This window comes from Lytechinus pictus, chromosome 10 (assembly GCF_037042905.1).
Source record: "Lytechinus pictus isolate F3 Inbred chromosome 10, Lp3.0, whole genome shotgun sequence".
NCBI classification, from domain to species: Eukaryota; Metazoa; Echinodermata; class Echinoidea; order Temnopleuroida; family Toxopneustidae; genus Lytechinus; species Lytechinus pictus.
In genome coordinates, this window is record NC_087254.1 from 26,266,120 (window position 1) to 26,410,298 (window position 144,179).

The following is a 144,179-nucleotide window of genomic DNA, read 5'->3' on the forward strand; positions in this document are numbered from 1 at the left end:
TTTCAACTGACCATTTTTCTAAAAATAACAATCAGGAAGCACCATGCATTTCAAAATTCTGGATCTGCCCTTCCTTGACAGGCTTAGTGTAAACTGCAATATTTTTCCTTTTTTCAACCCAGTTTGTCAAAATTTAGAACATTGCAGACATTATCGTGTTGATGTTTTTTTGTCTTTTTCTCAGGTTCTTGAAGAATGATCTTCCAAGACTAAAGCACGCTTTGTCTATCCCTGACACAGTCATATGCAGACATGGCTCGAGAGTGGATGGCTTGGAGGGGCTATGCATCATGCTTGCAAGGTATGCCTATCCGTGTCATTTCTGCGACATGATGAAAACATTTGGGAAATCAGTTCCACAGTTCAGCTTCATATATGCAGGGAGATGACTGATCTTGTATTTGATAACTGCCACAACCTTTTAGAGAGCATGGATCAGGAGTGGCTGTCACCAGTGAATTTGAGCCAATATGCCTCAGCAGTTTATGCGAAAGGTGCTGTAATCCCAAACTGTTGGGGATTTGTAGATGGGACAGTTAGACCAGTTTGTAGACCGAAGGAGAACCAGAGGGTCATGTATAATGGCCATAAACGCCTGCATGCCATGAAATTTCAGTCCATTGTTGCTGCGAATGGGCTGATAGCCAATCTGTTTGGTCCTGTTGAAGGAAGGAGGCACGACTGCTTCATGTTGAGGGAGTCTGGATTGTTAAATGAACTAGAGCAGAGGTCCTTTGACCCTGAGGGGAACATACTTTGCATATATGGTGATCCTGCGTATCGGTATCCCCTCCGGGCTCATCTTCAGGCACCCTTTAAAGGGAATAATTTGACAGAGATTCAAACTGAATTCAATAAGGCCATGAGCAGTGTAAGGATATCAGTGGAGTGGTTATTTGGAGACATCACAAGTTACTTCAAGTTTGTGGACTTAAAGAAGTCTCAAAAAGTTGGCTTGTCTGCATGCGGCACAATGTATACTGTTTGCTCCCTCCTAACCAATGCCCATACCTGTTTGTATGGTAACTCTTCATACAAGTATTTTGTACTAGACCCTCCAACATTAGAGGAATATTTTCAAGTTGTGGCTTGATTTGATTCTCTTGACTGTTTGCCTTTGACAGGCGTATAAACAGTGTAGTTAATCTTACTTAAATGTATGCTGTGTAAATGGAATATTCATTACTTTTTTTTTCAAAATGAATTTGTGGAATTAAATGTTTTCAACCACAAACATGCAAGTAAACAACTAGCATGGCATGTAATATAAGAAGTGGTGATTGAATAGTTTTTATTTTCAAGTTTTTCTAAGGAATAAACTGCAGGCTACCAAATTCAGAATGGTTTATGATGGAGAATAAAATTTATTCCAAATGTCTAAATCGTTGACACATTTTAAGAACTTGAATTTATTCCTTAACACTGTACGTCCAAGTCCTTTGGAAGCACATAGAGACGTTATTTATGTTATGCGCTATACAAGAACTGTCTATTACTATTACGTATCACTAAAAATGAGAGTATTTTAGTCTCAATAATTTGAACTTGGTGGGAAAAGAAATTCAAGTGCATGTACCAGAAATTGATTCATGATATTTTTTTTTACTATTTATTATTTATTTTTTCTTTGAACTAAGCTGGTTTGGAAACAGAAAATAGTTGCTTTTACATGTACATACTATTTGTTAATAATTGGTCTCATTTTTTTTGTAATGTAGCTCAGATCATTGGTTTGAAACTTTATATAACTTACCCTTGTCTTATAGGCCTACATTGTAAAATCAAATTTGATTAAAAAATAAGTTAAAATGATCAATTGAAGTTTGAGTGCATATTTTGGAAGCTTAGTATTAGAGTTCATAAATTATCTGAAAAGTAATACAGATTAGATATATTACTATTTTTTTTTACAGAAATGTTTTCAATGCATATTAGTCAGGTAACTTTCATTCCACCTTGCAGCTATTTATACAGTATTATCAGTTATTGATAGATCCATCCAGCATATATTTCAGTAAAATTCAGAAATTTGTCACATGTTAAGTTCATTTCCATGAGATTTAACTGGTGATGTCTACAACACCATGTCATTTGAAGCACTTTGATGCTTAGAATCTAAAAATATATGTACTATATCTTTCTCATTTATGCCCATCAAATGTTAGAATCAATATGTGATTATTGAATCCTTAATGAGAATATACAGTCAATCTTGCATTGTTGAATCTACATGTGTTCTAGAACCTCGGAAATTACTTTTAACTTGAAGTTGACCAAATTTGCTGTACTTGGGCTGTATTTGCAGTATTTGGGCTGTTAAAGGTCAAGGTCACCCCAGGAAAATGTTGATTTGAATCAATAGAGAAAAATCTAACAAGATAACGCTGAAAATTTCATAAAAATAGGATGTAAAATAAGAAATAGCTATGACATTCTGAAGTTTCGCTTATTTTTTACAAAACAGTTTTATGCAGAACTTGGTTACATGCAAATGAGAGAGTTGATGATGTCCGTTACTCACTATTTCTTTTGTTTATTATTGTTTGGATAATACAATATTTCAATTTCACCGATTTGACAATAAGGAACAACTTTACCGAATCACAACGTTATAACAATGGTAATCCCACATGTTCAGGAATAAAACTTTGTTCCACAAGACAATGAGAAAAATTGGAATATATCATATTTCCTATAATAAAATACATACAAAATAGTGGGTGGATGACATCATCAGTCCCCTCATTTGCATACGGACCTGGATGTGCATTTAACTGTTCTGTAAAATTAAGCGAAACTTAAAACTGTCCTAACTTTGTTATTTTACATGTATCCGATTTTAATGAAATTTCAGTAGTTTGCTTGTTTGATTTTTCTCTTTTTATTCAATTCCTTTTTTTTTTGTTGGGGTGGACTTGTCCTTTAAAGATTAGAAAAGATTATCTTTTCAAGGTTGACCATATCCTTGGAAATGCATGAAGATTGAATACCTTTCTTTCATTCAAAGTAATCCATGATACTTCTGAGTAGACTTTTCTGTTATTAAAATAACCCCATGGTACTTCCTTCTGAATAGACTTTTCTTTTATTCAAAGTACCCCATGGTGCTTCTGAAAAGACCTTTTTTTTAATTCAAAGTACGCCCTGGTACATATGAATACCTTTCTTTCATTCAAAGTACCCCATGGTACTTCTGAATGAACTTTTCTATTTTTCAAAGTACCACATTGTACTTCTGAATAGACTTTTCTTTTATTTGAAGTAACCCATGGTACATATTAATAACTTTCTTTTATTCAAAGTACCCAATGGTACATATGAATACTTTTCTTTTATTCAAAGTACCCAATGGCGTGGTGTAGCGGTTCTGACTCTTGGCTTGTACTTAAAGGGTTGTGTTTTCGAATACCATCGCGGTGTAGCATCCTTTGGCATGTAGTTAATCCACACTTTGCCATTCTCAACCTAGGTGCTAAATTGTAAGATGTGAAAGTCATTGTAGCTTGTCCTGCATTGTGTGCGCCTCATCGGTGACAGGCTGGAATGCTGGAGTGGAGGATGTGCATACGTTGTGTGCGGTAATAGCTGATTAAAATGATGACCAGGGTGATAAACATGTAAGCGCTTAGATACATACAATGTCTTAATAAGCGCATTATAGATAACCAGATGATGATTATTATTATTATTACTATTTTATTATTATTATCATTATTGTTATTAGTAGTACTATAATTTGTATATTTCATTCTCCTTCCTTTCATTTTTTAAAAATATCTCAAAATATTTTGATATCCGTTTAAGAAAATAATCAAAAGGATACGTATCTCGCCAATTAAATTATGGGGGAGCTAAGCTGAAACTTTTTGTCATAGGTTATAAAAACGGAACATTTAAAAAAAAAAACACACAATCATGTTCCGTATCTTACTAAATAGCGCGATATGCGAGCTGGGATCATTTATAGGCCCACTGGTCTGATGCTCACAGTGGCATAATGAGCCAAAATGGCTAATGGAACAATAGTTCTAAAAAGATGCGAGCGAAGCGAGCGAGCAAAATTGTTGACATTTTTGATACAGAAATCAATCTTTTTTTTAAAGAGTTTGCCATAATATTCAGAAAATAATATACCATTTCCATTTCATTTTCTTTCTTGTTCTCTTTTTTTCTTGGTCGTGAAACATTTGGGGGCACATGGCCCCCAAGCCGCCCCAATCTATACGCCAGTGGAAGCCCATGATATTCCCTGGAACTTGGGGCGCCCCACTGCAATTTTTTTTCTAGGAGCGTCGAGGAACTATGATGGGATATAGGCATGCGTTGGTACACATACATGTACACCATGGAAATAATCAAAAACATCAGAGGGGGGTCAAACTCGGACATGAAGGGTTTCTTTACGTAAAAAAAAGAAGCCTACAAACAGGACAAATTCACTGGCAGTGCGAATTTCAGCAGAGTTCCCATTGTATTGGGGCAATAACCACAGATGGACCACCAACTTATGGCAACACCCAAGGCGGACCATGTGGATTTTATTTTTGGATTTAAAAAATAATTATCCTTTTTCTATCAGTGAAGAAAACAATCATGATCAACATAAAACACATAAGCAACTCACTATTATATATTATATTTATCTAAAAACCTACGGTGTATATGACATGATGTGGATGTGGAGACCAGAGCACTGTGTATACGAGAGGAGATGGAAACCAGAGTGGAGGGGTGTGCCGAGAAGGTGACACAACATGTAGCCTTTCACAAGTTGGTATTTTCGTGAATATTAATTTTTACTTACTGATTGTCTTGGTCATGTTTGTGTGGAACAAAATTTGCCGACACTAAAAATTTTGCGTGACTACAGTACAGGTTTTCGACAAATAAGGTGGGGTACCGTTGAATTTCACCTGGTGTAAATATCTCCACTTTGGAGCATATTTCACGCCCAACATGTCAACCAAGTGCGACGTGTTATCGATTCTCTATGTGAAAGTGGAGCAGACCTGGATGGCCTGCTCGACACTAAGAAAGCCAGCAACAGCTGGATCGACAACGGACTTCAACATGGAAAGCAGCCATGTACCCTTGCTTCCTACTGCCACAGCGTGGCAATCTTTTTCAATTACCTTGCCTGCAAGAAGGAGCAAGTGTTCAGAACATTCAAAAGTACGAAAACACTGGCCCTAAAGGAAGAGTGGAGGAGATGTCGGCGGAGGGAAACATCGGCAGATAAATTTGTCGTATAATCGGAGCAGATGTCGGCGTAGCAATTGTCGGCGGAGCAATATTCGGCGGAGCAGATGTCGACGAAGCAAATATCGGCGGAGCAAATATCGGCGGAGCAAGTGTCGACGGAGCAAATGTCGGCGGAACAACTGTCGACGGAGCAAGTTTCGGCGGAGCAGTTGTCGTATTTTTGCGTAGCAATTGTCGGCGGAGCAGATGTCAGCGGAGCAATTGTCGGGTCACCTTCCAGGGTAGCTATAGAGCTTTTTACCACAAAGGAGAAGCTTCACTGATGCATGAACAGAAAAGGAGATGCATGCCTGGATCCAGAAAGAGCTGCACTTCTATGAGATCGGCTTTTCATAGCCAGCCCAGTGCCATGATCACAGCAAAGTCATTCATGGGTTCGACGGATATCGCCAACGAGCGGACATCTGATTTTCGCGACTTGCATTCTGGCATCATCGGCAATGCCTCTTACTACTGTGGGGTTGTGTGCCCTGCTGAAAGGCTGGGCATTCAGTCCATTCAAAGGAACCGTCTGCTCATCGAGACAGATGCCCTGTACCTGCTGCCTGTCCGCCCTCATTCTGGTTGGCAAATTTATTCAGTCTCCATTGGAGAGCTCCTCCATGAGACAATGCGAGGGAGCTGTATTGTCTTGAAGTAAAAGGGAAATGCAATGCCCTTTCACCATTATCTGCCTTCCAATGTGTGCAAATAAATGTGTTACATTTTATTGATTATAACATGATTATGTTGACATGATATGATTGACTGATGTATCATTAAGATAGTGTTTGGAATTCTTCATGAGAAGTAGAGAGGCAAATAAGTTTATTAACTTTAAATGCCTACAGTTCATCCAAGGTATTATCCAAAGTATATAATTATTCTTTTACTGATATGAGTAGGAATGTTCAGAGTATTTTATATCAGCACATACTCCAAAAACTTCTGGACTTCGTCGTAATACGCGTTGGAGGGATGTAGACTTCACGTCAGGAAACACTGTGTACTTCACCTACAGTTGAAGCCAGTGATCACAATGCCCAGGTTCTTCGATACATCGCAGGATTTGCCCCGTATGCCCTGCTCAAAAGGTATAGAAGGTCGAAGCTGCAGCTAGCAAGAGTACTGTTTTGCAGAGCTGGAGGTCATGCAACGATGAGCAAACGATGGCACCATCCTTCTTATCGTATACTGTAGCATGGATTGAGATGCAGAATCGGGGAGGTCTCTTTAACGTCACTGATAACGTCTTCAGATTTTTCTGGGCACATGAAAAAGCTAAGGACTTTCTGCAGAAAGATTGTTTAAGTGCTTTGAAAAACACCAATGTCAGAGATGTGTTGACCGAGAAATGCACGAATGACAACGTTGTTAACCAATTGTGGAATGGATTGATTGGATCGTGTTCTCAAAAAACCAATATGCAACCATTGTTTGAGACCATTATCAACTACTGGGCTAAAATAAGGATTCACCCATATGTGAAGGCATGCAACTTGCTACAAAAGACAAAAAACAAGACTTTGAAAGGAGAGAAAAGCCTCAATAGAGAACTAGTTAAAAAGGAAAGTCATACCTCATAATTATGTGCATGTACCTGCAAAGTATTTCTAATTATTAAATCGTGAATGATATTTTGCCTTAGCCATTTACATGTACATATGTAGGTCATTGCTTTAATCTTTAATATTTTGTTTTTATCCAGTGTCATATTTTCTACCAAGTACCAATCATGATGTCCGTGCATGAAAAGGCGTGTAGTTGTACAATGCATTTGAATAGATATTGACTGAAATACCCTATAAAATTGGATGGAAAATTAATTGATGAGTACCTCATGTACATGTAAGAACATATTTATTTTTGATAGATTAGCATTACATGTACCTCACTCTGGAAATACATGTACTTTGGAAACAGAAGTACTGTATTAAAGTGAAAGTAATATTTTAGATTTTTTATGAGGAACCGAACCATGCATTACATGTACATTCCTGGAGCAGTTTATAAATTTAATTTCATATACATGTACGTTTGGAAATTGGAAACGTTACACTATGTGCTTATGGTATCAAACTAACATATTATCAAATGAATCCCTGATCCTCAACACAATGAATGTATCACTGTTTGTGGGTAAAAATGGCCTCATGCAGCATTCATCATCACACCAAGTCGAACAAGTAATAAAACATTGTCATTTGATAAAGGACCAGAGATCCTTGGAATATTACTGTACCAGACTGACCCCAAAACAAGCTCAGAATATGTTAGTTTTGTCATGACATGTGGAGTTGGTACACACGCCCAAAATGCCTGACCACTCAGAATTGCCAGTGCTTGAGAAACCATCGACTTTTGACTCTTATATAATTTCTCACATTTGTATAGTTTCTCCCATACGTGTACTTTATCTAAGCAATAGCTTTGATCCAGCTGAGGCATGGCAGCTTGTTATTGTTCAAAACCCACCTACACCCGACAAAGGAATTTATAATTGGTAGTGTCGAAAATCTGAAATCTGGAATATCTGAAATATCGGCGGAGCAAGTGTCGGGTCACCTTCCAGGGTAGCTATAGAGCTGTCCAAAGAGCTATTTACCACAATGGAGAAGCTTCACTGATGCATGAACAGAAAAGGAGATGCATGCCTGGATCCAGAAAGAGCTGCACTTCTATGAGATCGGCTTTTCAATGCCAGCCCAATGCCATGATCACAGCAAAGTCATTCATGGGTTCGACGGATATCGCCAACGAGTGGACATCTGATTTTCGTGACGTGCAATCTGGCATCATCGGCAATGCCTCTTACTACTGTTGGGGTTGTGTGCCCTGCTGAAAGGCTGGGCATTCAGTCCATTCGAAGGAACCGTCTGCTCATCAAGACAAATTCCCTGTACCTGCCTGTCCGCTCTCGTTCTGGTTGGCAAACTGATTTATTCAGTCTCCCTTGGAGAGCTCCTCCATGAGACAACGATTAATGCGAGGGGGCTGTATTGTCTTGAAGTAAAAGGGAAATGCAATGCCCTTTCACCATTATCTGCCTTCCAATGTGTGCAAATAAATGTGTTACTTTTCATTGATTATAACATTATTATGTTGACATGATATGATTGATGTATTATTAAGATAGTGTTTGGAATTCTTCATAAGTGGAGAGGCAAATAAGTTAATTAAGTTAAAATGCCTACATCCAAGGTATTATTCGAAGAATATTATTATTTGCCAAATAATTATACTTTTACTGATATGAGTAGGAATGTTAATTCACAATGTGTGCTGTTATTGATCAGATATATGTATAAGTCATTTATTTAAATATGAGAACAGTAATCTATTTATTTAGGTAAAGTTATGTGATGTATAAGTTGGACTGGTTGCTGTAAAGTTTATGTCAGTTCTGTTTATAAATTTTCACAAGACAAGCTGTCTTGTATGAGATACTTTTATGTAAATTCAAATTTCTATTTTTATCACATTGGTGTGAGCGGTGACTTATTTTTTTCAAATATTTTTGTTGCTCAGCTAGAAAGGTGAACTCCAACTGTCATTTTTACTTGACAAGAGTATAGTAAATCCTTGAAATCCAGTAAAGTTAGAGACTGTGCTCCTGTCTATTCTTCATACGATAAAGAGCCAGTGATGGAACATTAGATGTTGACAGGTGTATCTACATTAACAATTTCCCACCAAACTATTTAATGATTCTCCTCAATAACTCAACCATGACTTCCCAATACAACAGTGTGCCTTCGGGGCATCTAGGACACTCTGGCCACTGGGGCTGCGACAAGCGTTATAAAAGAGGAATTGTTGTAAGAAAGGAGTTTACACTGAAAAACATGTCACAGAATGTGTTCAAAATATATTCAAAGCTATATAAGAATGATGTGACTCGATACATAATTTAAGCATTATGAAGATTCAAAGTTAGAGATTGGTCTAAAAGTATGTGTACATGTTTGTCATCTTTTGGGGAATTAATAACTTCTTGGGCAATCATAGAACTATGGTCTTTCTGATGAAAAGAGCTGTACTTACAGGATCATTGGGTCTGCCGAATTAAAGAACAGAAATCTATCCTATGCATTATCTGCATTATCTGAAAGGAAGATTACAGAGATGACCAAATGCATGATAAAGATGAGATTCAGTTGCCATATGGCTACTCTAAGAAAGATACACATATACATATAAACTGTTCATTAGATGGGAGGGCGCTGCTCCAGCTTGACTTGGCCGAAATGGCTGTGTGATTTTATATCCCTGTAGTATTTTGTTTAATTTGAATTATTTTAAGACCCAGGGGATCAGAAGCTCAGGTGGCATGATTTAAATTTGACCCTTGGAACATTTTCAACTCGTATTTGACGTTTTATTTTTGGTGAGTTTACTTCCCTGTGTGATATTTGTTGGCTTCAGTTGTAGGCCATGGGCCGAACGATGAAAAGTGCTTTAGTTTTGACATTTTGCTTCAGTTGACCTTGAGGTTTTTCTTTTAAATTGAAAAAAAAAGTAAAAAAATACATTGATTTGGAAATGGCTTGTTCCTGCAGTCAACTCGCTGCAGTTAGTTAACAATTTGACAAAATTTGAAACTTTTTAACCCGAATTGGAGGATAATTCTGCTACGAAAGAGGCTGTTACGTTGTCTTACGCTAGCCAATCAGAGAGCGAAAATGGCATTATCTAATGACTCGGACCGAAAAGGACAAAAGAAGGTGAAATGTTTAATGCATTGTGAGTCAGTTTCTGGAAAAGCAACGTATTTTACCAAACATAGTTGGCAAAAGTTCATCGAGTCCACAAAGAAATGGTGTATTTTCGACTGCTCACAGGGGCAAATTGCTCGAGATTTTCTTCGTTCGCACCACATCTCCCGGACGATCTCTCCGAGCTTCCTTTCCCTGAAGATTCTGGCAAAGGTCATCACCGGTATTAAGTTGGCCATGTGTGCTGTGTTTGCCAGCTGTGCATGTGTGGTTGGCAAGTGAATATGAACTGATGATGTACTGTAGTGATGAAGGCGGATTGGAAGGAAAGTTTAGCATGAATGTTTTGAAATAGAATAAGTTTGCTAGTTAGAATGTACTAATGACAGGAAAATATGTAGATTTTGTTCCGTCAAGAAAATTTGTTATTGTAGAGTCTATTTGTAAATTGTTTGAGAGTTAACTCAGCGCGTGGCGCCATCATCATCAAATCTTTAAAATAAATTTTAATCGAAGCCAGGGTACGTTTTTCAAATGGCATCAATTAGAAAGTAGACCTAGATCTAGACTATGGACCTAGTTCAGGGACCGCAAAACGGTTTTCAAAGTGGGCATGGTGGGGGGGGGGTGGGACCTGACCATGCAAAAATCATAATATGGTAATTTTTACGATTTTGTACAGTTTTGGAAACAAGTGGGGGGACTGAAGCCCCCCCCCCTTCTGCGGCCCCTGTCATGCCTGTAGTTCATGAAACTGTATTAGGGATCTACTTAATATCCTGCTTGAATTGAATTTGATGAGAGATGACCAAGGTCAAGTAGGGTCAATGAACTTAGACCATGTTGTTGGGGGAATCGGTATCAAAATCTTAACCGAAGGTTACAACTTACATGTAGAATCCACATGTATTTTTCATCATGTGAATTGTGTTTTTTGTATGATTTTTCTTTATAGGCCTAGTCGTTTTCAAAGTCATCACTGCTGCTATTGAATGGCATAATGCAGGCTAGACTGCCAGGCATGGCATTGGCGCTCCAATTGTTATAGCTTTAGGCCTACTGTTTTTCCTAATTTTTTGTACAAAGAATTAAACCTAATAGACCGTATGTTCTCTTTCTTTCTCTATCTGTTGAGTAACTCCCGCAGAACTCAGCAAAGCAGCTTTTTCGTCGCATCAACGCCATGCTGGCATATAACCAATCATACAGAACATTTTACGTAGATCTTTTAAGTTAATCAGTCATTGTAGCTGACTGGTATAGATGTCACAAATTACTCTTGGGGCTTTTTCACTTAAAATGGAGATAAAGGCAGAGCTGGGATTTGAACTCACAACCTTTCAATCATGAGTCCAATGCTCTAACCACTAGAACACAAGGTAGTGAGAAAGACATCTGGCAGAAGAGCCAGGGGGATCAAAGTTACTCTCATGTTCAGGAATTGTATTATCTGAAGAATCATTTTAGACTGAGCTTTCTGTTTGTATTGGAAATTTACTATCAATTTTACAGTAATTACTGTGCAGCATTTCATGATGACATTTTCTGTGTTAAAGTTCCAAGGCTCCACACTAACCATTTTCTACTGGTCCAACATGTTCATGTTGGACCAGTAAATATCCAGGTTTTCCATTTTTTACTAGCCTGAACCTAAAATTTACTGGTCTCCCAAAATAAAGAAACCATGAAAAAGACTTGAGTTTATTTTACTGTCTTTTATTGCCTTTATTGCCCCCCCCCCAAAAAAAAAAAACATACAAACATTCCCCCCCCAAAAAAAAAAAAAAATTCTTGAGCCATTTCTCAATTTTGGAGAGCCACTTTTTTTAGGATGCCAGAGTCTTTTTTATAATGTACAAAAGAGGAGAAAATATAATTTGTATCAATTTGATATATTTTTGCTATTTTCTGAAAAATTACTGGCCCGACAGCAATTTGTACAGGTCTGGGATCGTTGGACTTTTTATTTCTGCGATTTTTTCTTGCTTTCCATACTGCAGAGGCTTTACCTTAAATCTTAGGTGACAATTCTACATGTGTATTGTGCATACATATATGTGTGAGACGTCTACAAAACAATCTTTTTTAGTGTTTATTTCTAACCAGCTGCCTTGAGGGGGGAGTGAGGATTAGAAGGTTTTGTCAATGGCCTTCTTGTCGATGTTGAGTTGATGACAGCGTCACTCAGGTGATTCCACTCAATTATAGTAGATGGGAAGAACAAGTTCCCGTATTGTTCAGTTCGTGCTTTCCATTCAATGACATCTCCATCCACAGACTCTCCAGCTTGTAGCCTGTATGCCTTGTGATTCGGAAGTTTAATTCTTGAGCAATCTCTGATCCATAGGTTTCAGATACAAGGAATTTAGCTTCCAGGGCATACACATACTTCATAGTTTGACAGTAGGTGTTTGCTATCACAAACAACTTGTTCTGTGTTCTCTACAATTTTTAAATGTCTTTCAAGACAACTCCTCCTGCTTCTATTTGTTTTCTGGCATAGTCTTTTTCAAAGGGACCATCATCAGGATCATCATCACCGTCATCATTATCACTGGTACTTGTATCGACCTTTGACCTTTTCTTGACATCTCCCTGGGTCAGTAAGAAAGCCATGCCCTTGAATAATGTCTTGTTCTTTGGTTTTGGACCTACTACCACCTCCTTAGTCCTAGGGCTGGAAGGAGCACTAGCCTTCGCAGCGGCTAAAGTGAGGCTCTTTGCTGGGCTGCTGGTCGTTGATGCGGAGGGGATCTGCATACGAGGTGATCGTCGAACACCAATCCCTTGCTTACTGAGATCGGGACTGGATACAACTGTTGTAGCCTTTCGCTAACTGCATAGCTTTCTTCTTTGGTGAGACAGTGCCCTCTATCGGTTGTTTGTCATCAGCTTTTCTCTTTACTTCTGACCGAGTTATAGCAGAGGATTGGAGGCACGTACTACTTTAATAGGTGTTCTCACGAAACCATCACCGCCAGGAGCACAAATTCTGCTATTTTTACAACAACATAGTGGCTGATTTAATAGAAAAAAGAGAGAAAGTGGACATCAAACTAATTTATTTCTTATCGCTGACAAAGCTTCACACATCATGTGATCATACATGTATCTTAGCATTGGTGGAAGAGTAATGTTCAGTGGAGGACTACCTTAAGTGTAAGGCCTTGATAGGGAAATATCACGCTGAAGCACCAAATACGGCAAAGATGAGGCAAAGATGAAGATCACTTCATGTTTGCAGTCGGGAAACGATGGACAGATTCGTTTGGTGCTTGCGGCAGTGTCCCTGGGAATGGGAATCGACAACCCAGCAGTTCATGAAGTTCTTCACTTTGGTTGCCCCTATGACTAAGAATCTTACACCCAGGAAATTGGCAGGGCTTCAAGAGATTAAAGAGATGGTCATGCCACCATGTTTGTGAATGCCTATGACACCTTGAGAAAGCATGTTACAAAAGAAATGAAGGCATTTTGCCTTAATAAAACAGAGTGCAGGAGAAAAATGCTTTCAAGGCACTTCTCTTCAGACAACGTTGCCGATATTACCCAAAAGCACAAATGCTGTGATGTGTGTGCTGACTCCTGCAACTGTGGATCAGTTGATTGCCAAAGTAAGCCTACTTGTATAAGCACTCCTTCTTCATCTACAAGCTTACATGTAGGAGCTGCATCAGGAGCAATTAATGATCATGATTTTTCTGAGGATTTGCACAATAATGAATTTATCTCTTCTGAAACCAGGGCCTCAATCAAAGAGACATATCAAATGAATCCCTGATCCTCAACACAATAAATGTATCACTGTTTGTGGGTAAAAATGACCTCATGCAGCATTTATCATCACACCAAGTCGAACAAGTAATAAAACATTGTCATTTGATAAAGGACCAGAGATCCTTGGAATACTACTGTTCCAGACTGACCTCAAAACAAGCTCAGAATATTTTAGAAGTTTTGTCAGGACATGTGGAGTGGGTACACACGCCCAATATGCCTGACCACTCAGAATTGCCAGTGCTTGAGAAACCATTGACTTTTGACTCTTCTTCAGAACTAAGCTTCAGCCTTCCTGATGATGAAAGCGATCCAAAGAGTTGCTGAGATGGCCACTTACTGATTTCGATGGATAGGAAGTGGTAAGTTGAAACATGCTAAATATCATAAAAATTCATCAAATAATCTAATATAGACCTAAATAAAAAGAAATTAATATCAATTGAAAACCACAGAAGTACCTACATGGGGCTCTGGGCGATTTCGCCCCAGAAATCACTCAAAAGAGCGCTCCTAAGGCTGCAATTTAGACCCTTAACTCGAGTGAAGGGTTTGCCCAGCAGACTCGGTAGACGAGTTCCAACCTATCAGTGGCAGGATTTCCTCTCCCCCTACTTCAAACCTGTGCCTGACATCAAAAGTTTTAGTTTTAGTTATATTTGCCACAAGAAATGCAAACCCAGAATATCTTTAAAGGTTAAAATCTATACAAATATTCTTTATTTTTTAATTAATACCAGTATTTGTTCAAATTCTGAAGAAAATATTGCACTAAAAATAAATTCTGATTTTAACATCATTACACTAAATTGCTTTTCCAGATGAGAATTATGAGATAGAATATTGTGTAATGGTTCTATAATGTTATGTTGTTTTCAGTATTTTGTGCTGCATTGTAGATTTTGTACGCTGTACTTTTTTCCCCTTTATTTTGTACTTTATCAGTGCTCTATTGTTTCTGTCTGTATTAGATTAACAGATTCTCATCCCAGTAGCCAGCTTTAAATGATATCTACCACTCAAGCCAAAGAAATGGGGAGTAAAATTCTTTGTCATTACTGACTCAACATGATTCTGCCTTGATTAGAATCGTTACACAGGGAAGGACCCCAACATTCCAGCCAATGGAGAATAATGACATCACAACTTGTGAAGGAGCTGTCACTTTCGTAAGCTGGGTCAAGTCGCACAATCTACATAGATGATTTCTATTTCTTTCGTCCCCTTGATTATTTGACAACCTGAGAGAAAAAACTTGGGAGCTTGTGGCACTGCTTGCATCAACAGGAGAGGAATTCAAGTAGAGCTAAGGTCTGCTAGTGCAAGCCAAAAACATGACACACCAGTATTGCAAGGGCCAGTTAGCGGCTACTTCCTGGTATGACACCAAGCAAGTTACAATGCTATCATCAGTTCAAGGCACAAAATGATTATAAGAGAGTTCATGACAGATGATGTGCAACAGGTGTATGGTGTAGAAATCTGCTGCAGTTGATAGCTACAAGAAAGTGGGTAGTGTTTATTTTCTTGACTAGCAGTAGAATCTTGCAAGCGCAAGAGCCATGGACGCACCATTTGGGAGGATACCTTTACCATTTGAGACGACCTTGAAGTAACACTGCTGTTCTTGTGCCTGTTTTGATAACCTGTTACCTACTGGAACCAGGTGGTACAAAGACACTGAGAATGACAGTAATCGGTACTCAGCATGTCAGACTGCTATCTTCATATGAAGACCTACCTCTGGCCAAGGCTGCTGAAGCAGAAGCAATACACTGATTACTTTGCATAATGCTTAAGATGCCCTGAAGGTTGCAAGATGATTTCCTGTCTGGCCCAGGAGTTTCAAGGTGTTGTAGAGTGACATCTGCCGTGAAGCATCTTCCTTGACTGCATTCCTTCCTTGCCTGACCACCCTCAATGGATTTCTTCTGCATTCATTTTGCCCACCTCTGTCTCTGCACTCTGCTTTTTGATGCTGTAATTGAAGGATGTAAGATGGGATGTATTTTCAAAATTCAGAATAAATAAATATCACTAGCTTGTTTACAATAAAAGAATGCATGATACATTTGACACTGCTGATTTGTAAATGGTGGATTCTGTTCTGCAACTTGCCATTGAAATGCAAACAACAAAGTCATTAATATTATATATCCTGTTTACAAGATGTACATTTGATATTTCAAGATTTGCATGGTGGTAAGAATGTGAAGGGAGATCCATGTTTACCATGAAATCAGTCTTGAAGAGAATGATTGGGTGGCTGAATGAAATCGTGAAAAGGAATAAGTGGAAAATGATGTGCAAGATAGTGGTTGGTATTAAAGACAGAGTAGATAATTTCTCAGAAAAATTGAGTCCTAAACAGGCCAAATAGAGGGCGAGAAAGAAAAAAGTTATATGGAAAGAGAGAGGAAGAAAGAGTTATAGAAAGACATTATAAATAACGAAACACAAAAATCAGTATTTATAAATAATGAAAAACAAATAATCATTATTTATATAAAAAAAAATAATAATAATCATTATTTATAAATAATGGAATGTCGAACTATTATTATTCACAAATAATGAAGTATTACTTGGAATTATATATGAATAATTAGAAATGTTATTTTTTATAATAGTAATTATTTACAAAAATGTAAATAATATATAAATAATAGCTATTATTTAATGAATTATGATTATTGTTCTATATAATATTGGTACAATCGGCGCCTCATACACATTGAGACATTTATTTCCTTGAACATGTCATACCATATGTGAATTCAACAAGAGTCTTATTAACCTCTCTCATCCATTGTTTATGATCATCATCTGGATCTTATGGTTGCCAGGTAAGGTGGAGCCAGCAAGGGTTGGTGACTCTGCCCCAAAGGAAGAGAGATGGATGTGTGTGCATGAGAGACTCCATTTCTCAAGCAGAGCCTTGAGACTCCTATCAGAGCTGTTGAATTGATCAAAACATACAGTTTCAAATTTTTCCTGGGGGACATATGGCAAAGATCATGAGTAACTATCTACTTCCTTAAAGTACGTGTACCTTTGTCAAATGTCAGAGCTGCATCTTTTGCGCAGGATTCCCGCAAGCGACCTTTCATTACCGATTCTCACACTTCATTGAGAAGACATTGGGGAATGCAGGCAAGCCGCTATGAAAAGAAGTGCCTTTATATTGGGGTTCCTGCTAAGAGACAAGGCAAAGACTATTTGACAAGGCACCTTTAAACTCTTTACCCTCTATATTCAACTCGCATATCAGGGGCCCGTATCATAAAGGACTTGCAACTGTTGTAACTTTGCCATAATGGCAATCACTATGGTAACAGGGCTCTGCAGCCAATCAGAATCAAGGTTACCATGGTAGTTACCATAATGACAAAGTTACACAGTTGCAAGTCCTTTATGAAATGGGCCCCAGATCATGAGTACACATGTCCTGCAATGCATTTAATTTTATAACAAGCATACAATTTCTGGCAAATGCATGGCATTGAAGACAGCCAGTGTCCATTCAACTGCTTTGTCGACACTGTTTACACTGATATTTTGAGGGGAAAAAATGATTAAAAAAAAATACTTTAGCAATATTTTGATGCACAAAATGACCTCTCATACAATAGGAAATCCCAAAATAATTAACGGAAACAAATGTACACCAGTTTTGTACAACTTGTAACTTAATTGCACATATACAAGCATACGTTATTAGTGACTTGCCCATTAATAGAGAAAATCAGAACTTTCTCCTATTAATTCCTTTCAATTCTAATAGCTTATATAGGCCTATATATATATATACATGTATATATATATATATATACACACACACAGACATATACATTGGCATGCAAGTAGAAAATGATACAAAGTTGCACTTGAAAACAATAAGAGCATAAAATAATGAAAAGATGGGAAGTCTCTTCAGAAGTAGGGGAGATTGGGATTAGTTGGAACATTTTTGACAAAATGGCTGTAAAGTCCATATAGATTTTATTCAAGAAACAATATACACTGTATAAGATTAAAGCATATATCTACATGTAAGGGATACAAATGTACCCATAACAGTAGTATTTATATGATGGTTACCGTACTGAAAAAAAAATCCACCTTGAACAGGGGGAACTTTGAATAAAAGAAGTCTATTCAGAAGTAACATGGGGTACTTTGAATAAAAGATAGGTATTCATGTTATGTGATGATAAGACATATCTCACATATTCAATATTATATCAATACTTAATCAATACTTCTACAGGAAGTATACCAACTCCAACTTTCTTAAGAAAGTATTACTCATTCTTCTTCCAGCTAAACTTCTGACACACACACATTTTATGGGTTTCTTATTCACTACATTTCATGTTCTCCCTAAAAGGTCAACTCCCTAAATTCAGAGTAAAGTTATAACGTACAGATTTTTTGGGTCAAGCATCCAAGGTTGACCAACACCTGTTTGGTTGTAAAGAGTCTGGACCAGACCAATATAAAAGCGGTTCAATTCTGAACCAAATCAGATTGCAGAATAGAGATTTACGGAATAGAGTTTAGAGCTACAGAAAAGTATACTACATCAGTTTGCAGCATTTATAATCATCTTCAGAGTATAGTCACCATCAGACTTACTCATGTTTTTGTCATTATCATCAAGTAATTATCTTTAATTAATAAATGTATAAATGAACTGTACATCCTTAAGTGCTTGTCTCATTTAAGTCTGGTTGAAAGCAAAAGTGCAATATCGATCCAACGACAACACAACATTCATATGTTCCATGGAGTAGTTTGAATAACAGAAAAGTCTATTCAGAAGGATCATGGGGTACGTTGAATAACAGAAAAGTCTATTCAGAAGTATCATGGGGTACTTTAAATGAAAGAAAAGTTTATTCAGAAGTACCATGGGGTACTTTGAATGAAATAAAGTTTTTCATATGTACCATGGGTTACTTTGAATGAAAGAAAAGTCTATTCAGAAGTACCATGGGGTAGTTTGAATGAAAGAAAGGTATTCATATGTACCATGGGGTAGTTTGAATAAAAGAAAGGAATTCATATGTACCATTTGGTACTTTGAATAAAAAAGTTTTTCATATGTACCATGGGTTACTTTGAATAAAAGAAAAGTCTATTCAGAAGTACCAGGGCGTACTTTGAATAAAAAAAAGTCTTTTCAGAAGTACCATGGGGTACTTTGAATGAAAGAAAAGTCTATTCAGAAGGAAGTACTAAGGGGTACTTTGAATAAGACAAAAGTTTACTGAGATGTAACATGGGGTACTTTGAATAAAAGAAAAGTTTATTCAGAAGTACCATGGGGTACTTTGAATAAAAGAATGGTATTCATATGTACCATTGGGTACTTTGAATAAAAGAAAGGTATTCATATGTACCAGAGGTACTATGAATAAAAACAAAGTCTATTCAGAAGTACCATGGGGTACTTTGAAAAACAGACAAGTTTATTCAGAAGTACAATAGGGTACTTTGAATGAAAGAAAAGTCTACTCAGAAGTACCATGGAGTACTTTGAATGAAAGAAAGGTATTCACATGTACCATTGGGTACTTTGAATAAAAGAAAAGTTTATTCAGAAGTACCATGGGGTACTTAGAATAAAAGAAAAGTTTATTCAGAAGTACCATGGGGTACTTTGAATGAAAGAAAAGAATTCATATGTACCATGGAGTACTTTGAGTGAAAGAAAGTTATTCATATGTACCCGAGGTACTATGAATAAAAGAAAGGTATTCATATGTACCAGAGGTACTATGAATGAAAAAAAGTCTATTCAGAAGTACCATGGAGTAATTTGAATAAAAGAAAGGGATTCATATGTACCATTGGGTACTTTGAATAAAAGAAAGGGATTCATATGTACCATTGGGTACTTTGAATAAAAGAAAGGAATTCATATGTACCATTGGGTACTTTGAATAAAAGAAAGGTATTCATATGTACCATTGGGTACTTTGAATAAAAGAAAGTTATTCATATGTACCCGAGGTACTATGAATAAAAGAAAGGTATTCATATGTACCAGAGGTACTATGAATAAAAGAAAGGTATTCATATGTACCATGGGTTACTTTGAATAAAAGTATATTCAGAAGTATCATGGAGTACTTTGAATAAAAGAAAAGTCTATTCAGAAGTACAAAGGGGTACTTTGAATAAAAGAAGTCTATTCAGAAGTACAAAGGGGTACTTTGAATAAAAAAAAAGTATTTTCAGAAGTACGATGGGGTAGTTTAAAAAACAGAAAAGTTTATTCAGAAGTACCATGGGGTACTTTGAATAAAAGAAAGGAATTCATAAATACCATTTGGTACTTTGAATGAAAGAAAGTTATTCATACTACCAGAGGTACTATGAATAAAAGAAAAGTTTATTCAGAAGAACCAGGGCGTACTTTGAATTAAAAAAGTATTTTCAGAAGCAAGCACCATAGGGTACTTTGAATGAAAGAAAAGTCGATTCAGAAGGAAGTACTAGAGAATACTTTGAATAAGAGAAAGGTCTACTGAGATGTACCAAGGGGGTACTTTGAATAAAAGAAAGGTATTCATATGTACCATTGGCACTTTGAAGAAAAGAAAGTTATTCATATGTACCATGGGTTACTTTGAATAAAAGTCTATTCAGAAGTATCATGGAGTACTTTGAATAAAAGAAAAGTCTATTCAGAAGTACAAAGGGGTACTTTGAATGAAAGAAAAGTTTATTCAGAAGTACCATGGGGTACTTTGAATGAAAGAAAATAATTCATATGTACCATTTGGTACTTTGAATGAAAGAAAGTTATTCATACTACCAGAGGTACTATGAATAAAAGAAAAGTCTATTCAGAAGTACCATGGGGTACTTTGAATAAGAGAAAGGTCTACTGAGATGTACCAAGGGGGTACTTTGAATAAAAGGAAGGTATTCATATGTACCATTGGCACTTTGAAGAAAAGAAAGTTATTCATATGTACCATGGGTTACTTTGAATAATAGAAAAGTATTTTCAGAAGCACCATTTGGTACTTTGAATGAAAGAAAGTTATTCATACTACCAGAGGTACTATGAATAAAAGAAAAGTCTATTCAGAAGTACCATGGGGTACTTTGAAAAATAGAAAAGTATTTTCAGAAGCACCATAGGGTACTTTGAATGAAAGAAAAGTCGATTCAGAAGGAAGTACTAGAGAATACTTTGAATAAGAGAAAGGTCTACTGAGATGTACCAAGGGGGTACTTTGAATAAAAGAAAGTTATTCATATGTACCATTGGCACTTTGAAGAAAAGAAAGTTATTCATATGTACCATGGGTTACTTTCAATAAAAGTCTATTCAGAAGTATCATGGAGTACTTTGAATAAAAGAAAAGTTTATTCAGAAGTACCATGGGGTACTTAGAATAAAAGAAAAGTTTATTCAGAAGTACCATAGGGTACTTTGAATGAAAGAAAGGTATTCACATGTACCATTGGGTACTTTGAATAAAAGAAAAGTTTATTCAGAAGTACCATGGGGTACTTTGAATGAAAGAAAGTTATTCATCCTACCAGAGGTACTATGAATAAAAGAAAAGTCTATTCAGAAGTACCATGGGGTACTTTGAAAAATAGAAAAGTTTATTCAGAAGTACCATAGGGTACTTTGAATGAAAGAAAGGTATTCACATGTACCATTGGGTACTTTGAATAAAAGAAAAATTTATTCAGAAGTACCATGGGGTACTTAGAATAAAAGAAAAGTTTATTCAGAAGTACCATGTGGTACTTTGAATGAAAGAAAAGAATTCATATGTACCATTTGGTACTTTGAATGAAAGAAAGTTATTCATATGTACCGGAGGTACTATGAATAAAAGAAAAGTCTATTCAGAAGTACCAGAGCGTACTTTGAAAAACAGAAAAGTCTATTCAGAAGTACCATGGGGTACTTTGAAAAACAGAAAAGTCTATTCAGAAGTACCATGGGGTACTTTGAAAAACAGACAAGTTTATTCAGAAGTACCATGGGGTACTTTGAAAAACAGAAAAGTTTACTCAGAAGTACCATGGAGTACTTTGAATGAAAGAAAGGTATTCACATGTACCCGAGGTACTATGAATGAAAGAAAGGTATTCATATGTACCAGAGGTACTATGAATTTAAAAAAAGTCTATTCAGAAGTACCATGGAGTAATTTGAATAAAAGAAAGGGATTCATATGTACCATTGGGTACTTTGAATAAAAGAAAGGTATTCATATGTACCATGGGGTACTTTGAATAAAAGAAAGGGATTCATATGTACCATTGGGTACTTTGAATAAAAGAAAGGGTTTCATATGTACCATTGGGTACTTTGAATAAAAGAAAAGTATATTCAGAAGTACCAGGGCGTACTTTGAATTAAAAAAGTCTTTTCAGAAGCACCATAGGGTACTTTGAATGAAAGAAAAGTCTATTCAGAAGGAAGTACTAGAAAATACTTTGAATAGGAGAAAGGTCTACTGAGATGTACCAATGGGGTACTTTGAATAAAAGAAAGGTATTCATATGTACCATTGGGTACTTTGAAGAAAAGAAAGTTATTCATATGTACCATGGGTTACTTTGAATAAAACTCTATTCAGAAGTATCATGGAGTACTTTGAATAAAAGAAAAGTCTATTCAGAAGTACAAAGGGGTACTTTGAATAAAAGAAGTCTATTCAGAAGTACAAAGGGGTACTTTGAATAAAAGAAAAGTATTTTCAGAAGTACAATGGGGTAGTTTAAAAAACAGAAAAGTTTATTCAGAAGTACCATGGGGTACTTTGAATAAAAGAAAGGAATTCATATGTACCAGTTGGTACTTTGAATGAAAGAAAGTTATTCATACTACCAGAGGTACTATGAATAAAAGAAAAGTTTATTCTGAAGAACCGGGGCGTACTTTGAATTAAAAAAGTATTTTCAGAAGCACCATAGGGTACTTTGAATGAAAGAAAAGTCTGTTCAGAAGGAAGTACTAGAGAATACTTTGAATAAGAGAAAGGTCTACTGAGATGTACCAAGGGGGTACTTTGAATAAAAGAAAGGTATTCATATGTACCATTGGGCAATTTGAAGAAAAGAAAGTTATTCATATGTACCATGGGTTACTTTGAATAAAAGTCTATTCAGAAGTATCATGGAGTACTTTGAATAAAAGAAAAGTTCATTCAGAAGTACCATGGGGTACTTTGCATAAAGGAAAGGTATTCATATGTACCAGAGGTACTATGAATAGAAGAAAGGTATTCATATGTACCATTGGGTACTTTGAATAAAAGAAAGGTATTCATATGTACCATTGGGTACTTTGAATAAAAGAAAGGTATTCATATGTACCAGAGGTACTATGAATAAAAACAAAGTCTATTCAGAAGTACCATGGGTACTTTCAATGAAAAAAAGTCTATTCAGAAGTACCATGGAGTAATTTGAATAAAAGAAAGGGATTCATATGTACCGGGGTATTTTGAATTTAAAAAAGTCTATTCAGAAGTACCATGGGTACTTTGAATAAAAGAAAAGTCTACTCAGAAGTACCATGGAGTACTTTAAATGAAAGAAAGGTATTCATATGTACCATTGGGTACTTTGAATAAAAGAAAGGTATTCATACGTACCAGAGGTAATATGAATAACAGAAAAGTTTATTCAGAAGTACCATGGGGTACTTTGAATGAAAGAAAAGTCTACTCAGAAGTACCATGGAGTACTTTAAATGAAAGAAAGGTATTCATATGTACCATTGGGTACTTTGAATAAAAGAAAGGTATTCATACGTACCAGAGGTACTATGAATAACAGAAAAGTTCATTCAGAAGTACCATGGGGTACTTTGAATGAAAGAAAAGTCTACTCAGAAGTACCATGGAGTACTTTGAATGAAAGAAAGGTATTCACATGTACCATTGGGTACTTTGAATAAAAGAAAAGTTTATTCAGAAGTACCATGGGGTACTTAGAATAAAAGAAAAGTTTATTCAGAAGTACCATGGGGTACTTTGAATGAAAGAAAAGTCTACTCAGAAGTACCATGGAGTACTTTAAATGAAAGAAAGGTATTCATATGTACCATTGGGTACTTTGAATAAAAGAAAGGTATTCATACGTACCAGAGGTACTATGAATAACAGAAAAGTTCATTCAGAAGTACCATGGGGTACTTTGAATGAAAGAAAAGTCTATTCAGAAGGAAGTACTAGAGAATACTTTGAATAAGAGAAAGGTCTACTGAGATGTACCAATGGGGTACTTTGAATAAAAGAAAGGTATTCACAAGTATCAGAGGGTACTTTTAATAAAAGAAAAGAAAAAATTCTATTCAGAAGTACCATGAATACCAGAAGTACTTTGAAAAAAAAGTCACTTCAGATGTACCAGGGGGTAGTTTGAATGAAAGAAATGTCTATTCAGAATGAAGTACTAGGGGGTAGTTTGAATAAAAGAAAGTTTTTTTTTCAGAAGTACCTGGGGGTAGTTTGAATAAAAAGAAAAGTCTATTCAGAATGAAGTACTAGGGGGTAGTTTGAATGAAAGAAAAGTCTCTGCAATAGTATCATGGGGTACTTTGAATAAAAGAAAAGTCTATTCAGAATGAAGTACTAGGGGGTAGTTTGAATAAAAGAGTTTTTTTTCAGAAGTACCATGGTAATGTGAATGAAAGAAAGTCCTATTCAGAAGTACCAGGGGGTAGTTTGAATAAAAGAAAAGTCTCTGCAAAAGTATCATGGGGTACTTTGAATAAGTATTATAGGGTACTATTAATTAAAAGAGAAGTTTATTCAGAAGTACCAGGGGGTAATTTGAATAAAAGAAAAGTCTATTCAGAAGCATCATGGGTAGTTTGAATAAAAGAAAAGTCTTTTCAGAAGTATCATGGGTAGTTCGAATAAAAGAAAAGTATTTTCAGAAGTATCACGGGTAGTTTGAATAAAAGAAAAGTTTATTCAGAAGTACCAGTGGGTAGTTTGATTAAAAGAAAAGTCTTTTCAGAAGTACCAGGGGGTAATTTGAAAAAAAGAAAAGTCTATTCAGAAGAACCATGGGGTAGTTTGAATAAAAGAAAAGTCTATTCAGAAGCATCATGGGTAGTTTGAATAAAAGAAAAGTCTTTTCAGAAGTATCACGGGTAGTTTGAATAAAAGAAAAGTTTATTCAGAAGTACCAGTGGGTAGTTTGATTAAAAGAAAAGTCTTTTCAGAAGTACTAGGGGGTATTTTGAATAAAAAGGAAAGTCTATTCAGAAGTTCCACGGGGTATTTTGAATAAAAAGGAAAGTTTCTTTAGAAGAATCATTGCATACTTTGAAGAGAAGGGAAATCTATTCAAAAGCACCCAGGGTAAATTCATTATAGGTTTAGTTTCACTGTTTGCTTACTCACTATTGAAAGTGTATGTTCAATTATTTCAATCCTGAATTGTATGTTCTTAACAAGATAATCAATACGCCCTCATGGGAACACCATTATAGCCAGGAGAAAAGGATGGGGAAAAAAGAAATCAATAACCCCTCCCCATCATAGTCAAGACCCAGGTTCAGGTTTTTTGGAAGTATTATAAAAGAAGCACTTTTATCAAAAACACTGCGGCCATGTCAAAAGTGACTTCCTTTTCTTTTCCAGTAATGTATTTTTTTTCTTATCAGATTATCAATAGAGCATCTATGGAACAGGGGAGGGACATGTTTACACACAACGCTGGCTCCAGTCATCTGTCCCGGTTGGACTCAAACCTACAACCTTTGGTTCGAAAGGCAGATGCTTTACCGACTCAACTAACTCGCTCCCCATCTTGTTGAAAAGGACATGATGATTTCATGAAAAAGAAAGGCAACTTCATGAAAAAAACAAAAAAAACACTACCCTTACAATCAATTCAAGCGACTCACACATATTACCTTCTTTCTTGATAGGTGACCCAACACTGGCACTCTGGATTCTTGTCAATGAAATAGCGAAATGTCACCAAGACATCCTCAAAGTCTGGACTCAAAAGAAAAGAGACCCCAGATTACCGTTATCAATGGCAAGAAATAGTGCCAGTCGATATTTGATTCCAATGTTAGTCTATTATTGCCACCAAAATGTCAAAGATAACGCGATTTATCGAAGTATGAAAATTCATACATTAATACCTTCATTGTGAGCTGCAATTTTATGAGAGCAGGGAAGCAGAAAATTAAAGTAAGGCTTTCACCATTGCTTGTCCAGGAAAAGTGGGCATTGGTGTACCAACTTACAAAGTTCTGTGTTGGTTTAAGGCAATACAGATCAGCATTTGTGGTCAATAAATAGTGATTAACCTTGGAGAATCAACAAAATTTTGGTCATATTGTGTCATGTTGTATATTCAGTGCGTCCCACAAAAAACGAAACCGAGGTTTAGCAATGATTTATCATAACTTGATCACAAATACAATAGACAAATGACCTATCATTGTAAAGCTTAGAATGTCCTCTTTCAGCTGATATTACATACAAGATTTCTCATCCACGCATGAGTGAGTAAAAACAGTTTGAAGAAAGGATAGCAAAGACTCATTTGGCAGGGGGTATCAAAATTTCAAAAAGAAAATCACACGCCTAAATAGTTCAATATCTGCTCTTTATTTGATAGCTAAATTGCAGAAAATGATCAAGAAATAAGAAAGCTATGCTTCTTCAAAACAATGCCTGTATTTCCATAATTTCATGAAACATACATTTTTTTACCGGTTTCTCACCTAAGCTATCCTACGGTTAACAGAAGACTTTATGCATGGCTGATCGTCAACAAAACTGAGTGTCGAGTAAGTCTGAAAGCTATTCAGTAAAACCTCTTCATTTTATGAAATTATTGGAATTCAAGCCCTATTTCAAATAAACAGAACTTTGTTACTTCTTGACCATTTTCTGTAATTGAGGTATCAAATTAAAGAGCAGATACTGAACTTTTAAAAATATGATTTTCTGTTTGAAACTTAGATACCGCCCGCCATGTGACTTTTTTGGTTTCCTTTTCTTAAAATTGATTTTTCTCACTCATGCATGAATGAGGAATAATCTAAGTTATTTCAAATGAAAGAGGAGACTCTCAGCTCTACAATGATAGGTCATTTGTCTATTTTATTTGTGATTAAATTATGAAAAATCATCGATAAATCTCAATTTTGTTTTTTTCTGGGACGCACTGTATAGCAACATAATCATAAACCATTATCGAATAACAAATATTTTTCCAACATCGCATAATTTCAATAACAAAATATCGCCCAACACTAGCAAGAAATAAAGTTAATAAATTTAAAATCACATATTTCGCTCTTCTTTGTCGATTCATATTCCACTCAATAATCCAGTGTTACTAAGTGGTAATAGCAAACAGCAATACACTGTACAAAGGCTATGGTAGTTTTCTAGGTAGGTTTCTAGCATTGAATAAGTTAAACATAAGTTTGATTATATTTTTATAAAGTGCCAGTTAAACAAATACAAAATATTTTGATCCTACATGAAATTAAAAAGCAATTCAATCCTTTGCTACAATACATTTTAAATGAATATAGAGGAAATTAAAACATTCCTTTTTATGAAAGTATGGACTAAAATTCTTGTATTGCACGGAGTTACACCAAAGTTGGTCGGAGTTGGACATACTGGCGGGAATTACCACCTCAATAATTGGAAATGCATGGAATACTGTACAGATATTGCCTAGCTCGAGTTTGAATATAACATTTCATTTCCCTGAGAGTTATATTTTTCCCAAGGGATTATATTTTGCCTTTTTCATTTCAGCTGTCTGAAACATACCTTTTGAATCGTAAAAGCAGTCCGATGCTAGCACCACATCAACCACTGGAAGTGTTGCCATGTCTGGAGAGACACGCCCCCATGTTAGACCAATCACATTGATATCCTCCAGATGGTTGGCAATGCAGCTTCTTCGACTGTTCTCAATGCTCCTAGGCTGTCTGCAGTCATCGCTTAGGGTGACCTTCGAGCCGCATTTAGTTGCCATTATGCCAGGTAGACTGGTGCCGGCTCCAAGCTATTGGGGGGATAGAAACAATGACTAGGATTCATTGGGAATATTGTCATGTTCAGAATAATGATAATAATAGGACAGCTATATACCGTACTCTACTTAATACTTGGTATATTCAGGCTGTAGCCGATTCACCATATATAGGCACGGAATAAATCCTACCCAGAACCAATTCATCTCACCTAGGGTGTAGTGCAGCCAATGTAGCCATACATTTCCTGAAGGACATTTATAAGGTCTGAAGTAGGTTTGAAAATCCGTGAACTGGGCCCACAATAACAATGGTATATTTAGGCTTAACTTTAACTATATTGAAAACCATGTACAAAATATTAAAATTTATGGCATTATCCTGGTTTAAGTCAACATTCCATTCACTGCCATTTATTTTGTCAGCGCTGGTGACTTCATTCCACTCCCATTTACTTTGTACACAACGAGTGCACACACACAAGAAGAGAGGTGACTAATTTCACGATAGGGCCAAATTTATTATAAATATTAATCTCTGGACCAACTTCTATTCAACCACTCAATAACATCCCCTTTTGCTTACCTCCAAAACGTGCTTGTCCTGAATCCATTCCCTGTTATTAAACACATATTGAGCAAGTACTGGAGCACAGGGCCAAACATACATGCCATATGCAGGATCAATCACCTGAAAAAGACAAGACTAACATAAATACAGAATACAATGAAGGCATCACTTCGCACAATTACCTTTCAAAGATTAAATCGCCATAGCAAGGATGTTGAGTATTTATGTAGGACTGTTATTGTTTTTGTTATTGTTATAGGTTTTCTTTTGTTTAACTTCTCTTCAGCTTAAGTTCACTTCAGTTTGGTATGTCATTCAGTTCAGCTTTCAATAGATACTTGTTCTTATTCATCACATAAATCACTGTCCTGTACTTCTTTTGTCATCTTGACTTCTTTCCTGTTCAGATACTATTCACTCATTCCATCCTCACAGTCACATCTGGTACTTTTGTTTAACATTCTTCCTTGCATTATCCTCCCAGGTCATTTGCCCATCCTCATCTTAATTCTTTCTCATTGTTTATTTTCATGAATTGGGTCGCTACATTTTAGTTGGGTTCTTCCATTGGTTAACAAATAGATACAGACACATACGCTGATCCAGACAGTTCTGTGTTTACTTTATTTTCTTCCTCTCTGTTATAATTTGCTGATGCTGTTATGTTCCTTTTGCTGATTACTGAACTGACATTTTCCATAGTCAATCATATCTCCCTACACTTCTATTAAATGATGCATGTTATGAGAAGACCATGACATAGTACATATTACAGTAATTTTGGATGGATTTTTGGCAGTAACCTAATGTATAAACAAGTTGGATCACCTACCCTCCTCCCCCAAAAAAGGAATAAAATATTACACTAAACAAATGTTTTTTAAAAAATATATCAAATAAACAGCTAAAGTAGCCACTGACACAACAATAACACATACAAAAAAGAGTGTTGCTAGGACGTGCACATAATACACCCCCCCCCCCCCTGTAACGCAGAAAATGGAGTTATTGGTCAAGCAAGAAAAGTGGAAAGTGGCAACTTCAGCTTTGACCTTTTGACCTCAAAATCAATAGGCTTCCTGGGATCCATTCTAGTATCATACACACCAATTGATATGAGCCTAGGTTAAGTTAACCTAAAGTTATCGCGTTTACAAGGACTTCAGAAGGGTAAGATGAAAGTATGTCACTGTGACCTTGACCTTTGGACTTCGAAATCAACAGACTTCCTGGGATCCATGCTAATATCACACCAAATTATATGACCCTAGGTTAAGTTAAACTGAAGTTATCGCGTTTAAGAAGAGTTAACAGACAGACAGACAGATGGACACCGAGCGTGATACCGTAATACGTCCTGTCCTGTAGCCAGGCAGGTGTATAAAAATATTAAAATGCTTCAATGGGCATACAGACTGTTACTTGAAATCCTATATAAATAATACTTTAAGTTCCCAAGTGCTTCACATTGTATTATTACCTCCGTCATTGGATCCTTGCATGCCCGCACACATTGTATAAACTTTCTCCACTCCCTGGGAAGCAGTCCAACAAAAATTCCATGACTTGATTGGCTAGGCATACTACATAGGCTTTAATTTGAGTTTTATTTGTGGTTTCTTTGATCTAATGATATACCCACAGTATTTCACAGGCATGTATTAGTCCTGAATAGGACCAGCCAAACTCAAAGGCCCGAATTCATTAAGGTGGTTTTGGACACCCACGGTTTAGTCCATGGTTTATGCAGATTTCCTGTATAAATTATGCTTATTTTACCGCATATATAAAAAAATGTCCAATGCTTTTGTCACAGTGCGCCAAATTGATGCCTGTTGCCCTGGTTATCCACCCTATTTTATTCATGAGTCCACTGTTTTGAATAATGACTCCACTCTTCAAACAGTGGACTTAATGAATAAAATAGCGTATCTAACCATGGTTACAGGCGTCAATTTGGCGCACTGTGACAAAAGCGCGCACATCAGCATTGGACATTTTTTTACACGTGCCCGATACACGGTAAAATAAGCGTAATTTATACAGGAAATCTGTATAAACCATGGGTTTTCAAAACCACCTTTGTGAATTCGGGCCAAAGTGTCAAGTTTGGCTGGTACTTTTCAGGACCAATACATGTACATTCCCACAAAAGATTACATGGTGAACTACGAAACCACTACACTCTTTCATTTTTCTTCTTCTTTGCCATGGACACCTTCCCAAGTTATTAAACCAGATTATTATTATGATGAAAGTGCCACATATGTCTCTATATTTTATTCTTGCAATGATCCCTATTCCAACTTACCTCTGGAATTAGAACAGAGATGGTTTCTCCCTCGTCTTCCCATTCAAATCTCCTCACGCACTTGGGAGGCACAGACACAGTGGCTGGGGAATGTGTTTCCATGCCAAGGCCACCACCTTTTCTAGAGGACTACAGTTACCTGGGGACAATGAAGACAGATTGATGAAGAGATAATCAAAGAAATCGGTCATTGATCAAAATTAAATAACTGAAACTATCATTTGACAAAGTTTTAGATGTTAAAAAATATCCCTGAGCGGAACTTGCGCTGCTAAGCTGTTGCTAGACCGAATAGGGAAACTGTAAGTAGAAAGCTAGTGCTTTGTATTATAAATCATAATGCATTAAAATTGCTCTATGTGCTTTAAGCCCCTTTCACAATTGACATACGACCTGTTTATGACCGCCTGCAACAGTTTTTTCTTGTTGTTGCACGATCGATCTCTTGGTGTCTTGCGAGCACTCGCAGTCGTTGTAGACGATCGCACGAACTCGAGGTGGTCGTGACTGGTCGCATCTGAACTTTGAACATGTTCAAAATCCAAACGCGATAAAATACGATTGATTCACTCGCATCAGGTAGTACCATCGGTCGGGCGATCATCGTGTGAGTGTTGTTCAACGTTGTACGACTTGGTGCAAGAGGTGGCACAACTAAGTATAGTCGCATTTAGTCGACTGGAGGTCGTACAACACTTGCACATGTGCTCGAGACCTACAGAGACCAGTCTTGGGACTGGGTGCGATAATATATAGGCCATAAGACTGTTACAAGACCGATCAAAATTACGGCTTACAACATTCCACTACCGTTGCATTCGCATGTATGCGACCGTTCAGCCCCTTTCACAATTGACGTCCGACCAGTTTACGACCGCCTGCAACAGTTTTTTCTTGTTGTTGCACGATCGATCTCTTGGTGTCTTGCGAGCACTCGCAGTCGTTGTAGACGAACGCACGAACTCGAGGTGGTAGTGACTGGTCACATCTGAACTTTGAACATGTTCAAAATCCGAACGCGATCAAATACGATCGATTCACTCGCATCAGGTGGTACCCGGGGTCGTACCATCGGTCGGGCGATCATCGTGCGAGTGTTGTTCAACGTTGTACGACTTGATGCGAGAGGTGGCACAACTAAGTAGTCGCATTTACTCGACTGGAGGTCGTACAACACTTGCACATGTGCTAGCGACCTACATGTACAGAGACCTGTCTTGCGACTGGGTGCGATAATATATGGGCCATAAGACTGTTGCAAGACCGATCGCAACGGCTTACAACATTGCACTACTGTTTCTTTCGCATGTATGAGACCGTTCCACTCGCAACCCCTCGTGCAACACTCGCATGTGATCGCACGAACACAATAAGAGCATATATGCGACTTACTCGTCCAATGGGATTTACTGGTTGTTTTTGTTGTTAGACAGCGGTTGCAACTGTGAAAGCCCCTGTGCGATCGTATGAGATGAATAGCGATTGATGCCTGTTGCAGCCTGTCGCACGACCAAAAGGTCGCAGATGGTCGTACGTCAATTGTGAAAGGGGCTTTATACAGGTCTCAAAATATACACTACAAAGCCTATGTTTATAGATGTCTTTTACATGTAAATGATTTCAATGATGCACTAAACCCTGGATTGACTGAAAAACTGTTCCACAATTTTGGACCACGAAAACCAAAGCTAGCTCACCCCCTTTTTGATACAACTCTTGAAATATGTATTGAAATGTCTTATAACTCGAAGGTGCACCTTTAGATTTCACCCTAATAGCCCCCACCCCAGACATTTTTTTCAAAAAACCTGTGATACGAAATGCTTGTTATGCCATATCATAACCTTTTTCCTTCATCTAGAGCAACTTTTAACTTGCGACACGGTGTGCTTTTCCAAAGTTAATGAAATATAAATGCATGTCATAATGCTCAAAAGCACGATTTAATCATGCACAAATCAAATGCAGATTGTGTAGCCAAAATTCATCATTATTTCACTTTTACTTTAATATCAAAAGCAACTGATTTCATGTCATTTACAACTGAAATAGTGTCACTGATAATTCACATTGAAAAAAACCACTGATACATTTAGAAGTTTGAAAATAAAAATCATAATACATGTATAAGATGAGAATTTGATAAAGATCACCATTTTTATATGCATTTGATAAGTATCCCAAAAAGAGTGTCTAGACCAAAACGAGCAATTACGTTGTTGCAAATTTAAAGATTTAGGCCAAGATCTAAATTTTACTGCCAAATCCTAATTTTATGCATGATTAATGAGGCCTAGAATTATACAAATTGAATTTCAATAATTTTGCTGCAATTAACAAGATCTATTGAATTTAGGAGATCATGGGTGACATGCGTGCCAATTTTCATTGTGATCGCGTAATAGCCAAGGTCTGTGGGCAGGGGTAGGGGTACATATACCTTGGGCGAAGTTCGTGCAGGCTCCACTCCACTTCACTACCGCTACACTACGCTCCACCTCACCGAACTTCGGGACGGTGAACTCGATTGGATATTCTGAGTGACAAAGGTGGGATCAAAAAGTGGTTTATTGTAAAAATCAAAGAAAATAAATATAACGAGAAAGAAAATAGCTTAATTTCTTACTCTTCACCCGTATTTCACTCCGTGTCCATCCTCCGGTTATCCTTAAAATTTGTGATTTTGGGCCAGTATCTAATTCCTCACACGTATTATTCACAGCCGATCTCGAAACATTGCATGCGATTGGTAGCAGGTCAAACAGCATAAATATTTATATTATATTGGATGGCTCAGAAAATACCAGAAATATTCTAAGAGTTTGGGAAAATATTCCACTGATTACCAGAATATTTCTGGTATTTTCTGAGGCATCTAATGTAATATAAATATTTATGCTGTTTGACCTGCGACCGATCGCATGCGATGTTTGGAAATCGGCCGTGAATAATACGTGTGAGGAATTAGATACTGGCCCAAAATTACCAATTTTGAGGATAACCGGAGGATGGACACGGCAGGGGGACACGGAGTGACATATGGGTGAAGAGTAAGAAATTAAGCTATTTTTCTTTCTCGTTATATTTTTTTCTTTGATTTTTACAATAAACCACTTTTTGATCCCACCTTTGTCACTCGGAATATCCGATCGAGTTCACCATCCCGAAGTTCAGGTAGGAGGAGCGTAGTGTAGCGGTAGTGAAGTGGAGTAGAGTCTGCACGAACTTCGCCCGAGGTAGGGTAGGGGGATCAGGGGTTGCTCCCCCCTCCAACCTATTCAACTCTAATTTATACTAGGGTTATCCCTTATATAATTTTGATGACCCTAATTTCGCATGCAATTTCAACAGAAGTCCACAGGCTCAATTGAACTGGAAAATAAGTGCAACTCAGATATCGGCGATAAACTTCAGTCATGTCAGTACTCATCGATAAATTTTAGGCAGAAAAATCAATATTTACCAGAACATTGATTATCAACAGATAAATTCTGTTTTTCATCTGATAGATCCTAGACATTTTTGTCTTTAATTCCAAGCCATTGTTTTCCTCACACTCACAGTATTTTTTTTGCGATTATAATATCAGTTTCAACATATTTTGTTCCATATCCATCCTTTGGTTAGCCTCAAAATTGGTGATTTAGAGGGTCTGAGCTCGGACCCTCATGCAATGTTATGAAATCGGCAGCGAATTATTTATACGTGTGAGGAACTGTCTCCATGTTCGCTCTAAAGTCTAAATCACCAATTTTGAGGCTAACCGGAGGATGGATATATGCCCGGGGGGGGGGGGGGGGGGGCACTCAGTATATAATGCATAGTGGGTATGTGCCGTGGAGGGGACCCCCATTTTTACACTCAAATTTCCGTTCCAAGGCATAGCATTTTTGTCTTATTGAGAAAAAGAATAAAGAAAGCCGCTCCAAAGCATAGCATTTTCTTCTTATCGAGAAAAAAAAAGAAAGATATCCGCTCCAAAGCTTCGCATATTTTTCGTTACGCCGTTCCGGTCGCATTGATCTGCTACGATGAGCCGCGATTTTGGTGAAAAGCGGCCGGAGAGCGCTGTCCGACCATCGCCTCTGCGCTAGCGCAGCCGGCGCCGTGCTAGCTCGCAGTAGCTGCATGCATGTATGCCTGTTCCATTGGGACACGCAGGCAACCCGTTCCAAGGACCCCCGTTTTCACAAACATTTGCAGTTCCGAAGTCCGTTCCGGGGACCCTCCTTTTTACAATAAGCCCGCTCCAACTCCAAGGCCCCCATTTTTTGTCTCGCCCGCGGCACACCCCTTCCACTTTTTTGGTCGAGTGCCCCCCCCCCCCCCCGGGATATATGATATGGAGTGAAATTAGGCCAGGGCCCAGGGTGTAAAGTAAGAAATTATTAATTAAGGCTTTTAAGCTTTTAGTTTTAGTTTTATTATTTTTTGATGCAGTTTCGACATCTAATTTTTTACAATAAATATGCATTTTTCCACCTTTGCCACTGGGAGTATCCGAGCGAGATCTGTACCTTGATATTCGGGTAGGACGTGGAGCGTAGTGTAGCGGTACTCCGGTGGTGAAGTGGAGGGTTTGGAGTGGAGCATGCACGAACATCAGTGGTACTGGTATATTAGTAGTGGTAGGGACCACGTGCAACGGGGCTGGCCTCGGCGGGGAAGATTTCCAACTCACGGTCACGGTCGCGACGGTGTCAGACAGCCCTCGAGTTCCACACCAACTCCAGCTCCAGAATCAAGACAACCCCAACTGTTAATACTTTAATGGACCAACAATTGTCTAGTCAAGCAACGAAGAATATACAGCGATGTACTAGTATCGTAAACTTTGGTCAGATAACTTTGTTCATAGGATGAGTGGTCAGATTCAGAGTTTGCAGCAGATATGCATATCGAATTTCCCACGCTTTGCAATATTTGGAGATAGCTAGCTAGCTAGCGCTAGCCAGCTAGCTAGCTAGCTAGCTAGAGCTAGCTCTTGATCAACGAACGTAGAGGGCAGCAACACACAAGCGTGTTGCTCTAAGGAAGGTCAACTCCGCTCGAATTTTGTGACCACTTTAAAATATAAGGTGGGGTTTTGGGAAATTTGTCGAGTTGATTTTTTTTCATTTGTTAATTTAAAATATTTTTTAATGAACAATTATTAGATCGGTTATTCTGGGTATAAATATCAAAAATATTACTTTTATTTTTAAAGAAAATATTTAGCTTAAATAATCATGATTTTGACATTTTTCCTCATTTTGGAATATTAAGCCTGTAACGAGGATACCTCATATCTCTTATTTTCTTCTGCTGAATTTCGCTGCACCACTAATAAATGCATAGACAACCACCGTAATAATCGAGGTCATTTTTCTGGCCTGGGTGCGCCGAGTCTGGGCCGGTCGCGCAGCTAGCTAGTGACGTTGATGATGCGCTGGGGCTTCAGGCGACTCGTCATAGATCTAGCAACTTAGACAATGACGTCTAATTTGCCTGGCCTGATTTGAAGTGTAATGGCTTCAGGGCTGATGTTTATCAACGATGATTGTTCAAGGTTAGATTTCAAATTTTAAATGTCATTTGACTTTTAAGTCTATAAATCTGAAATAAAGGCGCTGTATCCCCGAAATCCGGGTCTAAATTTCAACTCTGAGTCCGAGACCAATATGGCATGGACGGCGAAAAAACAACCCATGCATCGGATGCATTGCATTGGCTGCGCGCTGCGCTGCAGCTGCACTGTGATGATGGGTTCAGCGAAGAGCTCAGAGAAAATAAGGTGGTTATATTCAATCCCGAAATGCTTTGCGAGTGGTCACAAAATCGTCTCGACGCAAATCACCTAATACAGCCGTCTGGTGAAATCGCTGATAACAACAATCACCGATTTGGTAATGATTTTAGTTTCCTGAAACTTATATTTGTAAAGTTTTAAATATCAAAGTATGTTTTTATATGTATGTATATTCCTCAACATATTTTTAAAGTTATCTTTGATATTGTTGTAGTCATATTCTTTCATATTCGTTTTTTTATCGCTACTAATTTGTTGTTGTATTGGATCGGCATTTGATTTCGTTGGCATGAACAATAAAATACACGCGCAGCTCAGCTGCATGCGCGTATCGAGTTGACCTTCCTTATAGCAACACGCTTGTGTGTTGCTGCCCTCTACGTTCGTTGCTCTTGATCTTTGGATATACATATTGCATGCAAAATTGCTGCCCAGCTCGAGCTCCCTCTTGAGCTGAAATTGTTATATGATGGGGTGTCCAAACTTCGCGCACTTTTCAAAAATATTCATCAGGCTTAAATATTTTCACAAAATATTCATAATTTATACAAAACCAATTCAAGAAATAGTAACCACATTGACGGCAAGATCGTAAACTATAAAATCATGGACGAAAATGTAAAGTAGGTCAAGGGGATTCGCCGGTATCGCGATCTCAAAATTCTATTCCGATCGGCGAATGCGCGCTGTGCTGGAAAACCGTTCAGAAAAAGTGTGACCTAACTTCGCGGACCAAAGTTTTTGTGGACATTTAAACAAAAACTCAAGCTCAAAAAGTGAAATATTTATATCAGATTGATGGCAAAATGCTATAGAATCGGTTAGTACCACATTTAACTCACATTTTTGATGATTTCTGCTTGCAAAATGGTGATATCGTGATGCTTGTTGAGAATATGGAGGCGCGATAGCTCAGTCGGTAGAGCGGGGGTTTCGGATTCCGGTGACCCGGGTTCGATTCCCAAGTGGTACGCTAGTGCCCTTTGGTAAGGCATTTATCCTCATTACCAGGTCCCTCGGAGAGAACCTTAAGCTGTCGGTCCCCTGGTTGCTTGCTCACAGGCATTCGTGCTTTCTTAGCAGTCAGGTAAAAAACCTCGATATATATAAAAACCTCGATATATATATATATATAACAATATCAGATTTCTTCAAAACGGGCGCTAACGGTGACAAATTTGCCGATCTTTTGCCAATATTTTCATGAATACTGAACTCATCCTAAAGAAACTTACACCAAAGGGTAATTTTAGGTCGCTTTTCACGTTGATTACGTCAGATTTTAAGGATATTGGCTAGTTTTTTAGATAATGACCGTCCGCGAAGTATATGGACACGCGCGAAGTTTGGACTCACTGCCATACTAGTAGTGTCAAGATAGCTAGTAGGATCAATGCCGGATCCATGATCAATCTTAAAATCTCAAGATCACATACAGAGGACATAATATAAATATTGGAGGTGTAACTGTAAGTAATTCTCCCGGGGGGCACTTCCACGAGTGGATACCATGCGTGACCATAGGGTTTCGAAAATCGAAAAGCACCCCAAACAAGATTTTTACGTGTTCTGGACGTCGGCTTTATACCTTTACGTTCACTGGGTTTAGTACCACCCCACACACCTCTCTCAAATCGGACCCTGAACAGCGTTGGGGCAAAATGGGCAGGGGCCGCGGAACGGTTTTCAAAGTGTGGGGGGGGGGGGGGCTGCATGACCATGCTAAAAATCACAATCATACTACGTTTTTGTACACGGTTTTGGAAAAGGGGGGCTGAAGCCCTCGCCACCCCCCCCCGGTTCCGCGGCCCCTGATGTACATCCTTTATAAAATATTTTAATTAGTCTTTTTATACCCTGGTCGCAAATTGGACCGTAATCACGTAGTTTTCCAAGCGAAACATATACCCTTTTTAATTTATTAAGTGTTTTTGACCCCCTATTATTACGTTACGTACGTAACGTGCCCTATCTTGAAAGAGAGACCATTTGTACGTGTTCTTTTTTTAGACGGGGTGTCCACTCATCAATGGAAGTGCCCCCCCCCCCCCCCCGGAGTAAAGATCTCTATGCTCCAAATTTTCATTTATTTCAGGTTTATTTACTGTCAGATATTACGGTATTCTCTTCCCCTCCCCTTCATGGTAAACATAATAATTGTGTTTATTAGTTTGCAATTATTTTTTTTTATGCATTGTAGCCTTTAAGAACTGTATTTTTATCACTTTTTAATAATAATAATAATAATAATAATGGTAATAATAAGAATAATAACAATAATGATAATGATAATAATAACAACAACAACAATAAAACAACATGACCATGCCGAGCAAATTCGTGAGCGATTCGTGAGGAGGGGGGGGGGGGGGCATTACGGCCCCATCTCGTTTATAAAAATCAGCCGATGTATATAAAAGAAAGCGTCCTTCCCGATGATGCCAACTATTATTTAAGCCCATAATACACCCGGCATATCCCGCATACTAAACTAATCAAGCAGTTTCGTCCGTGAAAACATTTGATGACACAATTATTAAAATGGCCTATTGGATATAAAGAAAATAAGATAAAACAGATAACTGAGGGCGAGGGAATTAAAATATGCTACTGCGTGAGTGCCACTCATTCAAAGCAAACAGAGTAATGATTAATCTAAACTAAGAAAATGTGGAAAGGACAGTATTAGTCCCGTATTAGTGCCAAAATCGGATCAATTTAGGAATAAAACGGGGAAAGTTTGTAAGGCATCCCATACCTAGAGGAAAGTACAACTCAAAGTAGGAAGTTTATTGATTTATTTCTGTTTTCTTTAGACAGGGTGGTCTCTTCGGTACATAAAAACTGCTCAGTTTAGAGAGTGTTCTGTATATAAAAAATACTACAACAATCATAATACAATGGTGAACAATTACAGAATTAAAAAGGAAAACTATATACATGCAATATAAAATAAATGAAATTCAAAAGCATACATATCGAATTAAATATATAGTGATCAAAATGTAACAATAAAATGGCAAACTATACATTAAAATAAAATGAAATAGGCGATAATGATCATGATACATGGCATGAAAATAAAAAAGTATAAAAGCTGAGAAACAAACAATCAAATGATCAAATAATACTACAATTTATTAGTACAGATAAAATACCAAGTAAATGAAAATGGGACAATTCTCTAATTGTCAGTGTATTGAATATAGACTATGTCTTTCTCACTATAATGATATGAGCTGGTGAAATAAATTAGGAATGGAAAGGCACAACCAGGTACTATAACTGGCCAGGAAAGCAACTTTCACTCGAAAGTAGGCCTATAGGGATTTTTTTTAAATGACCGATACTTATTAAAATTTGAATGCAATAGGCCTAGTTCTCCTTAAAGAGGAAACAAAAATACAAAGGTAATATGCTTTTGCCCGTTGGGACGGATGTCAGCCAACTTGCACCTCTGACCTCTCTGACCCGGGGAGAAGAGTTTACGTTATTTCTAAATCCATGCAGGGAATTTCCCTGATGAAACTTCACGTTTAAACAGGAAAATTTCACAATTATTGCCTCTTTCACCTTATGACGCAATGACATCAGTATTATGTGGCAGATCAAGGGGAGGGTTAAAGGGGCTAATTTTTAAGAGAAAAGGAGGGGGTTTAGGACATGGGGACGTTTGTCGCGGCAAAGAAATATTCTATTGCTTAAATATCAAAATATTTAATATTTGGGACAAATCACACCTCTATTAATGCTAGAACCTGAAGGTGATAGGCCTACCGTACTTCCAATACCAGGAATGGGGTGGAGGGCACTATGAGTTTCACACCTGACCATAAACCACCCCTTTTCAAGTACTCAACTCAATCCACCATTGTCATTATCGTCAAATAAACCTTATCAGCCGTTCGCAATTAAGAACCACTGCTTTGAATTGTGCTAAAGAGTGGAATAAGTATAACCCCATGACCTTAAAAATAGTTTTACTCTGTTTCGATTCAAATTATTCATGTGTAAGAGACACCTTTCGACAGATTGGTATGAATGTATATAAATCATTATGAGATTGCAATGAGTGAAGTCTCCATTTGCGTGTATGGGCGTGCGCGTGTGTATGAAAGGGGTTCACAATTTGTGCATTTTTTATTGTATTGTTACATAATATATTCTTTAAAAATATATTCTTAAGTTATATTCACTGTAAATATGCTACATTTTGCTATATACCACTATGTAAAGTGGCCCCGTCAAGAAGCTGTGATTCACTGGGGTCCCAAACCTATTATGCTTTGTAAATTTTTGTGCTTGATTTGTCTTGAATAAACTATACTATAAACTATATTATACTATGTTACTTGTATATAACTTGCTCTCTGTTGACCATCTAGCCCATAAACTCTCATAGGTTTAAAATTCAAAGTGCACACACAAAAAACGCGACTACAGAGTAAAACTAATTTTCTACACATTTTCATTAAACTAAACCAAGATATATATTTTTCTACTCATACGTGTGTAAAAAAATGATATAATTAGGAAATGATATGATCTTTATAAAAAAAAGTGGTGAGGTGACAAAGTTCACTCATCCCATATTCATACCAAGACGCATAATACCATGACAACCGTTTCTCCGTTCACCCCCCTCCCCCATAATTATTATGCACGGGGCTTGATATTAATCAGTAATGGAAGCAAAATGATTATGTATGAAAATTTGACTTTTATATGATTTTTTTTACATGTCCTGCCGTTTTTCGTGTTTGGTGAAAAAATAAGCCATTTTGCATCTCTATGTCAATTTGGTTGAAATGCCCTTTTTGCTGACAATTTCTGAGGGGGATTCAAATTGGCTTAAGAAAGATAATGTATATATGCACCGCACTAGGTTTTTACATGACTTAATGATTCTTTGGGAGCCCCACGTTATGGCTGCCGCAATCCACAGTGTTCCAAAGTTGGATTCGTCAAGATGAATCCACTTGCATGTGGTGGGGGTAACAATATCCCCGTATACATACTGACTTTGACTTTGTCATAAATAGATGGGAGTGGAAAACGTATTTGTTATGAATGCGTCTTTAATGACCTCCAAATGTCACAGTGCGCACATGCCGATCCGTGTTCGAGAATTTCGAGAGAGGGAATATATACCAGGAGTCAGTTTCGTCTATAGGCTGTCATTCATCATTGAGACCAAAGCAGGTCAGAGACGGAGGGAGAAAGTGAAGCAATATCTGGCGACCAGCAAATGCGGCATTCTATCTTTACAACGAGGGTTTCTTAGTGGGAATAAGATTGTTGTCTCCTAACAAAGATGTCGAATTCCCTGAGTATGCTGCGAATTGGTCGTTCGTTACTGGAAATCTTGTTGCTCCTGACAGCCGCTGTATCGGGGATAGTTGTTACAGCCTGTGTCCTACTCACGACGGTAAGTCAATCTTACAAGGAATTGGGTCTAATTACTGTCTACTATGAATTAATGGCGTTCCTAATTAGGCTCACTCAAGAGCAGCGGCGTAACAGGGGTCGGTGGCCAGGGGGGGCAAGAGCCAAAAATTTCCCGGTCATATCATGGAACAGGCAATGGCGTCATAAGGCAAAAAATTTGAGGGGGCGATATGGCGTATCGGGAAAATATATATATAAGCGAGCGAGCAAAATTTTTTGACAATTTTATTGCAAAAATCAAATTTTGTGATAGATTTTGACATAATGTTAAAAAGAAGATATCATATTCACCCTCCTGTCTTTCCTTTTTTCTCTCTTTTTTGTACGCCACGGTGAACAGGATTTTTGTTATGATTGTGAGCATCAGGGCGAAGCTCTATATGCTCGAGGGGTCCGAGTATGGCGCTTCTGGCAAGAAGTAGCTTAATATAGGTCCCGAGCGAGCGAAGCGAGCGAGATAAAAAAAAATTACCTTTTCATGAGTATCTAACAAGAAGATAGATTTTAACGTGACATTCAGAAAAATATAATACACTTTCCTTTCTTTCATCATTATTTTGTTTGGTTGTAGAACTTATGGGGGCCATGGTCCAAACTCATCCATATAACAGTGCTTTATGGGTGGGGTCCAGGGCAGAGCCCCGGAACCTCTTGATATCAAAGCCATTTTAAACCTTACAGATGGCCACTTATTTTAATCAAATTGCGTGTATATTTATATAGCTTTAACACAACACATACATTCAATGCAGTTGTGTATCGTAATCATCCAAATATTGTGAGGGCACACCAAAGCAAATGTGGGAAAATTTGTAAAAAGTCGCCAGCGAGCGAAGCGAGCCAGAAAAAAATGGCCTGTAAAAATGAAATTCTAATTATGTGATAGATTTTTACATCATTATAGCACATATCATGTCATATATATTTTTTTTTCATTCATCTCATTTCGCTGCCTCCTTTATTTTATTTTATTTCCCCTTGGCTGTGGAACCACCCCCCCCCCGGTACGCCAGTGCTTCAACGTACAGCTTAATGCAGGAAGGGTCCATATAGGGGCCCGTTATAGAACCCATTAAAGGTTACAGATGAAAAGCCCCCACTGCACGGGGTCTTGACTCTTGGACAGAGCCTTTGGAGATTTAGCAATTTGTGATAGACTTTCATACGACATTATGCTATATAGTATATACCATCCAGTTTTCTTCCCGCTCGTTATCTCAATCCTCGGCAGCCCGGTAGTGTACGTTATCTTGTCCCTATTCTTTATTTTCCAATTTAGATTTTGGCTAATTCCATTCTGCCTTTATTTCCCGCTTTTGTTTGCCTTTTTGTCATCTTTAATTTATTTTCCTGTCTTACTAATCATGCTAATGTATATCGGGGCGAATTGTTCTTTCTCACTTTTTTTTCCCTTCCTTTTCCCGTTATCTTTCCGTTTTCCCTTTTTTATGTTTTTTTCTTAGTTTTCTTTTCCCTTTTCCTTTCCATTTCCCCTTCCCCTTTCCCCTTTTTTCTTTCCTTTCCCTTTCTTCCCCCCTTTTTTTTCTTTTTCCCGTTTTTTTTTATTTTCCCGGTGAGCTCCGCCAGGGGGGGCAGCTTGCCCCCCCTGCCCCCCCGCCTGTTACGCCACTGCTCAAGAGAGAAGGGAGAGGACGGAGAATCAAAGAGAGAGTGAAGATCATTATACCCAAGATCTTTTCCTCTTCTAATCACAAATTCTAAATTATTTTTATTGTACAGACAAATTTAAAATTGTTATATGAAGAGTTAAGTTGCAAAAGGGGTTAGGTCCACTTTGGACCATCCGAGAAAAAACATGTTTTTCATTCGCACTTATTGCAGTATCCTTATGAGAAACTAAATTGTCACGATGTACTACCCTATTATGTGAACATAAAATTGGGAATAAAAGAAATCTACCTGTCTTAAATTTTTTTCTATGTAATTTCTAAAAAAATCATCATTGTGGACCTGACCCCTTTTGCAAGCAAACTGAAATGAATCCAATCTCTTTTGATTAAAAAAATGATTTTTCTTTGCCACTTTCATTCACGTTTTCATTTGAATTTCAAATTGTCTTTGGAATCATCAAAGTTACTAGAAATTTGAAATTTAGAGGTTTAGAGAAAAAAAAAAATTATGAAAAATTGACCTAACCCATTTTTACAAATGAGTTCTTCAGAAGAGTTTAGTTGCAAAAGGGGTTAGGTCCACTCGAAGAAAATCATTTTTTTAATTCTCCCATAATGCAATATTCTTATGCGAAACTGAATTTTTATGATACCCTACCATGAGAACATAAAATTGGGTTTAAGAGAAATCTACCTGTCTTCATATATTTTAAGATATTCTTTTCCGAAAAAAATATGTGTGGACCTAACCCCTTTTGCAACTAAACTGAAATGGACCTAACCCCTTTTGAAAAAAAAAGTGATTTTTCTTTGCCATTTTAATTTACTTTTTAATAGGAATTCAACTTTTCTTTGGTATCATCTTATAGAGCTACTAAAAATCTATACATTAAGACATAAAAAATCAAATTTGATGAAAAATGAACCTAACCCCTTTTGACAGTGAGCTCTTCATTTGGCGAATACATTCAAATTTAATTATCATGTAGGATTTCTCCGGATCCTTATAAATACCGCCCACATTTCCGTAAAATTAGAGTGCATGGTTTTGATCAAGTGTAGATTCCGGTGAAATAACCCCGTAATCAAATTCGGCTGATATTTCTGTATATAAATTTGAAAAAAGAGATGTTCAGAACTTTCTCCTCATTATGATTGATGTTTGTTTGCCAAAAATATTTTAGAGTTTGATTTCCTTCTATTGTTTGCGCTTATCAAATCCACCACATTTCATTTCCACTCTTTATAATTATACACGTTTCCTCTCCTTTTCCGTTCTCTTTTCCTTCTGAAACGTAATGCATTTATGCTAATTTGTATAAATTTCGATATTTTTAGTGCTTCATACTTTGGGCAGACCAATATCAAAATAATATTGATTAATTTGTTTTTGTTGATTCAAGAGAGGCAGAGAAGCGATACTGATTAGCTTTCCTCTGGTTCATTTCTTGATGATCAATAAAGATATATAGCTATACTGAAGGTCACTGATTTTAAGGCCATGAGAATGGACTCGGCTACCCGTATACATTCAGATGTTATTTTGCTTCTTCTCGAATTGTGTAACCAAGGCAACGAAGGAACAGTAATGCAGTAAGATAATTTATTTCACATGGAAAACGGGAAGAGAGTGAGTATTTTGAGGGGTAGATTATGGGGATACGATGCTACAATCATTGGGGAACACATGCGAGGGGAGTTGAAGATAAATGTAATTATAATTCAGACTTTAAAATGACCAGGTATACCCACTCCCGAAATTATTATGTTGCATATGGATTAAAGTGATTTATAAGAAACTTATTTTATTATTTTTGTCAGGGCAATAATTGCATGTCGGGCAATAATTGCCCCCACCCAAGCCATCACCAAGGCGCTAATGATTACTCACTCATACTTCATTGAATTAAAGACAGTTTATGACCAAAATCTTTTATTTCATGGATGACACTTTCATAATGTTGATTAAATAATGATAGTATGATATATCAATGGTAATTTTGATAAAATAAGTACCATGAAAGCAAAGGAGGAAGTCACCTGTATGGATTAAGAAAACAAAAACGGTTCAAGTTTGCACTCAAACGTAACACTGACCATGTTAGCAGCACATTTGCTTTAATATTTGGGTGCAATCTTCCATCAGTGAAGAAAGTTCAACTTCTGTATGTATACGGCGCATTATTTTTTTTTCCTTCCACATATTTTATGATTCAATGGGGCAAAATTTCCTAAAGGATACAATTATTCTGCAACACAAGAGAATGTTAAATATAGCTCAATGCACCCTTAGAGGCCAATTACAACATGCTCTATGCTATAGACAAATTGACGAAGTAACAAAAAAAAATTAGGAGCTGAAACCAATTTTATCTGAATAAGAAAGCGACGGCAGAAATGATTCAAAGCTGGAGATGGATTCTATAGGATGCTATAGACCGCGGTGGAATTCGAACACACGACCCTCTGTTTACAAGGCGAGAGTCAGAACCACCACACCACGGCTCTTCCATCAAACAGACAAATCATTTTACACCTGATCATGAAAAGGAAACAAAAATAAGTCTTCAGGAACCATTGAAAAAAGAAATCTATCCATTTTATATTACATAACATATGGGGCACCTGCTCGTTTATGACGTCACAATCCAAAATTTAGAATTCTAATAACTTTCTTTATCTTAAACGGATTTTCCTCGAACCTTCACCAATTATTTTTTAAATATTTTTCTGCTATTTTTACAACAAACTGTTCTTCAGGGTGAAATTCCCCTTTAATGCCAGGCAGAGCTGAAAATCTAAAGAGTGAGAACATGGGAAAGAGATTTTCTTTGAAAGCCTACAAGACACTTTTATGGAAGAACGGACATTAAAATCGCAAGTTGACGTCTTCAGACATGTTCGATGATTGGTAAATGTGCTGAGGCCCCTCGCTGTATTGCTTCCCTGGTTTGCTTTTACGATAAACGAACATGGTAATTGTGGGAGCACCATTAAAAAGTTACTTTGTATCAGATGTCGTTTGCAATCCCATACTTCACACAACATCCACACCTCTATGGTCGTATCTTATCACGATGGTGGAGTTACATCAAAGGAAACAGTAGACGTCAAGGCAAATATATACTCAAGTGGTTCGGGGAGTTAATTCATTGAATATCTGATGTAAATGAATTCGAAATGTTATACCTATATCATTGAATTAATGAAATAAATTTGTAACATTAAACCAGGGGACCATCCAAGAGTGTTTATTTCAATCGGGATGGCAGGGTTGGAGCAATAATGTCATAAGGGGCATTTTGACTGGATATCTGATCATATTGACATAACCATTTTATGATAAATTCTTAGGTTCATGACAAGGAGTCTGTTTATTAGAATTATAGGGTAATATGAATGATAACATCATAAATCGTGATTGTCGCATTCCACAAACCATCTCACACCTCCAGCAATGCCCCGACCGTCATGAGTAATGTAGCCCCCAATTTCCGATGGCTGTAAATATATAGGAAGACCAACGTGAAATTACATCCCGAAGCGAATTTTTCTTTTTTTCTTCTTTCGAAATCTTCAATTATCGATTCCAAGTCCTTCTATTCCAATTTTGTATGTAAAGATTTAGTTTGGTATTGTCCGTGCCATGGGCGTAATTTGACTTGATGCAGAATACTGAGAATTCTTCCTATACACAATGAATCAAATTTAAATGCACATGAAAATAAAGGAATGCATATATGGATAGATAGATAGATAGATAGATAGATAGATAGATAGATAGATAGATAGATAGATAGATAGATAGATAGATAGATAGATAGATAGATAGATAGATAGATAGATAGTGAGATAGATAGACAGACAGATAGATAGATAGATAGCACGGGCGTAAAAACGGGAGGTAAAAAAAGTGCGTCTTCTAATTACTGAAGAGTTCAAAATGTCAAATTTAAATGCACATGAAAATAAACGAATGAATTCATGGATAGATAGATAGATAGAGGTGGTAAAAAGTTAGTGAAGCCCACCAGAAAAGCACCAGTTCACTCTGAGTGTTGAACGTATGATAACGCTACAATGTCTGGCGAGCCCAGAGAAAAAACTATATCGAATGTAATTTGTTATCACCTGACTTCAAAATTAAATATCTAAAAAACGGCAGAATTTGAACACTTTGAAATGTGTTCATTTTCTGATGGGGTTCACTAACCATTTAGCACCACTGTAGATAAATAGATAGATAGATAGATAGATAGATAAATAAGATAGATAGAAAAATGAAATAACTAAATGAATAAAAATGAATAAACCTAAAAAAAAAAAAAAAATCAAGGAAGCATCGCATCGATTAATACATAGATTCATATGACTGACAAAATTGTTTGAATGAAGGAATGAGAATACAATTAACAATATATTACTGTACAAATAATTTGTTGATAAAATGAATGCATAAATAGGTATAAATGAATATCCCAATAGGCAAAGAATTGTATACAAATGAAAGACTAAATTTAACATCATGGCACAAGGGCGCTGAGGCAAATGATATACACGTTATTAAACATGATTGTGAAGGGTAAGAAGATAAGTGAAATGACAGACTTTATTGTGCACAAGGCGTCATTAATTTGCTTGATGAAGGGCTTCTTAAGATAATGACACGGCAGTTGACACGCATTGTGATACTATATTTGAGAATAATATCGAAAAAAAGTGAAATACGAATTACCATTGGAAATGGTGTTAACGTGTACACTTTCTTCCCCCTTCTCTCTACCTCTCCCTCACGTGTACCCTCTCTCTCCAATGTCACTCTCAACCACGTATACACTCACTCTCATACCTTTTCTTCATCATTTATACATACATGTACGCATTAATATTTTATATTCCAACCGGCAGAAGCATTAACTTGACGTCCTTCCCCTTGCATTTAGTGTCTGAGTATAATTGGAACGTTTTACCTGAAATTGACATGGCATTCAACATGGACGTCTGTTTCGAACGAGTCCATTCCATTTTTTCACTCTCTTTAAATTTGTAACAGTGGAAAATGCATTGTTAAACGCATTCCATGCCTAAACTATATTAAAATAAGTTCAATTCCTAAAGAAGCAGATGCGATACACCAGTAGAAAAGTTTCAACTCTCAGGCCTTGGTCGTTCTTTAATGACAGAGATTTGAAATAAATCCAAACTTATTTGAAGTATAGATCCTTAAGATATGAAATCAAAGATAGTTTTTTTTATAATCAATTTTCAACTACAAATGTTCTTACACTTACAGCCTTCAGGGTGCACATCGTATTCTGCGATCGCTTGATCAATCTAAAGGGTGACACGATATTTGCTCCGGTGCCAATTGCTTCGGGCTTTATTTCGATCGTTTAAGATATATTTTGTTTAGGGTTTAGGGTTGCAATGGTGATTTATGTTAGGTTTAAATCCAGGGTTGAAGTTGGTCATTCAAATCGTGTGTGGAAATTATAGCGGAGCTATTGTCGCCGGAGTAAATGTCATGGAATTATTTAAAGTGCTCTGAGCTCCTGGGATATCCGGATGTTCACGCTCTGGATTTTAATTTCCATGGAGTACAGGATACCTCTTCTTACGTTCACCCACTTAACACCTGAGTGTATACGGAAAAGATAAATAATGACAATGACTCTTCCAAAACACACAACAATAACACACTTCAGGATAGCATGGCACTATGTATACATTCACACAGTAACAAAAATAATGGAAGGAAACACGTTGATAATAATAATAATAACGTTTTATTAACCCAGGGTAGCCACTTGAGTTAGGAAACTGCTCTACCAGCGGGCCCTGCATAACATAATATGTTATTACCCTTCTCCAATCTAAATGCTGAGCGCCTAGCAAGAAGGCAGAAGGTCCCATTTTTATAAGTCTTTGGTATGACTCGGCCAGGGATCGAACCCACGGCCTCCCGTTCATGAGGCGGGTGCTCTACCACTGAGCCACCATCGCCGGACGCGAAATTATTTTTCCCACCGAGTTCTGGACCGACATATGAATATTCATGACTTGCGTCTTCGGATTGAGAGTACGCATGCGCGTGGACTTGGCCTCGACGTCGACCAGTGCCGATCGTAAGCATTCACGTTGCTCAGAATGAATTAGCATCGTCAAATTACCGGTACCCTTACATAGTTACATAGGCCTTATAGGCTTAGATCTATATATACATCCAATTCTTAAACACTTATCAAACTAGCTGCCATTAATGGCAAGACATGTGCTAGGGTGGGGCTAGCTTAGGCTAGCGCATTAACTTTACCTCAAATCTGGACCTGTCTAATGCCTAATACTAATAGGAATAGCCGACTAATGCCATGGTTAACTTCGAACTTGTTAATTCCGAACTTTACGTTTGATTAGGTTTGGACTAATATTAACCCAGAGAGCCGTTTCGATCGGCCATTTTTGTTAAAAATCGTAACAAAATGGCCGATCGAGACTGGGGTAGAGGAGAGAACTTTCCTTATTTTTGAGGTTCCAGTCTGTGCCCAGATGTCAGGAAACTGCCACTCGTTAGACCTTCATCTATATAATCGTGGTAATTGTATACTTTCTGTTTTCACAATTCATTTGGAGAAATATTTAGACCATAAATCACCCTAGTCCGGTGAATATGGTCAAATACACGGTAAGCTTCTGGGCTCCCGCCCGCTGCGCGGGCGGGAGCTCTCTGGGTTAGACTAATATTAGCTTATTTACCATGGTTTAATATGTCTAGTCCGTATACAGAACCAGTCCTAGATCTAAAAAAAATATCTTAGTTCTAGTCTAGTCTCTAGATCTAGACTCTGATCTACGCGCTATCAGCATGGAACCACTAGTGTACCAAAGGGGGGGGGGGCAGACTGCCCCCCTGACGAGTCACAACTGATTCAGGGGACGTGCCCCCCCTTGAAAAGCCAAATTAATAATTTGTAATGTCAAAATGCAACGAAAAAAGACGTATGTCCCCTCTTTTGAACGTGAAGATCTTTTTTTTTTTCTTGTCAAATTTTTTTCAGCTACAAAATCCATAATTTTGGGTGAAGACGGGGATCAAGATCACTGACGTTAATTTGTGCCTGACGTTAGAATACGTTCCATGCACGCACTGGCCGTGTACCTAGGATTTTCCAAAAGGGGGGCAAATTTTTTAGAGGATATTTCGTCCGCGAAAAAATGTGACAAGCCCCCCCCCCCAAAAAAAAAAGGGTCTTCACCCCAAATTATGGATTTCTTAGCTGAAAAAAAAATTGACAAGCAAAAAAAAAAAAAAAAAAAGATCTTCACGTTCAAAAAAGGGGACATACGTCTTTTTCATTGCATTTTTACATTACAAATTATTAATTTGGCTTCTCAAAGGGGGCACGTCCCCTGAATCAGTTGTGACTCGTCAGAGGGACAGTCTCCCCCCCCCCCCCCCTTGGTACACTAGTGGTTCCATGCTGATACAGCGTAGATCAGAGTCTAGATATAGAGACTAGACTAGAACTAAGATAATTTTTTTTTAGATCTAGGACTGGTTTTGTATACGGACTGGACATATTAAACCATGGTAAATAAGCTAATATTAGTCCAAACCTAATCAAACGTAAAGTTCGGAATTAACAAGTTCGAAGTTAACTATGGCATTAATTAGTCGGCTATTCCTATATTAGTATTAGGCATAAGACAGGTCCAGATTTGAGGTAAAGTTAATGCGCTAACCTAAGCTAGCCCCACCCTAGCACATGTCTTGCCATTAATGGCAGCTAGTTTGATAAGTGTTTAAGAATTGGATGTATATATAGATCTAAGCATATAAGGCCTATGTAACTATGTAAGGGTACCGGTAATTTGACGATGCTAATTCATTCTGAGCAACGTGAATGCTTACGATCGGCACTGGTCGACGTCGAGGCCAAGTCCACGCGCATGCGTACTCTCAATCCGAAGACGCAAGTCATGAATATTCATATGTCGGTCCAGAACTCGGTGGGAAAAATAATTTCGCTGCCCGGACAATCCACTGATTGAACAGATTGTCGGAAATAGTTGAGTTGTGGCCAACAAACGGCGCGTGGGGAGAAGGCACAATTTGCCTCTGAACTACTTGAGTGGAGATTGTAAAAGACCAAGTAATATTTGTTTGGCGTGGTTTTTTAAAACAAATATTTTGGGGCATTTTGATAACATGCGTTAAGAAAACTGAGAAGTTGTTGGAAAAGAACATACATTATGGAATAATTACAGCTGGTAACAAAATTCAGGGAACAAATTACAGTTCAGCATAACTTTTTTTCTTCATTTTTGTGATGAAGAAATGTCCTTCTCTTTATGAAATTCATGACTAAATACGACTTTTCACAATCAACACACGCATCCACACACAAATTTAATGATAACGTTAATGTTAACGACGATTTATGTGGTTTCCCTAAGGATCGATCTTGGGTCCAACATTACTCTAATCATCACCAGTATTCCATTTCCGAGTCCGGATGGCTCAATTTTTTGTCATACATTTAGCTTTCATGAAAATGAATAGTTGAATATCGTACAATACTAATAAAGTGAAAAATCCACCGAAATATGTCCATAATGCAACTGTGTTTAAATATAAAAAAAAAACACGTATGTAAGCATTCTTGCATGCAAGTCTATCGACATTGAAACCCGACTTGGATGAGCCATAGAAACTCTATAACATAGATTTGTTCAAAATCGCATTTCAGTCAGGGTAACCCGTGCATGAACGGAAGTTTCTTGGTGCAATTAGCCAGTAACTCCGAAACATGATTTATTGATCAAATTAAGATATCCAGAACATTGAATTAATCTGTAAGTCGAAAACAACCGTTTTTAGTCAATTTATAGTCAAACCACCCATAGCTGGTACAAAAAAATGTTAAAACGGCTGTTTTCGACTTGCAGTACGACCAGTTCATTAAAACAAAACAGATTTAAACCTATAAAAAACAAACTATTTTAATCCAAATCATTTGAGATTTAAACAAAAATTAACTATTCAATGAAATTATACAATACATATTTATTTTCAATTCTTGTATTTAGGGTGTATATTTTATGGTACTTTACCTTATACCTCCAAATCTTTTGAAGAAGAACTACTAAAAACATTTTAGTGCAGATATATTAATGCAGGGATATATTATAGTTGAATCCGACGATTCTATAGTTTCAGATAGCCTCTGCACCTGGGGGAAAAGCAATCAATTTTGTTGGGTTGCATCACATATAAATGCTAATTCAGAGCGAATTTGTGAAGTAAAGATTCTTCTTATAATTAACGCCTGTGGCCATTACCAAGAACTCTATACTTGTATGCGACTTGGTTATCAGTAATTCTGGATATAAAGTAGAATCTTTCCGATACGTGTAGATGAAAAAAACAAAAACCCATTATTTCACTGGCATAAATATAGCAACAATTTTATAAGGCCTCCCCTTAAGCACTTCAAACAAATAACATTGTTTTTTATAGGGGTTCTTGAAGTTAGCTATTTTCATTGATTCATTTCCCTTTTATCATAATGTTTTTCCTGTTGTTGAGAAAAACAGCGAAGATAATTTAAATCTTAACCGTAATGAAAAAAACAACCAAAAAACATGTTATTGTGAAACCATTTGATTCGTAGTATCATACCCAGTGGCGTAACTACCGGGGGGGGTGGGGGGGGGGGGCACGTGCCCCCCCAATCGTCTGGCAAAAAAAAAAAAAACGAGAAAAGGGAAAAGGGAGAAAAAGAGGGAGAAAGGAAGAGAAACGTAGTGGGAAAGAAGAAATTATTGTTCATTATAATGTTTTATTATATTATGTTCTGTTATATTACATAAGAAGTTTTTTTTCATAACTTTATGAAACATTATTTGCTCAGGGCATGTGTCTTCATTATTCCTCGTGCTCGCATAGACAGTTTAACGAGATATATAATCCTGTTGTACTAAAACCTCCCGTTTTCAAGTCAATATACACCAAATATGTTTCCTCGCAATTCGAGTTATTATTGTTTTAGGTAATAGTAATAATACTATGCTTCTTTTTCATGACTACTAAAAGGTCTTAGTATAAATCATTTCCTGTTCGTGCTTACGTTCGCATTACTTGAATGGTGAGGTGTCTGCTCTTCATGAATTCCTAAAATCAGTCCTTAAAATGTCAATTTTTCTGATCTGAATAATAAAAATTTTCAGCTCGCACTTCGCGCTCGCATCATTTGGTTAGTGAAATACTTACGGTCTTAGTGAATTCCTACAAACAAGCCTTAGAATGCCCCTCTTCAGGTCTGAATTTCCTAAATTTTCAGCTCGCGTTTAGCGCTCGCAATTCGATTAGTGAGATGCGTATGATAATCATGATTACAATGATAACAAAAAGTGCTTCATGTGTTTAGATGTAATTCTAACAAAATCAGCAAAGCAGCCGCGCTTGACACTCGCAGTAGATGTCTATGGTGAAATATGTATACTCTTAATGGATTCCTAAAAAATAGTCCTTAAAATGTCCATGTTTGAGTTCAATATATACAAAAATTTCAGCTCGAGCTTCGCGCTCGCATCATTTGGTTATTGAAATACGTTCATGAATTCCTACAAACAAGCCTTAAAATGCTCCATTTCAGGTCTTAATTTCCTAAATTTTCATCTCGCATTTCGCGCTCGCAATAATTGATTAGTGAGATGTGTATGTTAATCATGATTACAATGACTTCATGTGTTGAGATGTAATTCTAATAAAATCAGCAAAGCATGGCACTAGCATTAGATGACTATGGTGAGATATTTATGATTTAAATGGATTTAAAAAAAAATAGTCCTTAAAATGTCCCTGTTTGGTGTCAATATAATTATACAAAAATTTCAGCTCGCGCTTCGCGCTCGCATTGTTTGTTTTAGGGATCCGGTACGTATCATGATTAAAAAAAAATTGCTTATAATGTCCCTTTTTAGGTCTAAAAATTTTCAGCTCGCGATCCGCGCTCGCATTATTTAATTAGTGAGATACATATCCGTTTAATGGTACTGCATGTCCTTTTTGCTGGTGCCCCCCCAATGCCGTGACCCACGGTACGCCACTGATCATACCTGACTAAAGGGCGTGGCGTGATATTTTTCTGATTGTGTTTTTCTCTTGAATCTCCATCTAACAGACAACGTAACGGATTTGAAAGTGGGGGGGGGGTGCTGAAATTTTAAAGAAAAAACAATCACATGGCAATTTTTGGCAACGTTTTGTACAAAAGTGACCCCCACTTTTTACCATTGTGGTTTTATTGCGGGGGCAAAGTCAACGTCAACTCCATTTTGCCGCCCATGTGTAAGCTGAATGACAAATCTCTCACAAATCATAAATGCGATCATTCCTTTTCCTCTCCCGTCTGTGGCACCATCCATTTGTTGACCCCATTACAACATAAAACTGCCACGTAGTCACTTCTGTTATGATAAAACAGGTACTCTGTCACTATCGTACCTACGGGGGGGGGCAGAGTGCCCCCCTGACGAGTCACAACCCATGCAAAGGACATATCCCTGCCCCCCTGACGAGTCTTGAAGAGTTTTTTTTTTTTTTTTTTGCTTGTCAAATTATTTTCTGGTACGAAATCCTTTATTTCTGGTTGAAGACCTTTTGGCGGACGAGATCCTTTATTTGTGGTTGATGACCTTTTTTTTTTTGCATGTCAAATTTTTTGGGGGACGAATTTGCCCCTCCCCCTGTGGAAAATCCTAGGTACGCCACTGTACTCTGTCATGTCTGTTGGCACACTTAACACGTCAATTTGGCAACTACACTTCCCTCATATTTGTGTATACCCAATAATTGTTCTTCTTGTTTGCAGTATGATATGCCGTCCACAATATTCATTTATCCCTCGGGAGGGAAACTTAAAACACTTTACATGCAATTAAATATACTACTATTAATTACTTCGATCCGTGACTATCATAGGATCATCATAGTCTTTATTGCTTATATCCCTATGTACTTTGTAATCTTGCTTCATTTAATTCCTTAATCTGTCATGATTGTGATATTAGCAAAATTGTTTCCATGTATCTCTTTTGTTTCGCAGAACTATAGTTCTGATAGCCAAATAAGCTAAGGTTCACAAGATAGGTAGAAATCACCCCAACATATATTGTAGGTAAAGATACAGCTAGCTTCATTCAATCCCTATTACATCTCAAGATAATTTGCCATAGTCTCCATATATTGAAGATAAGATAGAGAGAGTGGAAAAATATTCAATGTTCTCCTCAGAGTGCGAATGAAACTCATCCAGAAGATATAGTATTCAGCGATCACAACAGGTTAATACCCGAGAGCCAATTTGTCGATCGCTGATGCGAGACATCATTCTCACATACGCGATGATAACATCTTGTCAGCTTCGAGAGGAGCATGATATCTTTCAGGGGCAAGGTATATAATAATGGAGAAAAACAAGATGATTACATGTAGCAGTCTTGTCGTTTAGGCCGGGGGGGGGGGTACATGACCCAGTCATGCACTTTGATTAATATCAATCCCTATCTTCTTTTTATCACTTCATGTGGGGCAGTTGGAAGCTTTAATTTGAAAATACATTTATTTTGAGAGAGAGAGAGAGGCAATACATTCAATAAACGCCGGGAATCTAGTAATCGAATCGTTAAACTTTGATTGCAGTCCATGTACATGTCATATACCACTTTCCGGAAAAAGAATATTGTTTAATCTGGATGTATAGGCCTAGTCTGTATGTTCTGTCTTCTCATAATGCTAGATTCCAACCTATGGTGTTTCTAGCAATTGGCAATCATGCCTCATTATCAATAAACACATGTCTCCCTTCCTCATATACTCCTCCTTCTTCTCCTCCTCCTTCTTCCTCTTCTTCTTTTCTTTTCTTCCTCCTCCTACCCCTCTTCCTCTTCCTTCTTCTTTTTCTTCTTCTTCTTCTTTTTTTTTCTTCCTCCTCCTACCCCCCTTCTTTCTTTTTTTTTTCTTCCTCCTCCTACCCCTCTTCCTTCTTCTTCTTTTTTCTTCTTCTTCTTCTTTTTCTTCTTTTTCTTCTTTTCTTCCTCCTCCTACCCCTCTTCCTTCTTCTTCCTCTTCTTCTACACTTTCGCAAATGAAGCCGTATGTTTTAGATTGTGTATGGTTCCAATATAATCCATGACTTTATTCCCAAGCGCAACCATGGACGTGGAAGATGGGTTTTATTAAAGTGATAAGAAGTACTTTCAACCTCTTTCGTTGGAAGAGGCACAGGTTGCACCACAGGGAGTAGGAAGTGGGTTCGACCCCCCCCCCTCCGTTCGATTATGAATAGAATTCTCACGAACAGAGAGCGACTTAGTCACTCTCGACAATGACGGTCTTCTTTCATTATGATCATGGTGGAAAGCGATTTTGATTGATGACCATTATGAATTGTTAGCCTTTTTTTTCAAATTAATACTAGCGATCCATGTCTATGGACCTAATGAGCAGATGATAGGCCCCTGAATGTGGCATTCAATGTACCTGTAGAATGAGTGATATGTGGGAAATACTAATGGCTTTAAACATCACTGATCACACTCCACTCGAAACGCACATGCTCTAGAGATTAAGTTTACTCAAAAAATTACTTTAATCATGTTTGCACCTTCCTCAATCACGTAATGGGAATGATGGGAATAATACCAGCGACAAAGCCCTAAATGCCCTTGCACGGTTTGAGGATACTGTATACAGGGAGGAACCTCAAATATAAAGCCTTGACTTATTTGCAATTTGCTTGTGTCTAAACAACGTTCCCTATCTGAAATAAGACTCTGACGGGGGGGGGGGGCCTAAATAACGAGGACGACGATTTTTTTTAAAAAATGTATTCACGTTTGAATAAGGAAAGGTCTGATCGGAGGACGACGATATTTTTTTTAATGTATTCACGTTTGAATAAGGAAAAGTCTGATCGAAGGTCTGATTTCGTTAAAAAGTCTTAAGGCTTGGTCCCACTGCACCCCCACTGCACTTGCGGATGCAGAGAGGATTTAAAACGTAAAAGAATCTTGCCTCCGTTGTGTACTCTTTCATACGTGTTTCAAACGCTCTATATCCATCGAGCTTCCGTCCAATGTGATTTCATTGTTCGCCCATTTTGTCCTTTGTCTGGAGCGGATGAAAACGGATGGAGCCACCCCAAAATTTTGTTTCTCCGCTGTATCCGTTATGAATACGTTTTATGTCCGTCGGCCAGTGGGACCAAATCTTAAGGTATACTCAATGGACCCCGTCGGCGTGCAAAGATATATTTGGAATTTTCAATTACAACAAACGACTCTGCCCTCCGGCTAGACAAAGATTTATTGAATGAAATTGGCTGAGTAAATAAGAAGTAGGCCTTGTATAATGGACACTTTTTTATTCAAGTAAATATAGTAATGAATAGAAACTGAAAACTTGATATTGAAATATCAATATCATTGTATCATAAATAACGAGAGACATCACTTTCCATGAATAGACCTAATAATTAATACCTAGTTTAGCCCCAAAATAGCTCTCAATTGTTGAGGAAACATCGTCCACCATATTAATCTCCACTTCACCCATATTGTACGACCATGATTTTATCCGAAGAATTGTTTAGTCAATAACGTAGCATATTCATATAAAAAGGCTATAAAACGATTACAAGTAGTTTTAGTCTTAAATTTTAAGTTTCGATGTAGGCCTATTCCACTTCATACAGCGAACGGCGCGACAGCCAATTAGGTTGATTAATTCATTAACTAAAATTCGAATAAACTTTGATTTATTGGAAGAATGTACGTAAATCCTTATCTTATACGATTTAGTGTAATTTATATATAGAACAGTACGCTATAGAGTCATTGCCGAGCTACCGAGGGTGTTTCGGTCATCTCCCAGATACCCAGTGTACAATAATGAAAGTGCACGATGAAAATGATGCACAATATGTGATTTGGGTCAGTGTTATTTGATAAATCACCCCCATCTATATAAAAACCATGGCCAGTCAAAATACTTTTCCCCATAACCGATACTCACCGGTCGTAAACCAAATTGCTGGTTATAGGCTAAATAAATGACAGGTCAGGTGTGACCTCACACCCGATCATTTGATTAAAATCCATTTCATTATCTTATTAAGCCAACAACGAATCATAAACCACATTTAGATGAAAGAAAAGCAGTGACCTTTTGGGATCGGCATCTGCGAGCTTTTAAAAGATTCTGCGTGGGACTACGGCTAAAAGGCATGCACGATAAAGGTGGCTTAAACTTCGATCTATCCATCTTCAATCACTCGTTCAAGAAATGACAGAATCCTATATGAATGAGATCTACTATTGAGTTAGGTCGATCTTTACAAGATAGACAGAAGCTTATAGACCTTGAATCCATCTATTGATTTTGTACAATACATTTTACATACTCATGTGTATTACTCGAACATGAGATAAAACATAACTGGGGCCCATTGCAGAAAATGGTTTCAATATTATACGCCAGTCTGAAAATAGATTCCATTTGACGTTCGGCCCTATCCGAAGAGCTTATTTGAGATCAGCGTTTGATATTATTGAATAGTGTTTAATGGCAGTCATTTTGAAACATGCCCCAGACAGGTTCACATCTACTCTAGATGACGTTCTGTTTCATGAAACTAAATAGTCAATGATTTGCTCCGAGTCAATCAGAGGCGTTGATTTCGGTAGCTTATAACACCAGTCAGAGTGAAATCACTGACTTATTGGTTTATGAAACACTTCTCGCATCTTATCATGTAGTATTACAGGATGATTGGGGAGGGGTGTTATGAGAGCCTGAGATGGAACAGCACAATGAATCATCTCTGTCTCTACCCCGTAAACCATAAGGCGTGGGATGGGAGTGTTATATATCAAGATGCTTACCATTTCGATCCTGACGTTTAATGTGCAGCTGTGGACTTTTTTACTATTTCATGAAAGCTGTCAGCACCAACAAAATACCATTATCTAACAGTTGCCATAGTAACAGTCAAGAGACCGGTGTTTCTCAGTAGAACAACGTTTTCAAATTTAGTCAGCGCTGATAGGAGTAGGCGGACAATGTTAATGAACACCCCCGGGTGTTGTGAAATCTTTATTTTCAATTCACTGCAATGAGGTTGTAGACACTATTATCCGGGAAAGTTGTATCCAGGTCATGTTAAAACGCAGGTCTCACGTTAGAGTTAACAGTGTGTCATAATGGAAATCATCTATGCTGTTGCATGTGCTTATGATGCTATACTATACTGGAATAAGTATAATCATTTGGAGGGTAGGGGTGGGGTCTTCTCCTCTATAACTGGAATCTTGTTTTTTACCATTGTCGAATTTACTTCTATTAAGAAACGGATTTGAAGCTAACTCTACTTCTCCCTCGCGAATGTTAAAAACTATTGCACTGTTACCACAACCATGACAACCAAATAGGGGCAGTTAATGAACACCCCCGGGTGTTGTGAAATCTTTATTTTCAATTCACTGCAATGAGGTTGTAGACACTATTATCGAGAAAGTTGTATCCAAGGTCATATTAAAACGCAGGTCTCACGTTAGAGTTATCAGTGTGTCATAATGGAAATCATCTATGCTGTTGCATGTGCTTATGATGCTATACTATACTGGAATAAGTGTAATCATTTGGAGGAAAGGGGTGGGGTCTTCACCTCTATAACTGGAATCTTTTTTTTTTTTTACCATTGTCGAATTTACTTCTATTAAAAAACTCTACTCTCTCCCTCGCGAATGTTAAAAACTATTGCACTGTTACCACAACCATGACAACCAAATAGGGGCAGAAAAAAAATGTAAATATGAAAGCATAAAAAAAGGAGAGAGACGGAGAGAGGGGGATTGGGGTGGCAGAATCGAGAGAGTGAGGGTGAGGAAAGGGAGAGAGAGAGGGAAAGAGAATGGGTGAGGGTCGACATATGGGGTTGTTTAGTGACTGTTGACGACGTGCTCTTCCGAAACTAACTACTCTTCTACATCGTAGCTTCTCGTCGGCGATGTAAAAAAATAATCCGCTTCGATTTCTGTCTCTCTTTTTAAATATATAACTGCTCAAAAAATCCAAAGTAATGATAATAATAATATAGGGTATTTATATTGCGCACATATCCACCTTGTTAGGTGCTCAAGGCGCTCCTATATTACCCGGCTAAGCTAGGCGTTCATAGCGCACACAGCTTTTTAAGGAATTACTTCCTACCGGTACCCATTTACCTCACCTGGGTTGAGTGCAGCACATTGTGGATCAGTTTCTTGCCGAAGGAAATTACGCCATGGCTGGGATTCGAACCCACGACCCTCTGTTTCAAAGACCGAAGACTAATCCACTGGGCCACAACGTGAATGGCCGTTCTGTTAAACCACCAGATAAGCAGCTTAAATAAAGAAAGAAAACGGAAAATGTAACACGCGAATACTGAAAACAATGATGTCAATAGAATTTAATTTTGATAAACATAGCAAATGCAACGTCTTTTCCCCAATGTCCTTAAATAAGACTTTTGCTTTTTTTTACCAGAGCGATTTTGAACCGAAAATGGCGTCGTTTTCTTAAATCATAAAATGGGATGACATGCATAATAACAATTTCGAACTAATCTCTAAAGTATCCTCAGACCATACCCACCCATTAATCTCTACATGCCATTTAGCTAAACATAGAATAAAATCACAAAACAAAACAAAAATATCAATTTTTTATTTGTTTTCTTCTGCGTGTTCATCTTATTCAGTCCATCTTTGTTTAAGTTTTGTCTCCCAGACGTGATACATTTCGAAATATTGATTTTAAATCCAACACTTTTGCTCTAATGTCTACGAACTACATGAGCACAATCCTTGATTGTCTGTAACGTTGTAATTATATGAGCGTGTCTGTTATCTCTTCCAAATAGTGAAACGCAAGAAAATTGTCCACCCGGAGATAGAGGCCTACTTCCAGATAAGTCCTGTTTGCATCTCAACCGGGAGCATTTCCTGTATATGGCCTAGGGTTTGATTCTTATTCCTGCCGTCTATGTACAGACCAGGGCCCGGTATTACAAAGAGTTACGATCGATCCAATCAATCGTAACTCTATGGAAATCCATCAGTGTCTTAATTTTTTCTACAGGAAATTTGTGAAATGTCCTTTGCAAACAAATGAGAACACACCAAATTGTCAAGAAATCAATGAATTTATGGATATACATTCGTATCTAGAACAAATTTTGAACAAACATGCATTTTATATGTTGACTTTGCTGGCTTTCCATAGTTGCGATTGATTGGATCGATTGCAACTCTTTGTAAGACGGGCCCCAGTCCTCACCGTATAGAGACAGATACGAATAATAGTTTTTCATTACAACAATTACTCTCTAGATTTTAGTGTATAGAGACTCTGGTTTCCATCTGTCTACCCTCAGTACACAACATTGCCTGTAATCGATGTAAGTCGGTTTCCCCCCGTATCGTATTTCGATTTTGTCCGGAAACTTGAGCATGATGGAAAGGTGCGGTCAATTTAGACTGCTTATTTCCCTAATCGATTCCATGATGGAGGTCATTTGTATGGTGGTGTATTTTGGTAGGCACTGTGCATTGATTAAAAACAAATTATGCTCGTGAACTTGACGTACACTGCAAAAACTCCGGTGGGGATTTAATACCAGCCCGGAATCTACAGTTTATATGTCCACACCAGAGAAGTGTTAAACAACACCAGTTTGGGTTTGGTCTAACACCAGATATGTGTTTATACAACGCCAATTAGTATTAAAACAGCATCGCTTTGATCCCAAACTGGTGTTATTCCAATACTTCTCTGTTGTGGACATACACAGATTCCGGGCTGGTGTTAAATCAACACCGGAGTTTTTTGCAGTGTAAAGGGAAGATTGAAGGGTGAGGGGGGGGCATCGCTCTCATAATTTTTGGCAAATTTCTGGCAAATTAGTGATATTAGTAATATCCTTCGAATTCTAAAGGACTCCACCTGCTAAATTACTGATGACCCATAAACATATCCATCTGTCCATGCACGACAATACCAATCCATTTGATAAGTGCGCATAAATTCATCCTTCACAGAGGCTGGATTCGATCGTGCCGTTGACTCTCACATAGACCATTAGAAATGAATTCAATAGAACTATCGTAGAGTCACAGACATTATTTGTAATGAGTTGAACGAGTCATGGCGTACAATTAGTTAGAGTGGCGCTAAAGCCATCCATTTTCCTTGGGCGAAAAATGATCAGCATTTGATGGAATAGCGACTACACCAGCTCAGGTTGGATGACCGTGGTCTGTTTTTTTTCCCTTTGGGGTGGGGTTTTTAATTAGCTTAGGTCAGTTGGCTCAGTTAGTAGAGCGTCCGTCTCAAAACCGGGAGGTCGGGGGTTTAGACCAGCCTCGTCAGACCAATAGACGTTAAAAGGATGGGAGTTGCTGCTACCCTGCTTGATGTTCAACGATTACAGGGATAGAATCTCGTCGATCTGGCGTTGCACAGCGGCTGCCGGGCCAACGATCAATTGGGCAAAGCACATTTTCGGAGTATTTCATTTCATGTCTATTTCGAATAATAAAACATGGATTTTATTTCAATCTGAAATAGATATGAAAGAAGCCTTATATCGCATTGAAAGGGAATTATCGATATTTTATTTTGTAAAAAGTGATACATTAAGCTATGTACTGTAATCGCATTTTTTTTAATTAAATAGAATTGCATGAAATTGTTATATCAATCTCATGTCTTATATAGAGTCAATCCCATCGTATCTAGAAATGGGGTAGACGCACACCTTATCATGAGTTCTGATGATTAAAGTTAGTAACTTTGTCGTGCATGGATTAAATATTCAAATAAGCAATTCAGCTGTCGATTCATTCATAATATTGTACTCATGTTGGCCAGAAGGATTGTCAGATCTTCAATATGCCAATTAGTCAGTTATCAATCAAGAAATCTACGACTTAAACAATAAGGGTATTATTATACATGGCCCTGTGAAGCTGGGGTGCTGGGGGATGGGGGTGCTGCGTGTATTTTTTCCATAGGCAGCACCCTCAGGAATTCTAGAAGGTGTGACAAAGTGGAGAAATGTAACAAAAATGACCTGCATTTTGTATAGAAATCTTTTTTTCCCTTATGAAATTTCTCGGGACGAAAATGACCTTCATTTAGGAGTGAAACCATTAGTTTTATTTTTTATTTTTTTGCTAGTAAAATTTACACCAGCACCCCCAGTCAAAAAATCGTTCCCAGGGCCCTGCTATTATACCATTAAAAAGTATCCCGGCCGGTAGTGTCTTCGTGTCTCCCATGCTACTGCGCAGGCAAGCAGTTTGTCTGCTGCATGGGTGCTCTCAGACCAGGGAAATGGGAGTTCCCTGCTCAGACAATGCGTATAATAATAATGTTCGTCGAAAAAGCTCGGGTATTGAAAATTTGAGAATACAATTATGAAGAGATACTATTCGAAGATACTGAGATACTGTTTTTTTCTGTCCGAAGCCATACTTTTGTATTTTGCCAAAGTTAATTCATGCCCCAGCGTTGACACTGGGCTATAGAATGCAAAAGCGCGCTGTGATTGGTTGAAAAGCATGCTTCGATTGATGTTTTAAGTTGTGTTTGAGTGCAAATGTCAAAAGCCTTGTAGAATAGTCTCTACGCAAAAGGTCACACACCCTCGCTGCATCACAATGAATACACAATCATCTTTACTATCTTTCGCTGATATCATTTTCCTTCTTTTCTGTCTTTATTCTGGGGATCATGGAGCTTTATTGATTTATCGCTTCGCACGTCGGTGTTGTAGCATATAACCTTTACTCATGGGAAGATAATTACATGTATGCTTCCAATATTGTTTAAACGCCAGAAGCCAATGATTATTTTTGCATACCTCTGTCATTTTTTGTCGCATGTTTGATGGATGGTTGCCGATTTGATCGAAAGACGTGACATTCGCCCAAGGGTAACACTTTGACTGAATGCAGTATTGCATTTGATGTCGGCTTGTTGCTGATAGATCTACAGAATGATTAAGAAGTGTGAATAGAGTCTATAGACTGTGTCGATTCTGATTATCTTTCGAATTCTCTTCGCAGAATCACATTGCAACCGTCACACTCTTGATCCTGTTTTTCTTGTAAGGCTGATTAATTAGAACATTTTTCTAAGCTTGAATTCAAAAGTAAAATACTTTTTATTATGCTCTTTCCGTGTAGCTTTAATTTAATGTAATTTGAGTAATTCCATAATATATTGGCAAAATTACTCTTTGTATTGTATGCCTATTCCATTCATTACTATTCAGTTGACGTGCTTACCATAGTAAGGATGGAAGAGTTGTAAGATCTATGGACATCTGATATGTGGACGCTAATTGTGCCATATTTTACGTACGGGCTGAGTGGTTTTTGAAAAGCTGTATTTAATCTAACACACGACTGCTGAAGTTTTCGCCATATTAGATTATCAGTAATTTATATTTCCATCAGATAAAGTTGAAAGCAGGTCTTTGTAGATTAGAATTATCGTAGTTAACACAAATTTGAAGTTTTAATTGTCAAGATTGAAATTTCATAATTTGAGGCCTGTGTCATTCAGCACGAAATGGGTCACCAGACATCTATAAATTAAGAACTGTATTGATATTGAACTCAATATCTAAAATCTCAGATGATTAAACTTCAAATCGTTAGGCTTTATATTAAATATTTACGGTGTAACTCTAAATACCGTGTTTGACTAGTCACTGAATTTATTTTATATCCATGAATTTTAGACTTTGTCTCCTTCACATTAACAATAACATCTTCGACATCACCCAATAATCCGTTTAATTCTGAAATAGTGGTATATCACACCAAATGAAATGACAGGCAATCACTTTTGCTTACTCTCCCCCCCCCAAAAAAAAAAAGAGAGAGAGAGAAAAAAAACACACACCAGAAAATGAAGATCCTTATCTTTTCTCAAAACCAGGGAAATTACTAATGTTTTTTTTAATATCTGTTTGCACGGCGGCGTAATAGCTTCGTCAGTCACACTATAGCAGAAAATGATCATGACTTTAAATGCAGTATGCTCCACATAATGAATATCAATCACTCCATTAGCAGAACCTCTACCTTGCTTCGACAAAGTATGATACGGTATGTTTTCTATCTAGTGCGGGGATATCGTCATGTGCATTGCACAGAGCTGATCATTACGATGGAAAAAAATCAGTATGCTTTGGAGTTAAGCAGCCAGGTAAAAAAAAGAAGAAAAAGAGTAAATCCTATCTGCAAATGGAATTCCTATTTTGTTACCCCATTCCTTTACTGTCAGCCATTGGCGGCGGAAGCCAAAATTTAGGGGGGGGGGGCACCCAAAATTTTTGACAAGCAAAAAAAAAAGGTCATCAACCAAAATTTTAGGGGGGACCGATACATTTTTTTGAAAAGCAAAAAAAAAAAAAAAAAAAAGGTTGTCAACTAAAGATTTAGGGGGGATTGTCAACTCCACCTCAAATTAAGGTGGGGACTGGTCCCACGCCCCCCCCCCGCTTCCGCCGCCTATGCTCTTAGCCCTTTATCTTTTCTTTCAAATTTCTTTACTTATAGAAATATATTTTTTTCATTTTGCTTCAGTCACACCAAAGAAACCAACTCGAAACCGATCAATGTTTTGTCATTGGAAATAAAGTTAAAGATCTAGTTGGTCCGCCGTTGGTTTCGCGGATGTACCCGTCAGCTGGGTCAGCTCGTGCTCCCTTGTCAACTTAATAGCATCCAACTTCATGCATCAGCATGCTCCATACTTGTTTCATGGCTCAGGGGAACGAAACGGTGTCAAAAAAATCCAACTGATTGTATTCTCCCTCTTCTCTCGCTGGCAAACCACGAACAAACTCGCTCTATTTAACACATCTTGTTTACAGAGACAAATCAACACGACATTATTTGACAGGTTTCCAGGAGTTTGCCTCTCAGAAATATTTTCCATTCATCCTCCATTAAACCATCAGCTCTCCTGATTCCGCTCTACCGATGTATGGGGAGGGTTGTTTGATCGATTCAAGGTAGCTCGTTTTAAGAAAGAACATAATAGAGTTTTCGCTCCCCGATGCACGACGTATTCAAGAACACAGTAAATTATTGATAATGTCCATCAGTTGACAAAGAACCGCTGGGGGTCTTTGTCGCCAATGGGTGAACCGGAAAATAAGTTTCGTCCTAAGTTTCGGAGCTGTCGACAAATTGTATCTGTTGTCCAAAGTCCATGACGAAACTTCTGTTTTGATTCACCAACGAGCTTCTTTGGATTCACCAATTTTCGACAAAGACTTCTTGGTTATATATTTTTCATGAAGGGCATTTGACAATTGCAATTTCTATGTTCTTGAATCCATCTTGCGTCCTAGCTGTTACGAAAATTCTCTATTAATTCATGATTAAACCAAATACCAATTCAAACGAGATTACACACACAATGACACAAGTAAGTGTAGGCTGAGCGTACATTGTAAACAACTAACTCATGAAATTCATGACACATGTATATGTATGTTTTTTACCAAATTGACATGACAACGCCAAATACATTTTTCTGGTTAACACCTTTTACTAACACTGGATCATTTTATGCGTTGCGATTTGATTTTGTGGATACTTTTTTTAGTGATCATGAGAATACATTTTTGATGGTTTAGAATACAGCTATATATACCACTTCGTAACCAATTGTGATTTATATTACTCTTGTAAATCAGTTAACGTAACTGAAGGGGCTATCCTAGTAAAGGAAAACTGAATTAAATAAATAATAAATAAATTACATTAATTTTGGGAGACAGTTGAATATGATATTTAAAAAATGTTAAGTTAAGATTTGTTTGATCTATCCCTAGATAAAAAAGATTTATAACTTGAAGACAGTACTCATCTGTAATATATACACCCTGTGAGACCAATCGTACATAAACAAAAAAGTTTGGATATTAAAGTGCAATTTAAATGCCTGCTTCGGGACAAGCATTTAACTCTTCAAATCTTAATGAAAATTCCCCCTTCTCAAGTTCTTAACTATCCTTATTAGATGACATCGATGAGGATTACATATTGCAAATACAATGCTGAAGTGGGTCATGTCCTATTTTAAATGCCGTCTTGTTCAGCTCGTGAAATGTCCGAGCGATATTCCCCATTTCGTATACTACATTTCTAACTTCTCGTTATCGTCCCCGTAGCAAAACCAGAAATAGATGAAAAGAGTCCTCTTGCGTCTCCGGTTGCTAGGGAATTAATGGTCCTTCACCTATATCCCCGAGATATTGGATGTGGTTTATATAATGTCCCTTCAGATATACGCAACTCCTTTTTCTTGCCCCACAGTTTAGCAAGGAATTTTGATTGGATTTGATTTGATTTATTGTTTTCTTCTGCATCCAGCATGGAACATTCGTATAATACATTTTCCATAACATAATAAACATAACATGTTAGCATTTTTGGCATGAATCATAAATAAAGTGTACTAAAAAAAATAATTCCAGACAAAAATTATTAACTACCAAATCATTATATGGTACTAGTATTCACAATTTGCAGGAGAAGGATTGTCATCATAAGCAGATTGCTTAAAAAAAATGACAATCCCAATTTTGTAACGATTCAACGTAAATCATAGGCTTACTAGATGGGATGAGATTGGAACTCCTACCTCCAAAACTCATTTTAAAATGTAGTTTATCATATGATTGAATTTTCACACCCGTAATTTTCTTTAGATATCCTTTGATATCTTACTGGGTCCTTTTCTAGGTGCCAAAATATGCCATATTTATTTGTTTGAAAAACAAATTGATATATGTCATTGTTTTCTGTTACTTAATGCAATGCTTTGCTTCCTTAAACGTTTTCTTTTCTTCAAAATAGTCTCATGCTGAAAGTCACATACCCAACCCCATCAAACATGTCAAACTGAATTAAATATAACTGTCTTGCGAAACCAAGCGATACTTAATAAAGTCACTGATGATATAACGCCATTATTTTCCATCCGATTTGATGATTTCGTTAGTACACTTGTCTGATTTCCTATTTTAAACCAACCTGTCATTGTGATGGAGTCGATCGTTTTAAAATTTTATTCAGAACTTCGTTATTCAATCCCACTTCATTGAGTACTTTACTTGTTAGAAGTCGATAAAATTCATATGTACACATACATGTATATCCCACATTTTCATAGTTTAACCATTACTTGCATTATGAATGTACATATACACACAGAACACTCAGACATCAAGTGGAGATAAATCTTGTATCTTTTTTGGTTGATTTCCTCCTTTATTCCTGTAATATATTTGCATGGAAGGATGTGTATTGAACGTGTGCACAACTACTTTCACTTTAACCCAGTGTTTGCTATTTCTTAGTATCTCCTCTCTCCCTCTCCTACAAAGTACAAATAGTGGAAATTCCATTATTACAATTCATTCTTCTATATTCTTCTGAAATTCTGCTCTCTCTTCTCTCTGACTCATCATTGGTATATGTACATGTATAGTAGATTGTAATAGAGAAAATACTCTGATTGTTGTGGAATAAACATATCTAGTTTAGACATCAACTATAGTGAAGTCGTATCTTTTCTCTGTGCAGTCTAAAGTTCTTTTAATATATAACCCCAAAACATAACAATTCCCGAGTGGGCAGTGACACAGGAACAGGGACGTTCCCTATAATTTCTAGTAGTTAAAGTGGTTGGAAAATATAGATGGGGGGAGGGGGAGTGCATAAAAACGAGACTTGAGTCGTTTATAATAATAGAACACCCCTATAATTTAAATACATGTGTATAGCCATTAGTTGCCCATCCCATCGAAATACCCTCATACCGTCAATGATTACATAGAATGTGATCTGATGATCACCTCATTCATCGCCTTCATAATCGGTTTTATTATTTTGATGATGATGATTCGTACCACCCTTTACTTGCTCATGGGCAGTATGTTGTATTTATGAATTTAATTGTCTGTCAGTCTGTAGGACATACTCAGCGATTATCAAAATAAAGCCCTACGTGCTTCCTACCCATTTCATCTTAAAATAAATAAATTACAAACAAGTTATTTTTTTCCTTGAACAATGATACTTTTAATACTTCAACGCGCGTGGGTGTTTTTCTTATTTTTTAATACAAAATAAACCAAGGATAATATCTCGAAATGTGTTCTTAAAGTGATATGACAATTATTTTCATCAGCTAATCACTTTGTCGTATTTTGTTGTTTAAAAAGCATGCTATAAACAGACAATTTTAATCAGTTGTCATGGATATTTTTAATTAAAGTCGAACACTGAAAAGTGAAGAATTTTTTGGTTTCTTATTTTTAAATAGATATATATATATCCGATATTTTATTTCACCACACTCTTCACCTCCATCTGCTTTCTCTCTCGCTTTCTCTTGCTCACTCTTTCAATTTTACCGCCTAAAATCACTGAATATTGCTTTTATTTATGTTGTTAATATAATGATTTCAATCTTTCTTTCTTCCCCTTTTTCTATTTTTCTTCTTCCTCTTCGGCTGCTTTATCGCCTTCATATCTTTCCTGTCCTTTCTACCATTCATTATTATCATGTATCTGTTTATATTCCCTATTTAATCTTAATTTTCCTTCCCATCGTGTGTTAAATATTATTTCTTCTTATTTTTCCCTTCTTTAAGTAATCTCAAATTTGGACATGAACCAGGGACATGAAATGAACTCCAATATTCCAAACTGTGTGTCCTAGTACATAACAGGTTTATCGAAATAGGCGCACACATTTACAAGCTGCGATGTAATTGGAGTCGGGCTGGAATCTTCCCCAATTTCATGATTTCGCTCGCAGTGATTGGAAATCGCTAGGCGATCATCTCATTTCTCTTACTCTTAATACTTTTTTCCAATCTGTGCTGTATTAGAGAGCCGGGGATTCAGATATGTCAGGAGAAAAGACGAGAGAGAGAGAGAGAGAGAGAGGGGGAGGGGGATTAGATTATAGAAGATATGATATAGAGAGAATGGAGACTGCATGGGATAATTTATATATCACAGCATATTGGTTGTTAGTCATTGGCAATGGTGTATATATATATATATATATCAATAAATTGGTCTTATATTATATATTCTAAATAATGTCACGACAGTGCCTAATGACCTGTGTACCTGCCATGTTCCTCTTTCCATTTTCAGTTTTATTTGCACCACCCTTTTTCTCTCTCCCTCTTTCCTGTGCCTCCCTTTTCCCCTCTTATAATCTTTACTTAAAATTTATTATTATTATTGTTATCATTACAATTATCTAAATTACTTCCCATTTTTTGTTGTCGCTTATTCGCTTTATTTTGGTATTTTGTAGATTACTTCTTGGTGTGGACCTAACCCCTTTTGCAACAAACTCTTCTAAAGAGCCCATTTGTCAAAAGAGGTTACATCCATTTTTCATCAATTGTATTATTTTCTGTCTCAAATCCTATATATTTTTAGTCGCTCTGATGACACCAAAGAACATTTGAAATTCACTTTAAAACTCGAACAAAAGTAGCAAAGAAAAATCGATTTTTTTTTTTTTTTTTTTTTTTTTTTTTTTTTTTTTTAATTCAAGCGAGATTTGCTCCCAAAAGGGGTTAGGTCCACAAAGATATTTTTTGAAAAAATATATCGAAAAAAATAAAGACAGGTGGATTTCATTTATACACAATTTTATGTTCAAATGATAGGGTAGTACATCATGATAATTTAGTTTCTCCTAAGAGTGTTGCAATAAGTGAAAATAAAAAAATACATGTTTTTCTCGGAATGATCACAAGTGGACCAAACCCCTTTTGCAACCAAACTCTTCATACATATAATAGTTTTCTCTATATTTATGTGACACATAAAATTGAGATGAATATCGAGAATGTGGTCGAGATTCTTTTGGTGTCACATTTTATTTCTTAGCAGACAATAAGAAAAAATATACAAAACATCCTCAATGGATCGAATTCGATATGGAAAAATCGCGAGATGGAATGGAAAGGTTGAAAATTTCTTTATTCAATTGGCAGTATTTCTCTCTGCCTCCACCCTTCTACAGGTAACCGCAACATTCGTTAGAGATGATTTTAGGACTTTCTACTTTCTCTTTTCCAATAACGAATTGTACAGAAAATATCTGCTCTGGACGAATGGAATGACTGATGGATTATAATAAAAGTCTATTCAGATACTGCCCAGGGTAGTTTATGATACTAAATTACATGCATACAAACTACTAGTTACAACCAAAATAATAACACATGGACGTTTATTAGACATGGGATGTTACATTTATGTATCTACTACTTCTTCCGGCAGATATTACTCGTGTTTTTTCGTCTCCTATAATGCCTAGGTATTATGAGGGAAACGTTTTTGCGGGCCTGATGAGTTTCGAATAGTGTATAGTACTTTACAAAATTCACGAGCGAGTAGAATACGCAACTATCAAAAATGAAAAGAAATTATAATTTTGTAATTTGGTTTGTAATAAGTCAATTGGCCAGATGCAATAGGAAAATTTAAAGGATATTATGATGTTGAAAATATGATACAAAAATACAAATTTACCCCCTCCTTCCTTATTTGGTAGTTTAAAATGTTACGGCTAGTAAATACCGTGAGACACACTCCAAAGCCACTATAACCGTGATAAAAAAAAAAGTATATAGGCCTACTACTTCAGCTCTTGTTTATCAGAATACCATTTTGATTTTTGTTCAAACAAGAAGCTATACACTGAAAAATAAACATGGTCATGTAGTCATTATGCTGTCAAAATACAGCAAGAATGTAGATTGAAGAAACGTGATATCGTATATTTTGACAGCGAGTTTTTAGCTAAAATATTAGTACTCAAAGACAAGCTATGATATCATGTGGGTTTTAGCTGGAAAAACAATATCAATTCTATTTTAGATGGAGCTTCGCCACATTATTGATTTTGCATTTCGATCTTGAGTTCTGTTTCATGTTGAATTTGGATATTTTGATATCCACGAGTACACCTCACGATATGCAACTTGACGTGCGTGTGAGAGGGTATGTGGGTGATATGAGGTGTGTGAGGGTTCTTCAGGGGGTGCATGGGGTGGGTATGTGCATGGTTTTTTTTGGGGGGGGGTGGTGAGGGAGATGGTGGAATTTAGTGAGTAAGTGATCTAGTGAGACGGTGAGGGAGAAAGGAAGCGACAATGTTAAGGAGAATCAGAGAGAAGCACACACTCTTTTACATTTGACAACCGGGGACTCACTTATCATTAATCACCAAAATGGGGACGTGCGTCTCCATGCAGTCTCCAAAGATCCATGCAGTCTCATATACTAAAAAGATTAAATTTATTGTATTAAAGTCCATGTTTTAAATCATTTTAACCATACTCAATTTCAGAAAAAATTGTTAACATACTTATATTTTCCTTGTTCCTACCGCCCTATATATATATACACACACACACGCACACACATACACCTACCCACACATCCTGATTTTGATCGGCCGAACGGAAAACTTATATTGCAGATCAATAGTTTACGATACATGTATATAAAATGGTTTGACTTAGATGAGGAATTGATTTACATGGTTATCTGGAAGGTTAATGGGACAAGTGTAAGAATATGTCTCCCAGGAAAGTCCTCAAAACTCTCACACCCACCCCACACACACACATAAATATGGGGTTCTTATTAACTAACGCCGAAAAGATTCTTCGATTCATTAAAATGCTTCGATTTACGCAAGAGACTTGATTGACGCAAATTATTAAAAGGGGAAATTGTTATTTAACTGCACACCTTCAAAAACATTCATGAAAAATAGTATTCATCATACAGTCATAAGCGGAACAAGCTATGTGATTTCTTCTGTGTGTGTGTGATTGAATAGGTCTCAAGTGCAACACTTCAGTTGTTTATGCATTTGATTCTTATCTTTTCTATTTTCTTATCTCAGTCAATAATCCAACTGCGATGGTTGCAATGAATTAATAAATCAATAAAGTCTCGTGATGTTTCCAATTTCTCTAAGTGTTTATGAGGAGTTGCATCAAGAAAGAGAAGTGCAATTCTGTTAGACAAAGTCAATCACAATTTTTATATCATTTTTTCTATAGAATTACTTTCAACGAAAGTGAAACTCCCTGAGTAAGCAGGACAGAGAGAAAGATAAATAGAGAGAGAGAGAGAGAGAGAGTGGGGGGGGGTGGGGTTAGAGTTCATCGTACAACATGATAAGGATTAGTCCTGATATTACCAATAATTTTACCCATAATGATGAGTTTCATTTCCATTGTGTCTGGACATGCTTGGATACCAGAGTAAAGAATGTCAGGTTTCACTATGATTAGTTCCTTGTTCGTGTTATCCTTAAAAATAAAAAGCCCTCAGAATGTGGCTAAGATAACGGATGAATTTCTTAGACTTTTCTAGCCATTCTCTGAATAAAGATCTTTGAGTAATAAATGGTTACCCTCGTGTAATTAATGGTTATCTCGGGGCATCATTCGTTATCCATGCACTCTAAACATAACCTGTCAATTCCATTGCTGAAGCAGGGAATGTTCGAAGATGCCCTTTTATCAAAACGCCCACGTTTAAATAGAGAGCCAGAATATTTCACCGTAAAAGGTCTAAAATTTGTCCTCTATTTCTTCTGAAATAGAAGGAGATGAAATTACATAGCTTCACAGACGAACACACAATTTTCAATATTTTGTTTCTTCCCACTTGTTTAAAAAAGGACATCTGCACATTCATGGCCCCTCATCATTTTGTTTTCACTATTTTATATTCCGTCAGGAGGGACTCCCACTACCCCCCTTCCTCACCTCAGGTGCACTAGCATGACTAGTGTGAGTGGGGACAGTATTCCACTTCCTTCCATTAGGAAACCGCTTTTATTTCCATCCCGACAACAACAAATTTAGTCTGGTACCAATGAAGGTATTGTACATCAATCTCATACCAGAAAGCTGTTTATCAAACTAGCTGAAAGCATTCCTAATAGTATTATCCGTATCACGGGTAAAAACGCGCCTTCAGTCTGCAAGGAACATTACACTGATCGTATCAATACATTTGGGGACATTGCACATTCGATAATGTGTCGCCATTGCTTTTGAAATGACACACTTTTTTCCAACGCCTGTGCATGGACGTCGAAACTACGTTGACACTTTGGCGAAATGACTATTCCATATCAATTACAAGAAACAATCAATCTTTAGGATGAAAATAATTTAAAAATAAGTGAACAGTATCAGTGGACTATCATATGAAATGGTCCTCCAGGGGGAGAATGTGCATCCATACTCCGCGGGATAAATCATAAAGACTGTGTGATTGCCAAGTTTGACAGTATTTCAGTTGAAGTATTTATTTCAGTTCTTAAAAAATGAGACGATAAGAACAAAACTAATTACAGTCGAGAAAATCGAGAAAAATTAAAACACATCCACAAAACAGACTTAAATAATGATGAAATTGACAAAATATATAATATACTGGTCATCAGAATTGCATTTTAGCGTATGGTATGGACAGAGTGGATTAAACAGGTATATACATTACAGAAAAAATAATCAATACTTATAAGTAGGAGTGAAAATAACTGGTTGAACCAACTGCGCATGCGTCAACTTTAAGGTTTCATCGGTCGTCTTCAGGAAGTTTTCGCTCGGCGACGTACGGAGGATTCATTAAATCTATTGAATATACCCATCAAATGAAGAAGAACAACATGGAGGTCTTCGTCCAAAATAGGTAGACATTACCACCTCGTCCTAAAATGAAACAAAAATGTTATCTTTTATCACAATCGACTTCGTCTTTGAAGCTGAAAATAACAATGCAAATATGTCGTTTGTCCAGAGTCAAAGACTAAGCTGTTGTTTGGATTCACCAATTTTCGACAAAGACTTAATTCTTGGGGGTGTTATGAAGGACATTTTACGATACATTTTCTCTGTTCGTGAAACGTCGATGTCCGAAAACTCTCTATTACCAAAGATTTTGGGTTCACTTGAGCAAAAATAAAGTCAAAGCGAGTGCGTCCTCGTCCTAAGAATCGAGAAGATTTATTCGCAGGACGGGGACACTGTAGCACCTGATGGCAGAGACAGTCCACTAGAACTGAAACACCCGCCGTCCGAAGTGAAATGGCAGTCGGGCCAACGAAACCTCCACTTGACCAATTATTAAATATTCATGGCAATGAGTCATATTTTTTAAAAACAAGACAAAGCCTAAAAGTACATGACTTGAAATCTTCCGGTCGCCAGTCATAGACTGTTTGATGCTCGTTTTCATGGGACTTTATCAGCAATTAACTATTTTCATATTCTCCCTCTTTTTTTAGAATGACTTCAAAGGCAAATGTCTGCTGTATAGCTACGTGTCTGATGTAAGGGTTGGAGAAGACCCTACATACATTGTAAGGTGGACAGGTCTAGCGAACTGTCGCTTTATCACCATAGTACAGGTAAGACACGTGAAGGCGGGGTGGGACATTAGCGAGTTTTCACACTGGGACGCATAACGAATTCAAGAATGCAGTTAATGTATTGAAAATGCCCATCAAATGACAATGAACAGCTGGGAGGTCTTTTTCGAAAATTGGTGAACCGGAACAGCAGTTCGCCCTCAGTATTGAAGCTGACGAAAACTTGCAAATATATCGTTTGTCCAGGACGAAACTGCTACTTTGATTAACGAATTTTTGATCAAGACTTTTTGGTTGTAATTGTCATAATTGACAGTACATTTTCTATGCTCTTGAAAGCGTTCTCTGTCGCCATGAGAAAACCCCCTAATTTAAGACTAAACGCGTACAACCAATCTGGCAGTAACTCGTTAGAACGCGTTTTTTATTTTTTTATATACATATAAACTGACGATGGGTATCGATCATATAACAGGGTATGAAGAGGGTGTCTTAAAAATTATGTCAGGAGTTTAATACTCTTAACAATTTCTCCAAGAATGAAATTGACGAGATATGTATGTTCTTTGAGTGCTCACTTGTTGACGTTATTCTGTATGTGCAGTGTGCATTAAAGTCGAAATTATTTTAGGGAACGAGTAAATTATATTCATACTGGCGATCTTACCGTCAATCCTAAAACACGGTACCTCACGAGGGTATCATCGACAATAAGTGTAGTTTGGGTGTTTGGAAATCCTAATCATATAAAACAAAAAAAATGTAGTAAAATGCTCATGTATATGAATTTTTCATTCATAAATTAAGAAATCTAGACCTTGAACAGATAATTTATAACGTTGCGTAATTAATTGTGCACTTGAACACATTTGACTTTGCTCAACTTAATTACTACAAAACACACAACTTCTTCACACTGATGATAATCTCATAGTGAAAATATCCGTTTGCACCAAAATGCCCTTTTTGGCATATAATAGCCCCTTTTTGGCTTTGGCACCCCCCCAAAAAAAAAAAAACGTTCCGTCGCCCCATTATTATTATTATTATTATTATGATTATAATTATTATCATTACTATAATTATTATTATCATTATAATCATTATTATCTATTTTCTCTCTCTCTCTCATATCCTATTCTCACATAGGTTGCAGCAGTTATTTTTGCCATCATCAACATTGGAATACAGGGTTATTATATCATAAAGAGCAAAACACATGGAACGTGAGTTACTTCTTTTAGTTTCATTTTTTTTTTGCCATCACAAACATTTTGCATAGTTTTCGGTACTGTGTTTAGCCAGTATCGCCAGCAAAGCTTGTTGCTCAGAATGCTTGAGTTCATGTATTCAATGTGACTTGTTATTTGATTTCATATTCAAATGATTTTATTGATATAAATTTCAACGCAAAAATAAAACAATGAACTTATGTTGATTCGAATGAGACACGCCTTGTTCGTAGCCCAGTTGGCAGGGACCTGAGAAGCGGGGGTGCTGGGGGTGCTGAAGCACCCCCAGAAATTATCCTGGGGGTGCTGCGTGTATTATTTTCCATAGGCAGCACCCCCACGAAATTAGGTTCCCCCTGTATTTTTTTAATATGTTATAATGTACATAATTATCACATCAGACAATCGCAAATCATTTATATAGTCTTTCACATATTCCAATAACATCCCTCCAATATAACGCGACTCAATCAAGCTCCAGCGGGGCAGCCACTCCGATACAGACGTAGTCGCGCGCAATACGTGATACACACTGGGGTGGTTGAAACTTCCAGGTTTCGAATCAAGTGAGCGCGCGCCCGACCGCCCGTGTATTGTATACAAAAATTACAAGTAATAGAAATCAAATTTCACAGTATTTTTCGCCCTGCCCCATGGCCCTACGGGCTGGAAAGCGGGGGTGTTCGGGGTGAAGCAACCCCAAAATTTGGGGGTGCTGCGTGTGTTATTTTCCATATATATAGGCAGCGCACCTCCTGGAAATCTAGTGGTAGGTATGATAAATGACAGAAATGTAATGAAAATGAACGACGTTGTGTAGAACCCCCCCCCCCATTTCAGAATTTTCTGACACATTACTTGAAATAGTATTTTAATTCACCCTCTTTCAGATCGGAATATCAAATGTTTTCTGCTCGCGCTTCGCGCTCGCATTATTGATTTTTATCATAAAAAATGTATTTAGAATGCCCAGATACTATATAGGTCTAACTCTAAACACGCGCACGCATGTTTTATTCAGATACGCAGCTTCACCAGCTTGATTGGGGGGGGGGGTACTCCGGGTTGAAAATATTTATATCAAATACATTTTATCAAAATAAATAAATTTTATCAAAATCTGATAACGATTAGTTAAGTTATTTAATTCTAAAGTTTAGCAATATTTTATGAAAATGGTGATATGCATGTCGTCATGAATATTTGATAGGTGGGCTGATGCTGTCACATCCCCACTATCCTAGCTGTTCCTTGTGGAATCAACATTGTTTCATTTTTTTCATACCAGAATGAATGATATGTCTCCCTTATAATGAAATAAGTTGCAGCAAAGAATATCTAATGGACTAAATCAGTTGTCAATTCAACTGTTTTGGTTCTTGAAAGGAAAATATTGAATAAACCTAATTTTATATAATAAAATACAAAAGAACAAGTGGGGAATAATGCTAATCTTTAAAATGCAATAACTGTGATTCCTTGTCTGATTTTGATCAAATCTTTATTCTTATGTTCGTCTGAGTTTTCTTTATCTGTTCAAACCATTTTACATTCAGTGTGGAGTTTCAGATCAGAATTTCAAAAATTTTCTGCTCGCGCTTCGCGATCACATTATTAATTTAAGAATATATCCAATTACCCATCATTTTCTTGATTTACAAAACATGAATGGAAAGTCCCGTTTTCAGGTCTGAAATCTCAATTTTGTTTCCGCTCGCGCTTTGCGCTCGCATCAATTGTATAGTTATATACCTATCCTGCTCATGATTAGAAAAGTGCATAAGATGTCTCGTTTTTAGGTTTGAAATGTCATTTTTATTTCCGCTCGCGCTTCGCGCTTGCATCAATTGTATAGTTTTATACCTTTACTCATCATGATTAGAAAAGTACTTAGAATCTCTCGTTTTTTGGTCTGAAATCTCAATTTTGTTTCCGCTCGCGCTTCGCGCTCGCATCAATTGTAAATATACCTATCCTGCTCATAATTAAAAAACGTGCTTAGAATGTCCAGTATTTAGGTCGGAATGTCAAATTTTTCAGCTCGCACTTCCCGCTCGCATTATTTGATTGTTGATATATGTATCGTCTTCATGGGTAACTGCAAAACAGTCCTTATAACACGTCCCTTTCGATCAGGCCAGAGCGTATATAAAAAAAATATCTGCTCGCGCTCACAATTATTATTTGTTACATACGCATCTTGGACCACAAACATTGCTCAAAATGTTCAATTTTCAGGACAAAATACATGAAATTTCCACAAAAAATAGCTCGCGCTTCGCGCTCGAATTATCTTATTATATATTTATGTTCTTTTATAAGAAGAAAGCCAAGAAGTGACTGTCATATATATGTATATTTATATATATATATATATATATATATATATATATATATATATATATATATATATGTGTGTGTGTGTGTGTGTGTGTGTGTGTGGTATGTGTGTGTGTGTAATTATGTTAAACTCAATTGTGTCTGCCCCCCCCCACCTCTGAGGAGAGATTTCAGCACCCCCACTGAAAAAATCGTTCCCAGGTCCCTGCCAGTTGGTCGCAAGGTTGCGTGTGACTGTAAACAAAAGATAAGGAAACGGGCCAAATATTGCACCAGTTCCTTAAATGAGGAAATACACATTCTTTACTATCACTTGTAATAACTATATCATATAACAAAAAAAAAACCTGTTTGAAGCGAGGTAGATAGTTATGCTACATTATGGAAGAGAGTTAGATACTTCTGACCGGGACTTCTGATATAAAAGCAAATGTGGTTGGAAATAATAGACGTGATATAGGATGTATAATATCACTTGAAACACAAAATCAATGAAGTCCTACCTTTTCTAGACCAAAAATATTAAGATGCATTTGATTTTTTTTTTCGTTACACAGTAGCAAAATCCCCTTGCTATTTACTGGTCTCTACACCGTCACGTGGACCTTTATACTGGTATCATCTTGTATATTATCTGTGGGATTCAGCGAGTACTGTGGGTCATGGCTAAAAGCTTTTGAAGAAGCAGGGTAAGTCTTAGTTGAGTTCACAATCATTTCTGCTATTATTGTACGCCGACGTATTATGTATAATTTTTTTTAAAAACAAAGGTTGCTCTTCTGGAACAAGAGATTGTGAAACATGTTTTTGGGGCTTAGCATGTTGAATAAGCGCGAGACTGAAGAACGGAGAAAGAAGCGCTTTTGTTTCCACTTTTTAAATTATGTTAGGTTACACCCCTACCCCCTCACAAATACTACTGACTCCCCGTGGAGTTGATACCGCGATCGTCTTTTTTTGCTGTCACGGACGTTGATTATGGCACTTTTCAGGATGATTTCGTGCTCGTCGGATTTATAGTAAACGAAAGCTTACTAAAAAATAACTCTTAGCAATATCTTTCTTAAGAGTACTTTACACACGAGACCTCCAAAAGTGGTTGGTTCATGCACTGGCGTATAGATTGGAGGGGGACATGAGAAATGCAAAATAAAGGAAGAAGAGGAAATTATGATATTTTCTACAAATTCTACAAAAATATATAACAATATTAGATTTCTATATCTTCGCATCATGTCATGTAGTGGTCATTTGGCCTTTAGATTGGTCCCTGATCTCAATCTATTTCAATCTAAGAAGTTCAACAAACAAACCTTGTATTAAGTACTCGAATGTGCATAAGTGGCTATGGAAAGTGGTAAGCTCAAGTTACTCCCTTGATTCGCTTCCACTCTTCATCATTCCCACTGTCAATCCCTACTACACCTAAAGTGACATTCATAACATGTACATCCTGGAATGCAAATGAAGGAAGCGATGACATCACCCACTCACTATTGTTTTTGTATTCATTAGTTTGATATATTAAATATTTTATTTTTTCTGCATTGACGTGTGAAAGAAAGTTTTATTCTTCCCTCAACATAAGGAACTACCATAACGTCATTCAAAGATAGGGGTCCGATTGTACAAATGTATATATCGTATGATTCAAATAATAAAAAATAGAAAAGAAATAGTGAGTGTGTGACACCACCGACTCTCTCATTTGCATATCAATGAGTTTTGCATATAATTGTTGTTTTTTGAAAAATAAGCGAAACTTTGAATGCCATTACGTTCATATTTTACATCTGATTTTGATGAAATTTCCAGCTTTGTGCTTGTTTGCTTTTCTCTATTGATTCAAATCAGATTATATTTCTCTGGGATTGACGGAATATCCATATTCCTGAGATGCAACACAATCATTTTCAGCGGCGCTTGTTTTAATGTATACATACTATATTAAAGGACAAGTCCACCCCAACAAAACGTTGATTCGAAAAAAAAAATCCAGCAAGCATAACACTGAAAAATTCATCAAAATCGGATGTAAAATAAGAAAGTTATGGCAGAAAAGTATTCGGAAGAAATTGTTTAATTGCTGGGAAATTAGCAAAATAAGCATGGCATTCCAGGGGTCTTTTTCCAATCAATAATAATATACTACATGTGCTTATCAGATTCTGTGATCCAAAAGAGTTGAAGGACATGTCCACCGCAACAAAAATTTGATTTGAAAAAAAATTCAACAAGCATAAGAAAATCAAAATCGGATGTAAAATGAGAAAATAATGACATTTTAAAGTTTCGCTTAATTTCACACAACAGTTATATGCACATCCTAGCTGGTATGCAAATGAGGAGACTATGACGTCATCCACTCACTATTTCTTTTGTATTTTATTATATGAAATATGAAATATTCTAATTTTCTCCTCATTGTCAAGTGATACAACGATTAATTCCTCCCTGAACATGTGGAATTATCATTGTTTAATACTATATGGTTCAGTCAAGTTGGTCCTTATTGTCAAATCTATAAAAAATGAAATATTGCGTATTTCAAATAATAAAATACAAAAGAAATAGTGAGTGATGGACATCATCAACTGACTCACCTAGTTGTGCATATCACTAATTTGTGAAAAATAAGCAGAACTTTAAAATTTCATAACTTTCTTATTTTACATCCGATTTTGATGAAATTTTCAGCACTATGCAAGTTTGATTTTTCTCTATTTATTCAAGTCAGCATTTTTCTGGGGTGGACTTGACCTTTAACCAATTAAAAAAAACATACAATAATCGCAGTGTACTGCGGAATCATATGATAATAATAATAATAGTAAGATGCTATATATCGCTTAATACATGGTGTTTCTAGACTACAAAACGATTAAGTAACACATATTGATATAATTGACAATTTAATAAACAAGAAAGGAATTGTACTGTTTAAACTATTATCGTATTACAAATTACAAGTTAGGTAAACCAGCCTACTTAAGTTGGAAATACAAAATAATGATAATAATAAAAGCAATGACGTTTACTTATCCAACAGCTGAAGACATAATGAATTATTGATAAAATAATAACTGATGAATTAAATTTCTCTGTGCCCCCCCCCCTCTCTCTCTCTCTCTGCTTCCATGTCATCTTATGTCCAATAGGGAACCATTTTTGGATCATTGCAGATATGTTCAAAGAATTCAGTGGCACGACGGTTCGAAAGGTGACAGGTTTTACAGCGTGCTTACAACTGCACAGGTATATCCATTCATTGTTATTATTGCATGAATATTCATTGATGTATTTCTTATATCAAGAATTTTTACTATTTCATCGTAGTTGAATTCGGTTACCTGGTTATCTCTTCATGAATACGGGTGTTTCACCAGCATGTATACTCGGTACACCTTATTTGATAAAGATTAACCCTCGGTTATCTCCTGGCCATTGTGTTAGTGATATTTGACATCTACTGCTAGAATAATAGAGATTGCTGCACGGAATAATCATAACTTACGATTTTACGATAGAGGGTAACAAGCGAGAGAAAAATGAAGAAGTATCGAGAACAATGCAGTTGTTGTATTTTGCAAAGTGGAGTGGATGAGAGTGCGGGGGGGCAGCAAGGCAAGCCCAATTGCGCCCCATAACGAGTGAGTTTTCACAATTGCGACGGCAACGGATTCTACAGCATAGAAAATCATTGGAAAATACCCGTCAAATCACAGCTGAGAGATCTGTGTAAAAAAAAAATGATGAACCGGGACAGCTGATTCGTCGTAGGATTCTGAGCTGATGAAAAATTGCAAATGTGTCGTTTGACCAGAGTCCAGGACGAAACAGCTGTTATGATTCTATTCATCGACTTTTCGACAAAAACTTCTTTGTCATGAAGGGCTTTCGACAATAGATTCTCAACGTTCTATAAAAAGTATGCGTAGTAGATGCGAAAACCATATGTTGGCTCAATCGACACAGACACTGTGTCGGTTCCTGACATTTGTTTTCTTTTGTCATCTTGTCATTACTGTTAAAATTCAGTTTGTGATTATTATAAAACTTGGTGCTTGTTTTATGGATCATAATCTTTTGCGTTTTATCATTATATTAAATACTTAATTGTTCTTTCTCTATTTTTTAATGTTTCAGACAGCAGCCTGGATATCGTTTGGTGTATGGATGCTTTTACCTTTGGTGGCTTGGGCTGGGGTACGTTTCGTCACGAATCGGCGTCATCCCGATCAAGCCTCGGACGTGCCCACGTGATCCCAAAAGCGTCAACCAATCAACTTCAAGTGTCTACTGTGAATAGCTACCGTCCTCTTTGTAAAATTAATCAAGGACGTTATTTTGTTTCATTTTCTCCGCGAAAAGATGGATTACGCGCATTTATATTTTAGATTTAGATTTATTTATTTATTTCTATTCAAGCAAAAGATATAATCCAAGTACACTGTAAACAGTGTAAATACATGTTCAAAATAATACATACAGTTCTATATTAAACATTTCATAACAAATATTGAAGATAAAATTATCTAGAATGAAATGTTAACAAGAGAGTGTTTTCCTTTCAATCAGTGAGGTCCAATTGAATTCACTCATAATACACGAACAAAACAATATTTCGAAGTATTTTGAAGGAAATTCTGGATTTGTAGAATACAAACAAAATAAAGAAGTTGGCACCTTTCGGGTTTCTCTTGTACTTTATTATTTTCTCTTGGTATACCACTTATGATGGCAACAATCTTATCACTACTTAAAGGGGAATCTAACCCAAATAAAAAAGTTGTTTGGAAAAGGAAAATCAGACAAATTGATCCGTGAAAGTCTGAACAATATCGGACAACCAATAAGGAAGTTATGAATTTTTAAAATGTGTAAAAATAGGCATTCAATATGGAGATTTCGAATTGGCTGCATTTCCGATGTCATAGTAATGTAAGGCAAGGACTATTCTTCCACTTACTCCAATATATAACATGTCATTTTTTTTCAACAGTTTTATTTCAAATTATATTGTTCTTTCATAAGGGCATAAAACAATAAACTACCTGGGTTATGTTTTGATTATTGCCCCAGGAGAATAGGTACTTGAGAGAAAACTACAAGGTCCTGATAAGTACATGGCCTATGGGAAAATTTTCCTTGCATCTTGATTTAATTCATTTACCCTGTTGCCAATTTGAAATTTACATAGTCTTATGGATCTCAATTTTAAAGCAGCCACAATATTCTTATTGCTTGACCTATTTCTTTCAAATTTTCAACATTCTGTCTTTTTTTACTCTCTTTTCCAAAACAACATTTTATGACCAAGGTTGGATTCCCCTTTAATGTTTTCTTTCCTTTTTATTGCGTGCAAAATGATTTCTCTCCCTGATATATATCATTTTTATTTGTTACATTTCATTCATTTTCTAGAAATTATTCTTGGGTACCTGTTCTGAGAGTATTCAATCCATGTTATATAAAATTTGAGCGTTTCACGAATCTTCGCTGAATGAAGTAATTTTTTCTGACTTCTGATTTTCATTACAGAACGAGCATGCGATCTTAAACACATAGAAGTAATGCCGGGAAAAAAAATATAATTTCTTCCTATTAAAGCCTCCTCTGTAATTATTTGTTTCATTGTCCGTAAAATAATACAAATGGTTTTTCGCAAACGTAATTCATAGGTTGATTTGTCTGAGACATCCTTAATGGAATGTAAATACATTGTTGATTCTCATTTTCAAAATTGAACTACACAGTAAAAACGCTGTTTACTATATGAACCTTACATTATTTGTTTAACCGTTTAAACAATCATGTTTAATTTATTGAAAATTAGATATTGAAAATTAAACTATGTTGCTTAAGAATTAAACAGTTGTTTAAACTGTTTAAACAATGACTGTAAGGTTCATATAGTAAACAGCGTTGTATAATTTATTTTCTACTGTGTACTATAGGGCCTCATTCCTATATGACTATTTGCTACATTGTTGACCAATTATTTGACTTTTGTAAAGTCATTATAAAGTACGTGTTTAGATTTACGAGATTGCTTAATCTCCTTATAAATTTGTATATTTGGTTTTTATAAAAGGAAATATATATATATACATATACAAATGTTTGTTTTAACTGAATTTGATCTAGGGAAAAAAAAGTGACACCTCATACCGCGGCTAGCGGCTACGCGTGTGTGTGCAAATCCTAAATACTAAATGATTAATTGTGTTTAATGATAAAAGGATTTCATTTCAAATCTCCAGAACTTGGCCTGTGATGCGCTGTAGTGATTTTCAAATTGGCATTGATGTTTCTACCACACATTTTTGCAATATAAAGTTCGAGAAATACTATTATTTCAATTTAAGTTCAGAGTAATGCAAACAAACATTGCAATCAGAATTATGCTTTCCTTCTTTAAGGTGGGAGTGAAGTCCAACTCGGCTCCAGGTCGCAGCCGACAATAAATGATGTCATAGCGATTTGGAATTTGTGACTGTTTGTGGCAGAACTTTTTTTTTCAATACCAGAAATAAAATTTAAAACTGTATGCTACAGAGGAAGAAAAATCGACAAAAGGAAAAGAGTTTAAATAAAAAAAACTTTAAAGCCACGCGCGTGCACAGTGTAATGTAATGAATGCTTTGTTAATTAAATTGTCCGTTGTATCTACATGTATATATAATCTGTAGTATTGACATCTGCTTGGTATTTGAAATGTAATTATTTGTATAAATTTATAAAATATGGACGATTGTTATACCTATTCTTGATTCTTTCTGTTATTTGTCAGTTTGAACAAACATACTCCTTTATATTTCCTTAACCATGAAGGCTATAGTCCAACTCCAAACATTAAAAGGTATCAAAGGGGGATCCCGTGCCCGAAAATATTTGTTAAGAACTTCATTTAAAATTTTGAATTCCACCTTCCTCCCTACCTCGAGTGGTGTACCTGGCAAACATTGTTAGGAGTAACAAATTAAAGTGTTCTGATTGACAAAGAAAAAACAAAAAACAACAGCAAAAACAGTCTACCCTTTGAGCCAAACAGCACCACCCCCCCCCCCCCCCACCGAGAGAGAGAAGGGACGAAAGGAATGGAAAAAGGGGAGACAGAGGAAAATAAATAAAGGGGAAAGAAAAAGAAGGGGGAAATAAGAAAAAGGCAAAGAAAGGAATGGGAGAGGGGAAAAGAAAATGAAATGGGAAGAGAGAAAATAAGAAGTAAATAGAAAAGGAAGGGAAGGGGAAGCGAGACGAGAGAAAGAGGAAAAAAATAAGGGAAAGGGGAATGAAAAGAAGGAACGAAATAGAGAAAAAAAGAGAGAGAAGTGAAAGTCAGGGAGAAAAGAGACGGGGAAATAGAAGTGGAAGGGAAATGACAAGGAAAATTGGGAAAAGACAAATGAAGACTGAAGAAATAATAGTTCATGGTGACAAAAAGTGCTTAAAATTTCAAATTTTTTGAAGATCAACTTTTTTTTAGCTCGCAAAACTGTTTACGTAGATATTCATCCCGTTCGTGGTCACTAAATGGGCATCACTTGGCCATTTTTTACGTTGGAATCAACATTTTATACAACACAAACCTTGAACATCTTTGAATTAATAACATGTGTCTTCAAAAACAGAGAAAGAATTATTGCAAACGCACTTTTTAAAAACATCCCATATCATATCCGTAATTGTATAACCTTAAACATTAAATTCCTTTAATTACCTTTGTTTCACTGTATAATAGAGACCGTGATCTTTCCGGGGGGGGGGGGTAAGCTGAATTTATAAATGCCTATATATATTTTCTGAAGTTTCTCTTCGTCTTTTGTTTACTTTCTTTTCTTCCTCTCTCTCTCTGTATGTATTTGTGTGTCTCTCTTTTTTAAAATTTACCACTCCCTACATCATGCCCCTGGAAAACCATTTGCCCGCATAATTGGTGCGGCTTTCTAACCGTCTTGTGTCTTTGGACTTTTGTCTTTTATTTTTCTATAGAATATATCAATGCCCTTGCCAATGTCAAGAGTTTATTACATCATTTGTGTATGTCTAATGTTCTTTTGGTTTCTTTGCATGTATCTACATGTATATCTGGATTCATTTTGGATCTATCCAATCTAAAGTGCATAGTAGGAGTCCGGATATCAATATGCCATTTTTTGTTTTGTTTATTTTTTTAAGATAATAGTTTCATCATGTTTCCTTTAATTATCATGATTTCTTATCGAATCTTCCATCTTGATTTATTTAAATTGATTATGATATATTTTCTTTTCAGTAACTCTTCTGGAAATTTATGCTCCCGATATGCTTATGATATAATATGTGTCAGTTATGCGACCGCGTCCTGGGCTCTCTTTTCTAATATCTAATTCAATCTATAAAGTGTATTCTATTTACTGTTTCCTTATTGCTTTTTGTTCAATAAAGTGATGCAAAACAACATTGTGTCTTAATTATGACGGAAATAAAACAAACTTACCAGTCGTGGCAGTTGGAGGCGAAATAAATATCACGTAGGTACGAAATATTGCACATGAGAAAAAAAAGCATGTTCTTAACATTATAATTACTGTTATTCATGTTATAATTTCTATTGCTGTCATTAGTATTGACATAATTATTGCTATCAATATTATGATCATAATTATCATCTTAATTACCACTATATTTTAGATGTAGAAGTAGCAGTAGTAGTATTAGTAGTAGTAGTAGCGGTAGTAATAAAGTAACTGAGGTGGTATTATCACTTTTTAATATAATAGTAGTAGAAGTTGTAGAAGCAGGAAAATATTCTTCTCTCTTTTCCTTTCTCTTGATTATCTTGATTTTGGTAATGTACATTTTCCTCGTTCTATTGATTATATCAAGATGTATGGAACAAAACACATTGTAAATGTTGGAGGTGTAAATTGATAAAATGAAATAAAGAATATTCTTCTAAATCTCCATCTCTCTCTCCCTCTAAGTTTCATAATTAAGTCTTTTAAGAAAGACCTTTTCTTGAAATAAAAACTAAACACTAAACGAGATCGATTCGCATTTGCATCAGCTCTCGATGAATAGTCCTACATTAATATTCATGAATTGAGCTGCGATTTCCGCGCATGCGCATTTTGCGTTTGCGATGTTTTGGAATCGGCAGTGAATTAATACGTGTGAAGAAAACGTTACTGGCTCTAGATAACCAATTTTGAGACTGATAGAAGCGGGAAAAGATGTAGAACTTCGTGAAAAGTAAGAATATGAGTTTTTTTAATTGTTTTTAAAGGTCGTGCTGTTGCACCTTTGTCACTCGCAGTATCAGAGCAAGTTTTGTACCTTGATGTTCGGGTAGGTGTACCATATAGTCAGTTTCACTATGTAATTTCGCCGGTTTTTTTTGTTCAAATTGAGAATTATACATTTTTGGAAAGGCTATTGCATGAAGAATCAGAATAAAAATGCTTCCATTTGCACCGATACCTATTTGGCCGCCATCTTGGATTTCTTACAAAATGGCCGCCAAAACAGAGTTTTCTACAACATCTCGGCTTCTAAGTAACCTAGAATCACGATTCTTGCACCTAAACCACCATTTCTGAGGTCAAGGAATCTATTGGTATCAAAATAATCATCTTTTATCAAGAAAGAAATCATTTCAACTTTATTTTTTCTTTTCCTATGTATTTCAAGACTCAAACACATATTAAAGTCCAAATTAAATGTTGCTAATTAAACGACCTGAACCATACTTCAGTGAGGTAAATGTCAAACCAATGTGTCAAACTTTTATTTTTTTTAATAATCATTTATCATGTGTTTCAGGTCGCATGAGAAAGTTCAAAGATCAGTTAGGGTCGATGAACTTTGACCATGTTTGGGTATCAACTTGAAATCTTAACCAATGTTAAGTGTTTGAAAGGTCACCATAACCTAGATAGGAATAAGGGCTATAAAGACAGTACCAACGATCATGTTGCATCAGTTTGAGGTCACATGATAAAGGTCAAAGGTCACATAGGGTCGAGCAATTTCACCACGTTGTTTCATTAATTACCAAAATAAAACTTATGCAAGGTTAACATTTAATTTTCATTTCATGGTAATCGAGTAGGCCATCATTAAATCGATGACTGACTTTCGGGTTTCTACGCGAGTGTCAAAGGTCAATCAGGGGCCAACTCATTTCAAATATTTTTCAAAGGGTTAGGATTTTATTTATTTTCTGGACAACTTTTTAAATTATCAGTCAGGATAAACATGCATATAACGGTTATAAGATATAAGAAATGGGATGAGAATAGATGAGAATATTTTCATGTTTCTGGTACAAGGTCAAAGGTCATGTCAGATCAATGAACTTAGATAAGTAGTGGTATTTTGTCAATAACCTGAAAAATACTAAATGACAATAAATGAAAACTGTCTGCATCAACCGATTTATTGGATATCACTAATGATATTAATTGAAAAGAATGTTTTAAGTCAAGGTCAAAGGTAATTTGAAGTGAATAAACTGTATTATCAAATAAATGGGGTTTTCTCTAATCTTAAAATCAAATGAATATTCATCTTCCAAGTAGGGTAGTTCTTTTCAAAGTCATTGCTGCTGCTACATGTTTATTGGATTGTGTAGTGCAGGCGATCTCTCATAATTTAACTAATACAATTTAATTTAATTTATTGACACCAAATGACCATTGATCATTTCTATAAAGTAATCTAAGTGACCAGACAAGCCAGTCGATTTGGTGACATGCCTACTTGATAACTATTATTCATGAAATATGTCCTTGTACTTTCAGAGTTGTGATGACATTTCAAAAACTAATCCTTGGTTAAGATTGAAATGTTGATACCACAACATGGTATGGGTAGTTAAGTATCACGGATCTACTTTCATGAGTTTCAGGCTGTCACATGGTCAAGGCCAAATATCATTTAGGGTGAATGAACATTGACCATGTTCGTGGTATCTACATTAAAGTCTTAACCAATGTGAGGTTTTAAAGTGTCATCATAACTTTGAAAGTGGAAGGACATAATTCTCCAAAAATCCGGCGAAAGCCCAAATATGAACATAGTGAACCTGACTAATAGTGTAGTCGTAGTAAAGTAGAGTGGAGTCCACACGAACATCATTTGAGGTAAGTACATCTCATGCTACTCTTTCATTTGTTGAAAAAATCACAAAAGCTATTGATAACTTTGAACATACAGTAGTTGTTTTCCTGGACCTCTCCAAGGCCTTTGACACTGTCAATCATGACATACTTCTTTCCAAACATGAAAACTACGGAGTTCGTGGGAAGACCTTGGAGTGGTTCAGGAACTACCTCATAAATCGTAAACACTTTGCATGCATAAAGAAAAAAAATCTTCTCTACAAAATGTTAATTGGGGTGTTCCTCAAGGCAGCCTATTGGCCCCACTTTTATTTACAATCTATATAAATGACATCTAAATCTCATCTAAAATATCATAATATATCCTTTTTGCTGACGATTCAAATGTTCTTTATTCTCATCCTAATCCTGATATTTAAGTCAATATATTGAACATTGAACTGGATAAGTTAGTACAATAGATAAGGTCTCATGAATTGTCTATTAATGTACAAAAAACCGAAATGTATTGTTTTCTAGCAATTATTTAGAAATAAAATAATATCATACGATATCAAATTGGACAATACAGGCATTGAAGTTGTTGCTTCAAATAATTTTTTAGGTCTGATAGTAGACAATAATTCATCTTGGAAATACACGTTGACTCTATATGCCGTACAATTTCACGTAATGTTGGTCAAGTTGTTTCTTCCACCTTCTTCCCTAAAATTCGTTTTTGAACATTAATTCTACATTATCTAAATTGCGGGATAATTGTCTGGGGAAATACATATCCATCGTACTTAGAATATTACTTTTACAGAAGAAGGCGTTGCGACTTCGTGTAATATTTTTAACATGTCATGGAGGTCCCATACAGACCAATTGTTTATCGATAATAAATATTTAGAAAATAGAAACATTATATCAATATAACTTGGGTCGATAAATGTATCAATTAAATAATAATATGCTACCAGCTATATTGATTCTTCATTCAACAAAAATAAATCTATTAATAAATACCCTACACGTCAATCTGACGAATTTCATCTACCTCTACCCCGGACAGTTCTTGCCAAATCAATATTCACTTTCGAATGCCCTTGACTTTGGGGTACCATTTATAATACCATCAAAGTTTCCCAAAACCTAAATTCTTTTAAATTTGATTTAAAAAGTTTCTTCAAGATACTTGTCAGTTGATTTAACTCTTCATCACTCAAACATATTATTTCAATTTGTTTTGTAAAGCTTTACGAACCCTGTTTTGTGAACGCATTTCGTTTCCTGTTGATCCGTGAGATTACCTGTGAGTGCCATGGCAAGATATTTGGAGAATTATAATCTTGCTTTCTTTCATTTTCTCTTTCTTTCCTTTTTTCAACTTTACACTTAACTGTGTGAATGTAATTCACCATGTTGTACTCTTTCTGTTGATACTGTTTATACGAATATTTTATTAGGAGGCTGCACTCTACAAGCCCCGCTTTTCAGCAGCCTCCTCCGTGTCCAACCTGTTTGAATAGCTATCTTGATTATGGTAATATACTTTTTCCTTGTTCTATTGACTTTGTATCAAGATGTATGGAACAAAACACATTGTAAATGTTGGAGATGTAAATGAATGAAATGAAATGAAATAGAGTACATTCTTCTAAATCTCATCCATTATGGGCAATAAATAGCGATGAAAAGGAAGCTATGTAGTTATAGAATCATACCAATATTGTACTTTCCTTTGCCAAAGAGAAAATACAAGGAAAGGACTCATGATATATACATAATACTTAAAGTCATTGTCTTTATTTCTCAGACTGCCCTTTCACACGGTTAAAAAAATCGTAATTTGAATAATGATTCTAGTGAAAAAATAAGGCTAATGGCGAATATTTATCACGTGTGAAACCAAACTAGAACATGATTAGAATCACGAACTCTAATCACAGTCACGATTACAATAGCAATCATTATTTAATACAATGATGATTCAAAATTCACGTGTGAAAAGGCCCAGAGTTGACCGTATAGATTTCCATTCAGTGTTTACATTGTATTTTAATTATTGACCGCATGCCTCTAAACCCTTTCCCATGTCCTCAAATGACCTGTGAGATTTTCATTTCCACCTTTCTTCATACTATCATTTTCCCAGTATTTCAGATATTACCCGGCTGAAATTAACTTTCACAAGTTATTTCGATTTTGAATGATGTATTTTTCCATATTAAAATACCACAAAATAGTGGGGGATATTTGATATTGTGCCCCCCCCTTCCAGAAAGGGGGAGTCCCCCTTTCCCCCTTGGATTTCCGTACAGCGTGTTTTACCCCATAGTTGTACGATAAGGGTTAATTATCATAAATGGTACCCAATATGGTTTATTTGGTCAGACTACATGGGCTACGTAACGCATTATCCATGGCGCAGAATATAGTGTAATTTCAAACGCATCGATCAGCCCGATGGTGTGGCGCGATCGGTAAAACAATGCGCTATCATGAGTTTATTGTATTTAGGACTATTTATTTATTTATTTATTTATTTATCTATTTATTTATTTATTCATTCATTTCCAATATATTTAACCAGGAAAGCCCACTCAGCAATAAACTCATATATGAGATATGAGTTTATTGCTGAGTGGGCTCTCATGATTAAACAAGTATACATGATAACACAAGTATAAACACATAAAAAAAACATAATTATGCAAATATTTACAAAGAAATATTCTAAATAACATATTAAACTCATATCATAACAGAAAACAAAATAATAAGCATACGGCATCGTTAAAAAATAATACTAACTGTAAATGAACACAATTACACACAAAGCAATACATATACAAACTGGGGTCCAAAAGAAACTTATTAAACTTCACAAGGGCACTAACCCGGCTACTCAGTCAAAATGAACAAAGTTTTGACCTTAATCTTTACTAAACACATCTTAATAATTAAGAGATTAGTTTAATAACAAAGAGACTGCAGCCCATATAAACCAATTGGTTCAGGAATCCAAATTCACAAAATGGCAAAAGAAAGACCAATTAAAAATGAAATGGGATTAAACCAAATTTTTTCATTTTTTGCTTGACTGCTATTGAGTCCATTCATGCATCATGCTTCTTTTACCTCAATATGTGTGTTTAAAATGTTAATTTTAAACACACATAAATTTATATGTTATTGAGACAATCGATTAAACATCTGATGGGCATACTGTGAACTTTAGTAAACTGGTAAGTTTGTTTTAATCCCATCTCATTTTCATTGGTCTTTCTTTTGCCATTTTGTGACGTTGGATTCCCGAACCAATAGATTTGAGGGGCTACAGCCTCTTAATTGTTATTAAAACCAATCTCTTAATTATTGAGATGTATACTTAGTAAGATTATTGAAGCTATAGCCTGTGTCAAAATTGTGTTCATTTTGGCGCTTGTGAAGTTTGATAAGTTTCTTTTGGAACCCAGTTCATGTAATGAAATAAAATAAACTATCAACGTCACTGATCTGTACTGTGATCAACGTCATCGATATCCATAAGCTGGATGGAGCTTGTATGCACGCGCGCAATTCCGTGACCATGTCCGTAACGCACGCTTGCCCGCATGACCTTTGACCCCGAGGAAAAAAATACTCCTTGACAAAATACAAAGTATGGCAGTGTGATCGGTTCACCACGGACGGACGTTTGATAGATTTGATATAATTTAAAGGCTTGTAACAAATTAGGAATAAGATGAGCAAAGTTCCTCTGTGTTTTATAGTAAAAGGTAGGACAAAATATGCTGAATGATGAAAAAGTATGTTGCCATGGTAACCTACAACACAATAATATATGATTTGTATGGCGCCAGTCTCCACCTTACTAGGTCTGCCTTACTAGGTCTACCAAAGCCCACATGTTTTTGAGGAATTACTTCCCGCCGGCCCATTTACCTCACCTGGGTTGAGTGCAGCATGATACACAAGTATCCACTAAATGTGCCATATCACGAACGGACCAGATAGATATGTGCTTTTCAAAATTTGGTACATATGTATTGTTTCTATCTCAACAACTTAACATGACCAATAATTGTTAATGCAAATATAGGTAATATAGGATCGCCTTGAGCACCTAGGAAGGTGGGTACGTGCGCTATACAAATCCTATATTATTATTATTATTATTATTATTATTATTATTTAATAACACTCAGGTATGTTAGCTTCTATATTCAACATATTGAATTCTAAACCAATATTTAACTTCTGAGATAATTGCACATATTTTCCATCATGGACGGAAATAACGGACGGAAACAATTGAAATACATCAGGAGTACCTTGTTATAAGTTCTTATTACTTTTTTTGGGAGCAAATGCTAATAAATTATATTGACGATTTGTACGTTTTTACATATGTTTAAACAGTATTACTTGCACAATCAAGATTCGACAACTTAAATCAAGTTGCTACAACTTGATTTAAATTGTAGCAACTTGATTTCTATTCTAGACTTATAATATGGACATATGATTGCTTTAAACACAGTTTTTGTCAAAATCAAATGTAAAAATATGTCCTACAATGCACACTGTCTTCGTTTCAAATGATATAATACCAGTAGGTACCAAATATACATCTAGTTGATCAATGATCATGTTGATACAAGCATGTTCATTACATGTTAATACATTTAGGTGTTAATTTTCCAATTCACTGTAAACATAAGTTAGTCATTGGTGCTTATAAATTAGTCAAAACGACTGATTTCGATTATTCAAGTCTCAGTGACTAATTGCCTGCAGTCAAGACTTATATTAAGAAACAGATGACCAGTTTAGGTTAGTCATTGCTGATGTTTTGACCAATATAAACAAGTCAGTTTTTTAGTAAAGGCTTATATTCTAATTTTCTAATTGTTTTCAAAGTTATTTTTAGCTGGGATTTGAATTCATACCGAACATAAAATTTATGTCCAGGCTTTTTTTGTCTGTTTTCAACGATTTTAAAGAACCACAACAATAAATTGTCAAATATTTAATAGAATGCTACACAAAATACATCAGTTAATCTATAATGATCATGTTTAATCAAAACACATTTGTTGTATAAACAATTAATAGCCATTAAAAACTAACTGATGTATTTTCTATAGCATTTTAATTCATTGATAACGTAATGTTATGGTTCTTTCAAATCACTGAAAACACAAAATTTGCCTGGATAAGATTATCGTTACTGAATAATGCCTTAGGTCATACGATTAACTTAACTAACAGCCGCTTAGTTCCTAATGGTTGAACGCAACTGGAAGCTTTGCGCTTCGCGTGTTTTGATGCAATGTTAGTGTCAGATAAGATTATACTCTGCAGATTTAGGGAGTGAGATTTGGGGCATTTTGGGCTATTTTTCCCATTTGGAGTGTGAATTGTAATGATGCCTCCATAGCCTTTCTTTGTGCTTTGGTTGGGCAAATGTTATCGGGACTGTTCTACTTCAGAGGTGGGTAGCGAAAATGTTTATTGGCAAAAACGGGTGTAAATTGAAAACAAGATGAAATATTTTGTACTGGTGAGTAACAGATTAAAGAAGTCAGGGTTTGGGGAAATCTGAAATTTGTCGAAAAAAGGGGTAGAGGTTGATGAAATTATTTCTATTGGCCAATAAATTAGTAGGCCGCAACTGACTCGTTTTGACTCTGTGATGTCTGAGTTTTTATTTATGTTTTGACTTGATGGTAATTACGTTTTATTAATGTACCTGTAAATTCAGGCCACATAAATCGACTTTGCATTAGGGATACACCTTGAGGAGTAATGAGCTTTAAATGTATTTTTTTTAATTTCTCAATTATTTTGGGGATGCGTGCAACCATGGACCTACTAGGTCCATGGTGCAACGAACATGTTTTCTGTGCTTCAATATTTAGTGTACATGTTTTGTCTTTTAGTTTTGCCAACTTTCTATAAAAGTTCAAGCGATTTACTGAAGCTGAACTTGTGCATATACATGTATATTTAATATAATACTTACTTTGTTTTGCTTTTATAAATGGGCTTTTATTTTCACTGACCTATTGTTTTACACCTTGTTGACCTGGGGGAAGATGTGCTAATTGTTATTGCAGAACTTTCCAAAATTAGCTGAAGCTGAACTTCAGATACCTTCTATCTTTTCTGCATTTCTATCTACTGTTTTGGTTCTATCCTACATACTGTTCTTGTATTCAAACCTTGATATTACGGTTACACTTCGTAATTCCGAAGGTTCGTAATTCTGAAACACGTAATTTGCCTACACCTCGATGTTCGTTAATCCGAAAACGTAAAAGGGTTCGTTAATCCCAACATTTGTGGCGCTATTCCGAAGGTTCGATAATCCGTACTGACCGGATTAAAAATTTAAATTCAAATTATTAAATCAGTTGTGTTTAGAAACATTTTTAATCCATAGGTTTGTACATAAAAAAAAAATGGATGATTTTTCTGCTTATCAGATTATGCATTCTATTTTCTTCTTGACATCACATAGAGATGTCATATGTCTTTTCCTGCAAGCTTGAATTAATGAAATCTACAGCTTTGGACTTTTTTTGCCATATTTTATTTCCTGCTTTTGTGTAACAATTTTTCCTGACAGCAATTTAGCCCCAGTAACAGCCAAACCAAGATGTCATAAAATAAAACTTTGTGAAGAGGTGTAGGATTCCATACGTTTAATGAGTAATTGTCAGTGCCATTTTTTGCTGCAAATTGAAACAAAAATTGGATTCATAATCTGGAAATATTTTTTTTTACATATGGAAGCACAACCCTCTAGAGAATATGGCGTTATATAATTCAGGTCATTATAGCTTAATCCAGCTTATTGTCGAAAATTTCAGATTTTTTAAATAAAAAACTCAACTGTCAAGCGGTGAAAATGCATGTTTTAACTTTACATGTACAAACTGTATGTTGTTCTATGCACATTCCCATTTGACAATTTCACTGTTTACTCTAGTCGGGCCTTTAATCTGTACATGATGGTACACACTCTAAATCCAAAGGATTTAAAATAAATCAAGATCAGCTGTGAATAGTGACCAGTCGAATATTAGATTTAGATATAAACCTTGTTGATTGAAATATAAATAAAAAAGATATGAATTCAAATCTTTTTATATTTAAAAGTTAATCTTTAAGATTTAAAATAAATTCAAAATTCAACTTCTTACTATTCACAGCCGATCTGGATTTATTTTAAATCCTTGGCATTTAGAGTGCAACTCTTCTTGTTTAACCTGGCTCCTATTTTAGTGACTACAATTGAGTTGAAATGATTCTCAATGATGCCTCACTGTAAATATATTCTCAGGGAAGTTTCTCATTTGTATATATGTATCATTCCTCTGTATTAGCTGGGGGTACATTCTTTCTTTTATTGCTCACATGTCCGTCCGTGATGAAATTAACGTCCGTCCGTGATCATTTTTGATTGAGTGTATGGACTGGATAAAATATATGGATTCTGGCTGTGTTAAGATAAAATGATGTACAGTGTCTAGTGAGATACCTCTACATATTTCAAATTTTATTTTGTACTTAGATAACTGATAAGTAGATAAAACAAACTTTTCAACTTATTTTCATCACGGACGGAAATTCCAAAATGGAAATAATAACACCTACAAAAAAAATACTTCCCGATATTTCTTTGTACTAATTTGTTTGATGATAGGTTAATGTTCAGATTGCAAGAACATCCAAACCGAATAGGAGTAAATATGAAAACAATAAAAACCAGAAGTGAATTGAATTTGAGTAAAAATGTCCGTCCGTGATGAGAGGTAATAGCACCCCCCCCCCCTCCCCCATGAATAAAATGGTCCATTCCAGTACTTTCGGAATCATCAATCTTCATGAAACTGAAATCTGAGAGATCACATATTATTTTAAAAGAAATTTTGATAGAAAAATCTATTTAAAATAATTTACCTCAATATTAACCTTTAATCGATCATGGTCATCGGGCCATATCGGCGCGTGAGCTAGGCTCTACTCATCCACGTATGCATCCACATGGACACGCAATAGAAAAAAAGTGTGGAACGTTGGGCGCGTCTGTCCTTTTTGAGTATTTTTAATGTTTCCTTTGGTCTAAAAACCAGCAGCGCGTGAAAGCTCTATCCACCCATTGATATCAATGATGAACTTCCAATCTGGTGAGGTGCCGTGGCCGAGTGGTCTAAAGCGCCCGTCAACACCATGAAAGTTTTTTTTAAAGTAATCATTAATGCATTAATTAATTAATCAATACATTAGAATAAAACAATTTGCATTAGATATTTACCGCTACTGTGCCTCATCAATGACAATCTGGCATACCAAGGCATTTAGAGAATCACAAGGCATGTCATGCATCTTACCGTAGGACATTTTCAAACCCACACAAATATCAGCACCGTTATTGTCAGGTTGGCTAGGACCCCAGTCTGTAACAGTATAAGAAAGAGGGAAAATGCTTTATAAACCAATTTGCAGTAAGCTCATGTTCAACCTCTCTCAGATGTTTGTCCCCATTTCTAATTAGGATAAGCACTCGATTAACACGTTCAAATGAACATGTTGCGTAAGCTTTCCTGTGGTATTCATAATTATACAAAAAAAATAGACATAGGCCACCTAGTTCACTATAACGTGATCAGTGCCTAAATTTGGGAATCATTTGTTGCTTTTTACGCTTTTGGCACAAGGAATATTATTTGAACTTCTTTCAAATACTAATGGCACAAAAAACGTTAAAATTGATGTTTCGACTCGCCGTATGGCCGCCGTAGGGGAAATGTTACTGCGCCATTTTTAATGTATGAATAATCTTCAAATAACACATACTTAAGCTAGTGAATTAGAAAACGGGGAGGTTCACGAGAATAATAATTTGATTTAGTAGTGACCTTTTCTTTTCACCTGATTTTTAATTAAGAAAGCATGAATTCTTGAAAGCAAACAACCAGAGGCCCGACAGCTTTTTATGACCTTCTCCGAAAGACCTGGTAATGAGGATTAATGCAATAACAAAGGGCACTAGCGCACCAAGTGGGAATCGAACCCGGGTCACCAGAATCAGAAACCCCAGCTCTACCAACGAGCTATCGCGCCGTCCAGGACATGTATAGTTTTTTCCAGCATGCATCGTAGACGAGAAGTTTGTTGCTTCGTTGTCAACGCAAGTTTTGTCTATAAAAAAAACACGCCAGGAATAGGCAGAAGACTGCGAAATATCCTTATAGTTGGCGCATGCGTGAAAGGAAACTATAGGAAGGGGTCACGATTTGGCTCGTCACTTAGCGTTGTTTGGAGCTTTCTCATCCCAAGACGTAAAAATCCAAGCTGGTCGACATTGATTGTTAATTATTGACCATTGCAAATACATCACGCATTAACGACTTCCAAACCATCATCGCCCAAAGGAAAACAAATCGTACGTGGTTTTATTATTCATTTAGGTTGTTATTTATTTTATTCATTGAATTATTCATTACTGATTTTTCACACATTTATTCATATTCTTGTTCGTCTCCGGTGCTTTTCCTTTTTTCAACAAAAGACTATCTCTTTGTAAAAAACTACTTTTATTCGTGTTCTCGTAGCCCATATAAAGCAAATTGTCGTAATTATAAGAAAGTAAACAGTATAAGTTAAGAATTTTTAACTTACTATTAACGTACTCATTAAATATGATTATCACACCGCAAAAAAGGTGACATTTGGAATTCGATATATGACTTGTATTTTTAATCTCTTTCTCTCTCAATTTTCCTGGGTGGGGGTGGAATCCTTTTCGGGGGGGGGGTAATATCACGAATCGATTCAAGTCATCTTCAAAAGGTTTATGGGAAGGGTCAACGTGGCCGAGGGTCCGCGATGCCGATTTCCTCATTATAGACACTTTCCTTTATCAAGATCTGTCTCCGTCAAGTGAAGACTTCCGGCTTAGCCTTTTCTTCAATGTAAATTTTGAAATATACCTTATACTATTTTATCAAGAAGGTTTTTTTTATTATTTTACCACGTTGCCATTAATATAAATCAATTATGAGGGGAAATATGATATCAAAAATGGACCTCATGCACCCTCGGCCTCGTGGGAGGACCCAGCGTTTTTACTTACGTCGGTAGGCAGTTTGAGTGTTTTCTCTGTCTGTATAGCACTCAAATGATCCGCTTATTTTTTGACAGTTCACCCACATAAATTGTATGGTAATTAGAGGCTTTAACACGGTGTATTCTTCATCACTTTCTACCATGGCCAAGGAAGGGTTCTTCATCGTTCCGTTACCCAAGGTAACAGCATCCAAACCATTACAGTGGTCACAAGCCGCTTGGTAAGAAGGTGTTGCGGGGGAATTCACTACCAGAAAGCATTTGCTGCCCGCATACACCCAATCACCATGGTCACCGGCTGGGTATGATTGATCGAATGGGGAAATAAAAAGGTCCGAGTCAAAATGTATCATGCTTCATACGTAGCTATACCAATTTTTTTACATATAAAAGTCTAAAAGACAAAGAAAGATTGCACTGATAAAGCTACCTGCCTGGCTCATATAGATAGTATAACACGTTGAAAGTACCTTAATACTTTCGAAAGCCCCCCCCCCCCATTGGCATCATAAGCCTCCCTCCAAAGTCATATTCTTATGAAAGTTTTCTTGGTATGCCAATCTCGCATAAACGTATTACGAACACAATCTCCAAAACAGTAGCATTGCTAATGGAACTCAATTAAGAACAATTATGTTCATTGTTACGCTATATTATATTTAGACATAAAATTTACGGAATAGAATTCAAATGAGAGCCATGATCATTATTTTTTATAGTATTTTTTAGTATTATTATTTGAATTTATTCATACAGGATAGAACATGATCAGCACAGCTTTTTCACATCAAGGTCCTGAAAAATCGAAATGTTTGGTAATAATACGGGCTGCTCTATTTTAAGCTTGTGAATAAATTTTCTGGATTTCTTTTCAGAGCAGTTACCCCCAGACTGAACAGGCATAGTCAATAATGGTTGTATAGTGATTTTTATACAGTGTATTTAACAAGTATAGAAATCAAACGCCTTAGAGCATGCACTATAGACGATAACGATTTGCAAAGTTGTTTGACATGATTTTTCCACACGAGATTCGCTATAAAAATCAAGGATTTAAAATAAATCCAGATCGGCTCTGAATTGTGACCAGCCGAATTTTTGATTTATTTTAAAACTTTAGGATTAACTTTCAAATCTCAAAATATTTAAATTCAAATCTTTTAGATTTATATTTAAATCTACAAGGTTTAGAACTAAATCCAATATTCGGCTGGTCACTATTCACAGCCGATCTGGATTTATTTTGAATCCTTGATTTTTAGAGTGAATCTTTGCAATGATATAAGTAAAATTTAATTTTCCAAGGCAAAGGAATGCATACAATTTGAGAGGGGTAAAATTTCACTTTTAGGCAAAAATGTGTGGCATGTTTAATTCATTGGTAAAATACTCGACTACAGCCTTGGATTTGGGTAAATACAGCTAATGAATAATAGACCACAACAACTGATTTTACAAATAAAAATCTAAAATCATTCAAGAAATGATTGCTCATGTTGTTAGTAGGCATAAATGAATCTCTGAAAAAAATGTGTTCACCGCGCAAGCTTTGGTGTCCCCAAAATCAGTTACGTGGGAAGTACTGACTTTTGAGTGTATAATCAATATTACTATTCCAAAGCGAGAGATTTTAGCATTTGGATAGCCTTACATTCCTATTAAATAGCTCGCAGAAATACTTTTTTTGTTAATAAATGAAAATAGGCTCATTATTACATTTTTGAGATGACTTTGGTGTCTTATAAAAATCTTACATTGTGACATCACAATGCTTCCATTTTTTTTACATTATCATATGTTATTTTCCAAAAAAATACTTAATTTCCATCTTATTTGTGGCTTGTATACATACAACAATAAGAATTGACCACCTCAAAGCACACTTTGAAAAATGTAGAATGAACATTTGGTGTCCCTACTTACATGTGAAACTATGACAAAAGTTATTTTTCGGTATTTATTTTATGGCCAAAATAAGCAAGTCACAAAGTGGGTCCCTTACTTATGTACATGTAAGTATTATGATTATGACAATACTCATTGTTTTTTGTTTGTATTTTATGTAACGAGTGATGATGATTCATCATAAAGTGCGTATCCGAAACTATTACTATGGTTATCATTATTATTATTGTCATTAAAAAATTAACTACGTCAAGACGATGAACGACACAGCTCTTAAGTTTAATTCATATTTATATATACTTACTTGGAACCTCACAATTCATCCCAATGTATGCCTCAGGACAGAGACAGTTGTAGCCATGAAATTCTTCCGTGCATGTTCCTCCATTCCGACAGGGATTTGAGTAACACGCTGTAAAGAGCAAAGCAGAATTCCCTGGAGAGTTTGAGTTTTCCGAAGTCTCAAAATTATTATTAACTTATTGAGTGACTTTGGACTGTTGGTGATTATCATATATTTTTCCTCAGGACAGAAACTACAGACCAATCTTTTCCAGTAACTATAAGAATAATGTGTGACATATTGAGAAACCGGCGCCTTCGATTTTTTTACGAAGATAAATGGCGCTATACAAAGGCTGTTCATCATCTTCATCATGTATCATCATTAGAGCCCACTGCTATTTTGCTCCTGCTACTACTGCGATACTATACTGACTGCTGCTACTACTACTACTACTACTGCTACTACTTCTACTACTTTTACTACTACTACTACTACTACTACTACTACTACTACTACTACTAGTACTACTGCTGCTGCTGCTTCTACCACTACTACTATTACTAGAAAACTGTTACAACAAATAGTACTACTATACTACTACTACTACTACTACTACTACTACTACTACTACTACTACTACTACCACTACTACTACTACTACCACTATCACTACTACTACTTTTACTAATACTACTACTCCTGAAATCTATGTGAAACATGATGGTTGATGTTACCTGGGTGTGCACAGTACATGTTAATTTTGCCCCGTACTTCTTTTGGCACTCTGACGTCATATTCTGGGTGATCACGTGTTAAAAACTTCATTACATACTGAACGAATTCACCTGTATGCTCGGAGATTTGATAGGGACATGCATGGCGAGGTATTGACGGACATGTGCCATCACCAAACACTCCTGTTAGATCATAAGGCGAGAAGTAACAAATCAAGGAATTAAGGAACAACTTCAGGTAGGATGGAAGTGGAAGAAGAAGAAATGATAAGATAACGATAGCAGAAGAAGAAAGAAGAAGACAGAGGAAGAAAAAGAAGAAGAAGAGATGAGAAAAAGAGAAAGGAGAGAAAGAAGAACAAGAAAAATAAAGGAGAAAAAAAAATGATAGGATAAAAAAGGGAAGAAGAAGAAGAAAAAGAAGAAAAAACATAATTAGAAATTATAAGACATGTTGGAGTCGGGGCACACATACCAGTTTTGGTAAAGATTTCAAAATGAATTCGTGCAGAATTCAATCAAACAGCCACCAATCTGTATGAATATGTATGTATGAAAAAAAAAAAACAGTATGCAGAAAATTATTCGGAAGAAATTTTAATTGCTGGGAAATTAGCAAAATAAGCATGGCATTCCAGGGGTCTTTTTCCAATCAATAATAATATACTACATGTGCTTATCAGATTCTGTGATCCAAAAGAGTTGAAGGACATGTCCACCGCAACAAAAAATTGATTTGAAAAAAAAAATCAACAAGCATAAGAAAATCAAAATCGGATGTAAAATGAGAAAATAATGACATTTTAAAGTTTCGCTTAATTTCAAACAACAGTTAGATGCATATCCTGGTTGGTATGCAAATGAGGAGACTGATGATGTCATGCACTCACTATTTCTTGTGTATTTTATCATATGAAACATGAAATATTCTCTTTTTCTCCTCATTGTCAACAATTAATTCCTCCCTGTACATGTTGAATTAGCATTATATAATCCTATATGGTTTAGTCAATTTGGTCCCTTTTGTCAAATCTGTAGAAAGTGAAATATATTGTATAATTCAAACAATAAAAAAAAAAAAAATAAATAGTAAGGGACATCATCTCATTTGCATGTCACCGAGTCGTTTTTTGTGAAAAATGAGCAAAACTTTGAGATGTCATAACTTTTTTATTTTACTCCCGATTTTGATGAAATTTTCGGCGTTATGCTAATTTTATTTTCCCTATTTATTCAAATCAACTTTTTTTTCTGGAGTGGACTTGACCTTTAAAGGAGATAGCTTACCCTCAAAATGATGATTGAGTAAGGAAAATATCACGAATATGACTTTTGAAGAATTCTTGAAGGATAAAGAGAATATGAGTAAGTGATAAAGATAGTAAACATATATGATGAAAGTACAAACACAACAGATGATCACGATGATGAAAATAATTGTAAACTATATACTACTGAGCCATTATTGGTCATGTGTGTGACAGAAACCATTACAAATCTTCAATTTAATTAGTCATAAATCTTTGAAAAATAGAGATTTAGTAATTCAAATGTTATATAACATTTATATTTTTAGTACATTTGGAAATATTTGTTGCTGTCTCCGATATGCAGGTCCAAGGTCAGGGGTCAAAATCAGTCGTAGATTGATAAAGCGCTATATAAATGCCAATTATTATTATTATTTGTTTTTAACCAAATTCGTCATAGAAGCACAACTATTTTATGAGATACAGCAAATTTTATGTTTGGCAAGTGTCTACTTTTCTTTGAATTTCCTGAGTGTATGTAAACTTCTAGCTTCAACTGTAACTAAACAATGAGAGCGCGAGGCGTGAGCGAAAAAAGATAGATTTAGACCTAAAAACGGGTCACTTATTCATGTTTTGTAAATCATGAAGAGAATGGGTAATTGGGTATCCTAAATAAAAAAATGTGAGCGTGAAGCACGAGCAGAAATTGTTTGTCTTAAACTGGATAATTTAAGCATGTTTTAAATAAAGAGCAAGATGTATATCTCAATAAACATGCGTGCGTGTATCTAAGATTTATACCTAGTACCCGGCATTCTAAATATATTTTTATCATGAAAAATCAATGTGATCGCGAAACGCGAGCTGAAAATATTAGATATACCTATCTGAAAAAGGGTCAATTTAAGCACCCTAATTCAAGCACTATGTAGGGAAATTGTGAAGTGGATATTATGGATCACTCTTAATGAATGATGTGAGCGCGAAGCGCAAGCTGATATTTTTATTATTATTATTTTGATCTAGGACCTGGACATTCTAAGGACATTTTGTCATCATATGAAAATGATGACTTTCTTCTATTCCTCTTCCTAAGCACGATATATTTCATTCCGAAAAAATACAATTTAATTATCAGGAATTCCAGAAAATGTTATCTTTGTATTTATTAATCTAATAAGCCTAATGCCAGCTCGGAATTTGTTAATATTAATTTCCTGAAAACTGGGCATTTTAAGCACTTTTTAATTATGAATAGGATGCATGGGTTAATATATTTTTAACAAATTAATGAGAGCGTAAATCGCTGGCTGATAGGTTTTGAGAATCAAACCTGAAAAGGGATATTTTGAGAACTTTATAGAATACATGAAGAGAATAGGTACCTGACAAATCAAATAACGCGAGCGCGCAGCGCGAGCTGAAAATGTTGATACTGAGACAATAAAACGGACATTTCACAGAGTACTTTTTGGAAATAAATTTATAAATCAAACAAAATAATGAAAGCTCGATGTCGGAGCTGAAATATGTTTTGTATATTGACTTCAAAACTTGATATTTTAAGCTCCATATCAGCCTATTGAGGAAGAATCTCATGTAGGCCTATCTCATCAAACATGCAATGCGAACGCGAAGCGCGAGTGAAAACTTTACATAGTGACATGAAAAGTTTTTTATTTTATTTTCCAAGTCGTCCCCTCACCTTATTTTATTTACTCTTCTTCACCCTCTTATTTTCTCATTTTTGTCTCACCTGCATAGCAGAGTGAGACTATAGGCGCCGCTTTTCCGACGGCGACGGCGGCGGCGGCGGCGGCGGCGGCGGCGACGGCGGCGTCAACACCAAATCTTAACCTGAGGTTAAGTTTTTGAAATGACAGCATAACTTAGAAAGTATATGGACCTAGTTCATGAAACTTGGCCATAAGGTTAATCAAGTATTACTGAACATCCTGCCTGAGTTTCATGTCACATGACCAAGGTCAAAGGTCATTTAGGGTCAATGAACTTAGACCATGTTGGGGGAATCAACATCAAAATCTTAACCTAAGGTTAAGTTTTTGAAATGTCATCATAACTTAGAAAATATATGGACCTAGTTCATGAAACTTATACATAAGGTTAATCAAGTATCACTGAACATCCTGCATGAGTTTCACATCACATGACCAAGGTCAAAGGTCATTTAGGGTCAATGAACTTTGGCCGAATTGGGGGTATCTGTCGAATTACCATCATAACTTTGAAAGTTTATGGATCTGATTCATGAAACTTGGACATAATAGTAATCAAGTATTACTGAACATCCTGTGCAAGTTTCAGGTCACATGATCAAGGTCAAAGGTCATTTAGGGTCAATGAACTTTGGCCAAATTTGGGTATTTGTTGAATTACAGCCATAAATTTGAAAGTGTGTTGGTCTAGTTCATAAAACTTGGACATAATAGTAATCAAGTATCACTGAACATCCTTTGCGAGTTTCAGGTCACATGATCAAGGTCAAAGGTCATGTAAGGTCAAAGAACTTTGGCCACGTTGGGGGTATTTGTTGAATTGCCATCATATCTCTATAAGTGTATTGGTCTAGTTCATAAAACGTGGAAATAAGAGTAACCCAGTATCACTGAACATCTTGTGCGAGTTATAGTAGTTTTCAAAATCAGCACTGCTGCTATATTGAATCGCGTGATGCAGGTGAGACGGCCAGAGGCATTCCACTTGTTTCCCCTTCTTTTCTTATTTTAAATGCCTCCCCTAATTTTGTTTTTGCTCCGCCAATAGGGGGTCCCGGGCCCATTGGGTCCCCTGAATCCGCCTATGTAAATTTGACGACCAAATAAAGGTTTCACTACAAAATGAAGGTCGTTTTGGTGCCAAGAAATTTGATAAGCCAAAAAAGGTTTCAACACAAGATGTTTGTCATTTCCCATACATTTTTCCTATGTGACACACCAACTAGAATCCCTGGTGGTGCTGCCTATAGAAAATAATACACGCAGCACCCCCTGGGAAAATCTTGGGGGTGCTGAAGCACCCCCATTACCCTCGCTTGCCAGGTCCATGCATAAGAAAGCGTTAGAATGAAGAGAACTTTATTGATTTTTATTTCTTTAAAAGCCCCCTCACACCTGACCGAATGTAGGCGGACGAAGGGTGACGGATGGGAAAATGCACGAAATGCACGCGAATTCGAAGAATTCAAATAAAATTTCTGTCATATCATGCGATCAGTAACTATTGACAAATTTTTACCAACGAACGGTAAGCGAAGGGTAAATAATTATGACATGCGAAGGATATAGATTTTTCGGTTCACCTCCTTGAGTAAATTGCAGCCGAAGGCGTACGAAGGGTTGATATAACCAAATAAGACGAACGAACAGTGAGCAATGATTTGATATGGCGTGCGATTAGAAACGAAGACGAGGGAATAAATCGGGCGTTCTCTTACGTCTGTGTCATCGAGATCGGTCCACTGTGGCAAAAGCGCGATGAGGGACTATGCGCGAAAATAACACACGAACGATAGACATGATAAACGATTACCGCAGACTAAATAAGAGATGCGAATTCAAGCAGGTAACCAACGATTTTTCAATTTGTCGGGAAATTTAAATGCCCCCTCACACATGTCACACCTAAACGAATTGCCTGAAATATGCCTTGCGATGGCTGGCGAAACGCTTTTTTAAAAAATCGTTTTCAATGGTAACTGAGAGTAAATCATAATATTTACCCTTCGTGTTTGGGTTCGTACACCTTCAGAACTAACACCTGCGATTATTCAAATTCGCGCACAAATTTTGAACATGTTTAAAGTTTCCCGACGAATGAAAAAATCGTTGGTCATCTGTTATTGTCGCGCATAGTCCCTCATCGCGCTTTTGCCAAATTGGACCGATCTCGAAAGAACCCTTAACGATGAAACACGATGACACGATGAACGCTCGATCTATTCCCTCGTCTTCGTTTCTAATCGCACGCCATATCAAACCATTGCTCACCGTTCGTTCGTCTTAATGGGTTATATCAACCCTTCGCTCCGCCTTTGGCTGCACTTTACTCAAAGAGGTGAACCGAAAAATCGATATCATTCGAATGTCATATTTGTCCTTCGCTTACCGTTCGTTGATAAAATTTGACAATAGTTACTGATCGCGGAAATCTTATTTGAATTCGTTGAATTCGCTTGCATTTCGTGCATTTTTCTAATTCGTCACCCTTTGTCCGCTTACATTTAGTCAGGTGTGAGGGGGCTTTTAAACATTTAAATAATCGCAACTGTTAGTTCAGAAGGTGTACGAACCCAAACAGGAAGGGTAATTTAATTTACCATCAGTTACCGTTGAAAACGACTTTAAAATGCCTTTCGGTAGCCATCGCAAGGTATATTTCAGGCAATTCGGTTAGGTGTGAGGTGGCCTTAAAGACATTTTACCATGTAAATGCGCACCCGCCATGCAACGTTGCCAAGGTCGATGCATATGTGCATGGGGTGCGTATAATTATCAGAGGTATCTTTACTGCAGACTCCATCTTCGATTTATACTCATTTCCCTCGAAGTTTTATTTTATCATTATCAAAGGTTTTAAAAGTAAATATCAATAAATGAAAGAATTGACAAAATGATCATTGTTGTCAGTTTACTTTATTTCGAGGAAGCTTCTGATAGAAAGATTGATCAAAGAGCCTGAGTATATCTATGTTTCATTGTTATTATCGTCATCTCAATCTCTAATTTTATTATTACCATGTTTCTTCTAGGACTAGGGGTAGCAAAAAGAGGAGCCAGATATGGCGTATCGGGTAGAACTTATTAAAAACAAAAGTTGTGAGCGAGCACAAAAAAATCAACTTTAATGAAAATCTAACTTTTAGACAGATTTTCGAAATAATATTCAGAAAATAACATCAAATTTTACACTTTTCCTTTGCTTTTCTTGTTCGTTCTTGGATGTAGAACTTTTGGGGGCCAAGGTCCAAACCGTTCCATTTCCACTCGACGTCACTGTTATTAGGGTGGGGTCGGAGGACGGATATCAAAGCCATTTTAAACCTTACGGCTAACCGCTATTTTCAATCGAATTGCTTCTTGTCTGAATGTTTGACTCATTCCATTCTACCTTAATTTCACGCTTTTGTTTGCTATTTTGTCATCTTTTAAATTTATTTCCTTTTCTTACTAATCATGCTAGCATAGTATTTTAGAATGAATGAGATGGATAACTACTGTGGTGATAACTGATTAAAGGTCTGCATGTTACTACACGTCAGAATGAGTCATGGTTGCTACCAAGGTGGTCGCTGTGATGTTGTCACAGTTAACCCAATATAGCTGTAAAGTGGTATCAAACTATATCTAACTGGTCTATTATTTGCCTCCAAACTTACTATTCATAACAAAATTACATGATCAGTTTGCTTTGTAACTTTTGGAATCCCCCGAACTGCATAACTATTGTTTATTTTCCATCAAGTTCAAGTACATGTTTACCAGATACGTATACACACCATCAATCATATCTTCGTTCCTATCTTCTATATAATCGATATATAGGCCTTATTGTAAGAATTGTATTTGATCAGAATAATTCATTTGATGAGCAACTATCTCATCATCGATAGTCATCCACGGTGAGGTTTTGCGCCCAACAGCCCCACCCCTGCTCCGCATACATTCGTAATTCCGAAGCTTCGTTATTTTGAAGGTTCGGATATTCCGAAGGTTCGCAATTCCGAAGGTTCGTTCGTCCGAAAACGAAATGAGGTTCGTTATTCCGAAGGTTCGTTAATCCGAAAACGAAATGAAGTTCGTAATTCCGAAGGTTCGTTATTCCGAAAACGGAATGATTAACAAACCTTATTTCATTTTCGGACTAACGAACCTTATTTCGTTTTCGGATTAACGAACCTTCAGAACAACGAACCTTATTTCGTTTTCGGATTGACGAACCTTATTTCGTGTTCGGATTATCGAACCTTCGGAATAACGCCACAAATTTCCGGATTAACGAACCCTTTTACGTTTTCGGATTAACGAACATCGAGGTATAGGCAATTTACGTGTTTCAGAATTACGAACCTTCGGAATAAAGAACCTTCGGAATTACGAACCTTCGGAATTACGAAGTGTAACCCCCTGCTCTACCCCTCCGGGTCCTAGCGACATGTATTAACTGATGCATGGTATTTATCCATTACGTACCATATTTGTTAATTCTAGATCAAATAAATAATAATTACTGATGCTATATTACAATAAATGGACATCAGACATCAGAAGTGTGACTTAGACCAAATGAAAATTAGACCAAGTGACGATTAGCCTAACTGGGCATTAGACCAATTGGCGATTAGACAACTTGACTATTAGACTAAGTGGTCACTAGATCAAATGGAAATTAGACCAACTAGTCATTATACCATTTGTCTATTAGACCAAGTGGTCATTAGGCCAATTAGATATTAGACAAATTAGACTGAATGGAAATTAGACCAAGTAGTGTTAGACAAACTGAAAATTAGACTAAATGGTTTCAGCCCAACTGCTTATTAGACGAATTTGACATTAGACCAATTGGGAATTATACGAATTGGATATTAGCCGAACTGGTTGTAGACGAAATGAGTTTAGACTATGTGAAGTTCGACGAACTGATAAGTAGACCAACTGGTATTAGGCCATCCGATAATTCACCCGCATTACTTACCATTTTGATTAAGGCCCACTTCCGTCCGTGAGATAATATGAAGAATCTGGTATTTTGTCTTGTCCGGTTAGATAGGCGGCTGACTAACCTTACCATGCACATGTCAAGTGAAACATCGCACACTCTCATTATTTGCTTATTATAACTCTTGATTAAAGCGCATTTTACATTGATGTAAACGAACTAGGGTTAATTATGGACCCACGTCCTTGCCATACCTTGTACATCTATGTTTGAAGCGTCCTGAGAATCTAATTAAGATGGAACGTGCCCTATACAAATTCAATGTTTTATTTTTTATTTTTCCATTAGGCTATTTCGTTTTAAAGTTCTTCATGGATGAATGGATGGATGCAGAAACTAACTAAACAGTGCATCGGTTTAAATTAATTGGATATCACATTATTGCTGCTCAATCTTCTGTGATGATTGGCTGAAGTCATTGGAGGAGCCAACGATAATATTAATATACATGTAGCGCATGGTTATACTATCAAGTGCCTTCAGTAAAGTGCAGTGCACTCGAGGTTTGGCGCGCATCATCTGAAGAAACCGAGTGTGCACTAAACTTCACCCTGAAAAAATTAAAGAGCAGAAAAATGATTAAAATGAATATTGGTGAAGGTTTTAGGGAAATGTATCAAAGATTAAGAAAGTTTTGCTATATAACATTTATAAGTTTTATTGTTTTTACTACTTAAAAGAATACTTTCCAGGAACAGGTGTAAACAGTTTTTTTATATTCAGACCTAAAAAGGGGACATTATAAGCAAATTGTTGTTATCATGATATGTACCTGTCTCCTAAAACAAACAATGCGAGCGCAAAGCGCGAGCTGAATTTTTTTATAGATTGACGCCAAACAGGGACATTTTAAGGACTATTTTTTAGGAATCCATTAAGAGTATACATATCTCACCATAGTCATCTAATGCGAGTGCAAAAGCGCTTGCTAATTTTTTAGAATTACATCTAAACACACGAAGCACTTATTTTAGTCATTGTAATTACGATTATCATACGCATCTCACTAATCCAATATTGCGAGCGCGAAGCGCAAGCTCAAAATTTAGGAAACTCAGACCTCAAGAGGGGCATTCTAAAGCGTGTTTGTAGGAATTCACTAAGACCATACGTGTTTCACTTACCAAATGATGCGAGCTGAAAAATGTTGATATTCAAGTCAGAAAAAGAGACATTTTAATGACTGATTTTAGGAATTCATAAAGAGCAGACATACTGTATCTCACCAATCCACTAATGCGAACGTAAGCATAGGCTGGAAATGTTTTATATTCAGACCTTAAAAGGGGCAATCACTTTAAGTAGTCATGAAAAAGAAGCATATGTCACTACATGAAACAATAATAACTCGGAGTGCGAGGAAACATATTTGGTGTATATTGACTTGAAAACTGGATGTTTTAGTACAACAGGATTATATAACTCGTTAAACAGACCATGTAGGTCCATGAACAGACCATGCGAGCACCAGGAACGATGAACTCATAGGACCTGAGCAAATTTTGTTTCATAAAGTTATGAAAAGATATTTCGTATGTAATGTAACATAACATATATAACATAATGTAACATATAATGTAAAATAATTTATTCTTTCCCACTACGTTTCTTTTCCTTTCTCCCTTGTTTTCTCCCTTTCCTCATTCTTGTTTTGACAGCCGATGGGGGTGGGGGGACACGTGCCCCCCTGTAGTTACGCCACTGTATGTGAAATAATTTGCCTGTTAATTTGCCTGAAAGTACAATAAAACCATTTTCTTATTTATTTTTGAAAACTACGTATTACATTTTATTATTTTTTTTACCACATGATGTATGGGGAATGTCCTTACATTATGAAGTCACATAATTATATTTTTTTTAAATGGAATTCTCATAAACGTTTCAATCTTTGATGGATTTCCTCAAACCTTTCACGAATTTGCTGGAATACCCGTTAGCTAAGCATGACAAGAATTAAAACTCAGTAGAGTGGTTTCTAGGTATACAACTCTCAATATTTAATTCCTATAGATCATTGTTGCATAATCATACACTCTGATAAGAAAGTTCTAATTGCGGGGATATCTACGACATTAATTATTTTATAATCACAACATGTTTTTTTGTTATGACAATACATGTACTTGTTTTAAAAATAACCTTATCATTAAGGTCAACCAATCTTGGACGATATTAAGCGAAGAATTGTAATGATAATCTTGAAATTCAGAGATGAAAAACTATGCATGAGAAATATGGAGCAAAATGCTTAAAACGAAAGAACATGATATACAGGTAGCCCCCTCCATATTTCTCATGCATATTGTTTCATCTCTGAATTTTAGATTTGATCTGTCCCCTTTCCTGGTCAGTAGGCTTACACATTGTTATATACGTTTTCAATGCTTTGCATTTTCATTAGCTAGATACTCGCCATGTTCATAATATCGGAAGGTGCTTGGAATGTCCCGTTTTTGTGGTCTAAAAACAATAAACACTCATTGCGAAATCAGAGAAATCAGGTGAATATTTACTCAATCCAGAATCATTAAAGCAAGTGTGTTAAAATGTTTACAGTGCGTATCTAAGAAAAAAAAATTCTTGGAAAAGCTATCAATTTATTTTTGGAAATATCGAGAAGACTTTTTTATATTGATACAATTCCATTATATCGACATGATCGAAGGACACAAAAACACAGACTCTTTTTATCCACAACGTCAACATCGCAACGAAGAACGATTTGAAGTCCCATCGCAATCTATACAAATTACAAATGATTGATCAGAACGTATATTACTACAACAAGCTTCTCACACTCTTCAGATTACTATCATGAGGAATATATTACCGTTCTACATATTAATCATACCTTTTTACGTAATGTAAACCAAACAAGAAAACAATTTATTTCATTTATATATTTTGAGAAACTTAAAAAGAATCGAATTGGTAAAGAGCTATAAAAAACATACTATTACAGTAATATAAAATCAAACTGATATGAAAACGGCATAGTTATAAACCCAACCACGAATGTACAAGAACAACCGAATATCACAAAAACTAAGAATTAGTGCTAAGCACACTGGCGGATATTGTTTTTGATCAGCTGCTCCAAAATTATATTGTTCTCGCAATCCTATCACCAGTGAAAAATATTTGGTAAGGATAATAACTTAGGTCATTAAGTAATTCAGGACAAAACATGAAAATCTTTCATAGATTCACCTTGCCTCTTGACCTGCTTCTTGACCGGCCGTTTTGACAAATGTCCGCGTAGTTGGTCACCGTCTTCGAGAATCATAAACATAAGTGTATACTTGTTTAGCATGATGAGATACCACTCATGAGTTTAGCATTTCGCATATGCCACGCTTGTATATTTGTGATTATATCTCTTTTATGAAATTATTCTAGATAAACAATTGGTCAATTCGTAATCATGTGAAAAAGTATAATTTCAATAGGAAAACACATCGCTGCACATATCTCCGTATAGTTTTCTTGTAGCTCCGTATATTTTTTTAAAATTTACTTTCATGTGCAGAACTGCGCATGCTCATGTTCGCTATTTCTTCTCAACTTTGAACTGCGCATGCTCCCCGACTTGACCATATCCAGATCAATCATCCGCTAACAATAAATAAAGTAAATTACAAGCTATCGCTCAAATTACTTATCGACTTATCGATCTAAAAAAGTGTGGAATTTGGTCTACATTACAATGCAAAAAATATAATCCCGACGGTCATTCATACAAGGATCCTTATATTTTAAATAAACATACCTTTCAAGGTCTCGGATGCTAATTTTAGAGCATATATTTCAATTAGCATGCACGTATTTATTTACATTTTTAGTGCAACTGCAGCAACGGCCAACGCAGCGGAGCGGACCTCTCATTACGTGCAGTCGGGTATAAGCCACGCGCAGCCTATCCAGGAACTATTTAGCATTTGCTCGACAGGTCTAGAGTAGGACTAGGTCCGGCAACTTTAGATTTGGTCTAGATTGGTTAAAAATCAGCAAGGAATGGGTCCACAAGATAACGAGGGATATCAAACAAATATATCAGGCGTTTCTTTCGAAAGCATAGTGGGAATCATTAATCCTCAGATGGACTTGCGATGTAACTATTTTTCCGTCGGAGCTTAGCCCCTCGCAGGGGCGGATCCAGCTTTCGCCAATAGGGGGGGCCGAAAAATATTTTCATCAACATTTTTCTCTATTGGCTGCTATAATCTGATTTTTTTGTTGGTTTTTCAGGGGGTAGTCCTAACAAAAACTGAAGTTTTAAGTATATGTTAGTTTTTATTGTTATAAACAAGATAAGGTATCTCATGTGGTCTTAATATATAATGCGAGCGCGAGCTAAAATTCTTTGAGATTTTATGTCCTTAGAACTGCAGATTCTGTGCGTTTTTTATAATCATAAACAAAGATAAGTATCCAACTAAACAATGCGAGCGCGAAGCGCGAGCCGAAATTTTATTATAGTAACGTGAAAAAGGACTCAATTAGGACTGTTTTTAGTGATTAATGAAGAGGATACAAGTTTCACCAATTAAATAATGAGAGTGCGAAGTGCGAGCTCAAAATTTTTGATATTCCGACCTGAAACTAGACAGTCTAAGCGCGTTTTTATTTAAATAAAGAACAAGCTGTGTGTCTCAAACAATTTTATGCGAGCGCGAAGCACGAGCTTAATTTTCTGATATACTGACATGATAAAGGAGCATTTTCACAGATTTTGGAAAGAATTTCCAAAGAGGATATCTCACAAATCAAACAATGCGAGCGCGCAGGGCGGGCTGAAAATTTTCATATAACAATTTGTGCAAATCAAACAAAATAATGAAAGCTTGATGTGCGAGCTAAAATATTGTGTGCAAATTGATTTCAGAACTGGATATATTAAGTGTCATTATTTTAATCCTCTTGAGTGGGATTCATTACACAGGCAATGCGAGCGCGAAGCGCGAGCGAAAATTTTTATATAAAGTCTATTTTCCAATTCTTCCCCTTACTTTTTCTTGTTTTCTTTCGGGGTCGGGCCGGCCGTTACGAGGCTATAAATTACACATCATGGGTATAATAACTCTTTCTTACTTTTCTTTCTGTTTTTCGTAGTTTCTATCAAGTTAAAGAGTACACTTTTTTTCTGCAGGTTGTCAAAAAATAGGGGGGCCGGGGCCGACTCGGCCCCCTCCTGGATCCGCGCCTGCCTCGGGAAAAATAGTAATTGCCACTCCAAACCTCTGATAGATTATTCCCACCATACTTTCTAAAAGCCTGATATATTTGTATATTATTAAATGAACTCTCTTATAATATGGTACAGGGTGCAACGAACTTTTTTAATAACACACAGTGCTGCAAACTTTCGCCACAATCTTCAATTTTAACATACCTCTCTAACTAAACATTTACATTCGCACCACGAAATACAAAAGGTCACGGAGTGAGTGATGTGCCAAAGCTACGATTCTATCTCGTTATTCGTTGGTAATCATTAGTTAAGGGTGATCATTAGAAGTTTGAATATCAACTACATATTATTAATCGTCAGTTAATGGTGATAATTTCAAGCTTGTTTATCTCACACTTCGAAGGAAAGAGATTGGCATTGGGATGCTTCTGAACCTACAGCACACGATGCACACCATCACCTCCCTTAATGATCGAATCCTCCTGGCATAGATGATAGGATTGATGCAACTGTTGAAAAAGAGCAGTACCAGTAACCAATGCTCCACAGCAGATGAGTTAGGAATGTACAGACATATGGAGTAAGGAATGAAGCATACCATAAAAGCAATTAGAATCACTAAGAGATTCTTGGCAACGGTGATCATCTTCCGGTTTACTTGAGGCTCTCTCAGCTTCCTTGATGATCCACCACATTCCTCGATCGATAGACCTTCTCTTCCAGAAGATGTGGTTTCTGATGGGTTAGCTACATTGATCGTGTGGTCTGTATCACTTATAACTTCAATATCAGTCTGGGCCGTCGTAATGTCCCCCCTGTTGGATGACATTTTCTTCTCTTGATGTGCTACAAACCTCCATATCTTTATGTAGACAGTCAGAATAATGACAAAATGTCCAATGATCCAAACTCCTATGAGAAACTCGCTTGTGTATTCGGAGAATGGTCCAATCAGGAATAGGACGCCGCAGAAGACGATTGTTAGAATCCAGGAAAGGATGATCATGATTAAGACATTCCGTGAGCTCAACAGATTCGTAGACTTCGTGTGGTTCTTAGTGATGAGGTACCAACTGGTGAAACCAATGAGTGCATGAGTGTTTAGGCTCAACATGGAGGTAAAGGTGATGATAAACGCAATGGCTAACAACCAACCCGAGTAGTGCAGTACTTTCAGACTCAGTATAGACGCAGCATAGAAGATCAAAAAGACACAGGTCAATAGATCAACCATTGCCAGATTCATGACGAACCAATTGGTGGTCGTTCTCAACTTGCGAGAGAGAATGATCGCGAGGATGACGAGGGTGTTTCCAGTGATTCCAGTGATGCTGATCACCATGAAAACAACAGAAAAGAGTATTCTATCTGCGTAGTCCGGGTTACTACTACCATCACCAACAGGACCGCCAGTTGACTGAGTAGAAGTTGGCATAATGAGGGCCATGGAGTCTGCCATCTCTGATATCTGAAATGACAAAACGGGTCAGTTGGGCAAGAAGTTTTTGGTTAAGATTTGTTAAATATAATTTTGATACTTATGCATGATATGAAATCACAATTCTGCGTCCAGTATTTCTACGAACGATTTCATCGTGATTCTAAAAATAGGTTGTCTATTAAGAATACGTCTGCAGTAGATATTAGTTAATCAGAACATTCCAATTACAGTTTGCTAGTAACTCACTGGTTTACCTCGTCATAATTATATTTCTTTATTACACTTACCACTGATAATGAAACCCGAATAAAATTCCAAACAATGCTATCTAGCTACTTCAGCCAGAGCATGCGGGAATGTCTCGATATGCTCTTCCGTGAAACCCTGACAACTCAAGTTGAAATAGGTGGAATCTTGGACAAAAGATATCTAATATAGGCATATAGCTGCCTACATCCGTAAACCTTGAACAGAAGAAATAGATCATGTCTTGCATGTTAAATCATATTACCTTTTTTCAATTGGTGTTATCCATTAAAATAATATCAATTCCGAAATTGAGATCATGTCTTCTGGCAAACATCCGGGTCAATCATTTAAAGTTAAAAATGTTTAGACCATTGATGATTGGAAACCATTAAAAAGTTAATCCATTTAGTCTTCGATCTGTATTAAAAAACGAACTTGATATTCATTTCACAGGAAACAAACGAGGCAGATTTGAATCGTGTAATATAATGGGGATATCATGGATATGAGATTGGTAGGGGTGAGCGGAAATTGCTGGCTTTGTATGCCAAGCTTCAACTTTTTATTTCATCAGGAAGTCTTTGAACTTCAACCATGTTTGAAAACCTGAATTATTTCTCTTTACTTAAATCTGTGCTAAATGTTGGTTCTTTTCATATCATATCATCGCTGCACCACATTAGTATGATACACAGTGATTTGATGTATAATTCAGGGGCCGCGGAAGCGGGGGGGGGGGGGGGGCTAGGATGCTTCAACCGTGTACAAAAACGTAAAAATGACCATAGGATTGTGATTTTTTTTGCATGGTCAGCCCCCCCCCCCCACTTTGAAAACCGTTCCGCAGCCCCTGTAATTTTATTTTCATACATTTCCCGTTGGGTTTGGCAGCTTCATCCGAATCTTAACTAAAATCTGAAATATCCCAAGTTGAGGAAGAGTGGTGCTATACGTACATGTATGGATATTTACAAAATACCATAACTATAGTTCCAAGAAAAAAATTAAAACCTAAAGAAAGGGATTTTTTAAGAAATGATAAAAGGTAACGTTTAGTTCCTCTTTATTGTCTGAATTCAGTGTCAGTACCTTTTTAGATGATACAAACATTTGAACCTATTCGATTTCCCTTTATTTCGGAAATACACAATCCTCTAATGTTAGTCCTATATCCGGGGTCGGGAAGGATAATAGCCGATGCAGCAATCGTCCTTCTTCCTCTATCTCTATCTCTCTGCATCCTTCCCTTTATTTCTTTCTCTCCTCCATGCTCTTGGTCTATGTGTCTCTCTTTACCACTCTATCCTGTTTTTTTTTTAATATTAAACACACCCCCAAACACACCCACACACACACACATTCTATTTCTATAGGCCTACTGTTCTCATCTCTCTATCCCTTTTTTTTCTATATTCCTCATTCCCCATTCCACACAATTTTCTCTGCACCCTCATATATTTCACCACTACGACTTTGTCACGCCCCCCCCCCTTTTTTTTTTTTTTGCTTGTCAAATTTATGCCAGCACGTTCCTCTGTGAAAAATCGTTACTAGGGACCTGGCTCCCCTGTACTTTATTCTCTTCCTCTTTCTCTTTTCGAGATAATGATTTTGTAAGTATCCGCGTTGCCTTTTAGTTATTCCCTACATTTTCCCGGTTCTAAAATTATCTCAATTATAAACGAATCAAGAGGCTTTAGCTCACAAAAAAAAAATGTTCCAAAGCTAAATTCACAGCCAGTCTCGCTACTACTTATTCTTTGACATTCTATAATACTCAAATTTCCAAAACCTTACTCAATTTCGATACCAATATTTCAACCAATAAACATGCTTAATAGAGCGAATATAAAAATGTATATGATGATATTGGATATCAAATATGGAAGAAAAAAAATCATAAGAAAGGGTGTTTGTGATGACTACAAAATCAAAATACTTCTTTTGCGTGCCATTTCATTTGACTAAATATTTATGAAGGTACTTACTATCAATCAAACAGATTTGAAATTTGTATGGATTTAAACATTATTAATTAATTAATTTATTTATTTATTCATTAATTCATTCGAGTATTTATTTATTTATCCATTAAAACATCTATCAGCATGATAAAAGATTAATTAGCTCGTAGGGGGTTTTATTTATATATTTATTCATTCATTATTATTCATATTCAACAATCATCACAATCATGACATGAGTATACATGTCAAAAAAATAATTTCCAATGAAAAAATACATAAACTGCATAACATTTGCAGTTTTAAGACGTACCAACAAAATGGAAAAAGTGGAGGCTTACTGAAAAGCAAGCTTGTAAGATGTAAACCCCTATCGAAAATTAATACAAAGGTCTAATATGATATAAATTGAGCAAAACTCTATAGATTGATATACATGTAGATATAAACTCTGTAACACGAATGTATATACACTATATACGAAATTATATATTGACTTTAAAATAGTCAACACCACCGTGGAAAGGTATGAAGTTTACAACATATTTGACTAAATCAGTAAAAATTCAGAAAAATGATTTTATTAGAAATGTAAATCCATTCAGATTAGCTGCCTCTTGTATTACTCTGTCCAGAGAATTCCATATTTTGGGTCCTGTGGCAAATGCAGTTTTGCTAAAAAAAATATTGTTCTGCTTTAGGTAAATGACAGTCATTTGACTTTCTAGTATTATATGAATGCAAATGATCATTTCTTATAAATTCATTTTGTAGGACATTCGATACACTATTTCTACCTAGCTGATACATAAATTGAAATAGTTGTAAGCAGTACAGGTCACTGATTTTAAGGGTACGTTTTTGACGAAACAATTCATCTGTATGAGCTTTAAAGGGCATTTTGCATATAATTTTAAGTATTTTTTCTGGAGGAGAAACACTTTGTTGAGTTTCGTTTGAGGCATTTCCCCATGTCAGAATCCCATAAGGAAGATATGGTAGAATCATCGCACAATACAACATGGATTGGATAGTGCCTGTGCTGGAAGAAAGTGTTTAAGATTGTTGATGACTCAAATATTTCTCGCCACAGTTTTGCAAAATATATTGCCACGTAAGTGTCTTATCAATAGTTAGACCTAAAAATATTGTTGTTAGCACTCCTTTCATTACAGTATTATCTGAAAGTTTTTTATGTAGCAGATGTTTCAATGAATGACTAAAAAAGCATGTAGTTTTTTTTTGCAGATTCAATGACAGTTTGTAGGCTTTAATCCAGTATGTTACTCTTTTAAATTCTGCATTCATAGTGCTCACAAGGGAATGTGGATCATGGTGTGTGTAAAAAAATATTGGAATCATCAGCAAAAAGGATAAATGATACAACATGAGACAGATTTTTCATGTCATTTACATAAAGTACAAATAGCAGAGGGCCAAGAATAATACTTTGTGGAATTCCACAGGCAACTGGCCTTTTTGGAGATTCTGATTCATTTACGGTAACAAAGTAAATTATATCAGCAAGATAACTCCTAAAGCATTGTAAAGCTGCCCCCCTCCTGATATCATAATTTGATAGCTTACATAAAAGTATTTCATGATCTATTGTATCAAACGCTTTCGATAAGTCAAGTAACAACCGTACATAATGGTCATGCAAGATAAAAAGGGATATTGAAAATAGTAAAAATAGCAAAAATGAGAACTATAAAAAAAAAATTATTGAGTTGTGAAATGCGAAGAATATGAAAATACAAGAACATGAATAATACGAAATTGATAATGAATAAAATTGTACGTTATAATTGCCGAGAATATGGAAGAAATAATATCAAGCCAAGCATGTAATAGAAGTGTAGTATGAAATTCCAGATAACAGTTAAACCTACGTTTAATAATCAGGATACCGCCTTCCGAATTTAATTCCTACTCTGAATTCGGAGCCATGATATTGCACCTCTAAACGGAATAATTGGCTCCAGAATCATACACAGTTCACAACATAACCACTTCACTGAACTATACTGTTAGCGATACATGTACGTTAATATAATTTTTTATAACAACTTTGACAATTCACATAAGTGATATTGGGTATACAAAAAAAAAAAAAAAATTGAAATGGGAAAAGAGGACATATTTTCAAGAGAATTCCGGGAGATAGATTAAGGGGAAAGAAACTGCAGATAGTGGAAGTACTGACCGTGATATATACGCACATAACGACAGTTAAATACTCGTGAAGGAAGGGAAACGTCCACAATCTTTTTTTCTCTCTATCTCTTGATGACACCGCCCACCACAATCTTACAGAAGCAATCAAAGTCTACCTCTGTCAAATTGACAGTTGTACAAGATTTACGCTGATTCAAATCTGAGGGTGGGGTGTTTTCACAAAGCATTGTTTTAAAATGATGTTGCCATCAGCAATAATACATAATTTTCAGGAAAGATTCATCCAGAGTCTCTTAATTTTCGAAACCACTCGACGGGCATCGGCATGCTTCTACACCTACAGCCGATGATACAGACCATCACTTCCCTGAATCCACGGATCTTTCCCGCATAAATAATGGGATTGATGCAACTGTTGAAGAACATGAGTGCTACACCCCACGGTTGTACGCTAGAGAAATGTGGATCGAGCCATAAGGTGAAAGGATAGGGAATGAAGCAGATGATGAAAATAACGAGAACGATTAAAAGGCTTTTGGTGACAGCCATTGTCTTTGTCTTCCTGTGAAGAGCACGTTCTGCTCTTTGTCGGTCAGTGGAAACCTTTCTTCTGGATCGATGCTCATGTTCCGTTCTTGGGCAATGCTCAAGATCTGAAGCTTCTACAGCGGTGTTGTCACTTGAAGAATCAACCACAGACTGACCGCCATTCCTGTTATCACTCATCGTAGACACACTAAAATTATTTTGCTTACTTCCGTTGGGCCGTAGTTTTAGGTTCTTCTCCTGCTTTGCGACAAAGCACCAAAGCTTCAGATAGCTGACTATGATGACTACAAGATGGGCTAATATATAAGTACCTTCAACAACAATAGCTCTATAATAGCCCGCTTTGTTGGCAGCATGTATTATGCTTGCAACGATTATGGTAAAGAGCCATGTGAAAGAAATCATGATGGTTATGTTCCGAGTGGTGTAGAGATTCTTTGATCTGGCATGGCTCGTTGTGATCAGGTACCAGCTGGTGAACGCAATAAATGCGTGAGTCGTAAGACTGACCGCGATACCCGTCAAAATGGCATACAACCAAAATCGAATTTCTCTGCTCTCAGGAAGCAGGAGGTTTGCAACGTCACATGGGATGCAGACCGATATCAAGAGATCTGCACATGCAAGGTTTAGGACGAAGAAGTTTAGAGTAGACCTGAGCTTGCGAGAGAGAATGATGGCAAGAATTACGATGGAGTTACCAATGATTCCCGCGATGGCGATGCTTAAAGTGACGATAAGATAAACCACGAGGTGGACAAAGTTTAGATTGCTATAGAAACTTAGACCTTCTTCAGTGTTGTTTTTCGCCATGTCTGGGCTGGATGATGAAGTGGGAAAAACGCTTTCATTGACCATCTTTATATCAAGCTTCAATTTTGTTTGAAATTAACCTGTCGAAATAAAAATTAAATGTGTTAGATTCCATATTTGGAAATAACTTTTGTACTTACAGTGAAAACTATACTCCGGAAACGTGTAGGGGAGGAAGCGAGCTGGAGAGAAAGAGAGGAGTGTTGGTTGAAAACAGCCCCAAAAATGGCGTAATATTAAAGACTATGTCTCAAAAATGTTATTAAATAAAGCGTCAATAAGAAAACTCAGGACGGTGTTAATATGGTTGAGTGTGACTTACACCTCAGTCATATTTCCCCTACGGCGGTCGTATGGTGAGTCGAAAACAGACGTTAGCACCCTCTCACCTGACCGAATGCACGAAACGCACGCGAATTCATCGAATTGAAATAAAATTTCCGTCAAATCATGCGATCAGTTATTGTCAAATTTTATCAACGAATGGTGAGCAAGGGGTAAATATGACATGCGAAGGATATCGATTTTTCGGTCCCCTCACACCTAAAAAATCGTTGGTCCTCTGTTTGAATTAGCATATCTTATTTAGTCTGCGGTAATCGTTCATTTATCGTTCGTGTGTTATTTTCGCGCATAGTCACTCATCGCGCTTTTGCCATAGTGGACCGATCTCGAAAGAGCCCTTAACGAAGGAACACAATGACACAAATGTACAAGAAAGCCCGATCTATTCCCTCGTCTTCGTTTCTAATTGCACGCCATATCAAACCATTGCTCACTGTTCGTTCGTCTATTGGGTTATATCAACCCTTCGCTCGCCTTCGGCTGCAATTTACTCAAAGAGGTGAACCGTAAAATCGATATCCTTCTCTTGTCATATTTATCCTTCGCTTACCGTTAGTTGATAACATTTGACAATAATTACTGATCACATGATTTGACGGAAATTTTATTTGAGTTCGTTGAATTCGAGTGCATTTCGTGTATTTTTCCAATTCGTCACCCTTCGGCCGCCTACATTCGGTCAGGTGTGAGGGGGCTTATAGAAACTTTTTTTTGTACCAGCTACAAATATGTGGTTTGAATAAAAATGAATAAAACGGCTGTTCTTGGACTAGCCGTACGGTCGCCGTAGGGGAAAAGTGACCAAGTTACTGTGTAAGTACTCTCTTAACGCGAAGGTGCATAATTGCAGGTAGTTAGAACAAGGAATGTCAAAAAGATTTGGTAAGAACGAGTTAATGAATTCACACATGTAGTTACAAGAACCAAGGAACCAAACTCGAACATTTTCTAGCAATTCTGAAAAATATGTCGCGAGTCATAAAAAAATTATTTCCGAGCCATCTTTCTACACACAACACGACAGGGCAGTAAAAATTTCCTCACGATGTCCATTCTTAGTGGTTAGCAATTCCAAAACACAAACACACACACAAAGATACAAATAATGGATTTTTATATAACGGAGTAACAAGTATGTCTGGCCAGATGCAATGCGCGTCCCATCCACTACGTCATGGTATTGTATCAACATAGGATATAATCAAAGATACCTTTAAAAGGTATGAAGCACCACGCAACAGATAGGTTCAGAAAATAATCATATTAAATATATATTATATATATATATATATATGCAGCAATGGAGATACACACCTGAAAGTTGACCCTGAGTCAACCGACTTGAAGTCAATTTACTCAGAGTCATGTTCAGGACTTCGAATTTTTTCGAGCTCAGAGAGTGTACTGCGGGTGGCAACGGAGTGCTATATCACGATTGCAGTTTCTTTCAGTTGATTTTTCTAATATGTTGTCTGTTTTCTTGATAACTGTTCAACTGGTTTGAGTTATTACTTGGTTATTCATCTCTATTTGCGTTTCCTGTATTAATTATAATGCCTTAATAACAAAATAATGAGTCTAGATTTGTCATTGTAATGTTCCACGCAGAGCGATTAATGTGGGGTTGTGGTCGCTTATTAGAACAGCCACTATACGTACGTGCATAGACATACTGCGTACTCTGCGGAGCGAGAGCCGATTTTGAGTAATTGTGTAGTCTTATTCCAGGAATAAATAAATAAGTAAAATAATAATTATAACAATGCTCTAAAATTGTTTTGTTTTGTTTTTGTTGTTCAAACTGTGGTGTGATATTATGGTTCGACGCTTATTTTCCAAGATTCGTCAATTTTGACATCCAATAAAGTGTACTGACAGTGGCGTAGGCCTACTTCTGGTAGGGTTTGTGTCTTTGTGGGGCGCGCTGCTGTTCCCCCATCCCCCCCGCCCATCCCCCATATTTTCTTCAAAAGGTTTGGGTGTGTATGTGTGTGTGTGTGTGTGTGTGTGTGCGCGCGCATATATTGAAAAAAAAAATGTATGAAAATGTCGATTAATTTGATTTGATTTGATTTGTCAAGTTGAAAATGTAGATATAGGCCGGATGAGGCCATTCTTGGTAGATCTATTGACATTGAATTGTACTTTTTTCAACATAATTAAAATACTAGATCTAGATCTATATGGTAACTATGTCAGATTTCGATACATATCACCCCGCAACGCTAAAAAAATCCACAAAGAGAGTCATAACAACTTGAGGTAAGATCTATACCACCATTATTGACCTGAAGTCAGCAAACTAAAACATATCATCACTTTGAGTCGATTTTAATGAGGGATATATTACTTTATATACTTCATATATTTTAGGTCAGTTTCACGCTAAAGTAAGATACCAACTGCTCCACCCCCCCCCCACAAAAAAAAAAAAAAAAAAAAAAAAACTATTATATTAAGATATGGACAGGATATGGGAATAACGTAATGTCATCTATTCCTGAAAATCCACAAAGAGAGTCATAACAACTTCAGGTAAGATGAATACCACCATTATTGACTTCAAGTCAGCTAAGTAAAATATATCATCACTTTGAGTCGATTATATTAAGGGATATAATGTAATGTTATCTATTCCTGAAAATCCACAAATAGAGTCATAACAACTTCAGGTAAGATGAATACCACCATTATTGCCCTCAAGTCAGCAAACTAAAACATATCATCACTTTGAGTCGATTTTAATGAGGGATATCTTACTTTAGATACTTTATATATTTTAGGTCAGTTTCACGCTAAAGTAAGATACCAACTGCTCCACCCCCCCCCCAAAAAAAAAAAAAAAAATTATATTAAGATATGGACAGGATATGGGAAGAATATAATGTTATCTATTCCTGAAAATCCACAAAGAGAGTCATAACAACTTCAGGTAAGATGTATACCACCATTATTGACCTCAAGTCAGCAAACTAAAACATATATTCTCTTTGAGTTGATTATATTAAGGGATATAAGGTAATGTTATCTAGTCCTGAAAATCCACAAAGAGAGTCATAACAACACACAGTCCCATTCGCACGCGTGGGCATTGCTGCGTTAAGTCTCCATGCTGCAGAACTACTGGCGAGGAATGTGCGTCTTTAAATATCAACTCCCCCCCCCCCCCAATAAAAAATAAATAAATAAATAAATGAATAAATGGGAAAAAATAGTATGAGTAGGTATGATACGTGGATGTCGGACATGCCGGGATAAATTAAATGTCTCTAGACAATGTACACACATGAAAACCATAAAGTGACCCAAAACTTCAAGTAAAGTTAATACTACCCACAAAACCCTCAAGTCATCTAATAAAAAAAACATGTCATCACTTTTAGTCAGTTACATGAAGGAATATAATCACACGACTGAGGTTGTTTTATTAACAGTTCTATGCAAAATCATGATATCGATTCCCCCCCCCCCCCCCCGCTGGAAAAAAAAAGTCATCGACAGGGTATGGGATGAGGTAATGTTATCTCAACATGAAAATCCATGAAGTGAGGCATAACAACATCAAGTTAAGTGAATACTACAGACAGTGACCTCCAGTCACCGTACAAAAACATTCCATCACTTTTAGTCCATTATATCAAGAAATATAATCATAATACTGAGTATTATGCTATATTAATATATCAACTGCACCCCCCCCAAAAAAAAAAATTGAGACATGGACAGGATCTATGATATGTTATGTATACATCGAAATTAAGTCGATCTACCTTTGTTTTCATTTTTATTGTTAATTCAAATATCAACTGCCCCCCCCCCCAACTGCAGCCCTGGAAACCCTACTAATCTAGGCCTCAGTACACTTAATTGGATGTAATCCAAATTAAATTGAATGAACAAATATTTTGGTGATTAATCTTGGAACCATATTATTCAACTACAAAAAAAGTCCAAATTTTACTCTTTTTTTTTTTAGTTATTTATTCGTTCCTGGAATAAGACTACACTATTTCACAAAATCAGCTCTCGCTCGCAGAACACACAGCAGGTCTATGAATGTACGTAGTGGCTGTTCTAATAAGCGATCACACCCCCAACTGTGTTTCCCATCGTGAAAACACTCCATTGCCGCCCGTAGTACACTCTCCGAGCTCAAAAAAAATCTAAGTCCTGAACATGACTCTGAGTAAATTGACTTCAAGTCGGTTGACTCAGGGTCAACTTTCAGGTGTGTATCTCCATTGCTGCATATATATATATATATATATATATATATATATATATATTGACTACTGAATTTTGTCACTCCCATACGCTTTGCAGAGGGGCCAACCAGTTCCAATGATCAATTATCAACAAGACACATTTGATATAAGGTGCAACATTCACTTTGTACAACAGAACATATGAATCATATTACCCAACTTACCACAAATCTGATATCGAATCTGTTGTCTTCGCGCTCACCAATGACAAGAAAACGGCTTTATGCTTTGTCCGAATGCCATCAGGGTAATAACCAACTATACAGTGAAGACCCTCATTTTTGTCGATATAATCAGCTGAGAATTGGCATGGATCCCGGATATGGAGCAAACAACTTATTTTATCAAATTAAGGAAATTACCTAGAATCATTGCCAATTTTATGGAGGTGGGTATATTTCTTCTTGAATACGACACCTCCTAAGTACTTTATGATGGTATTTCTTTTTTCATTGACTACGTTGATCCTACAACAGGAATAGAGTCAGTGGAAAATTATTAAGGGGGAAGTGGAGTGATCAGGAATGCAGGACGATGCCGAAATTGAAATATCTTATAATGAATATGAAGGGCCCGGTGCCGAAATTGAAATAATAAGGATACGAGAGCCTTTATGGCGAGGGTGGATCAAGGAACGGCAAGTGCGGGCAATTGTGGGCAGTGTTAAACACCCTTTTTTTGCGAAGCACTACTCCTATATTGTAATAGTTTTTCATATAGATGCAAGCTTGCTTAAATGATATATAACTGCACAGGGTATTGACGTATGTTTGGACCAAATGTGGGGAAACTAAATGCACTTTTAAAATATACTAACTACGACCATCTTTCCTTTGAGAAATTCATCTGCGCGCCTCGGAATTACGCCGAACACGAAACGCTCTCACGGGAGGTTCGCTGCAATAACACGCTGTTCAGCGTAGGTATTTTTTTTTAGCACAACAAGTGATTAAAAATGAGTTCCTTACACGTTTGTCTGAACCTGAGTTGAGACTCTGGTCATACTAATAGGGCATTTTAGCAATCACTTCGAACACACTTTCTATAACGCAGAGAATCTTTAGTCAAAGCCCTTACAGCATGTACAGAAAGCGTCTGAGAAGTGGATGCTAAAATACGCTATCTTACGCAACTGGAAGACTGATTGCAATAGATTGAACACGCCCTCAACGAAACCTGATAGATCGTATAATGAACTAATATCGAATGAAGTCTTAAAGTCCATGGAGCGACAGTGCCACATCCTGTTATTTGATACAGTAAAAACATAATCATATTGTATCCCACACATTGTTTTCTCTAGTATTAATAAACATGTAAAAAATTTCCCCTGAGTGAAAGCAGTTGCTTTTCTTCTTTAAATGTGACGGGCAAGTGGGCCAGACCAATTGAATGCACTTACTGCGACCATTGTCGCTTTCTTTGTCAAATGCGTAACAGTTGTTCCCTTGATATCGAATAAAACACCAAATAAACAAGTTTATTTTCTTGGGATGCTGAGACAAAGTAAGTTCTAGTATACAGTCATTAAACAATCTAAATGCGAGGGAGCTGATCTGGTCCCTATAGTCGCACTCCTCTTCGAGTAGGTCTGGGCGGTCGTTTTGGGGTGGTGTTTTCATATTTGGGGTGCATTTTGCATGTTCGAGGTGCATAGTGGCTCCTTCTGGAGTGAAGCTGTTCGCTCCAGAGGGAGCAATGGTGCGCTCTCGGGGAATATGGGTGCCGCTTCTGGAATGACTAGTTCCTCGTCTCGCTCTGGGAGGGGTATGATTGGGGGCCGGAGTGGCTCTTTTGCATTTGGAGTAAGATTCAGGTGCGCAAGTTAGATCATGGATATATCCATACGTTACAGAATGCAGATTGAAATTGGAGGGTAGGCTGGGGTTTAGGGGAGGGAAGCAGGCCGCGCTTCCTGTGCTTCGATAGGATGTGGGGGTGTATGTTACTTTAATACTCACTCAGTTTCATTTGATTCCATTGCGTCGCTATGAATTCATTTTCGTTATATTTGTATTTTTTCTTCAGACAAAGTATTTACCTAGTTCTAGATGATTTGAATGTTATATTCTGTAATTTTGGTACAATTTTTTGGTATCAGGATCATTATTTTGACTTTAAGAACTGTGTTTTTGTTGATATTGTAACATTTCTTGTAACATTTTCAAATGTACTTTTACTTGTATGATTTTGACCTTAATGATTTTAATAAATACTATTACAGAATAGTGAAGCAAGCTGGTAAAATCCTGAAGATAGAATTTGACCAGGACAGGATCTGCGAAGAAATAACTCTGAATAAGGCAATCGAAGTATATAGAGATAAATCACATCCAATAAATATTAATTATGTTATGTTAAGTAGTGGAAAACGATGGCGGTCTGTTAAGGCAAATACCACCCGTTATCTTAACTCGTTTGTACCCACTTCTCTCTCTCTTAAACTGAATGGCTATAGTAGATCTTTCCGTCTCCCACTTTCTTTCTTTTTCTTTCTTTCTTTCTTTCTTTCTTTTTCTTTCTTTCTTTCTTTCTTTTTTTTTCTTCACTTCTGTCTTTCTTCTCTCTCTTCCTTTCCCTCTTCATTTCTCTCTCTCCTTTTCTCCCTCCCTCTTCCGATTTGATGATGATCCATGTTAGCAAGTATACTCAACTATATAAGTAGTACCCAACTAAAATATCAATTATAATCTAACCAAGTTTTTCACTCTGTTATTACGATTAAATCAATCCAATAATTGTCTTTTCTTAGTATTTCCCAAATTGGTGGAAATTTCAATGAACTCATACAATGCCTTTCATGCCATTTGAATATTCTATTGTGAATTATTATTGTGTTTATTATTGTGTTTAATGTAGATTACATTGTTCATATTAAATTTATATAATTTGTTGTCTTATCATTTCACACGGCATGTAAACAAGAAGAATTTCCAACTATGGACAATAAATAAATACTTATATACAAAACAAAAAATAAACATAGTAAACACACATTCAAACATTCAAACAGGAGAGGGAGGGGACATATGAACGTGACATTTTACATGTTTTGACCACAAAAAAAAAACATGTGATAAGTTTAAAAATTATTACCACGTGAAGGTGCGAGTCCAATCAAAGGTAATCATTTTGACTACGATCTTCGAGCATGTCGAGTGAGTAGTGGTGTGTTATATAATCGAGTAATTAAACTGCATCGCTCATGCGCACAGATTGAATGCAATATCCTTCTCTTTTAGCTTATACATACATGCACTTAGAAAATGGAGGGAGGGCATCTACCTTTTCCCATATACGATGTTTCCATCTCGTTTTCCATATTGTGAAAACATTCGTGTTGCATCAAATCTGCAGTAAGTTATAGGACCGTAGAATCGGCACCCCCACTCTTTTTTTTTTTACATCAAATTGTTATTTTACGTATGTTCAATCCCTCTCCTTCGAAATCGTTCCGCATCACCCTTGTATAAGAATAACATTAATCTTCAAATAAATCAATAGGAAGTAATGACATCGATTGTAGCCTACTTATGATAGGTAAAATATTTTTGGCGAAAGTCTTGCTTCTTTTTTAGAAGTTGGTACGGAATGATTATTAAAAATGTATCATACTGTCAGCTTCATATTACGTTGCATCAATTGAACTTATTGCAGATCTTAACAATCAGTGCAACCGCGCTAGACCGCGGGGCCGATAGACCATGCAGACAGCAGTCTAATTCACCCACACCCTCACATACCCTCACACATACACACCGCGCACACACCATCATACACCGTCACCCACACCCTCTCATACCCTCACACATACACACCGCGCACACACCATCATACACCGTCACCCACACCCTCTCATACCATCACACATACCCACCACGCACACACCATCATACACCCTCATCCACACCCTCTCATACCCTCACACATACACACCGCGCACACACCATCATACACCCTCATCCACACCCTCTCATACCCTCAAACATACACACCGCGCACACACCCTCATACACCCTCTCCCACACCCTCGCTGCCTCGCACACCAGAAAATCAGTCTCACAAATAATACTAATATCGTGAACAAATTATAAAATGTATCTCTCCCTTTTGTGTTTTAATATTAACCCCCCCCCCAAAAAAAAAAAAAAATAATAATAATAATAATAATATTAGACCATAAGTATGTGCCATTAAAAGGCAAGAAGAAGGCTTGGGACCGGCATCCAACTTCTTGTTTTGCTTGGTTTTTTGTTTTTGTAATCTTGTGCCCGATTCGTTATTGTTTGTTTTAGTCTTTGCTTTAACAAGATTTTTATTGTAATGGATGCGTGTGTATAGGAATTTTATGCGCATTCCAGACACTCCGTTCTCTAGCGGGATTTCCCCTTTTGGTGAGTAACGGTTTCTATACAGTCCTAATAGTGTGAATTCATTGAATTTCAATTCATATCAAATAATCTTTATTACCCTCTGTCAAACAGACAAGAAATCATTTCTTAGAAATATGGTATTAGAAATCACGATTTTTTTTCAGAACTGACTCCGACTTAGAAGTAAACAAGTTCATTAGTAAATATGATTTCAAAGAAGAAAATAAAAAAATAGAAAGAAACAAAGAAAGAATGACATTTCAGTTTGGCATGATTTGTCTGTGATGCAACGGATAATAATTATGTAACTCTGCATACGGTTTCGTTCAACAGCATAATGGAATTGCAGATAACCCATAGCAAACCGGATTTCTATAATAATTATTTGCTTTACTTCTATTACTTTGTCATTCTTTCTCATTCTTGCCTTTTTTACCTTTTTGTTTTTCAAATCATACCAACTAACATACTCGATCACTTCCTGGTCGGAGTCAATCCCATTTGTGAAAATATAATTCCGGGAAATCGCAAGTAAATTTTATAATGCATTTATTTGAATATAAAGATATTTATGTTTTTAAAAGGGGGACTGACACCAACTAGGAAGTTACCGAGTATAGCTGGTATGATTGAAAAAAAAATAATAAAAGGTGGAGCAAAAAAGAAGTGTAGAAACGATAAAAGAAGTAGAGCAGAATTATTTGTACAGAAATCCAGTGTGCTATGAATTGTCTGAATTTCAACGGAGATATTAGATAACGGATATACGCTTTAATATTTTTATTTATTTACTTTTATTTATTTGTTTATTTATTCATGTTTTATTTCCATAGGGTAGCAATTTCAGTTAGCAAAATCATAATAAAAGCGAAACAATTTAGTTATTATAATATATATATACATAAGCTGTAAGAAATTAAATATGAAATAAAATGATAATAATACATACAGTAAAGAAAATTATACAAATTGAAAAAAGAGTTTTAAAAAAAGAGCCTCTAAACAACAACAACATATACGGAAAAATAATCATGATTACAAAGATTGCCCATAGGAATGAAATTTCCAAATATTACAGGCAGCCAATTACTTCCTTGTTGGCCATTGGCCATTTTCCCCTTTTTATTTAAATAAAAAAAATATTCCTAATATAGGTAACCAAAGTTGGATGTCACCCAGCACGCAATTCTCTCCTTTAACTCTCTTTTTTTAACTTACCGATATCCTTACTGATATCCTTATTACCGAAAAAAACACCAACCAGACAGGTAAATTATGATTAAAATACAAATTTTTACCATTCAAATTGGTTTATTATCTACTTCCCCTATTCAAAGGGAGTGTTTTGATAGATTAATTGATTTGTGTTATATATTGTTTTGTATTGTCGTTGTCACATTATTCCTCTTAGGTGAAATATTTAATGGACAATGCATATCATCGCCCGTATATTTGTTTCACTTTTCAATCTTAACAGGGTATTTCTATCAACACTCCTTCCAATTTTATCGTATAAATGTCTGAGATAAATTTCATTTCCACTTTTAAAAATATGAATGAAACATTCTGATATATGTCAGAGTGTGAAGTACAAATGTACATCAAAGTGAATTGTACGATATTCATTATTTCTATTATTATTATGTACACTATTATATATTCTGTACAATCATTCTCTTAAATTGATATATCAAAAGATTTTCTGCAATTTCACAAAACTAATTTGTTATAAAAAGGTTTATTAGAGGATATTTGTAAATCTTCATACTCTTAATACAAATTTTTCTCTTATTTTACACAATACACACAATGCAGAAAGTTCTCAAAACTCTGCTGCAGGAACTTCATGTTATGAAGAAAAACTGTATTACACTGTACAAGGATAAATAATAATAATAATAATAATGATAATAATAAGAAGAAGAAGAAGGAGAAGAAGGAGAAGAGAAAAGGCAGAAGAAGGAAAATATGAAGAAGAAGAAAAGGAGAAGCAGAAAAGGAAAATAAAAGAAAGAATGACGAGGAGGGGTAGAAGGAGGAGGAGGAGGAGAAGAAGAACAAGAAGAAAGAGACGTAAAAAAGAAAAGAAGAGGAAGATGATGATGAAGAAAAGGGAGAAGAAGAAAAAGACAAGAAAAGAAGAATAAGAAAAAGGAGAAGAAAATGAAGGACAAAAAGAAAAGGAGAAGAAAAAAAATTGAGGAGGAGAAGAAGAAGAAGAAGAAGAAGAAATATCATATTTTACCTAGAGTTGCCACTTCAGTACCGAAAACGGTTTTACCAGACTTGACATGATGTTGTGAAGAAATTATTTTATCTACTTGTTCTTTATTTCCTTACCAATTCAATGGGCAAGGGAATGCTTCCAAGTCTACATCGTATGATGCATACCATAACCTCCCTGAATGTTTGGACCCTTCTGGCATAGATGATAGGGTTCATGCAGCTATTAAACAACAGAATGGCCATCAGCCAAGGAAGAGCACTGTGAAAATTTGCTGGATATTACAGATAATAATTTTGGATAACTCAATTAATCTCTGCCTTATCTACTGAAACCTCACTTATGCATGACTCAATTAACCAACTGTTTGTCACTTAAATGTGAATATTTTTTAAAGTGTATATACAATCTTCAAATGTAAATAATATTCAATGTAAACATTGCACAATTAGTCTCCGGACTACAGCATTGTATTCTGTTTTATATCTAATAAACCGAATTGAATTGAATTGAAAAAGGATATAAGAAGTAGAACAGAATTATCATTACAGAAATCCAGTTTGCTATGAATTGTCTGAATTTCAACGGAAATATTAGATTACGGATATACGCTTTAATGTTTTCATTTATATTTTTTTATTTTCATTTATTCATTCATTCACGTTTTATTTCCATAGGTAGCAATTTCAGTTAGCAAATTCATAATGAAAGCATACCAAGTGTATCATTATAATATGTATACATTAACTATTAAAAATTAAATATGAAATAAAATGATTATAAAACATGCAGCAAAAACATATACAATATGAAAAAGAGTTTTAAAAAGAGCCTCTAAACAACAACAACAAAATATACGAAAAAAAAATTACAAAACCTATTCAAAGTAATGATATTTCCAAATGTTACAGGCAGTCCACTATACTTCCTTGATCATATTGATGGGTAAATATGCCCATTTTCCCCTTTTTACTTATATAAAAAATATTGCATGTTAAAGGAAATTCCTAATATAGGTAACTGTAAACAGGTAAAAGTCGGATGTCACCCAGCACGTAATTCTTTCCTTTAACTCTCTTTTTTTTAACTTACCGATATCCTTACTGATATCCTTATTACCGAGAAAACACCGACCAGACAGGTAAATTATGATTAACATACACATTTTTACCATTCAAATTGGTTTATTATCTGCTTCCCCTATTCAAAGGGAGTGTTTTGATAGATTAATTGATTTGTGTTATATATTGTTTTGTATTGTCGCTGTCACATTATTCCTCATAGTTGAAATATTTTATGGTCAATGCATTTCATCGCCAGTATTTGTTTCACTTTTCAATTTTAACAGGGTATTTCTATCAACACGTCTTCCAGTTTCATCGAAGAAATGTCTGAGATAAATCTCCTTTCCACTCTTTAAAAATGGATGAAACATTCATACATGTATATGTGACAGAGTGTGAAGTACATCGAAGTGAACTGTACGATATTAATTCTTTTTATCATTATGTACACTATTACAGACAAAAATGACAAAATCATTCTTTTAAATTGATATATCAAGAAAATTTCTGTAATTATACCAAACAAGTCTGTTCTTTTAAATTTTATTAGAGGGAATTTGTAAATCTTCATACTCTTAATACAAATTTTCTCTTATTTTACACAATACACACAGTGCAGAAAGTTCTCGAAACTCTGCAGCAGGAACTGCTTTTGTTTTGAAGGGAAACTGCATTACAGTGCACGAGGATAATAATAATAATAATGGAGAAGAAGAAGAAGAAGAAGAAGAAGAAGAAAGAAGAAGAAGAACAAGAAGAAAGAGAAGAAGAAGAAAAAATGAAGACAAGAAAAGAAGAAGAAGAAGGAGGAGGAGAAGTAGAAAAAAGAAAACAAAGGGAAGATGATAATGATGATGGAGAAGAAAAGGGAGAAGAAGAAAAAGAAGAAGACGAGAAAAGAAGAGGAAGAAAAGGGAAAAGAAAAAGAAAATGAAGGAGAAGAAAGGAAAGAATGAGGAGGAGGAGGAGAAAAAGAAGAAGAAGAAGGAGGAGGGAAAGAATTTAAAAAATCATATTTTACCTAGAGATGCCACTTCATTACCGAAAACGGTTTTACACCGCTTTGAAGAAATTATTTTATCTACTTGTTCTTAATTTCCTTACCAATTCAATGGGCAAGGGAATGCTTTCAAGTCTACATCGTATGATGCATACCATAACCTCCCTGAATGTTTGGATCCTTCTGGCATAGATGATAGGGTTCATGCAGCTATTAAACAACAGAAGGGCTAGAAGCCAAGGAAGAGCACTGTGAAAATTGGATGAACATAAACTTACAGCGTAAGGAATGAAGCAAATAGTAAAAGCAACAAGGATAACCATTCGATTTTTGGTGACAGCAATGAGTTTCTTGTCAATTTTCGGTTCTGTCTGCTTCTTGACATGTGATTTTATTTCTTTGATTTCCGACTCTCCTTCTTGGAAGAGTGCCTTCATTTTTACCTCGGCCGATTCAGCTGTGATGTCCTTTTCTGATAGAGATTGAGATAACTGTATCGTCTTTACACCCTGGTCATGGATCTCCAGTTGATCAGATGCAACAGCTATTCCGCTGCCATTCGTCTCATAGTTTACATGTCTTCCTAAATGCTCGGATGAATGGGATACGCTCAAACCTTCATGGCTGGTGTTGCCATCAGGGCTCGTAGCGACCATGTTCTGTCTGTTTGTATTGACGTCATTTCTTGACTTCTGCTTCTCTCCATGGTGTGCAACAAATCTCCATAACCTTACGTACACCGCAACCACGATTGCAAAATGGCCGAAGACCCAAAATGCAATTGGATAGACAACAGCCTTGACGTCTAGTTTAACAATCAAACAGAGAGAGGCCAAATTGAATATCCATCCAAAAGTAATCATGAGGCCAACATTACGAGCCTTGTACAGCTTTTTGAACTTATCTTGACTTTTGGTGATGCGATACCAACTGGTGAACCCAATGAAAGCGTGTGTAGTAAGGCTGACACCAACACAGGTCGTATTTATGTAAAACCAACTGCTGTATTGCCAGCTTAGTTGGAACCAATTCAGTTTGACCCAGCCCATCCGGCCAAGGAGATCCACGACATGTAGAGGTATGCAGAGTGACGTTACTAGATCTGCACACGCGAGATTCAGGACAAAACAGTTGAGGGTCGATCTTAGCTTACGAGATAGAACTACTGTATGGCGAGGATCACCACAGAGTTCCCTACTATTCCTATTATGCTCGTGATGAGTAGTATGATAGAAAGGATGACACGCTGCGGCAAGTCCAAGTCCTTATAAAGGTATATATTGGAAGAATTGCCCATCGTGGGCATGGTGGGAGTCAATGTAGAATCGGAGATGTTACTCATGATTGCAAATTCTTAAGAGTTACCAATGCTGTAAACTGGGACTGAATTCATCTGCAAAAGTACAATAAAATCACTATATTGATAAACAATTATAATACCACCTCTATTACAATCATTTATTTATCCAGGTAATAACTGCATATACAAGTTTTTTCACTGCTTTTGTCTTAGCAAGGTATATAAATCCTCATTTAATACAGTCGAATCGGAATAACAATGACATCACGCACAGCAAGAAGAACTCGACCGACATGGCAACAAGACTCTTAAAGAAATGCTGTGAAATTTGAAGGCCCGATCTAAAGATATGCAAATTATTATATGCAAATCAATTATAATCAATAATCATTCTCCCCTCATTTTAAATATGTGATATGATACGAACTTGTACTTTCAATGACAGCCATATGGGATGGTGTACTTTTTAAAATCTTGGTATCTATTCAGGCTTTCAGTACTAGCTGCAGCCAGCTAGGATAGGCGTTCACAATGCATCAGTTGTGACTTGTGCATACGTGCATTTGCGTTACCGCTAAATCCACTAACAAAATAAACGTCACAAGATAGTTTCAAACATCCCCCTGACTGCCGCATAATATGACAATAATACTTCTTTCAAGAAATTATCTTCCTTTATGCCATTAAACTATATGCAAAAACATCTTAATTTTTACTCACGATAATTATGATCTCGTTCTATCCTCGGTTGTTCTGTTCGAATATACAGGGGTACAATTCCATCGTTCCTGCTCTGCCATGAATGATTTCAAAACTAAACATCGACGTCAATCGAAACTATTTGATTTCACAAAATGAAAGTAAAATTGTTTAAAGCTGATAGGCTTCCCTGGTGTATATGAATATCATGCCTAGTATTCTCTGAAACTGTGGAAACTGCTTAAAGGGAAAGTTCACCCTGAAGAAAAGTTTGTTGTAAAAATAGCAGAAAAATCATTCAAAAATATTGGTGAAGGTTTGAGGAAAATCCATCCAAGTTGATCGTATTATCAAGTCATCATCTTCTTCGACATGCGAACTTGATCCCCTGCCAACGGTAGTGACAAAGAGCTGCATCAGTAAACTACTCCCAGTCATTACTGTTTTGGTGAATGCCAGTTTATCTTCAGGGATTGTGCCATCTCCATTCAAAAGAGCTATTGTTACCCCTCTTATCAAGAAAGCCGGGGTTTCACGGGAAGATTTTAAGAACTACCGGCCAGTATCTAACCTAAGCTTTATAGGTAAGGTGACGGAAAAAGTGGCAACAACTCAGATTGTGGACTATCTAACGGAAAACGATTTGATTGTTCCTGCTCAGTCAGCCTACAAAAAGCATCATAGTGTTGAGAATGTTCTTGTCAGGGTGTAGAATGATATCGCGCTTTCCCTAGATCAGCGGAAGGAAACACTCTTGGTGTTGTTAGATTTCACTTCTGCTTTCGATACCATTGATCATTCGATAATGCTGGACAGATTAAGTAAACGTTATGGATTCAGGGGTTCTGTCTACGCATGGTTGTCATCGTACCTGATGGGAAGATCACATGTAGTACAGATTGGAAATGACTACTCCCATGAAGTAGGAGATGACTCTGGCGTGCCTCAGGGTTCGGTAATGGGGCCCATTCTGTTCACATTGTATAGTGCTCCAATCTATGACATCATCAAGGCTCATGATCTCAACTGCATGATATATGCGGATGATATTCAGGTTTATCTTTCTTTTCCTTCGAATGGAAGGGGCAATGCCGTTTGTCGTATGAATGCCTGTATTAAAGACATTATATTGTGGTCATTCAAGAACATGCTACTTGTCAATTCTTCTAAGACTGAAGTATTACATTTTACTTCAAGATACGTCTCCAATACACTACCTGCTCTAACTGTCATTGTGGATGGAGTTAATCTACCTGCAGTCCAAAAAGCCCGTAACCTTTGTGTTATTATGGACAAGCATCTATCAATGGTAGAACACATCACCAAGACTTGTCAGTCAGCTATCATTGCTATTCGAAAAATTGGTCAGATAAGGCATTTTCTCAATCAAAACTCAGTTGCACTACTTGTTCACTCACTAATTATATCTCATGTTGATAATTGTAATTCTCTTTTATATGGCCTACCCCAAACCCAGTTGAACCGTCTACAAAGAATCCAGAATACAGCGGCAAGGCTCATAACAGGCGCTCGCGCACGTGACTCAATTTCTCCTGTACTAGTTAAGCTCCATTGGTTGCCCGTTGAAAAACGTATAATCTTTAAGATACTCATCCTCTGTTATAAAGCCCATAATTGCCTCTCCCCACAGTACATATCAGAACTCATAGAACCATATAAACCAAGACGTAACCTTCGATCATCCTCACAACATCTTCTCACTGTTCCCTCCACAAATACAAATACATATGGTCAACGAGCCCTTTCTTTATCTGCCGCTGTACTCTGGAATTCTCTACCTTTATATATAAGAACTGCACCATCCTTCCCCATCTTTAAATCAATGTTAAAAACTCACTTATTTTCAAAATAGTCTTTTTATGATGATAAATATATTATGTTGTTAAATATTGCAAATTTCATTTCATTAGTGATGTAACTTTATGTATTGATTTAATTTGTTCTAATTTGTATTAAGTATTTTAGGATTAAGGTTTAGGTTTATTGTATGATTCAGATAAGATTCAATGTATAATTTATTAAATATATTTTGTAAAGCGCATTGAGAGTCTTTTGACTATTATGCGCTATATAAATTTCAAATATTATTATTATTATTATTAAAGATTAAGAAAGTTTTTGGAACTTTAAGTTTTGGACTTGTGACGTCACAGCAGCTGCCCCAATTGTTATGCAATATAAAACGCATAAATTTCTTTTTTTTTTTTAATGATTCGTGATGACTTTTTTATTTTCTCGTTTTAGGAACGGATGTGAAATTGTTTTTTTCCATTGAAATACAATTAAAAAAAACACATTTTCAACTTTCTGAGAAAATTACATTTCATTGATTTTTTTACCTTACGATATCTAGGAAAGTTGCTCGCATATGACGGTACAAATAAAATAATCAAAATTCTAAAAAACTTTTTTGTTCTTTGATGGATTTTCCTTCGGCAATGTATTTGTATTATATTTGTGCTCTTTGTACAATAAACTTTTTGTCAGGATGAACTTTCCCTTTTGATTTCCTCTGTAGGCCTATAGTGAGAAATTCTGATTTTAAGCCTGGTCAAACTCAGGAACAGAAATTAATTGACCAGTATGGTGGTCACTATGTAGCTTCAAAGTTTGCAGGAATGCGGCAGAAGTGCGTTATGTGTAAACGTCTCTCCCATGTTTCATAGATGCAGGCTATATGTTACAATGGAAAACACTCCGTCCCTCGTATAGAACGTTAAATGGAGGCCCCGTGTAGAGGAGAGTCACCACCTTTGCACGTTAAGAACCCACTGCACTATTCGTATAAGAGTAAGGGGATACCCCGGTAGAGTGGTCCACCTGCACTCCCCCAATCAGTTATATCGGGAGGAGAGACTTACAGGTCATAGTGATTCCGTTCGTTTTTCGCCTCCCAGGCACAGGTGACGCCAAAACAATGAATAATAATAATAATAATAACGTTTCAGAGGTATTCCCCAAAGTGTTGCTCATATTATGCTCAAAACTTTCAAGATGTATTCGAGCCTTCTGACAGTCTTGTAAGCTTGTTTTGAGGGATTTTCTCTTTATTCAAGCTGATGATGTCATATACCCACCTTTTTGTATTTCATTATATGAAATTAATATTCAAGTTTTGTTTCCCGGGATAGAAATAAAAATTGATGAACTTCCGATTTTACGTATAACGCTGCAACTTATCTTGTTACAAAGGGGGCATATCATACAGGCTTCTATGAAAATATGATTTCATGCAATGATATAAGACAAAGGAAAGATGGGGGTCATGACATCATCAGCCCATCTATTGCAAATTCACGATAACCATGACAACGTGCAAAAAATTGTTTTCGCAAAATATTGCAAAATTTCAAAATTCAATAACTTTGTTATTTGTCAATTCCTTTCAAGTCAAATGATTCAATATAGATAGATTGCATCAGCAACAGAAATTTGCACATGTTGATACATATTACAAGTTATGAATTAATTAATCATTATTAATTAATTAATAAATAAATCAATTAATTGATTAAAAATTTAATTAATAAATTAATCAATCATTATAAATCTAGCGTTTAAAAGAATTGCGCTCGCACAAGTGGCAGATAGCGTGGCATCAATGTACATGATAAATAAAACAATATAAAAGCAGAAGAGACACAGATTATGATGAATTTATATGTTTCTTTCCCAGTGAATATACTCTATTTTAATATTGATTTACATGACATAATAATTTTCATGTAGTGCAACTTAGACTTTGTTGTCAGCCCGCGTATATCTGATAACTTTCGACGGTGTTCCCCGCTGCCCGTAACTTTAAAGCCTATCTTAAAGCCCCCTCACACCTGACCGAATGTAGGCGGACGAAGGGTGACGAATTGAAAAAAATGCACGAATTCAACGAATTCAAATAAGATTTCTGTCAAATCATGCGATCAGCAACTATTGTCAAATTTTATCAACGAACGGTAAGCGAAGGATAAATATGACTACAAATGATATCGATTTTTCGATTCACCTCTTTGAGTTAAAGTGCAGCCATGGCAAAGGCGGAGCGAAGGGTTGATATAACCCAGTAAGACGAACGAACAGTGAGCAATGGTTTGACATGGCGTGCGATTAGAAACGAAGACGAGGGAATAGATCGGGTGTTCTTGTATGTTTGTGTCATCGTAAGGCCCGGTCACATATAGGCGACGCACGAGGGGCGCATCGGTCCACTTAGGCAACAGCGCGATGAGGGACTATGCGCGACAACAACACACGAACGATAAACGAACGATTACCGCAGACTGAATAAGAGATGCGAATTCAAACAGATGATCAACGATTTTTCAATTCGTCGGGAAATTTTGAACATGTTCAAAATTTGCGCGCGAATTTGAATAATCGCAGCTGTTATTTCAGAAGGTGTGCGAACCCAAACACGAAGGGTAAACATGATTTACTATCAGTTACCATTTAAAACGATTTTTAAACAAATGCCTTTCGCCAGCCATCGCAAGGCATATTTCAGGCAATTCGGTTAGGTGTGAGGGGGCCTTTAACCCTAACTAGGCCGGGCTTTTTTGGCTGTTCTGTGGCCGGGGGGCGAAATTATTTTTCCCACCGAGTTCTGGACCAACATATGAATATTCATGACTTGCGTCTTCGGATTAAGAGTACGCATGCGCGTGGACTCTGCCTCGACCAGTGCTGGTCGTAAGCATTCACGTTCAGTT

General features: G+C 36.3%; 4 protein-coding genes and 1 pseudogene across 8 annotated transcripts; 1 reads left to right on the forward strand and 4 right to left on the reverse strand.

Moving 5' to 3' along the window:
* Positions 1-11,034: 11,034 nt before the first annotated feature.
* LOC129270393 (histone-arginine methyltransferase METTL23-like) lies at positions 11,035-36,848 on the reverse strand. Of its 4 annotated transcripts, XM_064105680.1 has the most exons (8): positions 36,829-36,848; positions 35,149-35,594; positions 30,632-30,770; positions 28,336-28,440; positions 27,545-27,782; positions 25,651-25,735; positions 16,500-16,689; positions 14,667-15,711 (listed from the first exon to the last, which is right to left on the reverse strand). In XM_064105680.1, exons 3-7 carry the CDS (start codon positions 30,731-30,733, stop codon positions 16,536-16,538), a joined length of 684 nt encoding a protein of 227 aa, XP_063961750.1. In that variant the 5' UTR covers positions 30,734-30,770; positions 35,149-35,594; positions 36,829-36,848; the 3' UTR covers positions 14,667-15,711; positions 16,500-16,535. The 4 variants fall into 4 exon arrangements, with proteins under 4 accessions (XP_063961749.1, XP_063961751.1, XP_063961750.1 ...); XM_064105679.1 differs by lacking the exon at positions 36,829-36,848 and having other exon boundaries at positions 11,035-15,711; positions 16,531-16,689; positions 35,149-35,630; XM_064105681.1 differs by lacking the exon at positions 36,829-36,848 and having other exon boundaries at positions 11,035-15,711; positions 16,531-16,689; positions 35,313-35,377.
* Positions 36,849-41,733: 4,885 nt separating this feature from the next.
* LOC129270406 (transmembrane protein 179B-like) lies at positions 41,734-86,411 on the forward strand. Its single transcript, XM_054907795.2, has 6 exons — positions 41,734-41,847; positions 75,990-76,112; positions 77,223-77,299; positions 80,203-80,334; positions 82,804-82,900; positions 83,792-86,411. The coding sequence occupies exons 1-6, from the start codon at positions 41,734-41,736 to the stop codon at positions 83,906-83,908; spliced, it is 660 nt and encodes a 219-aa protein (XP_054763770.2). The 3' UTR covers positions 83,909-86,411.
* Positions 86,412-113,772: 27,361 nt separating this feature from the next.
* On the reverse strand, positions 113,773-122,709 carry LOC135155697 (octopamine receptor beta-2R-like). Of its 2 annotated transcripts, none has more exons than XM_064105685.1 (3): positions 118,717-118,894; positions 117,005-118,456; positions 113,773-115,937 (listed from the first exon to the last, which is right to left on the reverse strand). In XM_064105685.1, exon 2 carries the CDS (start codon positions 118,445-118,447, stop codon positions 117,374-117,376), a length of 1,074 nt encoding a protein of 357 aa, XP_063961755.1. In that variant the 5' UTR covers positions 118,448-118,456; positions 118,717-118,894; the 3' UTR covers positions 113,773-115,937; positions 117,005-117,373. The 2 variants fall into 2 exon arrangements, with proteins under 2 accessions (XP_063961755.1, XP_063961756.1); XM_064105686.1 differs by lacking the exon at positions 118,717-118,894 and adding an exon at positions 122,535-122,709 and having other exon boundaries at positions 113,775-115,937.
* Positions 120,725-129,188, reverse strand: LOC129270407 (alpha-1B adrenergic receptor-like). The gene is made up of 2 exons (XM_064105684.1): positions 128,957-129,188; positions 120,725-124,262 (listed from the first exon to the last, which is right to left on the reverse strand). The coding sequence occupies exon 2, from the start codon at positions 124,225-124,227 to the stop codon at positions 123,100-123,102; it is 1,128 nt and encodes a 375-aa protein (XP_063961754.1). The 5' UTR covers positions 124,228-124,262; positions 128,957-129,188; the 3' UTR covers positions 120,725-123,099.
* Positions 129,189-137,453: 8,265 nt separating this feature from the next.
* On the reverse strand, positions 137,454-139,541 carry LOC129270041 (uncharacterized; annotated as a pseudogene).
* Positions 139,542-144,179: the final 4,638 nt, after the last annotated feature.

Excerpts from the sequence above, each read along its gene's own strand:
- LOC129270393 (XM_064105679.1), bottom strand. The coding sequence starts at position 30,733 with ATGGAAACACATTCCCCAGCCACTGTGTCTGTGCCTCCCAAGTGCGTG. Across the intron at positions 28,441-30,631 it reads TCTCTGTTCTAATTCCAGAG|GTGATTGATCCTGCATATGG; the intron begins GTAAGTTGGAAT and ends TGTCTTTTTCAG. Across the intron at positions 16,690-25,650 it reads GTCACCTATCAAGAAAGAAG|CTCTGATAGGAGTCTCAAGG; the intron begins GTAATATGTGTG and ends TCAATTCAACAG.
- LOC129270406 (XM_054907795.2), top strand. The coding sequence starts at position 41,734 with ATGTCGAATTCCCTGAGTATGCTGCGAATTGGTCGTTCGTTACTGGAA. Across the intron at positions 77,300-80,202 it reads AAGAGCAAAACACATGGAAC|TAGCAAAATCCCCTTGCTAT; the intron begins GTGAGTTACTTC and ends TTCGTTACACAG. Across the intron at positions 82,901-83,791 it reads GCGTGCTTACAACTGCACAG|ACAGCAGCCTGGATATCGTT; the intron begins GTATATCCATTC and ends TTAATGTTTCAG.
- LOC135155697 (XM_064105685.1), bottom strand. The coding sequence starts at position 118,447 with ATGGCAGACTCCATGGCCCTCATTATGCCAACTTCTACTCAGTCAACT.
- LOC129270407 (XM_064105684.1), bottom strand. The coding sequence starts at position 124,227 with ATGGTCAATGAAAGCGTTTTTCCCACTTCATCATCCAGCCCAGACATG.